We start from the raw sequence: 111,403 nt of genomic DNA on the forward strand, positions 1-111,403 counted from the left end.
GTGTGTGTGTGTGTGTGTGTGTGTGTGTGTGTGTGTGTGTGTGTGTGTCTGTGTGTGTGTGTGTGCGCAAATAATGTTAAATCACAATAAGAAACAGCTCTGTCCTTGACGGACTGACTTACTGACTAACCAACTGACTGCGGGTGCAACTAGCTCTCACAGTTTCATGTCAGAATTAGACGTTCATCCATGTTTCTCAAACGTCAAATTTCAAAGTTGTTGCAAACATCAGATATTGACGTGTATAAGTTTAACTTTAGGCATTTACTCTTAATTTTGAAGGTTAGGGTTAAGTTTAGGCATTAACTAAGGAATCTTAAGGTTAGGCATTACCTCCAAATGGTTCAGGTAAGGGTTAAGATTTTGGGATAGGTTTAAAACATTGTTTTTGCTAAAACAACTTGCTATCACTGCTTGTTATTCGAACGAGCAACCTTTGAATCGTACATTTTTTGCAACCTTTGGAATCAGAAGCAGACGCTTACACCTATGCACCATCCCTGTCCACAACACTCACTGTTGCCCCTGGTGGCCGGTTTCCACATAACCTCCCAATGTCCTCAGACATGGATAGACGTCGAATACTGACTGGTATCACGGTTGACCTGGCTGGTGGGTGTGGGGGTGCAGAAGTGGCGTCTTTAAAATAATGAATAAGACACCGAATTCAGAATCATCTGAAAGATTCAACTGTAACTCTCAATTCTCTCTCTCTCGCTCCTCTCTCTCTCTCTCTCTATCTGATGATCTCTCATTAGTAGACTGTTCTCCTTGAAGTGCCGTTTTGTTTAATAAGTTATGCAATCACATCCCCACAGCAGCACGCCCCCTCCCCTCCACCCCTCTGGTACCCCCTACTCCCATCTCCCTTTGTCTGGCCATTGAAAGGCCACTACTCTCTCTCTCTCTCTTTCCCTCTCTCCCCATCTCTCACTCTGCTCTCCTCTCCTCCTCAGGTTTGCCCTGCACTCTCCCACATAATACAAATAATACATGGTATACATCTCCCCCCCCCCCCCCCCCCCCACACACACACACACACACACACACACACACACACACACACACACACACACACACACACACACACACACACACACACACACACACACACACACACACACTACAATATCAAACTTCTAATTTGAGTAATGCACTTTCCAGCTCTCATTGAATCTTCCTAATAGGAGGGTGAGTCTTCAGGATCTGTGGTTTGGTTCAATTCTTTAACTCCCAGGTTCTCTACTGATTAGTGTCCATGGTTGTCTGAGAGATCCACTGGTCTTAGTCCAGTTGAAGTGTATGTGTGTATGTCCTTGCATGCTTGTGTGGTCTCAAGGGCTTGTAGATTATGTTGACAAAAGGTCCACCTGGTGCCCTTAGATTACTTTTCTCCCCCTCGTCCTCCATTAACCCCCTTGTTGAATTGGGAATATTTAGAGATTAGACACAAGCTTAATGATACGATTTTACCGTTAATGTCTGTTGAGAGGCTTGGGGGAGGCTGTGGTAGTGAAGTGACACAGGGAGGCAACAGTATAATTTTTTTGTATTTTATTTAACCTTTATTTAACTAGGCAAGTCAGTTAAGAACAAATTCTTATTTACAATGACAGCCTACCCCGGCCAAACCCGGACGACGCTGGGACAATTGTGAGCCTCCCTATGGGCCTCCCAATCACGGTCGGATGTGATACAGAATCTCAGTTGGGCTGAAGGTCATCTTAATCCAGCTAACCTGACCTAAACACACTGCTGCCTTTCAGAGAGTCAAAGAAGAACAAATATCAACACTAACCTCTAGAAGCCTGCATGGCCTGGTGTGTTCTTTCTTCCTTATGGCATTTATTCTCTCTTTCTCTCTCTCGCTCTCTCTCACACGCTCTCTCTCTTTCTCTGTTTCTCCAACCCTAACTCTCACTCTATCTCCATCATCTGTGTGTGTCCTTGGAGGGAGAACATGATTAGGATGTGAGTGTTTCTCTACCATAGCGCTTGTCTTCTGTATGCTAACAGATGTCAAGGTCCAACGTGACACAACCATACTGTTGGAAGGGCTGACTCATCAAGGACAGCGATATACTGGAATACAGAAAGGGCAGCCTGAGTTCCTGAATATGGAAGTTACAAAGAGTTAATTAGAATAACTAATGACTTTAAAGACACACACACCTGCTCTCTCTCTCCCTCCTCTCTCTCTCTCCCTCATGTCCTTTCTTTACTGATCCTCCCCCGTTTTTGACAACATTCCACTCTCAGCGCTGTGCTCTCAGTATCTATCTCTCTCTTTCTGTGCATTTGTGTGTATGTGTTGGGGTCACTGGACCTCGTGTAGTGCTGCCTTTCCCCACCCTTGAGGTGGAACAGAGTCGGGTGACAGGTGGAGGGTATGGGGGAGGGGTCAGAGAGAAGAGAGGGGGTGTTACAAGGCCTAGATTGTAGGCTGCAAAATAAACATGGAAAATTGCATTTATGCACAAAATCTATTCACACAGCAGTACTCCCTCTCTCTCACACACACACATATGTTTTACTATCCTTGTGGGGACCAAACAATTGATTCCTATTGAAAATACTATTTTTCCTAACCCTAAACCTAACCACTAACCCTAACCCTAAAATGACATTTTCTCATTGTGGGGACCGGCAAAATGTATTTTCCTTGTTTTACTATCCTTGTGAGGAATTCAGGTCCCCATAAGGACAGTAAAACCCAAAACATACACACAGGGCCTCCCTGCATCTCCATAATAAATGAACTCCCACGCTTTTGCAGGTGAATGGGTCTCTGTGTGCTTGGTGCAGCCTGCGGGTGCCTGACTAAAATGGATGGCCCTCCTCGTGTCTGGAGATTACAGCCAATTTAAATCCTATCCCCCTGACATCCGTTACAGCTGGAATTATTTAACATAGCCTTATAGGAACGACTCAGGCCCTTCCTGGACTAGGCTATATTATTCATTATTATGAGTCCAGTAATGAGCCAATGACGTGTCTATTTTTACCTGATGATCTCAGATCTATATCCTGTCACATTCATCATAACCATGCGGGATTACATTAATATCTGCCATCCTAGGGTGTCTGGGTCATGAAAGTCCATCTTTCATCCTGATCCTGAACCGAGAAATACACAGCCCGACCAGACCCAGTAAACAGACCCATTCACCCATGCAGCCTACACTGACTTCATAATGTGATACGTTCTATTTATCCACCAAACACAGTAATCAATTGATTCATCAATTAATGTTGATCCTCACAGGGGAGAATTTAAAAGCATGCTATTGCTAACATTTACTTGCATTAGTTTTTGGTTAGGAAACACTATGGTAGGGCCTACAAAACCAAAGCATGGATTTCAGTCTTGCGTTGTCCATAGACTGATTTCAAGGTAAGGAAAGAAATATGTACATTTGTAATTCAGCTGAACCATCCCTTCGAATATTATTTGAAATCTTCATCAGTTGATAGACTACAGTAGAGCCTTCTACAATAAAGGGCTCTGGACTGCATTAGACCCTAACTAAACGTAAAAGCATTACAAAAAAAGTAGCCTAATATAATCTCGTCAGAGTGCTCAGAGTCAAAGTAGATACAGTTAATGAAAATGCCTATAAATAGATGCGTGTAGCGTTGGCTAACTCAGTCTAGAGACGTACCTAACCTGCTTCTACAGTGCGTTGTCTCACGTTTGTGTTTACCGCGTTGCCTGTATTTCCCCATTGCGATGGGGAATAGCAGAAATAAAACAAACATTGTGTTTTTAGAATATATGTTCCTTGTTTAAAGTGCAACTCTGTTATAAACTGTGAGACAATTTAGACACGGACTGACTAACGGTGATCGGTCTTCAGTGTCTCGTTTTCCATGTTGGACCCGAAGTCAACGGTTCGGCTGTGGGCTATAACCAGTCTGCTGCACCTCGCTCGGTTTATAGACCAACTCCACCCCGCTGACAAATGGAAAAACACACCACTAAACTGTGATTTAAAGTAGCCCACAGAGCCTTACAATTAACCAGAAATTTTGTTCTGAAATGTATGTGTTTATTTTACGTTAAATTTAGACGTTGCACTCTGAAAATATCCTATTTAGAAATCCAACTAATACAGCCTAAATGCATACTTTACCGTGAATGTGTTTTAGACTTTTGCCAGGAAAAATATCAAAGTTAAAATATTTGTTTTCACTAAAATATTTAAAATAGGCCTATTATAATTGAGTTTACATCATTAGATTTAGTGTTTGTAAAATGTATTTGTCCAATAACAAAGCTTAATAATTGAAGGCACATCCTCAAGGTTTTGAGTGATAATTTCCTAAATATTTCAACAAATTCTAAAAATTACAAGTATTGACAACCCTTACAATTTATGTTTCTTGTTGCTAGATGTTATAGAATGAGAGAGTAGGGATAGAGGCCTTCTCCCCTCTCACTCTCTCTTCCCACTCTGTGAGCCCTGAGCAGGCAGAGTGGGTGGGAAATCCCCCAGCTCTGGAAGAGGCCTGCTGGGGTTCAGGAGTGGACTACTGACAGATGAAGATTAAGAAAAGAGAGGAGAGATAGATGAGTGTCAGATGGAAGCATCACATACTGTTTGTACTGTACATACACACCAAGATCCTTCACTCAGTCGTATAGGTAAATAGCTAGAAATGACAGAAGTCTGTGTGTGTATGGAGGGGAAGAAGTACAGGACACATACACTAGGAGTAGTAGTTACAGTTGAAGTCGGACGTTTACATACACCTGAGCCAAATACATTTAACTTCAGTTTTTCACAATTCCTGACATTTAATCCAGGGACAGTAAACTTTCCCTGTCTTAGGTCAGTTAGGATCACCACTTTATTTTAAGAATGTGAAATGTCAGAATAATAGTAGAGAATTATTGATTTCAGCTTTTATTTCTTTCATCATATTCCCAGTGGGTCAGAAGTTTACATACACTCAATTAGTGTTTGGTAGCATTGCATTTAAATTGTTTAACTTCGGTCAAACGTTTCAGGTAGCCTTCCACAAGCTTCCCACAATAAAAGTTGGGTGAATTTTGTCCCATTCCTCCTGACAGAGCTGGTGTAACTGAGCCAGGTTTGTAGGCCTCCTTGCTCGCACACATTTTTTCAGTTCTGCCCACAAATTTTCTATAGGATGAGGTCAGGGCTTTGTGATGGCAACTCCAATACCTTGACTTTGTTGTCCTTAAGCCATTTTGCCACAACTTTGGAAGTATGCTTGGGGTCCTTGTCCATTTGGAAGACCTATTTGCGACCAAGCTTTAACTTCCTGACTGATGTTTTGAGATGTTGCTTCAATATATCCACATAATTTTCCTGCCTCATGATGCCATCTATTTTGTGAAATGCACTAGTCCCTCCTGCAGAAAAGCACCCCACAACATGATGCTGTTACCCACGTTCTTCACGGTTGGGATGGTGTTCTTCGGCTTGCAAGCCTCCCCCTTTTTCCTCCAAACATAACGATGGTCATTATGGCCAAACAGTTCTATTTTTGTTTCATCAGACAAGAGGACATTTCTCCAAAAAGTATGATCTTTGTCCCCATATGCAGTTGCGAAACGTAGTCTGGCTTTTTATATGGCGGTTTTGGAGCGTCTCCTTCCTGAGCGGTAGGACTGCTGCTTGGTCCCATGGTGTTTATACTTGCGTACTATTGTTTGTACAGATGAACGTGGTACCTTCAGACGTTTGGAAACTGCTCCCAAGGATGAACCAGACTTGTGGAGGTCTGCATTTTTTTCCTGAGGTCTTTGCTGATTTCTTTTGATTTTCCCATCATGTCAAGCAAAGAGGCACTGAGTTTGAAGGTAGGCCTTGAAATACATCCACAGGTACACCTCCAATTGACTCAAATGATGTCAATCAACTTATCAGAAGCTTCTAAAGCCAAGACATCATTTTATGGAATTTCCCAAGCTGTTTAAAGGCACAGTCAACTTAGTGTATGTAAACTTCTGACCCACTGGAATTGTGATACAGTGAAATTATAAGTGAAATAATCTGTCTGTAAACAATTGTTGGAAAAATTACTTGTTTCATGCACAAAGTAGATGCCCTAACCAACTTGCCAAAACTATAGTTTGTTAACAAGAAATTTGTGGACTGGTTGAAAAACTAGTTTTAATGACTCCAACCTGAAACCTGAGTGTATGTAAACTTCCGACTTCAACTGTATAGGAAGAGAGGAGTATGGAGAGGGGTAGGATGGGGGGATAGACAAAGGAGTGTCAGTCAGCAGAAGAATACAGACTGTCTGTGTGTGAAGAGGGATGAGGGAGAATCCTGCTGCTTCTCCTCAGGGCCATTATCCTACAGGAGAGGAACCTGTGGGGGGTAGCCTATACACATACACACGTCTGATGCCGGCAACATTCCATGGGAATCCCGTCAGCTGCTCCCGAAGACTTCAGTGCGTTCCTCTCTTCAACTCTCCTTTTTCCCTCTATCACCTCCTCCTCCCCTTCCCCTCTCCTTTCCTCCATCTCTCTGTTCCTGGCCCTAAACACCTCTGTCAGAGTGATCTGGTTCTATTCTGAACAGGAATCTTGGCCAGGCAGTTTTCAGTGGATCATCCCCCTCTCGACTCCCATCCTATAATGATTTAAACCAAACTGCAGCTGCTAATGGTTTTCCGCCGCACTCAAGTTATTCTAACTGGTAATTACATGATTAATTTGAATGGCTAAATTAATGTTTCATTTGAATAACTGTTGTTTAAATGAATTACTAAATGCATGTTTAATTATATTACTTAGGACTTCTTTTAAGCTCTTCATCTGGACATTTGGGGAGTTCCCTGGGCCCAGATGAGCCTCCTCCTGGACTAAAAAGCTCAATTGTGTGTGAAGCCGCACCCCTGATGTTCTGGAGCTTAGTGTTTGACTTTTGATCAGGCATCTCTTTGGCCAGCATGGTTGTCTTCCCTCAGCTGTTACACCCCCCCCCCCCTGGGAAGCAGTGGCTGCTGGGAGGTTATCAATGATGGACGCCAGCTCTGCTCCCACTCCTGAACGGGAATGCTGTGAATGGATTGAATGAGAGGGAGGAGAGGAGAGGAGAAAGGGGTGATGTCGAGAAGAAAGACAGGGGAGGAGAGAATGAAAGTGGTAGACAAGGAGGTAGGGAGGGGGCATGTTTAAACAGCCTGGACTTGAGTGACAGGGCTGATAGAGGGTGTGCGGAAGAGGGGGGTTTAAGAGTTGCTGGGGGGCTGAGATGAGGGGAAAGTGAGCTTTTAATTTCCCCGAGCAGAAGCAGATGTAGGAGAATTGTACACACACCCACACGCTGCTAGGCAGCAGGAAGTCATCAGGGACAGGGGAGCAGTGTGTGTGCTGGGGCAAGGGACCCTGGACCACTATAAAATGAGCATGCAGAAACTGTTAAACACTAGAGCGAGAGAAGACAGCTAACGATATAGTGAGAGAGTCAGTGTGTCATCTTTTCATCCGTCCAGAGATGGAGGTAAAGAGGTTAAACTAAGAGAAACACGCTATTAGACAGCAGGCTTAGAGGAGGTAGATCTGTTCTTTATTCAACCAAAGTGTAAAAATGCTGTTGACAAAAAGCACTTAAACAGAGCTGTTAATCAAGCTTTAACCATCTTCCCACTCCAGTAACGTTGTCCCACTGGCTACGCTGACTCCTCGTCTTTTTACCATCAGTCGGTCTCTTTCTTTATCCAGAACATTGAATTATTTTGGTGTTTTGAAATACAAACATTTGAGGAGGTTATGATTTTTCAGTTGTACAAAATTGATCTAAACAAAAGTGAACACAGATGGAAATGTGGTGCCCAGAGGTGGAGTATAAAATGACGGTGCAAAACAAATAAAAAAAACCAACAAAACAATGTCCCTGCACATATAAAAATAAATTAATACTTTGTGTCCAGTCACCATCGCCTGTAGTCTGGTCCTAAGATTTACACACACAAAATTAGGCTTCATTGGCTATCCTTTACACCAACACGGCCAATCACAATCACTTATTTACACCCCACAGCCAATGAAAAATATATATTTATTTACACAAACGAAGTCAAAACTGTGGCATTGCACCCACACCTCTTCTGACAATAACAGCTATGTACACCATCACAAACCACCTCCATTCGCCAGTAGTTCAATCTTTCTCAATACACAACTTTTTTTCCCATCACAAATGTTTACAGCAAGATGTGTGAAAAACTTTAAACAGCAGTATAAAACAAATTCTTGAAGAACAGTGGGTACTTTTAAAATATAGCATCCTGCACCCCACCCATTATTACATAAAGAAATGCTAAATAAATAAAAACAGAATTCATAAAGTTGGTTTGGGTATTTTGTGAACCCAGCAAAATACATTTCCTGGCTTCCAGCATTTCAGAACGTGTTGCATGATCGTTTGCCTGGTCAACACAGCTTGACAGCCAGTAATATGTTGAGAATGGATGACTGACAGGTCGAGTAGCATGAGTAACCCGCCCCCTCAGCCTTAGGCACTTGGGGAATGGACCCTGACTTGCCATTCCTGACTGTTGTGGATTCCTATTGGCCGACGCTGAAGGTTGTGGGCCCTGATAGGCTGGTGTGTGAAGTAGGTAGAGCAGAAAGAGACAGTCATAGCAAGGCTTCCATAGCTGAGCGGTTAGTCAGTCTTACATTAGAGTGGTCTCTGGTTAGGTCTTATGCTGGTTAGGTCTTATGCTCAGACAGACAGAGGTAACAGCAGTTACATGTCCAGTGCAGGACTCCTGCCTCTCCTAAAACTGTACAATGGCATAGTTCCCAGACCTCATCTCTCCAGCAGAGCTATGAGTCATCAGTCAGCTGTGTTAGTGTCCTGATATTTTTGTAGTTTGTAGTAATTGTAGTTCTATGTGGGCTAGCTTGTGTGCTGAAAGCCCAGCACTGATCAGAGTTCATATGATGGTGGAGACCCCTGAGAGATAGAGAGAGAGAGATGGATAGAGAAAGATGGATAGAGAGAGATGGATAGAAGAGAGAAAAAGAGAATGCGCGACAGAAAAAGCAAGAGAGCTGTTTTGTGGGTCAGGTCTTCTCCTGTCCAGTGAGGCCCACGGCCTTTTCAGCCAGCCGGGGTTTCTGTGCAGTGGCGTGTGTGTGTGTATCGGGGTGTGAGTGTGTGTGCAGTGCCAGGAAGGGGTTGGCGGTGATGGTGCCCTGGCCGTGGACGTGGGAGGAGGAAAGGAGGGAGGTGATGGGCAGCTGAGCAGAAGAGAGAGGGATGGAGGGAAGCTGGGAGGAGGTGGAGAGAGAATGAAGTTGGTGGAGGTCCTGTTGTTGCTGCATCAACTGGTACAACAACACCTGCTGCTGTTCCTAGAGGGAGGGAGGGGAAGAGGGAGGAGGGGAGAGAGTGAGGGATGAGGGGAGAGAGGGAGGGATGAGGGGAGAGAGGGAGGAGGGGAGAGAGGGAGGGAGGAGGGGAGAGAGGGGGAGGAGGGAGGGAGGATGGGAGAGAGGGAGGGAGGGGAGAGAGGGAGGGAGGATGGGAGAGGGAGGGAGGAGGGGAGAGAGTGAGGGAGGAGGGGAGAGAGTGAGGGATGAGGGGAGAGAGGGAGGAGGGGAGAGAGGGAGGAGGGGAGAGAGGGAGGGAGGAGGGGAGAGAGGGGGAGGAGGGGAGAGAGGAGGGGAGAGAGGGGGAGGAGGGGAAAGAGGGAGAGTTAATTAATCATGTGATCTTGAAACGCTGATAAATAAGCCTGTTGTGTTTAGTACAGTGGTGCTAGGTGTGTGTGTTTACCGCAGAGGGCTGTGAAGACAGTAGCTGCTGTAGTTGGTGCTGGTGCAGTAAGAGCCTCTGCTGTTCAGACAAGGCACCCAACCTGAAAACACACAAAGACATACACACACACAGTTAGAAAACCACGCACACATACACACGCACACACACACTCACCTGCTTTTAGCAGTAACTGAGCTGCAGTAATCCAATAGGAAAGCAGGGAGGGAGAAAATATAAGGGAATCAATTTCAAAGCCAAAAACAGACAGACATTTCAATGAATGGAAGGACAGGTAGCCAGGCAGGCTGACTACCAGGTAGCCAGGCAGGCAGACTACCAGGTAGCCAGGCAGGCAGACTACCAGGTAGCCAGGCAGGCAGACTACCAGGCAGCCAGACTACCAGGCAGCCAGACTACCAGGCAGCCAGACTACCAGGCAGCCAGACTACCAGGCAGCCAGGCAGGCAGACTACCAGGCAGACAGACAGATGTAGTGTACCTACCTGTTGTTAATGGAGCTGGAGATGGGCAGAGCGGCACTGGTGCCTGGTGCAGAGGTATGTGTGTATGTGTGAGGGCTGGAGGTGGTCTGTATGACTCCGTTCAGAACCCCCACTATCCCCCCCATCCCTGGCCCGGCTCCACCTCCCAGCATCATGGTTCCCATGGCAACCCCGTTGAGCTGTGGCGGGCTGTGAGAGACGGAGGGGGGGGTGGACAGAGAAGAGGTAGATCCACCACTACAACGACCACATGACACGCTATCCTGAGAGAGAGAGAGAGAGAGAGCTTTGTTAACCAATATCTCCTATGCAATCTCTTACCATTCCAAAAGCTCTATGTAATGACAGCATAACAACTAGTGTGCTAGCTGGGTTCACTCACTATGTGCTGGAGCTTCAACTGCCTTACCTGAGCAGGTATGGGTAGAGAGGAGTCACTCTTCACATCTGAAACACACAACATCACAAAGGGAGGCAATGAGAGTGACAGTTTGTATGAGTGTTTGTTAGGGTGAGGTGAGGCAGTAATAGGGCTGTGTGTGTGTACCTTGGGCAGCAGTAGTAGGGGTGAAAGGCACAGACAGCTGAGCTGACAGGAGCTGCAGTCGCTCTTTCTTCATGGTCAGAGTTTTAATCTGGTCCTCTAGACGCCTGTTCTCCTGCTGCAGCTGGTGGAGGGACTTCAACATCCCCAACACTACCACACACAGAGACAGAGAGAGAGAGAGAGACAGAAATAGACAGAAAGAGACAGAAGAGACACACACACAGAGAGAGACAGAGAGAGAGACGGAGACAGAGAGAGCGAGAGACACAGAGAGAGAGAGAGAGAGAGAGAGACAGAGAGAGAAGCGAGAGAAGAGAGAGACGGAGACAGAGAGAGACAGACAGACAGAGAAGCGAGAGAGAGAGAGAAGCGAGAGAGAGAGACAGACAGACAGACAGACAGAGAAGCGAGAGAGAGACAGAGGAGAGAAGCGAGAGAGAGGAAACTATATTGAATGAATAAAATTGAATTATCCAAACAATGCAATGATAGGTGAGTAGATTAGATTTGATGAATAAAGTAATGTAGGTGTGTGTGCTCACCATCTCCCTGTGCTCCCTGCTGCAGTAGGAACTGTTGTCCATCACTCCACTGTCTCTCCAGCAGCTGTTCTATAGAGGTGGCCACTGGGGGTGCTGTGTCTCCACCTCCCTGACCTGACCCTAGCCCCCCCAAACCTGACCCCAACATCCCTCCTGGGTCATACCGGATCTGCAGCCCACCTAGAGGAGAACTGTAGGGAGAGCGGGAGGGATGGGTGAGAGAGGGAGAGAGAAAAAAAGGATATTAACAACCAAACATAGCATCAAACAAACATGGAGAATGTCAAACCAAATCAATTTGTCCTTAAGTGAGCTAATGAAAACGAGAGAGAGAGGTGTGTGTGTGAGAGAAACAGTGTGTGTGGTGGGCACCCATGGTGCAGTAAATCACTCTGTGTGAGTTGAGACACTGATGAGTGAAAGAGAGACAGAAGATAGGGAGGAAAAAGAGAGCCAGGAGAGAACTTCACGGGTCTGGAATAATGAACAGAGGGAGAGCCTTTTTACCATTCTATCGGACTTCTCGTTGGCACACACACACACACACACACACACACACACACACACACACACACACACACACACACCCACACACCCACACACCCACACACCCACACACCCACACACCCACACACCCACACACCCACACACCAAAACAAACCACTTATTGGAAAAGTTCAGCTTGCAAATATTTTCTCCCTTTTGGAGCAAACTTAAGGAAACCTTTTTCTTCTTAAAAGGAAGATTGCATTATTAGGTTGCTTTTAAATATTCTGATTTGTTTTATCCTTCCAACATGACATTTCACTTTTCATTTGCATTTTTATAATTAATATGAATTTGACTGAAGAAGCCATGCCGGAAAAGCGTTCGGAAAAGTGACGTCAAGACAAGAACACACAAGTGAATACATAGCAGGAGTGAAGCCACTCTCCACATAAGATGCTAAAGAACCACATCATACAGAGTCCTCCTATTGGTTAAGAAAAATATTTTGGCACTGAATAAAGCCAACATACACTATATATATGGACACCCCTTTAAAATTTGTGGATTCAGCCTCACCCGTTTGCAAACAGGTGTATAAAATCAAGCATAAAGCCATGCAATCTTCATAGACAACATTGGCAGTATAATGGCCTTACTGAAGCGCTCAGTGACAATCAACGTGAAATCTTAGGATGCCACCTTTCCAAAACATCAGTTTATCAAATTTCTGCCCTGCTAGAGCTGCCCTGGTCAACTGTAAGTGCTGTTATTATGAAGTGGAAATGTCTAGGAGCAACAACGGCTCAGCCACGAAGTGGTAGGCCACACAAGATCACAGAACAGGACCGCTGAGTGCTGAAGCGCGTAAAAATAGTCTGTCCTCGGTTGCAACACTCACTACCAAGTTCCAACCTGCCTCTGGAAGCAACGTCTGCACAAGAACTGTTCATCGGGAACTTCATGCAATGGGTTTCCATGGCCGAGCTGCCGCACACAAGCCTAAGATCACAATGCGCAATGCCAAGCGTCGGCTGGAGTGGCATAAAGATCGCCGCCATTGGACTCTGGAGCAGTGGAAACGTGTTCTCTGGAGTGATGAATCACGCTTCACCATCTGGCAGTTTGACGGACACATTTGGGTTTGGTGAAAGGCAAAGGAACGCTACCTGCCCAAATGCATAGTGCAAATTGTAAAGTTTGGTGGAGGAGGAATAATGGTCTGGAGCTGTTTTTCATGGTTCGCACTAGTCCCCTTAATTCCAGTGATGGGAAATCGTAATGCTACAGCATACAATGACATTCTACACGATTCTGTGCTTCCAACTTTGTGGCAACAGTTCGGGCAAGGCCCTTCCCTGTTTCAGCATGACAATGCCCCGTGCAGAAAGCGAGGTCTATACAGAAATGGTTTGTCGAGATCGTTGTGGAAGAACTTGACTGTTCTGCACAGAGCCATGACCTCAACCCCATCAAACACCTTTTTATTTGATTTTATTTGATTGAACCTTTATTTAACTAGGCAAGTCAGTTAAGAACAAATTCATATTTTCAATGACAGCCTAGGAACAGTGGGTTAACTGCCTTGTTCAGGGGCAGAACGACAGATTATTATCTTGTCAGCTCAAGGATTCGATCTTGCAACCTTTCGGTTACTAGTCCAACGCTCTAATCACTAGGCTACAATGATGGCCAACCCCGGCCAAACCCTAACCCGGACGATGCTGGGCTAATTGTGCATCGCCCTATGGGACTCCCAATCGCGTCCGGTTGTGATACAGCCTGGAATCGAACCAGGGTCTGTAGTGTCACCTCTAGTACTGAGATGCAGTGTTTTAGACCGCTGTGCCACTCGGGATCCCAATTGGAATGCCAACTGTGAGCCAGGCCTTATCGCCCAACATCAGTGCCCAACCTCAAAAATGCCCGTGGCTGAATAGAAGCAAGTCCCAGCAGCAATGCTCCAACATCTAGTGGAAAGCCTTCCCAGAAGAGTGGAGGTTGTTATAGCAGCAAAGGGGGGACCAACTCCATATGAATGCCCATGATTTTGAAATTAGATGTTCGACAAGCAGGTGTCCACATACTTCTGGTCATGTAGTGCACTCTGACCAGATCCTGTGTTTTCCTATTTAAAAAAATAATAATTCTTATACAGCAAGCAGATTCCATTATGCAGTTATACATAGTACTATCTATTTACAGTGTATTCTGAAATTATTCAAACCCCTGGACCTTTTCCACATTTTGTTACGTTACAGCCTTATTCTGGGTGCAGCTGACAAGGTAAGTATCGGTCGTTCTGCCCCTGAACAAGACAGTTAACCTACTGTTCCTAGGCCGTCATTGTAAATAAGAATTTGTTCTTAACTGACTTGCCTAGTTAAATAAAGGTTCAATAAAATTAAAAAATGCTCATCAATCTACACACAATACCCCATTTCTCCTCTCCCCCTCTTGTACACTGCTGCTACTCTGTTTTTACCATCTATGCATAGTCACTTTAATAACTCTACCTACATGTACATATTACCTCAAGTAACCGGTGCCCCCGCACATTGACTCTGTACCTGTACCCCCCTGTATATAGTCTCGCTATTGTTATTTCACATGCTGCTCTTTAATTACTTGTTACTTTTATTTCTTATTCTTATCCGTATTTTTTTAAACGGCATTGTTGGTTAGGGGTTCGTAAAAGTAAGCATTTCACTGTAAGGTCTACACCAGTTGTATTGGGCACATATGACTAATAACATTTGATTTAATGACAAAGCAAAAACAGTTGTTTTTTTTGTGGGGCAAATTTATAAAAAATAAACATAAATATCACATTTACATAATCATTCAGACCCTTTACTTTTTTGAAGCAACTTTGGCAGCGATTTCAGCCTTGAGTCTTCCTGGGTATGACGCTACAAGCTTGGCAAACTGTATTTGGGGAGTTTCTCCCAGGCTTTAGGTGCCTTTCGCAAACTCCAAGTGGATGCCATGTGCCTTTTACTGAGGAGTGGCTTCCGTCTGGCCACTCTACCATAAAGGCCTGATTGATGGAGTGCTGCAGAGATGATTCTCCTTCTGGAAGGTTCTCCCATCTACACAGAGGAACTCAGAAGCTCTGTCAGAATGACGATCGGGTTCCCTGACCAAGGCCCTTCTACCCGATTGCTCAGTTTGACCGGGCGTCCAGCTCTAGGAAAAGTCTTGGTGGTTCCAAACTTATTCCATTTAAGAATGATGGAGGCCACGGTGTTCTTGGGGACCTACAATGCTGCAGATTTGTTTTTGGTACCCTTCCTCATATCTTTGCCTCAACACAATCCTGTCTCAGAGCTCTACGGACAATTCCTTTGATCTCATGGCTTGGTTTTTGAATTGAATTTACCACAGATGGACTCCAATCAAGTTGTAGAAGCATCTCAAGGATGATCAATGGAAACAGGATGCACCTGAGGGAAGGGGTCTGAATACTTCCCGAATGCACTGTAAAACATCCAGAAATATTTAAAGTAGTACCTTGTTGATTTCAACTATCCATCCCACAAAGTGAATAAAAGTTTCAGTGTCAAAAACACCCATCGCTCCACACACATCCCCTTCCCAGACATCCACACACACACACGCTAGTCACTATAAAAACAGAGAGAAATGCAAACCATCTTTGTAAAAAGATAAACGAGCAAAAAGAAAGTGCAGAGCTGAAGCCTGCGGGGGGGGGGGGGGGTAGAAACGCCTTTAGGGGGGTGGGGGTGGGGGGGGGGGGGTTGGAGAGATAGAAGCGCCCTCATGGTGAGAGAGAGACTAGATACAGAGTGTGTTTGTGGGAGGGAGAGAAGCCCTCAAGAGAGGGGGATGGGCAGAGATATTTTGGTGTGGAATGTAAATAAGGGCTCACTGGTAATAGGGGGAGTGTGTGTGGGGAAAAGGGAGGAAATATGTGTGTGTACTTACCGCGGACAGAGGGTGGTCTTGGGAGAGGCTCGTCTGGAGAAGCCTGGAGCTCCAATGCTGTTTCCATCTCCTACCTCCTGATCTACACACACACAGTAAATAACACACTTACCACACTGTGATTGTGTGTGTCTCTCTCACACACACACACTTTCTCTCGCTATCTCTCTCTTCTCCCTCCAGGCCAGACATCTCTTTTCATTTTCCTCTGCGAGAGTAATAAATCACACATGCACGCACAAATACATGTGCAAAGACACACGCAAACACACACAAGCATGCACTCGCCTCCACTTAAGACAATCTTAACTCCTATTTTACCCCCTTCCCCTCTTTTCTTTTCCTTTATTTTTATCCCTTTCCATTCTTCCACCAGCAGCCTGTCTTCCACAAGAACAAACACACCCACGGTCAGTCACAATATAGTTAACCCCTAGAGGTCAGGGAGGACCAATGGCTGCAGGCAGTACTGAAACACCAGGAAACATTTTATTCCCCCTTTTCTCCTGCCCCTCCCCTTTGTATTTATCCCGCTCCTCCCGCCTTTTCTCCCACCCCTCCCCCCTTTCTCCCGCTACCCCCACATGTACACCACCTTCACCACCCACTCCCCGGTCACTAAGCGCTGTATGTGTGTATGCATGTGAGTGTGTGACGTAACCTGAGCAGTGGGTCAGTGGGTGTTGTGACCTCTGAACCCTCTGTAGACCGTGATCTATTCATGGTCAAACACACACACACACACCAACCTGCGGGGGAAGCTTGAGACTGTGCGATGAGGGCAGCCATGGCAGAGTTAGGGTTGAGTCGGTTTCCAAACATGTGGGAGGGAGCCATGTTGAACACTGGACCTGGTAACCCACTCACCTACAGGGACGAAAGAGTCTCAGTTACAATACATGGAGGATGACTGGATGGAGTTGGTATCATAAGTGAAGACTGTGGTGGAAAATGACATCATTAGTCATGATATCCCATGTTTTACTGCTTAAAGAATAGTCTCTTGTTATATGCTAGTGTTTTTCTAACCTTTCTAAACTTGTCTTTGTGTGACTTAGTCATAACACTGGACGTATAGGTAAGATACGTTTGGGTGCAACCGCAGCATGTGACATCCTGTGGGTTTACTATCTACAGAAAGTCACATGTATGGAACCTTGCAGAAAGGAGTACAATATAGTGTTTGTTGTTGTGAATGCAGTTAGATGGCTGAGCCCTCGGGCTATCAACCTCATACTATCTTAAATCTGCACAAACAACTAATTGCCTTTTTCACATTATCTGCTGACTGCTACGTAAACAAGAGGGAAGTATTTTTCTATAAAAGCAGAGACCCGACTGTTAAGCTTTCAACTCTGAACCATTCTTGGTGATGGTTGATTGCTTCATTTTTGCAAATCTTATAAAATTGTTGTTTGAAAGAATCTGCAGTCTCTCTTTTCCTATAGAATTGCTACCACAATTTGGCTACGAGGATGGGATGGCTAACGCCGCTTGCTGATTGCGCCGGAGGAGACCGAGGTTAACTGCGAGCAAGGGAGCCCACATGCCGACTAAAACGGAGCAGAAAAAGACCAGCCTCAGACCGGCAGGGAGCGTCAATGAGTGGATACGCCATTTTGAACAGACAAAATAAATGAAGGGTGAGACTGAATTTCTTTTGAACATTGTTAGAGCCGATTTGGACATATTTGTATAAAAGACAGAACATACAGAGCTCCATGTACGTTTGTGTAAATATATTAAATATGAATGTATATGATGAAATATTACGTACGTACCTTTATGATTTATAGTTACCTGATTGAGATATATTCATTTGTTGTTAGTGTTACTTAGTCCCCCCCCTCTTGCCCATTCATTGTACTGTGGTAAGTGTGTTAGGATAAAGGCAGGAAGTTGGGCCTTCGGGAGGGGGAGTCCTTGCTAGATGCGGGAGCGGTATAGTTTTTTGACCATACAGACAGACAGACAGACAGGTCATATTATGTATTTTCCATGTCAAGTAATCTCTGCTTTAAGTTGATTGGAGAATTTTTGTTTGTTTGTTAGATATTAGAAGAATAAAACTTTTTGTTGCACCACATCCCTGAATCTTATTGAATGTTTTGGCCGTTTGGAAACGTTTGAGTGTGGACTGTATGCGTACGAAACAACCCCACTTCAGGCTTGGGCAGTGGCTATGGTAAAGGGAAAAGGAAGCCACAACATTTAAGTCAAAAAACTCTGTGAAGAATTACTATCTGAAGGAAATCTCCGGTTCGGACACAAGCTGGATATTGTTCTATTTGTCATTGCATTCGGATCATAAGGACAGCTCGCTTGGAAGGACTTGAACTCCTAGAATTGGCCAGCTGTGAGTAACCACTGCGAATGAATGAGCTGCCCTGTTCAATGCGATCGTTTGATCATGCATATTATGGAAGCGCAAATGTGCTTATAATTGGAATGTTTGATAAACTTGGGAATGGAATTCAAAACACAGCGCTGTGAAAACAATTAAGAAGTTTAAGTTTGGGAAACACAGATCCTATGCACAATGTAGCCTAATCATATGTCTAATATTGGGCCTAACGTGGAAATGCAATGCATCAATGGAATACAACTAAAGGATCTAAGATCCTGCGTGTTTAAACTTCATTAAAGGGGACAAAACTTATACAGGGATGAAATGTTTAAAACGCATCTAAAATGCCGAACTTGCACATGTTCAATTCAAAAGAGGTCAAAATGCTGAAATGGATGAGTGTGTTTTAAAGCATTAAATGAGGTCTAAAGGGGCATTACGCTTAACAAATAAACCAACAACTGTGTCATTGTAAATTGAGTGAACTAAAAGTGAATGATGGAGGATGAAATCCCAAATAAGACTCCACTGGAGAGGGCAGAGGAGCATTTAAATTCACTCTATGCAGCCCGGAGAGGCAAACTTGAAGTGTGTACACGCAAAATGAATGAAATAAAAGTCCTTGTTGATGGAGGAAACATTGAAACTATGAATGAGAGTCTTGAAGCATTTGATGCTGTTCTCAATGACTTTAAGAATGCTCATGAATCTGTGCTAGAGCTGGTCACAGAAGAGGAACAGGAAAATGAGAGCATTAACTATTATCAACCAAGAATGAGAACTTATGAACATTTCCTGAAAGAGGTTGAAATATGGAAAAAGGCTGAAGTTGAGCCACAAACGCTCATTGAACCACACGACAGCGTTCCCAATGTGTCAAAAAATATCAAGTAAAACAAAGTATTCTATGACTGCTTCCTCAGTGTCCTCTGCACGCCTAAAAGCTGAGGCAGAACGAGCAGCTCTACTGGCTCGCCAAGCATCATTACAGGACAAGCATGCATTGGAACTGGAGAAAGCTGAAATGGAGAAAGCTCAACTGGAACAACAGAAAGCTCAACTGAATGTTAGGATGGAAAACATGGCACTGGAAATGGACATAGCAGCATATAATGCCAGACTGAAGGTCCTGGAGAGTGTTGAGTCAACTTCTCAATCCCATGCTGTGGCAGCCCACTTACTAAGCCAAGAAGATGGAATTAACTCTTATTTTGAGAACCAGGAACCCGAGGTCTATGTGGAACCTGAACCATCACCTGTTGAGTTTGCTGCATTAGGTGCAGTTCCAAAGACCCCACTACAAAGAGTTTTACAACAACCGACCACAAAGCCATCAAAACCTATTCAGAAAACAGTCGTGAACCACACCCTTCAGCAGCCAACAGCAAGGTCTAGCAATCAACACAGAATCAACACAGCGGGTATCAGCCATAATACCAGCCATGATAACCTTTCTACTGTCATGCAAAGGCAGAATGAAATTGCTGACCTCCTTGTACTACAGCACAAACAGGCCACACTCCCTGTTAGGGAGATACCTATGTTTGACGGTGATCCTCTAAATTTTAGGCCATTCATGCGTGCATTTGAGCATGGTATAGAAGATAAGACAAGCAGTCACCAGGATAGGCTCTATTACCTGGAGCAGTACACCTCTGGTCAGTCCAAGGATCTGGTCCGTAGTGGTCTGCATATGGAAGCCAGAAGGGGCTATGCAGAGGCTAAGAGGTTGTTAAAGGAACAATTTGGCAATGAAATCAAAGTCACCACTGCTTACATGGAAAAAGCTTGGAACAGGACAAACATCAAACCGGATGATGGAAAGGGACTGGGTGGCTATGCACTCTATCTTAGAGGTTGCTGTAACGCTATGCAAGACCTACAGGACATGGAAGAGCTTAATCTTCCCTCCAACATAAAGTTGATCATGTCAAAACTTCCCTACAAACTAAGGGAAAAATGGAGGTCTACAGCATGTGATATTTTAGAGAAGCCACCTGAGGGCCCAGTTCAGTGACCTTGTGACGTTCATGGAAAAACAGTCCAAAATACTGCAGGATCCGTTGTATGGAGATATTCAAGATCCCCTGTCAAATTATTATTATTTTTTAAACCAAAACAGAAGCTGACTTTAAACATCAGTTCAAGTCCAAGAGTAGGGGAAGCAGTTTTGCCACTGCAGTAGCTGTAGTGGCAGATTGTGACTCTGAAAAACCTCTAAAATAACAAACATTCAAAGTAAAGAGACCAGGCACCTACCCTTCTGATGCTCTCAGTATCTCATGTGTATTTTGTGCTGGTGAGCATTTATTGGTTGACTGCCAAAAGGTGAAGGCACAGCCACACAAATCCAAGGTTGAGTTTCTGAGATCAAAAGGCCTTTGTTTTGGCTGTTTAATGAGAGGACACTTAAGCAAAGAATATAAAAGAAGGATGACCTGTCAGAGCTGTCAAAGAAAGCACCCCACTATCCTGCACATTGAAGGAAGAGAGAGATTTAGATCTCAAAAGGCAGATATGAGTGGTGTAGCAGTAAAGCGGGAGGAGACTGTCAGCAGTGCTCTTGTTTCACTGGAAGCTGGTGAAGATACCGGGGCCGGTACAGATTGTGCACTTGCAATTATGCCAGTTAAAGTAAATGTGGCAAATGGAAGCAAGTCTGTGTTAACCTATGCGTTTCTCGTTTCTGGTAGCTCAGCAACATTTTGTACGGAGAGACTCATGAGGCAGCTGAAAGCTAAATGCAGTGAGACTGAAATTCTGCTACGCACAATGGGGCAGGAGAGTCCTACTAAGAGCTTTGAGATATCTGGATTAGAGATTGTCAACGTGGAAAGCAACACATTTCTTGCATTACCAAAGGTCTAGACCCAAAATAAGATCCCAGTGACAAGAGAGAACATTCCCACTCAGAAAGATCTCAAAAAGGTGGCCATACCTGAAAGAGGTTCAGTTGAAGGAAATTGATGCCGGAGTCAAACTCCTGATTGGTGTAAATGCTCCAAAGGCAATGGAACCCTGGCAAATCATAAATAGCCAAGGCAACGGACCGTATGCAGTGAAAACCCTCTTTGGATGGGTGATGAACGGTCCGCTTAACAATTGTATCATGGCAGAAGAATCTGGGTGTCCTACGGTGATGGCCAATCGTATCTCAATGACCGACCTGGGGGTTCTTCTTGTAAATCAGTACAACCATGACTTCCCTGAGAGAGAGTATGAAGAGAAAAGTGAGATGTCAGCTGAGGATCGTAAGTTTATGGAGATAGTATCAAGCTCCATAACCCTCAAAGACCGCCACTACTACTTACCGTTGCCCTTTCGCAAACAAAGATGTAGTCCTGCCAAACAATCGTGGCATGGCAAAGCAGCGAGCTCTAAATATTATCAGGAAGTTCAAGAAGGACAAAGGTTACGCTGCAGAGTACGAAGGCTTCATGGGAGAGATGATAACAAAAGGTTACGCCGAGAAGGTACCACAAGAACAGCTCCTCAGAGAGAAAGGCAAGGTATGGTACATACCACACCATGGCGTTCACCATAAGCTAAAAAGGAACAATACGAGTGGTGTTTGACTGTTCATCATCCTATAAAGGCACATCTCTCAACAGTGAACTCCTTCAAGGCCCTGACCTGGCAAAAACACTTATAGGAGTCTTGCTAAGATTTCGGCAAGAGCACATTGCCATGATGGCAGACATCGAAGGAATGTTCCATCAAGTACGTGTCCATGAAGATTACTTCGACTTCCTGCGATTCCTATGGTGGCCGGACGGTGATACTAACAAAAGATTGGAGGAGTACAGAATGACGGTACATCTTTTCGGGGCTATATCCTCTCCAAGTTGTGCAAACTTTGCACTGCGAAAGACTGCAGAAGACAACTGTGAGAGGTACGATGAAGAGGTGATTCAAACAGTCAAGTCCAACTTCAATGTTGATGACTGCCTCAAGTCAATGGCCATAGAAGAACAAGCCATAGCTCTCACAAAAAACCTCAGGGATATGTGCTCTCAGGGTGGGTTCAAATTGACCAAGTGGGTCAGCAACAGCCGCACTGTGCTGGCTTCTATCCCTCATGAACACATAGTCAAGCAGATAAACGAACTGGACCTGGACAGAGAAAAGCTGCCTGTTGAAAGAGCACTTGGAATCCGATGGAACATTGAAAGTGATGCGTTTACTTTCTGAGTCACTGTCAAGAACAAACCCCTTACAAGAAGAGGTATTCTCTCAACTGTCAGCTCTATTTATGATCCTTTAGGTTTCCTCTCCCCATTCGTATTAAAGGCAAAGCAAATTCTCCAAGCTCTCTGCAAGCTAAAGTGTGGATGGGACGAAGTCATCCCTGAAGAACACTATTTCATGGAAGAGATGGCTCTCAGAGCTGGACCAGCTGTCCAGATTCCAGATTGACATGTGTATGATGCCTGAGAACTTTGGTCAGGTCAAGACCGCACAGCTGCATCACTTCGGTGACGCAAGTGAACAAGGTTATGGCACGGCAAGCTACCTTAGGTTCACAAACTGTATACAAAAAAGGTCCACATCGCATTCATACTGGGGAAATCAAGGGTGACTCCACTCGAGCAGATTACGATCCCCAGACTGGAACTTGCCGCAGCAACATTGGCCGCAGCAACATTGGCAGTGCGAGTGGACAGGATGTTAAGGTTGGAGCTCCAGATTGAACTTGAGGAGTCAACTTTCTGGACAGACAGCCAGTCTGTGATAAAATACATCCGCAACGATACCAAGAGATTCCATACCTTTGTGGCTAATAGGGTTGCTATGATCCGTGACCTATCGAAAGCAAAACAGTGGAGGTATTTGAACTCCAAACACAACCCAGCCGATGATGCCTCAAGAGGATTACATGTTGAAACTTTCCTGAACTCAAAGAGATGGCGCAAAGGACCAGAACTCCTGGAGAAACCAGAAACAGACAATGGCACCAACTTTGTTGGAACACACAGAGAGCTCGGAGAAGCTCTGAAAGAGCTGGATCACAACAAGATTCAAAATTAATTACTGAAGGAAGGAGTGACATGGTCATTCAACCCTCCCTCTGGAGCCCACTATGGGGGGGTATGGGAGAGGTTGATCCGACTGGGGAAAAATATCCTCTATTTAGTCCTTAAAGAGCAAGTACTGGATGATGAGGCTTTGCAGACAGCTTTGTGTGAAGTTGAGGCGATTATGAACGACAGACCAATCACAACTGTAACAAATGGCCCTAATGATCTAGAACCCCTGACTCCGAATTACCTGCTTCATCTGAAAGCAAAGCCAGTCCTGCCACCAGGACTATTCCAGAGAAGCGACCTATACTCACCAAGGAGATGGAAGCAAGTACAATATATCACTGACCTCTTCTGGAAGAGATGGACCAGGGAGTATCTTCCACTTATGCAGGTGCGGAACAAGTGGAACAAAACTAAGAGAAACTTCAGTCCTGGTGACCTTGTGGTCATCGTTGATGACACCGCCCCAAGGAACTCTTGGCTAATGGGGAGTGTGGTGGAGGCTTTGCCAGGGGCCAAAGGTCTTGTCCGGAGCGTCATGGTTAAGACCAAGACCAATATCTTACAGAGACAAATCAATAAACTCTGTCTGCTCCTGGATGCGGCGGAGTGAGAGACACACACACACACACAGTGCTCCATCTTTGAATCATGTGCACCTCTGATTCGCTGATGTCGTAGTCATACATTTTTGGACGTCTAACTCTTGAAATTTTTGTAAGTTGAACACTTCAACTCAGACTGAGATCTATGGACTATTTTCCTATATTGGACCTTGTATATTTGTATATAGCTGTGAACTGTAATAGTGCTCTGGTATAGAATGTTTGGTGTATTGGCTCTACGTTTGAATATTAAGTAATTGTTGTGCATTCAGTGCAGTTAACTATTAGGGGTTGGTATGTTAGAGCCGATTTGGACATATTTGTATAAAAGACAGAACATACAGAGCTCCATGTACATTTGTGTAAATATATTAAATATAAATGTATATGATCAAATATTAGGTACATACCTTTATGATCATTGCTAGATGCGGGAGCGGTATAGTTTTTTGACCATACAGACAGACAGACAGACAGGTCATATTATGTATTTTCCATGTCAAGTAATCTCTGCTTTAAGTTGATTGGATACATTTTTGTTTGTTAGATATTAGAAGAATAAAACTTTTTGTTGCACCACATCCCTGGATCTCATTGAATGTTTTGGCCGTTTGGAAACGTTTGAGTGTGGACTGTATGCGTACAAAACAACCCCACTTCAGGCTTGGGCAGTGGCTATGGTAAAGAGAAAAGGAAGCCACTACAAACATCATAGAAAATCCTGTTCTGGGACAGGTTGTGCACATTATGTCTTTGTTGTAGCAAAGACACCCCTAATCAGAAACGTTGTTGTAGCAGAGTTATTTCTGAATAGAGGAAGTCCTAGAAGTAATTCTAGGGAAATGCCCTGTTGAAGCAGGGTGACCCTGTAGGAGCAGGGGACATCTCCAATTGGGATATTTTTGTTGAAGCAGAAGCAACCTGGTTAGAGACAGGGGTTGTGTTTCTCTGTTGAAGCAGAGAAGCAGCCATGGGATGATATGACACGGTTACGAGTTATGTGATTCCAGGGCACAATCCTGAGATATAAAAAATTAAATAATCCTGCAGGTTACAAAAATACAAAAAAACAGAAAATAAACATTGTAAAAGAAAATGAATTAGTCAGTGTACTGGTAAACAATTGGTTATGATTGGGAAACCAGTTCTAAATTTAAACCCTACACAGAAGTGTGCATAGGAGGAACTAACATGTCGGTACAACATTTAAATGACAGAGTAATTCAAATCAAATCACGTGTAGTGATTCACCTTACAGTGAAATGCTTACTTACAGGCTCTAACCAATAGTGTAAAAAAGGTATTAGGTGAACAATAGGTAAGTAAAGAAATAAAACAACAGTAAAAAGACAGGCTATTTACAGTAGCGAGGCTATAAAAGTAGCGAGGCTACATACAGACACTGTTTAGTCAGGCTGATTGAGGTAGTATGTACATGTAGATATGGTTAAAGTGACTATGCATATATGATAAACAGAGAGTAGCAGTAGCGTAAAAGAGCGGTTGGCGGGTGGTGGGTGGGACACAATGCAGATAGCCCGGTTAGCCAATGGGCGGGAGCACTGGTTGGTCGGCCCAATTGAGGTAGTATGTACATGAATGTATAGTTAAAGTGACTATGCATATATGATAAACAGAGAGTAGCAGCAGCGTAAAAAGAGGGGTTGGGGGGGGGCACACAATTCAAATAGTCCGGGTAGCCATTTGATTACCTGTTCAGGAGTTTTATGGCGTGGTGGTAAAAACTGTTGAGAAGCCTTTTGGTCCAAGACTTGGCACTCCGGTACTGCTTGCCATGCGGTAGTAGAGAGAACAATCTATGACTGGGGTCTTTGACAATTTTTAGGGCCTTCCTCTGACACCGCCTGGTGTAGAGGTCCTGGATGGCAGGCAGCTTAGCCCCAGTGAGGTATTGGGCCGTACACACTACCCTCTGTAGTGACTTGCTCTCAGTGGCCGAGCAATTGCCGTACCAGGCAGTGATGCAACCAGTCAGGATGCTCTCGATGTTGCAGCTGTAGAACCTTTTGAGGATCTCAGGACCCATGCCAAATCTTTTTAGTTTCTGAGGGGGAATAGGCTTTGTCGTGCCCTCTTCACGACTGTCTTGGTGTGTTTGGACCATTCTAGTTTGTTGTTGATGTGGACACCAAGGAACTTGAAGCTCTCAACCTGCTCCACTACAGCCCCGTCGATGAGAATGGGGGCGTGCTCGGTCCTGTAGTCCACAATCATCTCCTTAGTCTTGGTTACGTTGAGGGATAGGTTGTTATTCTGGCACCACCCGGCCAGGTCTCTGACCTCCTCCCTATAGGCTGTCTCATCGTTGTCGGTGATCAGGCCTACCACTGTTGTGTCGTCTGCAAACTTAATGATGGTGTTGGAGTCGTGCCTGGCCATGCAGTTGTGGGTGAACAGGGAGTACAGGAGGGGACTGAACACGCACCACTGGGGAGCTCCAGTGTTGAGGATCAGCGTGGCAGATGTGTTGCTACCTACCCTCACCACCTGGGGGCGGCCTGTTAGGAAGTCCAGGATCCAGCTGCAGAGGGAGGTGTTTAGTCCCAGGATCCTGAGCTTAGTGATGAGCTTTGAGGGCACTATGGTGTTGAACGCTGAGCTGTAGTCAATGAATAGCATTCTCACATAAGTGTTCCTTTTGTCCAGGTGGGAAAGGGCAGTGTGGAGTGCAATAGAGATTGCATCATCTGTGGATCTGTTTGGGCGGTATGCAAATTGGAGTGGGTCTAGGATTTCTGGGATAATGGTGTTGATGTGAGCCATTACCAACCTTTCAAAGCACTTCATGGCTACGGACGTGAGTGTTACGGGTCTGTAGTCATTTAGGCAGGTTGTCTTTGTGTTCTTGGGCACAGAGACTATGGTGGTCTGCTTGAAACATGATGGTATTACAGACTCAATCAGGGACATGTTGAAAATGTCAGTGAAGACACCTGCCAGTTGGTCAGCACATGCCCGGAGCACACGTCCTGGTAATCAGTCTGGCCCCGCAGCCTTGTGTATGTTGACCTGTTTAAAGGTCTTACGTCGGCTACGGAGAGCGCGATCACACAGTCGTCCGGAGCAGCTGATGCTCTCATGCATGCCTCAGTGTTGCTTGCCTCGAAGGGAGCATAGAAGTGATTTAGCTCGTCTGGTTCAAATATATTTAGATGGAGAAAAAATTACTCTTTTCAAATTACAAGAAAAGAAGACGTTCCTAACCAAATACTGTTTGCTTTGTGTGTCTGTATTGATGAGAGATTTATATTATGGACGGACGATGGACCCTATCAGCCCGACTGGCTGCACAGTGTGATCGAATAAAGGAACACATATTCTCCAGTAATAAATTGGCAGAAGTTCCAGTATTTTTTCTAATACAAGGTATCAAAACCTTTACCAATTAAAAGGCACAAATAAAATAACTACACTCTGGGGAATTGGGTATCACTACCTTAGAATTATTATTATGATTTTTATTTTATTTAAAATCGGCACATATTAGAGCCGTGAGTGAGTAAATCTAAACACTCTGGCCATGGTCAGGAAGAGGTAAAACTATAGCAAAACCATAGAGGCACTAAAATATGCGCAAGAGTATTCTACCAATTCAGCTCGAATATAGAAAAAATCGAATTATGGATAAAACTGGGCAGCATTTCCCTGCTGATGGGAAATATGCGAGAGCGGATACAAATGCATTGCTTTAACTAATTATGACAATTTGTTAGTTACGCTATCCTTATGATCCGCATAGCATATCATTACAGCAGTATGTACCGGTAATATATGTTAGCTATGTTAGCTACCTAATGTTCGTTGGCTACTAATACATCAAACTTTCTAGTATATTAACTATATGCCATCTAACTACCCAACATTTATTGACTTGATTTTTTACGGCATTCTTAGCTTAGCTAAATGGTATAGTCATTGTGCATTCTCATCGGACATTGTTAATTTGGGTGCTTCGTGAATTCACTCAGGCTATCTGCTCGGATTTCAGAGCACTCATCTGAATGTACCAGAGCGCAGAATAACTGATGAATTTACAAATGCTCAACACCCGTTGAATATGGCCGGTGTCAGTAAATGTCGGGGGAAAATAACGTAAAATTGAACGTAAAATTCAAAATGTTGCCAGCAGCACAGTAAGTCAACAACGCTTTTGAGAACATGGGAAAAGCCATTGGAACACAGGAGTGATGGTTGCTGATAAATGGGCCTGTACGCCTATGTAGATATTCCATTTAAAAAATCAGCCCTCTCCAGCTACAGTAGTCATTTACAACAATAACAATGTCTACACTGTATTTAATTAATGGACAAAAAATGTGGGACATTTCTAAGGGACCCTAAACTTTTAGAACGGTAGTGTATATTAGTATGGTTTATTAGTGTAGTGTGTTGGGCTATTGGTCATTCGAAAATTGAGTGTAGAGGGGCACCACTTGCTAAATTTACGACAGGAAAAGTATTATATTTAGTGGTGACACGGGCAGAATCGAAAGCAATACGACTACTACCCGTGTCTTTGAACATGGGACCAGTAACAATGCCCGGATAATTTTACATTGCGATGGGTATGGATCTAATTTTGGGATAATTGGAAAGTTGGATAATTCTTGTGAGAATTAAAACAATCGCTAAAAGGGTGTACATTTAAGGGGGTCTGTGTTGATACAGTATGTAGTGATTTGTCATTTGCGTAAAAAGAGACTAGGAAACTCATGCCAGACATCACCACATTAGTAAACTATTTGGTAGAGCACGGTCACAAGGCATAATATGGGAAAGTACAACCAGTAAAACAAGAGATAACATATTTGGGGGTTTTGATTTCGGAAATCACGAAGCACATTACACCTGATCGAGTAGGAACAAATTATCTTTTTTGCACAACATACACTCCTCGCAGTCTCAGGAAAACCCTAGAGGTTTTAATCTTGAGACACTTTATTCTGTCTTCCTCTAAAATAGATTTATAGAATTGAAAAAAGGGAGGAGGGATCACGAGTAGGGTTGCACATTTTGGGGAATATTCAGAGGTGGAAACTTTCCATGGGAATTAACAGGAATATATGGGAATTAATATTAATACCATTTAAATGCAGATGTTTTTTGCATTGGATATATTTACCATATCATATGGAGACAGAAACATAAACCTTTTACCTTATCATAAGTAGACATAAATGCAAATGATTAAATCCTTCCAATATAATTTTTTTTAAAGAAATTTGTTACGAATTGAACTTTAATTAAATTAGTTGACTTCACATTGGATGATTTTCACTGAACAACAAAAGAAAGGGAATATTGAATGATCTCCAATGATCCATTGCATCTCCCAAAAACGTTTTTAACATGCATCTGAAAAATTATAGTCTAGAAACTAAAGCTTGGTTGTCTCCCTCTCAGGCTTCAATGTCTTCTCCCTTGACCTCCTCAAAATGTCCACCTCTTGAACATCAGACTCTGAGGCCTCATCTTCACTGTCACTTTCCAACCTTGTTGAGGACGGCTCATTGTCAGGCTCAAAAAGCCTCAAATTTTCCCGGATGGACACCAATTTTTCAACCCTTGTATTGGTCAGCCTGTTGAGTGCTTTGGTGTGTGTGTTCCCAAACAAGGACCAGTTGCGCTCTGAGGCGGCCGATGGTGGGATTTGGAGGAGGATGGAGGCAACAGGGGAAAGAGCCTCAGATCCACTAAGTCCCTTCCAACAGGTGGCTGATGAGATATGTTGGCATGACTGCCATATTGCATCTCCATCCCAAAGCCTTGCTTGGAAGTGTACTTCGCCAAACTGCCAAGAACCTTACCCTCATCCAGGTCAAGGTGGAGAGACACAGTAGTGATGACACCATAGGCCTTGTTGATCTCTGCACCAGACAGGATGCTCTTGCCAGCATACTTGGGGTCCAACATGTACACTGCATGTACACTGTATGGGCTTCAGGCAGAAGTCTTCGCGCTTTCTGATGTATTTCGGAACTGCAGTTTCCTCTGTTTGGAGCAACCGTGAAGTGGGCAGGGCAGTATGGATTTCTTCTCTTACATCAGCAAGCAGAGTCTGAAAATCAGACAGGATGGCATTGTCTCCCTCAATCTGTGAAATGGCTACTGCTATAGGTTTCAGGAGTTTCAGGCTGCTTACCACTCTCTCCCAAAATACATCATCCAGGAGGATGCTCTTGATGGGGCTGTCCATATCAGCAGATTGTGATATGGCCATTTCTTGGAGACTCATTCCCCTCCAGGAGACAGTCAAACATGACGTCAACATCACCCCAACAGGTGTTGCTGGGTAGCTTCAATGTGGTGCGCTTATTCTCACTTTGCTTGGTGAGGTAGATTGCTGCTATAACTTATTGCTGCTTTAACTTGATGACCCTTCACATACCTAACCATTTTCTTGGCTCTCTTGTAGAGTGTATAAATTGTTTTCAGTGCCATGATATCCTTGAGGAGCAGATTCAATGCATGAGCAGAACAGCCAATGTGATGTGAGGGTAGGACTCCTCCACTTTAGACCAAGCAGCCTTCAAGTTCGCAGCATTGTCTGTCACCAGTGCAAATAACTTCTGTGGTCCAAGGTCATTGACGACTGCCTTCAGCTCATCTGCTGACTGGTGTGTCTGTTGTCCCTTGTGTCTGTGCTCTTGTAGAATACTGGTTGAGGGATGGAGATGTAGTTAATTATTCCTTCCCCACGAACATTTGACCACCCATCAGAGATGATTGCAATACAGTCTGCTTTCTCTACGATTTTCTTGACCTTCACTTGAACTCTGTTGAACTCTGCATCCAGCAAATTAGTAGATAAAGCATGTCTGGCTGGAGGGGTGTATGCTGGGCAAAAAACATTTAGAAATCTCTTCCAATACACATTGCCTGTGAGCATCAGAGGTGAACCAGTTGCATACACAGCTCGAGCAAGACATTAATCAGCATTTCTCGGACTACGTTCCTCCATTGAGTCAAAAACACTTCTGATTCCAGGAGGACCATGAGCTGTTGCTATCGATAAGGTGTCGGATTCATAATTTTCACCTCGAATAGAAGTAGAGGGACTTTTGACAGAGGTTTCTTGTTGTGAGCGCTGAGGGAACTTTATGCACTTGGCCAAATGATTCTGCATCTTTGTTGCATTCTTCACATATGCTTTGGACACAGTATTTGCAAATGTACACAGCTTTTCTGTGTACAGCTGCAGTGAAATGTCTCCACACATCAGATAGTGCCCGTGGCATTTTCCTGTAAAGATGAGAAAAAAACAAGTTAAAAAAACAAATACAATTCCATGTACAGATAGTTAAGCAGTTAGATAAAACATTTATCTTACAAAGGAGTTGTTTAAAAATGAAACATGTATTCAAACAGGTGAATTAACACTCAGCAGGCTCAAGCAAGCTAAAACCCACATGGTAGAAAAACTAACAAGCAGAAATTGTTAACAAGTTAGAAATTATTTAAACACACTTTGCTGTAGGCTACTATTTACTAGTTAACAAAAAAATAAATGTATGTCATATAAAATATATTCACCCCACCCAGTATTGTAATCAAAACTTACCAGAAAGCATGTAGTCCTTGGCTCAGACAGTGTAGTAGTTTGGGCTCAATAGCATCTCATTAGTGTGCAAGATCTTGACAATCAGCTGACCATGTGATGGAAGAGTGCACTGCACATGTAATGGAAGAATGCACTGTGCATGCAGAGGGTTGCAATTCCATTGAATTGGGGATAGTTTAACCAAAACATCCCACAAGACCTAGCATTGCCTTGTGTATCCCACAAAAAAAGTTCACTGTTATAAGCTAACTTTTTCTATGAATTTAAGCAAAATTCCCCAAATTCCTGGGCTTAACTCCCATGGAAAATTTCTGACACTTTGCAACCCTAGTCACGAGTAATTAAAGTGGCCTCCCTGTGAACAGAAGTTATCATGTTTGCTCTGACTGTAATTTCAAACCTTTTGTTCACCTGGTAAAGTAAACGTTAGACAGAAAGATAGAGGTAGAGTATGATGGTGATTGAGAGGGCTTCTGAGTTAAAGGAAACAAATGTGTAGACTAGTGAAGGTAATAAAGGGAATGGGAAGTTAATTGGAAAGTAAGAATTTAGGATTTGACTTGTTTGGACTGATTAAGATTGACCAAAGTGAAAGGCCAGCATCCTGGGGTTGCCTCTTCACTGTTGACGTTGAGACTGGTGTTTTGCGGGTACTATTTAATGAAGATGCCAGTTGAGGACTTGTGAGGCGTCTTGGCATTCTCTCAACCAGCTTCATGAGGTAGACACCTGGAATGCATTTCAATTAACAGGTGTGAAATTTCTTTCCTTCTTAATGCGTTTGAGCTAATCAGTTGTGTTGTGACAAGGTAGGCTTGGTTTATAGAAGATAGCTCTATTTGGTAAAAGACCAAGTCCATATTATTTCAAGAACAGCTGAAATAAGCAAAGTGAAATGGCAGTCCATCATTATATCAAGAAATGAAGGTCAGTGAATCCAGAAAATGTCAAGAACTTTGAAAGTTTCTTCAAGTGCAGTCGCAAAAACCATTAAGCTCTATGATGAAACTGGCTCTCATGAGGACTGCCACAGGCAAGGAAGACCCAGAGTTACCTCTGCTGCAGAGGACAAGTTCATTTGAGTTACCAGCCTCAGAAATTGCAGCCCAAATAAATGCTTCACAGAGTTCAAGAAACAGACATCTCAAGAGCAACTGTTCAGAGGAGACTGCGTGAATCAGGCCTTCATGGTCGAATTGCTGCAAAGAAACCACTACTAAAGGACACCAATAATAAGAAGAGACTTGCTTAGGCCAAGAAACATAAGCAATGGACATCAGTGGAAATCTGTCCTTTGGTCTGATGAGTCAAAATTTCAGATTTTTGGTTCCAACTGCCGTGTCTTTGTGAGACGCAGAGTAGGTGGACGGATGATCTCCACGTGTGTGGTTCCCACCGTGAAGCATGGAGGAGGAGGTGTGATGGTGTTTTGCTGGTGACACGGTCAGTCACCAGCATGGCTACCACAGCATTCTGCAGCAATACACCGTTCCATCTGGTTTGCGCTTAGTGGGACTATCATTTGTTTTTCAACAAGACAATGACCCAAAACACACCTCCAGGTTGTGTAAGGGCTATTTGACCAAGAAGGAGAGTGATAGAGTGCTGTATCAGATGACCTGGCCTCCACAATCACCCGACCTAAACCCAATTGAGATGGTTTGGGATGAGTTAGACCGCAGACCGAAGGAAAAGCAGCCAACAAGTGCTCAGCATATGTGGGAACTCCTTCAAGACTGTTGGAAAAGCATTCCTCATGAAGCTGGTTGAGAGAATGTCAAGAGTGTGGAAACTTGCCATCAAGGCAAAGGGTGGCTACTTTGAAGAATCTCAAAATATATTTAGATTGTTTAACACTTTTTTTGTTACTACATGATTCCATGTGTTATTTCATTGTTTTGATGTCTTCACTATTATTATACAATGTAGAAAACTGTACAAATAAAGAAAAACCCTTGAATGAGTAGGTGAGTCCAAACTTTTGACTGGTACTCTATATATGTTCAGCTATTCAAAAGGTTATCGCTGCCATTTGGCTGCCCAATAAACCATCATCCAAAATGCCAAGATCGTCACAGCCCTGAGAACTCCTCTCTCTTCCTTTTCTAAACCTATTTGAACTTAATATAACTAGTAGGTCTCTGACATTAATGTTGATCTGACTCTGTTCAGCACGGGCCTAGTCTGTGTCTGTGGTGTGTTTATGTACTCACATGGGGGGAGACCGTGTTGATCATGGGGGCTGTGACAGTGAAGGGACTGGGAGGAGCTAGGGAGGCCATCGGCTGTTGCAACTCAGAGTTAGCTCCACTCATAGGAGCAGGTCCCACCCCTGACGACACGTCACAACTGGAGAACGCACCTACAAGGAGAGACATCACCGTCATCAACATAACTTTTATTATCATCCTTTTTCATAATCATGAAATTAAACTCATCTTTATTGTCTCGTGTTTATATGAGTTGTGTGCAGTACAGTAGTGAGTGTGTGTATGGTACCATGAACGAGTGGGCTGAACCAAATCAACAATAAACACATTCTCACACATGCACCCTGTACACCAGGGCAACTAGATTCAGCCGCAGGCTGGTTTTTGTCAGAGTAGATAGTTAGGGGGCCGGAACAAAATTGTAATAATTTGTACACTGCAAATTGATCACAACTTAGGTAAAAAAGTGACTGCCTTTGAAAATAAATAATTTCATACCTAAAGTAGATTGAGACAATCAGTCTATTTTTATGCGTGTGAATACATAGGATAGGATAAAGCAATCCTTCTGACCCCCCCCCCCCCCTTAAAAGATTTAGATGCACTATTGTAAAGTGGCTGTTCCACTGGATGTCATAAGGTGAATGCACCAATTTGTAAGTCGCTCTGGATAAGAGCGTCTGCTAAATGACTTAAATGTAAATGGGAACAGATTTCCTAAATAAAAAATTTGGCCCACCGGCGCCTGTTGCCGACCCCTGCTGTACACAAACACACAACTACATATTAAAAACACACAGTGGATGGAGGCCTGTCCTGCCACTGACCCAGAATAACAAGCAGAAATCTGATGACTCACACATTGTTCTATCACACACATACACACAGCTTTTCATACTGGGGGAAAGGGGGGGAAGCTCCATTCATATTCATGTACCTCCCCCATCACATGCCCTCTATCTGTTAAGTTGTTGCTGCTGCTGTTTTACTGATTTCACACACACACACACACACACACACACACACACACACACACACACACACACACACACACACACACACACACACACACACACACACACACACCCTTAACCGGTATAAACTCTGCCCCTGCCCCTTCGTGACCCCTAGGGAGGAGTGAGAGGCCCACCTCACCCTACAAAGGGCTGAATGGCTGTGGGCAGCACATATTCACTAGAGGAACAAGAGTGCTTTGTGCATGAGAGTGCAAGATGGAGAACGAAGGAAAACGAGAGATCATGTACTGCAGAAACTCCAAGACTGCTCCTCAGGTCATACAAACACAATAGAACACATCTCCTAACCTACACAATATTGTTGACAAGACAATCCACAATTACCAGATATTATTGTTAAAATCAGACAAAACTGACTAAATTATGCTACTTAATCTGATGCCATCATAAATTATATACAAATCTAACATTAGTAATAAGCCAGTGTTGTAATTAAAAATGGGGTAGAGATTGCTACCCTTACCCTTTTGCTACGCCTAGCCTACATATATCCATATCCCAAAGCTAGCCTCCATTTACCACTGGGCCAATACATCAACGGTGGGGTTACATTTATCATGTCAACACAGGAACACATGTAGTGAATATGCTTTTATGGACCCTAGTTAATCATCAACAACACAGAATAAAGGATGGATGGGTGTGTGTTCACGTTTTACTATACTTGTGAGTATACACAAGTAGGCTCCTTAACAGCTTCTACCCCCAAGCCATAAGACTGCTGAACAATTAATCAAATGTCCACCGGACTATCTACATTGACCCCCACATTGAATTTGTACACTGCTGCTACTCGCTGTTTATTATCTATGCATAGTCACTTTACCCATACCTACATGTAGAAATTACCTCGACTAACCTGTACCCCGCACATTGACTCGGTACCGGTACCCTCTGTATTAAGTCTCGTTATTGTGATTTTATTGTGTTACTTTTGATATTTTTTACTTTAGTCTACTTAGTAAATATTTTCTTAACTCTTCTTGAACTGAACTGTTGGTTAAGGGCTTGTAAGTAAGCATTTCACAGTAAGGTCTAAACTTGTTGTATTTGGCGCATGTGACAAATAAAGTTTGATTTGATTTGAGTAACAGAATTCCTCACAAGAATAGTAAAGCAACTATTTTGCCGGTCCTCACTTGTTAAAAAACAATTTTAGGCTATGGGCTAGGTTAAGGAGTTAGGGTTAAGGAGAGCAGTTCTCACAAGTATTGTAAGACATAGCTCTGTGTGAGTGTGGACCAGCCCCATTAGCTCAGCTGCATTGGCGTAGGACTGTCCAATCGGGAATCAATCAAAGTGATCAATAAGGATTTACCAACATCACCCTTCCTCACCCCCTTCATATATCCCCCCTGGAAACCCCTCAAGCCAGGGACCCACCACGTCTCAGCCTTCAATAACATGTGTGTGCGTGTCAGGGTTTGCGCTAGGAAAATACAGCGCCGGACAACGTGAGAAATTTACCGGACCCATATGCATTGGGTACATAACCCATTAGGGCTTCCACCCACGGTGATCAGAATGACAGAAATCACATGTAGATTATGAAAATGCATCTTAACAGAACATGCAACACATGTAATGAAGCAGCCAATAAAACATCATTTTCAAACATTTGCCAAAAATGCACCTGGGAAAAGTCCATTCTAAATAGCGCACCCGGGGAAAAATCCATTCTGAATAGCGCACCTGGGAAAACGGCATTCTGAATAACGCACCTGGGAATACGGCATTCTGAATAGCGCACCTGGGAAAAACGACATTCTGAATAGCGCACCTGGGAAAAACGGCATTCTGAATAGCGCACCTGGGAAAAACGGCATTCTGAATAGCGCACCTGGGAAAAACGGCATTCTGAATAGCGCACCTGGGAAAAACGGCATTCTGAATAGAGCACCTGGGAAAACGGCATTCTGAATAGCGCACCTGGGAAAACGGCATTCTGAAATGCGCACCTGGGAAAAACGGCATTCTGAATAGAGCACCTGGGAAAACGGCATTCTGAATAGCGCACCTGGGAAAACGGCATTCTGAAATGCGCACCTGGGAAAACGGCATTCTTAATAGCGCACCTGGGAAAACGGCATTCTTAATAGCGCACCTGGGAAAACGGCATTCTTAATAGCGCACCTGGGAAAACGGCATTCTGAATAGAGCACCTGGGAAAACGGCATTCTGAATAGCGCACCTGGGAAAACGGCATTCTGAAATGCGCACCTGGGAAAACGGCATTCTTAATAGCGCACCTGGGAAAACGGCATTCTTAATAGCGCACCTGGGAAAACGGCATTCTTAATAGCGCACCTGGGAAAACGGCATTCTGAATAGCGCACCTGGGAAAACGGCATTCTGAATAGCCCACCTGGGAAAAACGGCATTCTGAATAGCGCACCTGGGAAAACGGCATTCTGAATAGCGCACCTGGGAAAACGGCATTCTGAATAGCGCACCTGGGAAAACGGCATTCTGAATAGCGCACCTGGGAAAAACGCCATTCTGAATAGCGCACCTGGGAAAACGGCATTCTGAATAGCGCACCTGGGAAAACGGCATTCTGAATAGCGCACCTGGGAAAACGGCATTCTGAATAGCGCACCTGGGAAAACGGCATTCTGAATAGCGCACCTGGGAAAACACACCCTTCTAAACAGTACACCTGATAGAAGTTCCATATATGACAGAGATGAACATTTGTGTTAGAAACTTAGAAAGAGGAGGAACCCAAAGATGCAACAACTAGGACGGGTTGCTAATATGACTAGGATTCTGCCCGTGGCTTCTGGACAACAAAAGAAAGTTGATATCAGGGCATACAATTAACACCCGCCAAAATCGGGTAGATTTAGCCATTGGCGGGAAAGAATGTCTATTTCACCAGTCCCTTTAGCGCATGGTCAACTTGCAGGGCCCTACAGTGCGAGCATTTCATTCGCAAATAAAAATTGTCAAAAGTCAAGCATAAGCACATTAGAGTTAGAAAAATACTGCAGTAGCTTTATTTCTGCTGTTTTGTTTCATAGCTGCTAATTGCACAAATAAATTATAATCCTATGTCCCACCTCGCGCAACAACACTGCCTGGCAGGGGAGCTGAGCTCACTGAGTGAAGTGCTGATGAATTCATTTTTGGAGGCGCTGTGCACAGGCATAAAAGTTGGTCTAATTTGACTTTGTCCTCATGTTTCTTGGCTATTTACATTGTTTTGTTCACAAGCTCGGATGTTTTTCAAAATGTTAGTTTGAGTTTGCTGCTTCAACTGATAGCGAAGAGACGCCCTAGTCAGATCCCAAATCTCTCACATATCGCCCTGTTACCACGGTAACCTCCCACCCTTAAAGGGGCAGTTGAACATTTTGGCTCTGATATTTTGATTAAAAGACTGAGGTCACAAAAAAATGTAAATGAAGTTCAACAATATACCACATTACTTCCTACTAATACATGTCTTGTTATAGAAACATTACAAAGCATGGTCATCTGTTTTATTTATTAATTGTTTTGTTAAAAGTAATTATGGCAAAAAAATATTTGGGCTGGTAGATTTTTTTAATCTACCTGCCACAGTGACTGGTGGACCAAAAAGTACATTTTAGGCCCTGGTTGATGAAAACAAATAGAACAGGAGAGAAATAGTGGTCCAATAGGGAAGTAAACGGAAATACATATGCCAAAATTATATAATTACTCCTGTCTATACAGAAAGAAAGAAAATACTTCAAAATACTTCACCAGAAAGCATAACAGCCTGAGAGGAATCAAGGATCATTAGTTTCTTTTAAATTATTGAGTTGCGACTAAGTGAAAAGCATAAAACGTGTGAAGGTAATGTGTCTTGAGTATAATTTAAAATGTTGAGACAAGAAGGGGAAGGGAAGGGTGTGTCAAATATATAGGCGAGTCTCTCCAGAATGGCTCAGCTGTCTCCCGCCAATTCGTGCACATTCATTGTTTCATTTTATTTTTATTTACATCAATTCCCCTTTACATGTCACTAGTAATAAATGTAACGTTAATTCCCATTATTTGGTTACATAAATTTCTGTTAATGCCTGTATTAGTGAGCCATTTACCTTTCTCATTCTCGGAGTGGAACGCTGTTTGCAGAGTTCACAACCTGCTACACTTATGAGAAACAAGTTTGTTTATTTCATAACAATCATTTACGAGATTTGTCAATTTTTTCATGCCTAATGTGAGAAATTAGCATGTGTGTTTTCTCTGTGCTGATAATGTTGAATGAGTGCTAGCGTCTGAGCACTGGCCTCGCGGTCTATCATATGGTGAAGGCTGGTGAGCTCGCAATAGTAGACAACTTTTGAGATTTATTTTAATTTCTATGATTAACCACGTGACAATGATTTTGAGAAACTAAAACATTATTGAAATGAAACTGTTCCACGACAATGCGCATATAAAAATCATAACTGGCACAAAGAACAGTGGAAATGGTAGGAACAATTTTAAGCTTCCCCAACATGAAACTCACGTGATGCCTATGAATAACTGCCTCCACGTTTCCATGGTCGGAGTTTGCCTGTAGGCTACTAGATAAATACAAGGATCAACTTTGATAGTCCGTGTAGCCATTTTGTTATCTATTTAGCAGTCTTATGGCTTGGGGATAGAAACTGTTCAGGAGCCTGTTGTGTCAGACTTGATCCACCGGTACCACATTCCTTGCGGAAGAAAAGAGAATAGTCTATAGCTTCGGTGGCTGGAGTCCTTAACAATTTTCCGGGCCTTCCTTTCACACCACCTGATAGAGGTCCTGGATTGCAGGGAGCTCGGCCCAGTGATGTACTTGACTGTCTGCATCACCCTCTGTAGCGCCATGTGATCGAAGGCGGTGCTGTTGCCATACCAAGCAGTGATGCAGCTAGTCGAAATGCTCTCAATGGTGCAGCTGCAGAACCTTTGAGGATTTGAGGCCCCATGCCAAACTTGTTCAACCTTCTGAGAGGGAAGAGGCGCTGTCACGCCTTCTTCACAACTGTGCGTGTGAACCATTTTCACTACTTAGTGATTTGGACCCAGGAGAACTTGAAGCTATCGACCCACTACACTGCAGCCCCATCGATGTGGATGGGGGCTTGCATGCCCCCCGTTTCCTGTAGTCTACGGTCAACTCCTTGATCTTACTGTCGTTGAGGGTGAACAGGGAGTACAGGAGCGGACAAAGCACAAATACCCCTGTGGGACAATGAGAGGTTTAAAATGACTGAATATGTCTGCCAGATCATCCAGTCCTCTGGTTTCGGTGAGGGCCCTCATCGCACGGTATGGTGTTATTGTTGAAGCGTGCATAAAATGTGTAGAGTTTGTCTGGTAGAGAGGGTCTGGGTATTCTTTTGTAATCCGTAATGGACTGTAGCCCCTGCCACATGGGATGGGCTTCGGAGCCTGCGTAAATATGACTCCACTTTATTCCTATATTGTCCTTTTGCCCATTTGATGACTCTGCAGAGGTCGTAGCCAACTTCCTGTACTTGTTCCTTTTCTCAGTAGTTGCATCAGGGTTGTCTGTGATGGCCCAGTGTGCGGTAGCCCTGTCCTTTACCGTAGCACCAACCTCGGTCTTAATCCAGGGCTTTTGATTGGAGAAGCAGCGAACCTTCACAGTAGGGACAACGTCACCGATGCATTTCCTTATGAAGCCGGTGACGGAGGTGGTTAGCACGTCGATGTTATCAGGGGAGTCTTGGAACATATTCCAATCAGAGCTAGCAAACCGACCCGCCGCATAATCTCTGATTAATTTCTTAATGGCACGAGTCACAGGTGCTTCCCGTTTGAGCTTCTGCCTGTAAACAGGAAGCAGGAGTACGGAGTCATGATATGATTTTCAGAATGGTGGAAAAGGTAGGCCCTTCTTTGCTTGCTTGAGAGGCAAAGGAGACTTGTTGATGGAAGTTTGGAAATGAGTTTAAATGATGACAAACTAAAATCGGCGTCAATATTACCACTGCGCTCGAGTCATTACACCAATTGTTGTTGATGAAGAGGCCCGCGCCTCCCCTTCCTCTACTGTCCTGTCCACTCGGTGAATGGAGAATCCATCCAATTGGATAGCCATTGTCCAAAACCCATGCTTCAGAAAAGCAGAGAATATTGCAGTTTAGAGAGTCCCGTTGTTAGCAAATCCGCGTTCGAACGTTATCCATCTTACTATCAAGTGACCAATAGAATGGAGGGAAGAGGTGGCCGGTTTTCCCTTCGCCTTAATCCTGGCAGGATTCCCCCTTTCTTGCCACAAATGCCAGTGTTTCCTCTTGGATACCCAGAAAATTGGGTCGGAATTACAGAAAGAGCCCAGGGCAGATGAGTCAAAGTCGGAATTGGGGTAACTGCTGATCTTATGTTCAAAAGTTCCTGTTAGTTATAAGAAATTATAGAAGATACATTTTGTGAATATAAAGTACAAATAAACGCCAAAATAATCACCAAATAGCAAAGATGGGTCAGAGCTTGCGGTTTCAATTACCAGTTGAGAAATAAAAATAGCTATTTTTAAATCATGCACCAAACCGTTTTTTAACGCGATTGCATTTAGAATGGTTGTGCAATGAATGGGTTTATAAAAGCATATGTTTTACTCCAGCAACAATCATCTGATAAGCTGCAGTAGAAATCCAGCTCAAAATTGGCTCTGTATGCTGTGCGTGTGATAATTGTTTTGGAAAAATAAAATGCATGATGACTAACGAAAATACACAGGCCAATTTAATTCCACAAAATTATACACATTAATAACTTCTTACGGCTGAGATCACGTTAACGGGATCGACTTGACAATAGCCAGTGAAAGTGCAGGGTGCCAAATTCAAACAACAGAAATCTCATAATTAAAATTCCTCAAACATACAAGTATTTTACACCATTTTAAAGATAAACTTGTTAAACCCACCACAGAGTCCGATTTCAAAAAGGCTTTACGACGAAAGCACACCATCTGATTACGTTAGGTCAGTACCTAGTCACAGAAAAACACAACCATTTTTCCAGCCAAAGAGAGGAGTCACAAAAAGCAGAAAGAGATAAAATGAATCACTAACCTTTGATGATCTTCATAGTCATAGGACTTCATGTTACACAATACATGTATGTTTTGTTCGATAAAGTTCATATTTATATCCCAAAATCTTAGTTTGTATTGCCGTGTTATGTTCAGTAATGTTTTGCCTCCAAAACATCCTGTGATTTTGCAGAGAGCCACATCAAATTACAGAAAAACTCATAATAAACATTGATAAAAGATACAAGTGTTTTACATGGAACTTTAGATAAACTTCTCCTTAATGCAACCACTGTGTCAGACTTCAAAAAAACTTTGTGGAAAAAGCACACCATGCAATAATCTGAGTACGGCACTCAGACACAAAAACAAGCCATACAGGTACCCGCCATGTTGTGGAGTCAACAGAAGTCAGAAATAGCATTATAAATATTCACTTACCTTTGATGATTTTCATTAGAATGCACTCCCAGGAATCCCAGTTCCACAATAAATGTTTGTTTTGTTCGATAAAGTCCATAATTTATGTCCAAAAACCTCCTTTTTGTTTGCGCGTTTAGTTCAAAAATCCAAATTCATGACGCGCAGGCCAGACGAAAAGTAAAACAATTCCATTACAGTTCGTAGAAACATGTCAAACGATGTATAGAATCAATCTTTAGGATGTTTTTAACATAAATCTTCAATAATGTTTCAACCAGAGAATTCCGAAGTGTGCCTGAGTGAGCTCGTGGCACTCTGCCAGACCTCTGACTCAATCAGCTCTCATTCCCTCATCCTTCACAGTAGAAGCCTGAAACAAGGTTCTAAAGACTATTGACATCTAGTGGAATCCTTAGGAAGTGCAATATGACCCCATAGACACTGTATATTGGATAGGCAATGACTTGAAAAACAACAAACCTTAGATTTCCCACTTCCTGGTTGGATTTTTTTCTCAAGTTTTTGCCTGCCATATGACTTTGTTATACTCTCAGATATCATTCAAACAGTTTTAGAAACTTCAGAGTGTTTTCTATCCAAATCTACTACTAATATGCATATCTTAGCTTCTGGGCCTGAGTAGCAGGCAGTTTACTCTGGGCACCTTATTCATCCAAGCTACTCAAAACTGCCCCCAGCCATAAGAAGTTAACCTATAGACCGATAAGCATGATGGTGAAATGTATTAGCATCGACTGGTATTTCCATTTTTTTTCTTCCGGTCATTTTGGCCGCAGCAGTTCTACTTAACGGCGTACATTTGTTTTGCCAGCTAATGGAAACCCTGGTGTGTGTGTGGTTGTCTCCAGTCATCAGGTCTCTCCAGGAGAAATGTATGCAGGTTTAGAGAGGGTTAACCTTTTACGGGGGCAGCCCGACACCGGTACACTTACGACAACATCCAGCTCAAAGTGCAGGGCGCGAAATTCAAAATCTATTTTTTTTTTTTTATATATTTAACTTTCACACATTAACAAGTCCAAGACACCAGATGAAAGGTGCACATCTTGTGAATCAAGCCAACATGTCCGATTTTTAAAATGTTTTACAGGGAAGACAAAATATGTAAATCTATTAGCTAACCACGTTAGCAAAAGACACAACTTTTCTAACTCCATCAGTTTCTTACTCCATCAGGTGCTATCACAAATTCGACCAAATAAAGATATAAATAGCCACTAACCAAGAAACAAATTCATCAGATGACAGTCTGATAACATATTTATTGTATAGCATATGTTTTGTTCGAAAAATGTGCATATTTCATGTATAAACCATAGTTTACATTTCAGCTACAATCCAAAATTGCACCGAAAGCAGCCATAATATTTACAGACACCAACGTCAAATAGCTAATTACTCATCATAAAACATTTCTGAAAAATACATAGTCTGCAGCAATTGAAAGACAGGCATCTTGTGATTCCAAACAATATTTCCGATTTATTAAATGTTTTACAGCGAAAACAAAATGTATCGCTATATTAGCGTAGCACAATAGACAGACACAATTGGGCGCCCACGGCCAGTTCACATGCACGACAGATATATGAAATAACATCATAAAATGGGTCTTACTTTTGCTGATCTTTCATCAGAATGTTGAAGAAGGTGTCCTCTGTCCAGATGAGTCGTTGTTTCGATTCAGAATGGCAAATTTCCCTCTTCAATTAGCATTGGCACTAGCCGAGTGGCATAAATTTCTCCAACGTAAACACAGTCAGAGGACGGAACACGGCAAAACTCCCGAATAAAGTTTCAATAATCTGATTAAACTATATTGAATAAACATACATTACGATGATATGGTCACATGTATCAACAAAAATTCGAGCCGGAGATGTTAGCCGTTCGTTACAAAGGCAAAACAGAAGTCAATCCCACTTCCTTCAGAGTACCGGAAGTGGACGGTCACGTCAAAGAAAGTTTTTTTTCCACCACAGAACAAGATGAGCACAAAAATTTCTTCTCTGACATCCTCTTTACACCAACAGGAAGGCGTATAGAGTGTCAGCAGACTCCTAAGTGTCAAGACCATGTATAGGCATCAAGTTGAAAAGAGCATCGATTTCTGACATTTCACTTCCTGGTCAGGAAAAGTGCTGCCGAAGGACTTCTGTTTCACTCAGAGAAATAATTCCAACTGTTTTAGAAACTAGAAAGTGTTTTCTATCCAAAAATAATAATAATATTCATATTGTACGAGCAAGATTTGAGTAGGAGGCCGTTTGAAATGGGCACGATTTCACTGGCTACTCAACACTTTGCCTTGCAGCCATAAGAAGTTTTAAGCAAGGGAGAAATACTACTACACTGATCCGCAGCAAACATCAGATCAGACGGCTGGAGTCCTGCCTGTACTGCAAAACATGAAGACCACTTTAACCCAAGCTGCCCTCCCGATGACATTAACCAGCACTGATTAACCTCAACCCACACACACCCTCTGTACTATCAAACATTAACTCAGCCCAAATCTAACCCCCATTTCACCTCCATCCATCAAACACTCACGTTCACACACACAATCATTGAATTAAAACAAAAAGAGAGTATGCCTATAGTGAGAAGCCTTCAAGGCAGGGTTCCAGACTGACCACTAAGCCACATTTTGAGACCCTGTGACTTGGCTGTGCAATTTTTAAAAATGTATTGGTCGCATCGGTGCGGGCTTCACATTCATTCACCTCACTCAAAACGTCCTAATTTTTAGGAGAAAAAAATAATGATTTGGTCACACAGTGAAGTACATCACCCTCATGATTCCTGTAATGAAAGAGTCTTCCTGACTGTCCCTGTCTCGCTGGGGACTGCTGCTGTGTTGAGTGAGCCACTCTCTCCTTTCCCGGGAGGAAGAAGTGTTCTGATTGTATAACATTTTTTCATCCAATTGCTGGGAACACACAGCTATCTTGTTGTCACAGATGGAGAGAGGATATTCTCAGTTTCTGTAGATATACTTTTTATTTCTCAACTCTCAAATATGAGCTCAATAGCAACTAATCAAAACAAATTTGATTTGTTACATTATTTGTAAAAAAACAGGTGTAGGCTAACAGTGAAATACTTACTAGCGGGCCTTTCCCAACAATGCAGAGTAAAAAGAGAAATAACACGAGGAACAAATACAATAAATAATGATAACATGGCTATATACACACACACACACACACAGAGTACCAGTACCGAGTCCATGTGCAGGGGTTCAAGGTAATTGAGCTAGATATGTACATATAGGTAGGGATAGTGACTAGGTAACGGGATAGATAATAAACAGTTACAGCAGCGTATGTAACAAGTCAAAAGAGTTAGTGCAAAAAAGGGTCAAATGCAGATCGTTAAATAGTTAACCAATAGCTACCCGGACTAACTATGTAGCAGTTTTATGGCTTGGGGGTAGAAACGGTTCAAGGTCCTGTTGGTTCCTAACTTGGTGCATTGGTACTGCTTACAGTGCAGTAGCAGAGAGAACAGTCTATGACTTGGGTGGCTATAATCTTTGACAATTTTTAGGGCCCTTCTCTGACACCGCCTGGTTTAGAGGTCCTGGATGTCAGGGAGCTCAGCCCCAGTGATGTACTGAGCCGTAGGCACAACCCTCTGTAGCGCCTTGTGGTCGGATGCCAAGCAGCTGCCATAACAAGTGGTGATGCAGCCAGTCAAGATGCTCTCAGTTGTGCAGCTGTAGAACTTTTTGAGGATCTGAGGGTCCATGACAAATCTTTTCAGCCTCCAGAGGGGGAAAAGGCGTTGTCGTGCCCTCTTCGCGACTGTGTTGGTGTGTGTGTGGACCATGATCATTCCTTAGTGATGGTGAAACCGATGATCCTAAAGCTCTCGACCTGTTCCACTACCGCCCCGTCGATGTGGATGAGGGCGCGATCGGCCCTCTGTTTCCTTTAGTCCTCAATCAGCTCCTTTGTCTTGTTGACGCTGAGGGAGAGGTTGTTGTCCAGGCAGTCTCTGACCTCCTCACTGTAGGCAGTCTCATCGTCGTCGGTGATCAGGCCTAACTCTGTTACGTCGTCTGCAAACTAAATGGTGTTGGAGTAGTGTGAGGCCACACAGTCGTGGGTGAACAGGGAGTACAGGAAAGGACTAAGCACGCACCCGAGGGTCCCCCGTGTTGAGGGTTAGCGTGATAGATGCGTTGTTGCCTTCCCTCACCACCTGCAGGCGGCCCATCAGGAGGTCCAGGATACAGTTGCAGAGGAAAGATGTTTAATCCCAGGGTCCTTAGCTTAGTGATGAGCTTGGAGGGCACTATGGTGTTGAACGCTGAACTGTAGTTAATAAACCACATTCTCACATAGGTGTTCCTTTTGTCCAGGAGGGAAAGGGCAGTATGGAGTGCAATAGAGATTGTGTCATCTGTGGATCTGTTGGGGCATTATGTCAAGGTTACCTTGGCGTTCTTGACCACAGGGACTATGGTGGTCTGCTTGAAACATATGGGTATTACAGACTGGGTCAGGGAGAGGTTGAAAATGTCAGTGAAGACTGGTCAGCGCATACTCAGAGTATGCGTCCTGGTAATCCTTCTTGTGAATGTTAACCTGCTTAAAAGGCGTTACTCACATCTGCTACGCAGAGCGTGATCACACAGTCGTCTAGAACAGCTGCTGCTCTCATGCATGGTTGAGTGTTGCTAGCCTCCAAGCAAGCATAGAAGGTATGTACCTCGTCTGGTAGGCTTGTGTCACTGAAAACCTTGCGAATGGGTTTCCTTTTGTAATCCGTGATTGTTTGCAAGCCCTGCCATATCCGACGAGTGTCAGAGCTGGTGTGTAGGATTTGATCTTGGTCCAGTATTGACGCTTTGCCTGTTTGATGGTTCGCCGGAAGGCATAGCTGGATTTCTTATAAACTGTGATATAGGAAGCACACATAATGCGCATTGCATAGGCCTCATTGGGCGGTAGGCTACAACTGCAACGTTATTTTTGGACATTAAAATGTACTGTTATATTAATACATGGCTACTATCAATCAATGTGTATTATCTTTAGAGTTAGTTTCCACTTATTTAGGCGATGAATTACCCCCAAATAAAGTAGCCTACGATATTATGGCACAAAAAGATGCAGGCAAATTCACCTTTATTGAAATTGTATTTATTTTCAAGTTTAAATTATTATTTTTTGTATATCTGAAGCCCTATTTTAACAGTAAAATATAACAATAGTACAGTCTACTCAAAATGCATTACAATCACTGGATTAGGTTGCACATTAAAATACTTTGAATCACAACATCATAAGATGATGAAACAACTTATTTCTTCAATACCATCATAGTAGACTATTACATGTTTTAATAAAGCACTGTGAATTTACTTTTGTAAATTACATTTTACATTTGTTTTATTATTATTATTGTACATCATTGTTATTATTGTAGGCCTATTTATTAATCCAAACCAAGTCTTTAAATATGAAAAATGTGTTGTTTCATTCCGTTGAGACATTTGTTGGCTACATTAAGCTTGATGTCTTTTTAATTGTGTGCTCCGTATTTAGTTTAAGATGGCTTATAAGTAGGCCGTTGTAAAATAAATAAATAAATATCCTTAGCCTATTGCGGTCATTTGTTGAGTATGGTAGGCACTATCCTTTCTTGGCAATTGCTGCAATATAGCCTGTCCAAAACTTTTGAGAAGGCTTAAACCGGTTCACAAGTGTTTTGTTCATTCTCTTGAGCCGCCTTCTCTTGCCAAATTAAGTTACAACTGTAATGTTGTGTTTGCCGCAATGAAACATGCTGCTTGTATTTTCCCTATAAACAATATCTTGACTTACACTATATAGTGCATTCAGAAAGTATTCAGACCCCTTGACCTTTTCCACATTTTGTTACGTTACAGCCTTATTCTAAAATTTACGAAATTGTTTCCCCCCCCCTCATCAATCTACACACAATACATCACAGTGACAAAGAAAAAACAGGTTTAGACATTTTGGCTAATTTATTAATAAAATTAACTGAAACAATCACATTTACATAAGTATTCATAACTTTACTCAGTACTTTGTTGAAGCACCTTTGGCAGCGACCACAGCCCCGAGTCTTCTTTGGTATGTTGCTACAAGCTTGGCACACCTGTATTTGGGGAGTTTCTCCCATTCTTCTGTGCGGATCCTCTCAAGCTCTGTCAGGTTAGATGGGGAGCATCGTTGCACAGATTTTTTCAGGTCTCTCTAGATCGGGTTAAAGTCCGGGCTCAGGCTGGGCCACTCAAGACAACAGGTAGCCTAGTGGTTAGAGCATTGGGCCAGTAACCGAAAGGTTGTTGGATCGAATCCCCAAGCTGACAAGGTAAAAATATGTAATTCTCCCCCTGAACAACCCACTGTTCTTCGGTAGGCCGTCATTGTAAATTAGAATTTGTTAACTGACTTGCCTCATTAAATAAAAATATTAAAAAATTAATAAAAGGACATTCAGAGACTTGTCCCGAAGCCACTCCTGCGTTGTCTTGGCTGTGTGCTTAGGGTCGTTGTCCTGTTGGAAGGTGAACCTTCGCCCCAGTCTGAGGTCAGAGCAGGTTTTCATCAAGGATCTCTCTGTTCATCTTTGCCTCAATCCTGACTAGTCTCCCAATCTCTGCCGCTGAAAAACATCCCCATATCATGATGCTGCCACCACCATGCGTCACCGTAGGGATGGTGTCAGGTTTCCTCCAGGCGTGATGCTTGGCATTCATCAGCATTTCATCAGACCAGAGAATCTTGTTTCTCATGATCTGAGAGTCCTTCAGGTGCCTTTTGGCAAACTCCAAGCAGGCTGTCATGTGCCTTTTACTGAGGAGTAGCTTCCCTCTGGCCACTCCACCATAAAGGCCTGATTTGTGTAGTGCTGCAGAGATGGTTGTCCTTCTGGAAAGTTCTCCCATCTATACAGAGGAACTCTGGACCTCTGTCAGAGTGACCATCAGGTTCTTGGTCACCCCCCTGACCAAGGCCCTTCCCCGATTGCTCAGTTTGGCCATGCGGCCAGCACTAGGAAGTCTTGGGTGTTCCAAACTTTTTCCATTTAAGAATGATGGAGACCACTGTGTTCTTGGGGACTTTCAATGCTGCAAAAATGTTTTGGTACCCTCCCCCAGATCTGTGCCTCAACACAATCCTGTCTCAGAGCTCTACGAACAATTTCATTCGAGCTCATGGCTTGGTTTTTGCTCTGACATGCACTGTCAACTGCGGGACCTTATACAGACAGTTGTGTGCCTTTCCAAATCATGTCCAATCAATTGAATTTACCACAGATGGACTCCAATCAAGTTGAAGAAACATCAAGGATGATTAATGGAAACAGGATGCACCTGAGCTCAATTTCAAAGTGTCCGAATACTAATCTAAATAAGGTATTTCTGTTTATTATTTTTAGTACATTTTCAAATATTTCTAAAAACTTGTTTTCGCTTTGTCATTATTGGGTATTGTGTGCAGATTGATCAGGGGAAAAAATAATTTAATCCATTTTAGAATAAGGCTGTAAAGTAACAAAATGTGGAAAAGGGGAAGGGGTCTGAATACTTTTCCAATTCACAGTATATACAAAAGTATGTAGACACCTCTTCAAATTAATTGATTCAACTATTTAAGCCACACACGTTGCTGACAGGTGTATAAAATCAAGCACACAGCCATGAAATCTCTATAGACAACATTGGTAGTAGAATGACCTTCCTGAAAAGCTCAGTGACTTTCCAAGAAGTGAGTTCATCAAATTTCTGCCTTGCTAGAGCTGCCCTGGTCAACTAAGTGTTGTTATTAACTAAGTGCTGTTATTGTGAAGTGGAAACATCTTGGAGCAACAACAGCTCAGTCGCAAAGTGGTAAGCCACAAAAGCTCACAGAACAGGACCGCCAAGTGCTGAAGCGCGTAGCGGGCAAAAATCATCTGACCTCGGTTGCAACACTCACTACCAAGTTCCAAACTGCCTCTGGAAGCAACATCAGCACAAGAACGGTTCGTCGGGATCTTCATGAAATGTGTTTACATGGCAGACCAGCTACACACAATCCTAAGATCACCATGCGCAATGCCAAGCATCGGCTGGAGTGGTGTAAAGCTCACCGCTAATGAACTCTGGATCAGTGGAAACGCGTTCTCTTGAGTGATAAATCAAGCTTCACTATCTGGCAGTCCAACAGACAAATCTGGATTTGGCAGATTCCATGAGAAGGCTATCTGCCTGAATGCATAGTGCCAACTGTAATATTTGGTGGAGGAGGAATAATGGTCTGGGGCTGTTTTTCATGGTTCAGAATAGTGCCTCTTAGTTCCAGAGAAGGAAATCTTTATGCTACAGCATGCAATGACACTCTAGACGATTCTGTGCTTCCAACTTTGTGGCAACATATTGGGGAAGGCTCTTTCCTGTTTCAGCATGACAATGCCCCCATGCACAAAGAGAGGTCCATACAGAAATGGTTTGTCGAGATTGGTGTGGAAGAACTTGACTGACCTGCACAGAGCCCTGACCTCAACCTCATCGAACACCGTTGGGATGAATTGGAACGCCTACTGCAAGCCAGGCCTAATCGCCCAACATCAGTGCCCTAGTTCACTAATGCTCTTGTGGCTGAATGGAAGCAAGTCCCCGCAGCAATGTGTCAACATCTAGTGGAAAGCCTTCCCAGAAGAGTGGAGGCTGTTATAGCAGCAAAGGGGGAGCAACTCCATATGAATTGCCCATGATTAAGGAATGAGAAGTTCAACGAGCATACTTTTGGTCAAGTAGTGTACTTTTGATATTACCCTAATAAAGTTTAAAAACTTTTGTGAAGGTTTGGTGTGATGTGGCTATTAGCCTATTATACTGCAGGCCTATGATATGAATGCAGTGGGAACATGTGCTCCAACTGACTTCGACAGTTGAACATGAGGTGAGGAAGAATGTTTTAGGCCTACCAGAGTCCTATAACAATATAATGCTCATCTTTATAAAAAATATTCTAATTGAAAATGAATGAATTTGCCTCCTGTACACCTATATCTGTATAGCAGACACAGTAGCCTATGTGACAAGTAAAGAAATGCATGTCGGTGTCGTAGCATGCCACCGGCATATCTCCATCTCTCTCTCTCTCTCTGTGGCTAGGCCTAAACTTCTCTTCCTTTATATATCTTTTTAAAAATATTAATATAATAGAGCCAATAGGCCTATGCATGCAACGCCCTGATTCATTTAATGCTCACATTTCATAGCAGCTGAACCGTGAAGTGGATAACTATTGTTTTAAGAAAGTAAAAACCAATAAAATAGGCTATACATTTTTGCATATGCTACAAATTGAAACACAAAGATGGGTTTTTGTAATTAGTTTTAAGGACACGTAAACGTCTCATTTGGCCAATATCCCTCGTTTATTGATGGCCCTGGCTGCATTGGTGGACACTGGACGGCCTAATGGGTTACGCACCCAATGCATATGGATGACCAGTAAACTTCTCAAATGTCCAATAAATTTAAATCTTCCCGGTCACTAGTCTGGCGCAGAAAACTCACACACACTCACACATTTAGCTACAGGTGAGGAAGGGAGAAGAAACATCGAGAGAGCCTATAGAACAGGAGAAGAGCCTATAGATCCGGTAGAGGTCAATGAAACACAGACAGTGGGGGTTAGGACGACGCCGGATTGGCGCACATTCAACAAATCTGACAATCTGAAATCTAACAGAGTGGATAATCATCAAATCCATCATGATTGATGAATTGTAACAGGCCCACAAAGTGGTTACTAAAGTCTGACTTGGATATACTTGCCAATTTACGCTGCATAACATTTAGAAGTTGTTCCTTTTCAAGTTTAGAAGTGACCGCTAAAAGCTAACTCCTGCTCGTATAAGCTGGTAGCATAGCTAGCATACAGACATCAGTGGTGTAGTCAAAGTCGTTTCTAACTGTAATGAAGTTGATTGGTGACGATGACATGAACATGTTTTGGGGTTGAAATCCATACAAGCATTATACTACGATTTTTACCATAACATACTGTGAAATACACATAAACAATAGCCTGAATGTGGGCTAATTTTGCTGGGGATTTACATTGTTTGGTTTGAGATCTTTATCACATCTACAGAACAGGAGAGAGCCTACAGAACAGGAGAGAGCCTACAGAACAGGAGAGACGGAAAGAGAGAAAGAGATAAGCTGTAAAGAGGAATGAAAAAGGACATGGTAGAAAAATAGAGAATAAAGAAGGTGAGAGAAAGAATAAGGGAAACAAATATGGTGATTATGAGGGATAGAGAAGAAAGAGAGAAGGATGCTAAGAGACATTTCCTGCAGCAGAAGGGAACTCCAAAGCATTGACTCAGTTGCCAAGCAACAGAACACAAGATGAAACGCACTTCAGTGTGTGTGTGCTGGTTTGTTTCACACACACACACACACACACACACACACACACACACACACACACACACACACACACACACACACACACACACACACACACACACACACACACACACACACACACGAGTAGTGTAGTCCAGCAGGGTTCATAGCACTCTAACCCTCCTCTCTTCTCTAACAGTCTAATACAAGAGCTACTAATTGCCTGTTCAACCCTCCTCCCCTCCCCTCCCCTCCCCCTCTCCCTTCCATCTATCCTCTCATGTGCTTTTCTGTTCCCTCCCCTTTAACCCCACCTTCTCTCCAGCGCTGAAGCTCAATACTCTCCAGTGAATTCCTCTCATCCTTTCCTTTCCTCAGCTGCTTTAGGCAGCTCTCTATTTAGTCCACAGTTATCAGTCTCCACCATAACATTACACAGCTGCTGACACAAAACACTGATAGAATTAGTAATGAAAGACAGTAAGGTAAGTGTGTGTGTGTGTCCTACCGGTGCCAGAGGGAGAAGAGGTGACTCCGTGACATGGCAGACTGCCGTTCCTCAGTAGGGAAGGAGAATTCTGGATCCCAACGCTAACACCAACACCCAGCAGACCTCCTCTCTCTCCTACTCTCTCTCCTCCACCTCCTCCGGGCCGGCATGGCAGAGTGCTGGTAGAGGAGGGGGACGGCGAGGCGGATGAGGTGGAGCAGAGAGAAGAGGAGGGGAGAGGTAGCGGTGCTGTGTGGTGCTCAGGTCCGTCTGTAGCCTTGCCGTCCGGAACGCTGAAGCAGGGTCCGTATCGGTTCCTCCAGTTTCCTCTCTTCTTCTTCACCCCTTCTTCTCCTCCTTCCCCCATACTTGAGCCAGCAGAGGAAGAGGAGGATGATGAGGGGCGTTTGTAGCCGGCTGTGGAAGCAACGTTCCCCGTCGGCTCGCTGTGAGAGTTCTCGTACAGTTTACCGCCAGCTACGCCACCAGGAAGTGACATCATTGATCCGAAGGTGCTGAGCGAAGCCATGCCCTCCGAGGCCGTGACCTCACTGGGCTTCACTAGGCAACGGCTGAATGGGGGCGAAGAAAAGGAGTCCCCACCTCCGGAGCGTAGCAACGGATCAGAGAAGCCCAGGAAGTCAGATGTGGGAGGAGTCAAGGTGGAAGACGTCTTATTGGACAGCAGGAGAGCTGTGAGAGAGAGAGGAGAAGCTGTTTGGAGACTAAAACACACACAAGCTAGGTTTCCAGCCAATTGGCGACAGATTTTCATGCGAATATTCTAAAATATGCATACAGAAAATATGCATATTTTCCCACCAGTGGTGTTTCCAAACAGAATCAATGCGTGATGACAGTTATTTTTCGCTTAAGTTTTCATGTTCAGAATAAACATAGAAAAGTTCAATGTGTTTGCATCACATTTTCAACTCTACCGATAGTTTTGTCACAAAAACTGTTGAGTGAAATAGCAAATGTGCCTACTCTGGCACGTGCGATCTAATTAACAACAGTTTGCAGATACAGTGCGGGTAGGCTAGTGTACATGATGACTATTTACAGGTCAAACAGCAGTCAAGCATGGATCATCATGTTACCAGAATAAGACTCTCAATATTTATCAGAAAGGAGCATCACCAACACCGTGCACTTTCACCACCCTGTAAAGTTCATCTTTTATTTAATCTGTAGCCTAATAAACTGCATGCTTTCCTGGGTCGTAGGAGGACCATACGCCCTATCGTTGCATGACTCCAAGTTTACTTCCATATGATGGTTATTATATCAATATTTGTGCATAAAGGTGTTTACCGTCATTTCTCACATTTATTTTACCCCCACAAAAAGACCCCACCATGTTGAACAAACAAATGATCTGTCGGCATTTATAAAATGACACCGAAAATTTCTGTATCCATCACAGCTGTAGTTATTTTTATGACTTTACTCAAATAAAAACTGAGGAAGGAAAGGTGGTTACACACACACACACAGATATGATAGTTATTATTTGCTTTCTTTCCCTCAGTCTCCTGGACTGTGACACTGTTTCCCCACTAGATGCCACTTACAACACGTCAGACCTCCAGACTTGACCCCTCGAGGCTGACATACACGCGCTGCCACAGGGGGCCGGGTTCAAGGGACACTCATGGCATCTGAACCCTTTAGTGTGTGTGCGTGGCGGAGCACACAGATTACAGCAGCCAGGGTCTAGCCAGGGAGACTTATCTTGGCCATACGCTAACTAACTCTGGCACTCTGGACAACATCCAACAACTGTCAGACACAGGCACGTCACAAACACGCGGACGTAAACAGTGCATCAATCTCACCTTGATGAAAGGTTCCAGTGGAGGAGGCGGCAGTGGAGGAGGTTGCCGTAGTGACCACAGCAGAGGGGAGGGACTTCCCAGGTGTGAGGGACTTGCGTCCGCGCTGAACACCAACTCCTTGGCTAATGCTCTTCTTGCCCTGTTTGACCTCCGACCCCGGTTTGCCTTCTGACCCTGTGGGGGGGCTGTCCTTTAAACCCCCGGAGTGCACCGGCACTTCCTGGAAGTTGGCGGTGGTGAAACGGGCAGCGCTGTCATCCAATCGCTTTTGAGAGGAGGCGGGCATAGCGGAGACTCCCCCACCACTGCTGCTGCTACTGTTGTAACTCTGAGAGAGGGATGAGGAGAGGAGAGAACAGAAGAGACGAGAGGAGGAAGGGGAGTATGAGAGGTCAGTCCTGCATAATGCCTAACAGAGCTAGTCAATGTTCATTTGACATTAAACCCACAGAGTGAGACGGAGAAAGAAAGAGAGGGAGGAGAGGAGTGAGCCCACCTTGTCTGAGGCAAGCATGAGAGTTGAAGCGAGGGAAGGGGAGAGCTCTAGAGTCTTCTTGTGTTTGGGTTTGTGTCTCTCCCTCTCTTTGTGTTTCTGAGGAGAGAGAGAAGGAATGGATGAGCGTTACGGAAGGACAAGAAAGCGGAGGATTAGACAGATGAGTGTCTGGGTTGCTCTGGTCCCAAACCTTTGGCACTGCTTCTGAAAGAGAAAATGAGAGCGAAAGAGAAGAGAAAGAGAAAACTGATCTTCAATTCACAGCCCCAGTCTGAGGTGAAAGGATAGTTATACTGCAGTGCTTAAGACAGAAAAAAAGAGATTAAAATCTACAGACACTTGGTTTTCTGTCTTCTTGGTGAGAGATTCTACCCAACCAGATCCATGGTCTAAACACCTTAGAACTCAATTTACACCCTTAGCTACACACACCCTCACTCCTCTCACCCCACAGGGCCACACCACTGGCAGGTGTGAAAATATGCAGTGATCCTGTGAGACAACATGAGACTTAACATGCTACCGACAGACAGCACCATGACAACCATCGACCCTGGCCCCAGCATCCCTCCATCTTTCCCCTTTTCTCTCCACCAACCCTCTCTCTACCGCAATCCCTCTGTTGTCCTCCTGTCTTTTTCTTCCCTGTAGCTCCCAGGGTGTGTCAAGGCTGGTAGGTCATTGTAGCTAACTATACGTGTGTGTGTTTTTAACAGGGTAGGTTCCCGGGGATTCCCTTGTTGTTTCTCATTAACATTCCAGCGGTAGGTGTTGATGGACAGAGTTAGGCTGAGAGGGTCAAATGTCCAAACACACACACATCCACTTTTTCGCTTTGCACACTTGGAGAGACTCCCTCCTTATCAGAGCTGGAAACACAGAGAAAAAAGGGAGGGAGGGAAGAGGAAAACAGGGTAAATAATCCTCCCCAGCCTGGCAGGAATTCCCTTGGGCAGTTTCCTGCAGGCCCTCTGACCAGCCGGTGTGTGTGTGTGTTTCTTGCAGACTGTATGAGCGGCCTGTGGAAGGAGGCTTTTAGCCCCTTGTTATTTGGCTGCAGGGTTTGGGAATAGGTAGGCGCGCACGCACACAGACACACACACACAAATCTGAGCCTTCTGACCCCTGACCCTGGAATGTGTAGGGGGTAGGCGGGAGGGGGATGGGTCCTCTTGCTAATGCAAATCAGGCTGTGTGACAAAAGCCAGGGCAAGGAAGGGAACTAGACAAATGTGTTAACTCTGCTTTTTTCACACCATCCTCAATGCTTCAATAAAAGTATCACCCCCAAAAAACTGAGTTACAGGCTCACGCATGGGTTATATTCCAGTTGACTGACCATGTAATACAGGAGAATGCTCAAGGCACTCACATGGTATCGTGACAATGTTAGCTAAAAACTCAAGATCTCGAAAATATAATGTTCAGAAAATCAAATTGGCTTTTGCAGTCCAAAAAGAATACAATAAAAAAAAACTACCTACACCTGAAATACAAAAAAAGCAGGCAATTATTATTATTTTCCAATCAGAAAAACACAATGAGGTGCAGCAACAAGGAGTGGGTCAATCGGGTGAGGGAAACAGACTTATGGAGTGGGTGACTTCCCCTAAAGTCATAAAAGAAGAGGATACATGGCCAGAGACCATGGTCCTGTTTATACACCTTAAAAAGGTGAGCTCAGAAACATGACATCAAAGATAGTGGAGCAACATCCTGCTTACAGCCATTAACAACTAAATTCTTATCGACCGAGACTCATATTTATTGGCTCTACTCATTCCGGGCCCTCCCTCACTTGATGTGATACCCAACAGAGGCATTCTCTGCAGTTTAAATGTTTATTGTTGATTTATGGAAGCAGGAACTCCCCATACCGTAAACAAAGATGTCATATGCCTGGGTCTACCTTTAACCATGCACTTTCCTTTTTTCCTTCCTATATGTAATCACTGATCTAATATGGTTGGATAGGTGATTACACCTACAATGTCATGTCAGATCAGTGGTAACTAAGGAAGGAAGGATGCATGTGTAAGGTATTAGAACAGGCCCATTGCCAGAATAGAGAATCGATAACACTGGACAGAAAACCATACGCTCTCTCTCACACAGTAGTGGCGTAGTCGGATGAGTGTATGTCACTAACAGGACCGTGACTGATTAACTCTGACTGGTTTATAAAGTGTTGGTTTGAGACCGAGATCCCTGGTGTCTCACATGATCATTCTAAGGACCTAGGACAAGGGTGTCATACACATTTTTTCCCCAGAGGGCCGCACGTACATTATATATATTTCTTCACCGTTAATATGAAAACAAAACGTGGTCTATCCATCGCTTTGTAATGTTTGATGCTCCCTGACTGTCTAGCTTTAGCTTCGATGACTGTTAGCAAGTTAGACAGAGGAGACTATAATTGTAGGTCCATTATAATTTCTACAGTTTCAAATTTGATTTTGTCATTTCAATGTTGATCGAGATCGTTTTTCTCTGGTAGTGTGTGTACACACACAAGTCAAAAGAAAGAACACACCTACTCATTCAAGGGTTTTTCTTTATTTTATTTTTTTTACTATTTTCTACATTGTAGAATGATAGTGAAGATATCAAAACTAAGAAATAACACATATGGAATCACGTAGTAACCAAAAAAGGTGTTAAACAAATTAAAATATATTTTATATAGATTCTTCAAATAGCCACTGACTTGATGACAGCTTTGCACACTCTTGGCATTCTCTCAACCAGCTTCACCTGGAATGCTTTTCCAACAGTCTTGAAGGAGTTCCCAAATATACTGAGCAATTGTTGGCTGCTTTTCCTTCACTCTGCAGTCCAACTCATCCCAAACCACCTTAATTGGGTTGAGGTTTGAGGTGATTGTGGAGGCCAGGTCATCTGATGCAGCACTCCATCCCTCTCCTTGGTCAAATAGCAATTCCATAGCCTGGGGTGTGTTTTGTGTCATTGTCCTATTGAAAAACAAATGATAGTCCCACTAAGCCCAAACCAGATGGGATGGCATATCGCTGCAGAATGCTGTGGTAGCCATGTGGGGTAAGTGTGCATTGAATTCTAAATAAATCAGACTGTCACCAGAAAAGCACCCCCACATAATCACACCCCTCCTCCCTGCTTCACGGTGGGAACAACACAAATTTGGACTCCTCAGACCAAAGAACAGATTTTCACCGGTCTAATGTCCATTACTCGGGTTTCTTGGCCCAAGCAAGTCTCTTCAAAATTGGTGTCCTTTAGTAGTGGTTTCTTTGCAGTAATTCGACCATGAAGGTCTGATTCACGCAGTCTCCTCTGAACAGTCGATGTTGAGAAGTGTCTGTTACTTGAACTCTGAGAAGCATTTACTGGAGCTACAATTTCTGAGGCTTGTAACTAATGAAATTCTCCTCTGCAGTAGAGGTAACTATGGGTCTTCCGTTCCTGTGGCGGTCCTCATGAGAGCCAGTTCCATCATAGCGCTTGATGGTTTTTGCGACTGAACTTGAATTTTCTGAATTCACTGACCTTCATGTCTTAAAGTAATGATGGACTGTCGTTTCTCTTTGCTTATTTGAGGTGTTCTTTCCATAATATGGAATTGGTATTTTACCAAATAGCGCTATCTTCTGTATACCACCCCTACCTTGTCACAACACAACTGATTGGCTCAAATGCATTAAGGAAAGAAATTCCACAAATTAACTTTTAACAAGGAATACCTATTAATTGAAATGCAATCCAGGTGACTAGCTCATGAAGCTGGTTGACAGAATTCCAAGAGTGTACAAAGCAGTCATCAAGGCAAAGTTATGGCTACTTCCAAGAATCTCAAATATAAAATATATTTTGATTTGTTTAACACTTTTTTGGTTACTACATGATAGTTTTTCTATATACCAAATCTGGAGTCAACCTGACTTATTTATTTGTTTTTAAAATTTAACTGCCGCTCCAAAATGGTTCATGAGAAGAATATCTTTAAAGTATTTTTAGCTAGCATATGTCCTAACGTGCATCTGTTAGGTATATTTGAATGCATTTAAAAAAAATAAAAAAAAAACATTAAAGACTGATGTAGAGTCTGACGTATGGTTCATGAGGAGATGATGATTGAATATTATTGCTCAAAATTATCTGCAAACAATGAGTTGTTAATAGTTTTCTTGTTTTTTTTAGATTTCAATACCAAATTCCGCGTGGTTCATTTTAGGGACGTCCATGATAGCTATGACAAGTTTCAAGTTGAAAGGGCACTATGGAGTGGATTTACAGTGGTTTAAATGGACACATACCTTTTCGCCATCTTTTGACTAACCACTTAGCTTTTCTCAAACTAAGTTAAGACATGTACCATGGGCCTACATAATGGTGTCATTTGGTCCTAGTGTTCATGAGAATGTATTTTAGCTTTGCTGTGAACCCGTAAATCACTCAAGCCAACTAAATTAGCTAGGGCATTTATATCCTTAGCTGTGTCTCCGTGCTGTGTGTAGTTCCCTCTGTCTACAATGTGTGTGTGTGTGTGTGTGTGTGTGTGTGTGTGTGTGTGTGTGTGTGTGTGTGTGTGTGTGTGTGTGTGTGTGTGTGTGTGTGTGTTCAGATAGAGGGCGTATGGTTGCTGTGTCCGTCACAGTCACGTAGAAATAGAGATACTAGATGTTGGGGCCACCTTACCTTGTCGTCTTGGTGGTCAAGGAGTTTATCCGAACACTGAGAGGAAGAGTCACTAAGGCTCTGAGCCCTACTACCTCGGGCCCTGCTCCTTCGCTAAAAGGTAGAGAGGAACTTCACGTTACTAGAGTAGACCCAAGCTATATAAATACATGAAAGCTAACAAAAAAAAATTGCAAAAAAATAGACGGACAGAAGACCTAAGTTAAATAAAGACCAAATTAATAAATAAATAAAAGCTAAATATAGGGTTTAATTAATATAGTAAAACAAAAATATTAACAAAGACTGATGCAAAATCAAAAAAAGACTGCTCCAAATCACCATTTCATGACACAGACAAATAAATGCATCTCGTTCTATACCACACGCACACTGAAGGGACCCTTCCCCTGTTCTACCTCAGACGCAATTAACCAGCAACAGACTATTTCAAGTTGACTAGATTTACCACCAATATATTCAATGAAAACAAACGTTGAGCTAGACCTATTCTTGTCTACTGTAAGAAAACATTAAATCGAGCCTCCCGAGTGGCGCTGTCTAAGGCACAGCATTGCAGTGCTGGAGGAGTCACTACAGATACGGGTTCAATCCGGGCTGTGTCGCAGCCGGCCGCTACCGGGAGACCCATGAGGCGGCGCACAATTGGCCCAGCGTTTTCTGGGTTAGGGGAGGGTTTGGCTGGGATGTTCATGTTCCATCGCGCTCTAGCGACTCCTTGTGGGGGCCGGGCGCATGCACACTGACTTCAGTCGCCAGCTGTATGGCGTTTCCTCTGACACATTGGTGCGCTGGCTTCCGGGTTAAGAGGGCAGTGTGTCAAGAAGCAGTGCGGCTTGGCGGGGTCATGTTTCGGAGGACGCCTGGCTCTCGACCTTCGTCTCTCCCGAGTCCGTACGGGAGTTGCAGCGATGGGACACGATTGTAACTACCAACTGGATATCACAAAATTGGGGAGAAAAATGGGTAAAAAGTACCAAATAAATAAATAAAAACACCAACATTATTTTTGACCACAAAGAGGAGTATTAATTTCAAAACATCAAAATGTCACTAGTCCCAACAAGAAGACAAATCCTGTAGACGTCATTCATCAACCCATGTGACGTCTTATGAAATCCCTTCTAATAACATTGGTTTGTCTGTCCTTTATTTCTCATGCGTTTCTCATCTCCTCTATGCTGTACCAGCCTAATTACATCAGGCCATACAAAGCCATTCCACAGGTTCAATAGAACTACAAGCATTTATTTTCATGTGTGCGTGTGTGTGTGTGTGTGTGTGTGTGTGTGTGTGTGTGTGTGTGTGTGTGTGTGTGTGCGCTGAGCAATTATTGCTTTTTGAGGATGGTTCGGGTTCCGGTTCAGTTATTAAAAAATAAATTGACGTTTTCGATTTAGTGTAGTTGTATTTTTTCTACATTAAATGCATTATGAAATAATGACATTAAAATTATGAGCTTTTTAATGGAAATTCCAAAGCAAAAAATGGTCAACATTCAGTTGACAAAACATTGAAAACATTCCATTGTCTCTGTCTGGTCCACATTGGGTAGACATCAATAGAAAATGAGGAAATTACTATGTAATAATAAATATTTCAGTTGTGTATATTACTTAGCTTTTATTTGATGACTATTATTTTTCATTCCTTAAATGCATCATCTCATCTCTGCTCAGGCAGTAGCAGCCAGACAACCAACCATCTAACGTTATCTCTGTGCTCCTCATATGGTACGGTCTTTGACCAATTTAGCTAGGCAAGCAGCTAGCTGGCTATAACTAGTAGCTGCCTAAGTAAGCTGAAGAGCTGTCTGACAAAATCATTTTACCAGTTCTTCAAAGTACATAAGGCATTCTTTCAAGACTGCTTATTACCAACTACTACAACTATCAATCGAGCAGAACTACCTCTATCCCTCTTGTCGTTGTGTTTATTCCACTCCCATGTGGTCTATGTGTAGGCTATGCGTCTCTGTCCAATCCGGGAAAGAACAGGCGCAATGGATTATGGTCATTGTAGTTAATTACCATGTTTCTCCTCTGAACTAGGTAGAATATTTGCCTAATGAAAAACACAACTCTCTTCAGCCCAGCATCCCACATAGTTCTTGATTTAATTTCTCATGTGAATTTGATTTCTCAATACAGAATTGTGCGTTGAGCTCACCCGCCCCAAAAAACAGAATGGAATTCAAGTAATTGAACCGACGTCGGTCAATTAGTTGTTTAATAACCCAGGGGGGAAAAATATGTGTGTGTGTATTTTCCCCCCTGACGGATGGTAGGGGTGGAGCACAAAATCTTCAACACAGCAGGGGCTCTAGCTCCAAAGAGCTCTGAGTAAGTGAAAGAGGTAAAGAGAGAGGGAGAACGTGTATGTAAGTGAAAGCATTTATACGGTGTCTGTGTGGAATGGTGTGTACTTATGTGAATTGGAAAGCATCTCTTTGCCCACTTGTAACCCTAACCCCAGTACCCCTCACCCTCTCCCAGCCCCCAAATTCTAACCCAGCATGGGCTTAGCACACAGAGAGCAGGGGAGTGGAGGGGACAAAAGGCCTGGGAGGCAATGCTGATTAGATGGGGGTTGATGGGAGAGGGAGACAGTGGGGCTAGAGGGGAGAGAGGGGTGGGGGTGGGGGAGAGAGAAGTGCTGGAGAGGGGGAAAGAGAGGAGAGGGGTGAAAAAGGAGAGGGAATGTGTTGATGGTTGTAGGGAGAGAGAAAGGGGCTAGAGGAGGTAGAGACGAACGGATGGCTCCAATTTCAGCAGTTGTAATTGGCAGAGGAGAAGAATGTCAAGTCATTTAAGAAAGGAAAGGTATTCCCCAGTGTATGTGTGTCCATGGCGTGGAGTGCCAGTGTGTGTGTGTCCATGGCGTGGAGTGCCAGTGTGTGTGTGTACATGGCGTGGAGTGCCAGTGTGTGTAGAGGAAGTGCAGGCCTTCAAAAAGCTTACCGTTTTTGTTCTGACAGAGAGGGTTGGGAAGCAAAACTAGATTCCAGGTTTTTGAGATAAGACCACTCTTCTTCCCCAAGCACAGTAAGAACGTTAGAAAAGTGAGATAATACAGAGAGAGAGAGAGAGAGAGCGAGAGAGAGCGAGCGAGAGAGCGAGAGAGCGAGAGTGCGAGAGTGCGAGAGTGCGAGAGTGCGAGAGTGCGAGAGTGCGAGAGTGCGAGAGTGCGAGAGTGCGATCTTACCAGTTTGCTGTAGTGGTACTTGCAGTAGCCACAGTACTTGACGTTGTCTGCGTCCGACCCTTGCTCCTCACACAACAACCCAGCAAACTGGGCACTGAGGAGATGAGAGAGAATATGTATCAAGAGAGAGAAGGGGATAGAGAGAAAAGTGAAAGGAGAAGACATAAGAGACAAAAGATGATATACACTGAGTGTACAAAACATTAGGAGGAATGTGATTGTCATTAGGACTTGATGCAGTGGTACATATGATTGATTTATCCATGACGTCTGTATGTTTCCGCAATTGAAATGTCGGCGTGTCTACGTCAAAACGTGTTCTTTTATGGTGTGTCTATGTCTGTAAGTTGTTACAGTATGTCTGATATTTGTCTCAAAACATTGTCCCCTCCGCTGCTGTCTTGGTTGGACCAGGTCTCTCTTGAAAAAAAGATTTTATCTTAATGAGACTAATCTGGATAAATAAAGGTTAAAAAAATCATAATTAGGAGGTCCTGCTCTTTCTATGACAGACTGACCAGGTGAATCCAGGGGAAAGCTATGATCCCTCATTGATGGAACTCCACTAGATGAAGATGAAGGGGAGGAGACAGGTGAAATAAGGATTTATAAGCCTTGAGACAATTCAGACATGGATTGAGTATATGTGCCATTCTGAATGTGAATGGGCAAGACAAAAGATTGTGCCTTGGAACGGGGTATGGTAGTAGGTTCCAGGCGGACCAGTTCGAGTGTATCAAGAACTGCAATGCTGCTGGGTTTTTCACGCTCAACAGTTTCCTGTGTGTATGAAGAATGATCCACCACCCAAAGGACATCCAGCCAACTTATAGGAAGCATTGGAGTCAACATGGGCCAGCATCCCTGTGGAACGCTTTCGACACCTTAAAGAGTCCACGCCTCAACGAATTGAGGCTGCTTTGAGGGCAAGGGGGGGACTCAATATCAGGAAGGTGTTCGTAATGTTTTGTACAGTCAGTATATTACAAACAAATTGTAGGTATTTGAATGAAGCTCACAATGTAAACATGTGTTAATGAAGATGTAGGTATTTGAATGTGGCTCTGGCTCACCATGTGACATGGAAGGCTTGTCGGCAGCCATGTTTGTTACAGGTCATGCAGGCTCCGGTGGCAGCTTTACTCTCTCTGCCCTGGTCCTCACAGATATAACACTTCTACACAGAGGAAAAAACAGTCACACACAGAAATGTAGGGACTCAAACAGACAGAGTGAAGTGTGTGTACCTTGTTGTAGCGATCGTGGGGTACAGACTGCAGTACGATGGGTTCCATGGTGGAGACATTAGCAAACTCCACTTCTGGGATGTAGAGGGCACACACCACATGGGCCCAACCTATAAAACAAACAGAGAACAAACATCAGCACACACACTATTACCTATTCAAACACACACCACTTGGACCCAACCTGCACACAGAGGGTAGAAACAAACAAAATCCCTTTCCATTTCAATCGTGTTAGTGGGAAAGGGAAAGGTAGCTGACGAACTAGAGCAGGAATGGGCAGTGGGCCAGTTAAATGACAAGTCGGATGGTGGTGAATAGTATCTCCCTCCCTCTGTTCTCTCTCTATTCCAGGAACAACAATAAGATTCAACTTACAGTTGAACCCCTGCCCTGCCTTTGACCTAGCCGGGGGGGACACACGGGGGATGAGAGGGGGAGGAGAAGAGGGGGAGGAGGAAAAGGGTGTAAAAGGGGATGTTGTTTTGAAGTCCCTCCAAGAATCTGGCAGAGGACTATAAAACAGGGCCATAAAACCATACAGTCTCCATACATACAAACAGAAATTTGCATCCTGTAGCACTAATTCCAAAACGTTTTGGGACAATGTAAAGTCCATGGAGAATAAGACCACCTCCTCCCAGCTGCCCATTGCACTGAGGCTAGGAAACACTGTCACCACCGATAAATCCACAATAATCGAGAATTTCAATAAACATTTCTCTACGGCTGGCCACGCTTTCCACCTGGCTACCCCAGCCCCGGCCAACAGCTCTGCACCCCCCGCAGCAACTGTCCCAAGCCCCCCCTGCTTCTCCTTCACCCAAATCCAGACAGATGAAGTCCTGAAAGAGCTGCAGAATCTGGATCCCCACAAACTAGCTGGGCTAGACAATCTGGACCCTCTCTTCCTAAAATTATCCGCCATACAATCTGGTTTCCGAGCTGGTCACGGGTGCACCTCAGCCACACTCAAGGTCCTAAACGATATCAGAACCGCCATCGATAAAAAACAGTACTGTGCAGCCGTCTTCATTAACCTGGCCAAGGCTTTCGACTCTGTCAATCACCGTATTCTTATCGGAAGACACAACAGCCTTTGTTTCTCGAATGGCTGCCTCGCCTGGTTCACCAACTACTTCTCAGATAGAGTTCAGTGTGTCAAATTGGAGGGCCTGCTGTCCGGACCTCTGGAAGTCTCTATGGGGGTGCCACAGGATTCAATTCTCGGGCTGACTCTTTTCTCTGTATATATCAATGCTGTCGCTCTTGCTGCGGGTGATTCTCTGATCCACCTCTATGCAGATGACACCATTCTGTATACATCTGGCCCTTCTTTGGACACTGTGTTAACAAACCTCCAAACAAGCTTCAATGCCATACAACACTCTTGAGGCCTCCAACTGCACTTAAATGCTAGTAAAACTAAATGCATGCTCTTCAACCGATAGCTACCCGCACCCGCCCGCCTAGCATCACTAATCTGGACAGTTCTGACTTAAAATGTGTGGACAACTATAAATACCTAGGTGTTTGGCTAGACTTTAAACTCTCCTTCCAGACTCATATTAAGCATCTCCAATCCAAAATTAAATCTAGAAGTGGCTTCCTATTTCGCAACAAAGCCTCCTTCACTCATGCTGCCAAACATACCCTCGTAAAACTGACTATCCTGCCGATCCTTGACTTCGGCGATGTCATTTACAAAATAGCCTCCAACACTCTACTCAGGAAAATGGATGCTGTCTATCACAGTGCCATCCGTTTTGTCACAAAATCCCTATATACTATTGTGACCTGTATGCTCTCGTTGGCTGGTCCTCGCTACATATTCGTCAGCAAACCCACTGGCTCCAGGTCATCTATAAGTCTTCGCTTGGTAAAGCTCCGCCTTATCTCAGCTCACTGGTCACGATAACAACGCCCGTAGCACATGCTCCAGCAGGTATATCTCACTGGTCATCCCCAAAGCCAACACCTGCTTTGGCCACCTTTCCTTCCAGTTCTCTGCTGCCAATGACTGGAACGAATTGCAAAAATCACTGAAGTTGGAGACTTATACCTCCCTCACTAACTTCAAGCATCGGCTGTCAGAGCAGCTTACCAATCGCTGCAGCTGTACACAGCCTATCTGTAAATAGCCTATCCATCCAACCAACTACCTACCTCATCCCCATATTTGCTTATTTATGTTTTTTTGCTCTTCTGTACACCAGTATTTCTATTTGCACATCCTCATCTGCACATCTATCACTCTAAAACTAGATGACAATATCCAAATAATGCTTGACTTGGTATAGGTACCCCCTGTATATTGCCTCATGATTGTTATTATGTGTTACTTTTATATATTTGTTTTACCTTTATTTAACTAGCCTAGTCAGTTAAGAACAAATTCTTATTTACAATGACTGCCTATACCGGCCAAATCCAAACGACCCTGGGCCAATTGTGCACCGCCCTATGGGACTCCCAATCACGTCCGGTTGTGATACAGCCCGGAATCGAACCAGGGTCTGTAGTGACGCCTCTAACACTGAGACGCAGTGCCTTACGCAGCTGCGACACTCGGGAACCCATTTCCAATATTACAATTTTTACTTTAGTTTATTTAGTTAATATTTTCTTAATTCTGTCTTAAAACGGCATTGTTGGTTAAGAGCTTGTAAGTAAGCCTTTAATGTTAAGGTCTGCTATACCTGTTGTATTCGGCGCATGTGACAAATACAATTTGATTTGATCTATAGTGGTGAAGACAGTAGTACAACTGACAACTTTACCAGGACATGGACTTGCAAATGTCAAGGTCTTTCTAAAAGCCTCATCTCTGATGAAGCAAGCTACATGATAGTGTTTGCCTAGCTAGCTACATGCCAAATGAATAGGTACGTTCACGTATCTGAAATGACATGATTATTGATGTTTACTGACCATATGAAGCAGTTACTTGCTGTATAGATGATAGAGCTAAATGTGTTTTGCAAGAAATAATGTGGACATCTGCTCGTCGAACATCTCTTTCCAAAATCATGGGCATTCTTATGGAGTTGGTCCCCCCTTTGCTGCTATAACAACCTCCAATTCTCTGGGAAGGCTTTCCACTAGATGTTGGGACATTGCTGTGGGAACTTGCTTCCTTTCAGCCACAACAGCAATAGTGAGGTCGGGCACTGATGTTGGGCGGTTAGGCCTGGCTCGCAGTCAGCGTTCCAATTCATACCAAAGGTGTACAATGGGGTTGAGGTCAGGCCAGTCAAGTTCCTCCACACCGATCTTAACAAACCATTTCTGTATGACCTCACTTTGTGCACATATAACGGATGTGAAATGGCTAGCTAGTTAGCGATGGTGCGCGCTAATAGCCTTTCAATCGGTGACGTCACTTGCTCTGAGACCTTGAAGTAGTGGTTCCCCTTGCTCTGCAAGGGCCGCGGCTTTTGTGGAGCGATGGGTAACGATGCTTCGTGGGTGACTGTTGTTGATGTGTGCAGAAGGTCCCTGGTTCGCGCCCGGGTCGGTGCGAGGGGACAGACTAAAGTTATAATGTTACACACATGGGGCATTGTCATGCTGAAACAGGAAAGGGCCATCCCCCAAACTGTTGTCACAAATTTGGAAGCACAAAATTGTGTAGAATGTCATTGTATGCTGTTGCATTAAGATTTCCCGTCACCCCCGCACCTCTCTGATTCAGGAGAGTTGGGTTAAATGCGGAAGACACATTTCAGTTGAAGGCATTCAGTTGTACAACTGACTAGGTATCCCCCTTTCCCTTTCTGTGAGCTTGTGTGGCCTACCACTTTGAGACTGAGCCGTTGTTGCTCCTAGACATTTCCACTTCACAATAACAGCACTTACAGTTGACATGGGCAGCTCTAGCAGGCCATAAATTTGATGAACTGACTTGTTGGAAAGGTGGCATCCTATGACGGTGCCACGTTGAAAGTCACAGAGCTCTTCAGTAAGGCCATTCTACTGCCAATGTTTGTCTATGGAGATTGCATGGCTGTGCTCGATTTTTTTACACCTGTTGTAGCTGAAATAGCCGAATCAACTAACTTGAAGGGGTGTCCACATACTTTTGTATTTATAGTGTACGTTCCATCCATGTTTATTCTTCGCTGTGACCTCCTTGTGAACCCAGAGAGGAGCCTCCTCTCAGCCCTATTTACCCAAGCCTGGCTCGCCCCCTCATAAACACACACAACAGGCAGCACACATCCCATTAATGAGACAAAATAAGCATTGGCTAACCACAGAACCTTGTTAGAGGCCAACAGCCTGTGTGTCAATAGTTGATGGGATTACTCAGATCAAGGAGGCTCCATATCAGCGTTTCCCAAACTAGGGGCTTGGTTCATAAAACCGGGGTTACGTCAGTAACCTCCCGTGGCCGCTAGAGGTGGTTGTAATAAACAGAGGTTTCTGTTTTCTTCCTACAAATGTGTCTCTATCTTTTGAACAGTTTAAGCTACAAAATATTATGACCCCATCACTAAGAGATAAGACTCTCAGGTACACGTATGTCTGTTTCCCTCTACAATGTCCACAAGCCACACAGGACTCATTAGAACAGAGTGGACAAGACCAGGCACTAAACCCAACTGAGGGAAAAAAGAACATCACTAGCTAGGTTTCAATCCAATTGCGACAGATTTATGCAAATTTCTAAAATCTACATAATAACAATATGCACATTTTCCCACCAGAGATGTTTCCATCAAATTTACTTGTTGTGAATAAACATCTGTGTGTGATGACGTAGTGGACATAAAAATACATTTTGCAGATAAATTCCCATGTACCGAATACAAGGGTTCCATCCATCATTTTGGCAGAGTGCTAATGGCAGAGAATCGAACATGGCGGAGACACGCACTTGAGCCTTTTACTTTCAGTTTTGGTCCACTAGCTTCAAAAAGCTGTAAAAAGCTGTGGTGCTGCCAGCGATGGTTTGGGTCTCACTGTGTGTCCCTTACAGATGGTTAATCATAGCCTACAATATTCAGTGCATGTTTTCTCATATAAACTGAAACTAAGCAAACAGTGCAGCAACCAGGAAATTAACGAACGATTTCTACATTGCCCGCTTGACCCGATTCCCACTAGATAGCATAGCCACAAAGTCAGATGCCGGTCCGGCAGGATAAATCAATAGGGGAATATCACAGCCAATCCCAACACTTACGGGTAAGTAATACTGTGAAAGACTATCATTCCACAATTACTGTGGATATATTATGGACATTTTCTGAAATTACAATGCAAAAATTATATACAAAAATCCTGTGTAGCACCTTTAACAATCTGTAAGGGACACACAGTGAGACCCAAACCATCGCTGGCAGCCCCGCAGCCGCATTGTGAATTCACATGGAATTGTATTACTTTTTCAAACGTAATGCCAATAAAAATGGCAGTTTAAACGTTAAGAAAAAAATTCTGTTTGTCACATCCCTACTCACAACACACCTATCCCAGACATATAGGTGATTCTTACCTCCGTTATCGGTCCTCTTGAGGGCGCCGTCTTTGTGGGGGCAAAGCTCACATCTCTGCAGAGAGAGAAACAGGAGGGAGGGAGACATGGGCAATTAGCAAAACTTTTTATCATGCAGATATATACTATAGTATAGCCTCTGCATCTGTCCTCGTGCTCCTAGACCTTAGTGCTGCTTTTGATATCATCCATCACACATTCTTTTGGAGAGATTGGAAACCCAAATTGGTCTACACGGACAAGTTCTGGCCTGGTTTAGATCTTATCTGTCGGAAAGATATCAGTTTGTCTCTGTGAATGGTTTGTCCTCTGACTAATCAACTGTAAATTTCGGTGTTCCTCAAGGTTCCATTTTAGGACCACTATTGCTTTCACTATATATTTTACCTCTCGGGGATGTCAATCGAAAACATAAATGTTAACTTTCACTGCTATGCGGATGACACACAGCTGTACATTTCAATGAAACATGGTGAAGCCCCAAAATTGCCCTCGCTGGAAGCCTGTGTTTCAGACATAAGCAAACTTTCTACTTTTAAACTCGGACAAAACAGAGATGCTTGTTCTAGGTCCCAAGAAACAAAGAGATCTTCTGTTGAATCTGACAATTAATCTTGATGGTTGTACAGTCGTCTCAAATAAAACTGGGAAGGATCTCGGCGTTACTCTGGACCCTGATCTCCTTTTCAAGGACAGCTTTTTTCCATTATCGTAACATTGCAAAAATCAGACATTTTCTGTCCAAAAATGATGCAGAAAACTTAGTCCATGCTTTTGTTACTTCTAGGTTAGACTACTGCAATGCTCTACTTTCCGGCTACCCGGATACAGCACTAAATAAACTTCAGTTAGTGCTAAATACGGCTGCTAGAATCCTGACTAGAACCAAAAAATGTGATCATATTACTCCAGTACTAGCATTCCTACACTGGCTTCCTGTTAAGGCAAGGGCTGATTTCAAGGTTTTACTGCTAACCTACAAAGCATTACATGGGCTTGCTCCTACCTATCTTTCTGATTTGGTCCTGCCGTACATACCTACACGTACGCTACGGTCACAAGACGCAGGCCTCCTAATTGTCCCTAGAATTTCTAAGCAAACAGCTGGAGGCAGGGCTTTCTCTTATAGAGCTCCATTTTTATGGAATGGTCTGCCTACCCATGTGAGAGACGTAGACTCTGTCTCAACCTTAAAGTTTTTATTGAAGACTCATCTCTTCAGTAGATCCTATGATTGAGTTTGGTCTGGCCCAGGAGTGTGAAGGTGAGTGGAAAGGCACTGGAGCAACAAACCGCCCTTGCTGTCTCTGCCTGGCCGGTTCCCCACTCTCCACTGGGATTCTCTGCCTCTTATCCCTCTAGTGGTGTGGGGCTGTGCTTTGGCAAAGTGGGTGGGGTTATATCCTGCCTGTTTGGCCCTGTCTGGGGGTATCATCGGATGGGGCCACAGTGTCTCCTGACCCCTCCTGTCTCAGCCTCCAGTATTTATGCTGCAGTAGGTTATGTGTCGGGGGGCTAGGGTCAGTCTGTTATATCTGGAGTATTTCTCCTGTCTTATCTGGTGTCCTGTGTGAATTTCAGTATGCTCTCTCTAATTCTCTCTTTCTCTCGGAGGACCTGAGCCCTAGGACCATGCCTCAGGACTATCTGGCATGATGACTCCTTGTTGTCCCCAGTCCACCTGGCCGTGCTGCTGCTCCGGTTTCAACTGTTCTGCCTGCGGCTATGGAACCATGACCTGTTCACTGTGATTATTATTTGACCATGCTGGTCATTTATGAACATCTTGGCCATGTTCTGTTATAATCTCCACCCGGCACAGCCAGAAGAGGACTGGCCACCCCTCATAGCCTGGTTCCTCTCTAGGTTTCTTCCTAGGTTTTGGCCTTTCTAGGGAGTTTTTCCAAGCTACCGTGCTTCAACACCTGCATTGCTTGCTGTTTGGGGTTTAGGCTGGGTTTCTGTACAGCACTGATATATCAGCTGATGTAAGAAGGGCTATATCAATAAATTTGATTTAGATACACTTGCAAGCATGTACCCTAATCTCTTTCTAACACACACTTTTGGGTAATCAGTGATCCAACACTTATCAAATAAGTGTAAGTGGGTTCCACCCCATAGCATAGGAAGGGAGGGCCTAGTTGGCTTCAAGCCTCAGCTTTTCCTACAGTACAAACATACTGCTGCCCAAGACTGCTTCCCTTTCCTGTGTGTCTGTGTCCGTGTGCTTTTATCTCTCCAGTCATGACAATTTCACACCCGTTACTCCACCCCTCCCACAGGATGCATGCCATCCCTCAACATCCCTGCCAGTTTTCGTCCACAAAATATCATAAGAGACTATGACACCACTGTTTAACCATTTCTACAGCCAGGATGAGAAATACTCTGGGGTGTTTCTTAGGCATGTCCGTTGCTTCCACGGACATGACCGACTGTCACTGTAATATTAACCAATGTTCTAGTTGTTTTTTTGGATTGGTTAATACAAGCACCACATGGTAGTCTTTAGTGCCAGGTAGTAGAGCTGGGCGATATGGACAAACATCCATATATCACCATAAATTGCCTGAATTAATGTGATAACAAATAGCATAAGTTTAAGTTCATAATATGTTTAAGTTCAAACCTCACATATCTCTAGTATAGGCTACTTACTGCAATGAACGACATATGCAAAATGCCTGCGATAAGTGATCAGTATGGTCGGTAACAATCGTTTTTGGTTTACTGTCCCAGCTCTACCAGGTAGTTGCCAATTGTGTTGAATTCTTTGAAGTGCTAGAGAGTACCTATTTATACCACATCATTTCCTATAAAGTACCAGCTTAATACTAGTGGAAGCTCTATCATAAAATACAGTGCTGAGAATGCATTGTTGATATTCTATTGATCAGACTCACCACTCTGGCTGCTCTCTCCTGAGATTCACACTTCCTGCAGAACCAGGGTCCAGTGGGCACCTGCACGATGCCATAGCACGCTGCAGAGAGAACACAGTTATTAACCACAATAACCTCTCTCACACTAGGGCTGCAAAATATGGGCAAAATAAAATGTACGCGATTTTTTTTAACCAAATATTGTCATTTAGAGTAGAGGTCGACCGATTAATTAGGGTCGGTTTCAAGTTTTCATAACAATCGGAAATCTGTATATATATTTTTTTACACCTTTATTTAACTAGGCAAGTCAGTTAAGAACACATTCTTATTTTCAATGACGGCCTAGGAACGGTGGGTTAACTGCCTTGTTCAGAAGCAGAACGACAGATTTTTACCTTGTCGCTCAGGGATTCAATCTTGCAACCTTATGGTTAACTAGTCCAACGCTCTAACCACCTGCCTCACGAGGAGCCCGCCTGTTACGCAAATGCAGTAAGAAGCCAAGGTAAGTTGCTAGCTAGCATTAAACTTATCTTATAAAAAACAATCAATCAATCATAATCACTAGTTATAACTACACATGGTTGATGATATTACTAGTTTATCTAGCGTGTCCTGTGTTGCATATAATCGATGCAGTGCGCATTCGCGGAAAAGGACTGCCGTTGCTCCAACGTGTACCTAACCATAAACATCAATGCCTTTCTTAAAATCAATACACAGAAGTATATATTTTTAAACCTGCATATTTAGCTAAAAGAAATCCAGGTTAGCAGGCAATATTAACCAGGTGAAATTGTGTCACTTCTCTTGCGTTCATTGCACGCAGAGTCAGGGTATATGCAACAGTTTGGGCCGCCTGGCTCATTGCGAACTAATTTGCCAGAATTTTACATAACTATGACATAACATTGAAGATTGTGCAACGTAACAGGAATATTTAGACTTATGGATGCCACCCGTTAGATAAAATACGTAACGGTTCCGTATTTCACTGAAAGAATAAACGTCTTGTTTGAGATGATAGTTTCCGGATTCGACCATATTAATGACCTAAGGCTCGTATTTCTGTGTGTTATTATGTTATAATTAAGTCTATGATTTGATAGAGCAGTCTGACTGAGTGATGGTAGGCATCAGCAGGCTCGTAAGCATTCATTCAAACAGCACTTTCGTGCGTTTGGCCAGCAGCTCTTCGCAATGTTTCAAGCATTGCGCTGTTTGACTTCAAGCCTATCAACTCCCGAGATTAGGCTGGTGTAACCGATGTGAAATGGCTAGCTAGTTAGCAGGGTGCGCGCTAATAGCGTTTCAAACGTCACTCGCTCTGAGACTTGGAGTAGTTGTTCCCTTGCTCTGCATGGGTAACGCTGCTTCGAGGGTGGCTGTTCTCGATGTGTTCCTGGTTCCAGCCCAGGTAGGAGCGAGGAGAGGGATGGAAGCTATACTGTTACACTGGCAATACTAAAGTGCCTATAAGAACATCCAATAGTCAAAGGTATATCTAATACAAAACGTATAGGGAGAAATAGTCCTATAATTCCTATAACAACTACAACCTAAAACTTCATACCTGGGAATATTGAAGACTCATGTTAAAAGGAACCACCAGCTTTCATATGTTCTCATGTTCTGAGCAAAGAACTTAAACGTTAGCTTTCTTACATGGCACATATTGCACTTTTACTTTCTTCTCCAACACTTTGTTTTTGCATTATTTAAACCAAATTGAACATGTTTCGTTATTTATTTGAGGCTAAATTGATTTTATTGATGTATTATATTAAGTTAAAATAAGTGTTCATTCAGTATTGTTGTAATTGTCATTATTACAAATACATTATATATTTATTTTTTTAATCGTCCGATTAATCAGTATGGGCACAAACAACACAATATGAATGTTTTAACTTAGGAAGAGTTCAGAAATCAATATTTGGTGGAATAGCCCTAATTTTCAATCACAGGTTTCATGCGTCTTTGCATGCTTTCCACCAGACTATCACATTGATGTTGGGTGACTTTATGCCACTATGGCGCAAAAATTCAAGCAGCTCGGCTTTGTTTGATCGCTTGTGACCACCCATAATTGATTTAGTGTTGTTTACACTGTTCCAAACAGGCAGAAAAATGATACTGTAAAGTAAAAGCACCTGTTTGTCACATATGCACGCAGTTCTTGCTCACATATCCTCCTTTTTCTTGATCTCCTTCTTATTATGATGATCATCGTTATAATAATAAGTAATGTTGTTATCATTAGTAGCCTTGTATTACTTGTAGGCCTAAGAGCACATCCTGTTAAGACTTATACTCTAACTTACTTAGGCCTATATTTCAATATGTATCAATGATTAATTTGTTCATGACATCAAACTGCATACGAGACATTCATGGTTTGAAATGCAACTAAGCATTTTAGTTTTAAAATTAAATAACAAAGAGAGCATTGAATAATTTCATGAGGCAATGAACCGCAAATGAATGCATGCAACTATTTTTGGTCAGCTGTAATAAAGGCTTCATATACATTTTTTGTTGTTGTTAGATCAGCCTCTCTGGTACACTTATTTATTTAGTGTTGTTTACGCCTATCCAAGAGGTCAGAAAAAGTTATAATATTGTAATTTAACAGCAACAGTTAAGCCCACATAATACTCACACAACGCTTGCTCCTATAACTTCCTTTTTCTTGATCTCCAGTAGTTTCCACAACTAAGTCAAATGTCTTCCACGATCTGACTTCCCCTTTCCCTCCTGAGCAACCAGTAAACATCTGCCCAGTTCGAGTTTCTTTTTCACATCCTCTGCATCCATTTTGCTGTCACGTGTTACTGTGTTTGGAGCTTGTTATAACCAATTTATTGATGTGATTATGATAGGCTATAGGTCAAGCCCTATTGGTCACATGCATGGTATGCTTACATGTTTCACATAAAGAGAGCAAGGGTTGAGGGAATAGGGAATGTTTTCCCTAAACAAATGAGGGACTCCAGTAACAGAACTGTTCAGTCAGAAAGAAGTAACAAACTAAATGGCTGAAATGGTGTTGCAGCTTCAGCACCAATAAACACTGTGTGAGCAATAAACACTTGCTGTGCAGGGGTGCATTTTTGCAGCAGTAGGGAGTAGAGCGAGACAACGTGTGCTAGTCACACAGGGACTCGCTGCATTTTTTTTTTTTTATACAGTGTGACCATCAGGCTAATTCTCGAGTCATGTGTGTCTTAATTATTTAATCAAACAATGTGCTTAAAGTATCTGACAAGCTCAGTGCATATGTAGTTTATTTTATTCAAACACATAGGGTGTGTGTCTATATATGGAAAAATAAGTTAAAACATTTCGACCAATCGATTGGTCGAAAGAACGGGACGACTCTCAGGTCGACCAAGATTTTTTGGGTCGGGGACAGCTCTAAATCAACAGAAATAATCCACTGATAATAAAAAGGGTAGCGTTGTCTATTGTTGTAGACAGAGGGGTCAGTGAATTGTACAACCGTGTCACAATGTGTTGGTTAGCTACAGATTACATTTAGACTCCCGAGTGGGCACTGTATTTCATTGCAAGAGGCGTCACTACAGTCCCTGGTCCTAATCCAGGCTGTATCACATCCCGTCGTGATTGGGAGTCCCATAGGGAGGCGCACAATTGGCCTAGCATCGTCCAGGTTTGGCTGTCATTGTAAATAAGAATTTGTTCTTAACTGACTTGCCTAGTTAAATAAAGGTTAAATGAAAAATGTCAATAATTTTGACCCAATTAATTCACATTTAAAACGAATGGGTGGGTGTGTATTTAATAACAAGGGTCTAAAGCATGTACAAATAGGTTTGTTAGTTGTATGGGTATGAGGCCAGATATTCAATTCACCAGAATTATGACAACTAAGAAACGAAGCATGACAATGATCACGACTTTCTCTCTCACAAAGCAAAAATCACCAGTATTGACTGGATACCAGAGTCAGTAAGCCTAGTTCTGATTGTGACTTTGTCAACAGAATCTGAGTACCATTGACATTGTTGTTTGGATCTGTGAAAACATCTGTCTTGTTTGGGTTTAGTGTGTTGCAGACAATCTTAAGCTAGCTACACAGCCTGGTTCCTTCTGTATAACAACTTAGCCAGTTACCTAACCGCGTGGCACTATTGTTTACAAAACTTATCTCGCAATATATTGGGCAAATATGATTTAGTAGTTGGCTATCATCACGGATATAGTGTGGTAATGTGTATCAGTGGGTAAGACCTTGTAGCCAACATGTTTGCTAAATTCTACAAATTGTATAGCCAGGATAACATTACAGCCAATGTTGACAACTGCAGAAATGTTGGTTACTTTAGCCAACTCCATACATACTAGACAGGAAGGCTAGCTAGGTAGCGTAGGTATGGAGTTGGCTAAAGTAACAAATGTCTGTAGTTGTCAAGATAGGCTGTAATGTTTTCTTGGCTATACAACTCGTAGAAATTAAATAACATGTTAGTTACTTTATCTTAACCAATGATTAACATTACCACACTATACGCGCGCACAACTGTCGATTGAATAGAACTAACGTTAGCTAACTAACAATATAACCTTGGCTATTGGCTAGCTGAATAGTTCGCTAGCTAGCTCATAGCAAAAATAGCTAGAGCAGGGCAGGATTCATTACGGAAATCGTTTAAAAACCAAACCGAACCAAACATAGAAAACGACCATTCCTACTGGACAAACGCAGGTAGAACACTCCCCGTTTCGTTCCGTTTGCTTCCATTTTTTAGATTATTTTGCAACAGAATCAACGTAATGAATACACCCCAGCTAACGTTGATAGCTAGCCAGCTTCATTGCAGACGATCAACCGCGATAGCTAGCCTTAGCTAGTAACGTTAGTTATCGGATGTTAGTCAAGCAAATTTCATGTTACATGCATTTGACTTTATTCGGTGTTTACCTTGATGGACTGCAACATTGCAGCCGTGACCGTCACAGTAGACGAGAGGGTTTTCTGCCCAGCCTCTCTCGTCTGAGCACACGCAGCAACCTCCAATCATCTCCTTCATATTATTTGCCAAAAATTCGTTGTCCGCTGCCAGGCACAGCTCGCCGGAGACCATCTACGGAGAAAGTGAACATGCGAAGACAACAAAGATGAGCCTAAACCTTTGCAGAAGATCCTCATCTACCCACTGTGACAACGCTTTTGGTCTCACTTGGCCGAAATGTCATGTTTTAGTCGTGTTTACAATCCGTTTCGACACCGTATTTTTTCCACTTCAGCGAAGGCTACACACAGCGCGAGCGAGAAGAAGCGGCCGGTCGGAAAGTGGAAGTGCGTAATCACGAATGGCCAGTGACAGCGCAGGAAGGGTGGATGTGATTGGCTCAAAGAGTGTTGCCAGTTTGCGTGGCGCCATTTTGACTCCACATGGCCTTTTAAAACGAATGTGTTTGCATTGGAAACTTTTGTAACACTAGCTACTGCCATGCGTGGTTTTTACAAATGGTGAATTGCGATTGACAGCATTGTATCCACCAAATACCAACATGAGGTATTTAAAAATATGCATTATGCATACCTTATCATAACAAAAACACGTATGACGATTTCTCCATTGTTTGTAGGCTATTGTTGTCATTGAAGATTTTTTTAAATAGCATAAAGATGTAGCCAAGGCCTATAGTTTAAAACCATGTTTAGAAAACCTAGACATACTTTTGCTCTCAAAGAATATAATGTAATTCATTGAGCACTAAGACACTGTATGTCAACTTCTATTTGCATATGAATGTTTCATATTGAATTGCATGATGCATGCATGGTCCAGGTTTTTTGTTGGTTGCAAACACTATTAGCCTATACACATCTGACAGTCTACCCACTGCCTTTACATTAGGCCTGAATAAAACATAAGTGTTTGTTTGTGTCACTGTCATTGCCTTTCCAATTCGGCCTATATATCATCCCCGTGTGTGTGTGCGTGCGTGCGTGTGTGTGTGTGTGTGTTGCAAAATGGATTAAGGAATAGGCACCGTGAAGGAGAAATGTATGTGGAATTACTCGGGGGTTAGAATGAGTGGGGTAATTGTATACAGTCAAATCTGCTCTCAAACATTACTGCTTGATTCTTAAATTAGAGAAAAACATGGAAGGCCTACATAAACCATGAATGGAGCTGAAATAATATGTTTACATGTGTATTTTTGTCTTTAACTCTTGGAAGACTCTATAGTCAAATTATGAGCTAAAATAATCCCAAATAATCTATTAACTGTTTTTTAACAGAACTGGGCATGTCAAATCAATATATATATATACATATATATATTTAACATTTTAATTAAATGTTCAACTCAATAAATTACTTCCACTTTACTACACACATGAAATGCAAAAGCACACTTTTTGAAAAAAATTGCATTACACTTTTGTTTTTAACGTTGAAATGATATAATCTTGGTTGAATAAATCAGAGAAACTGCACTGTGCATGGATATATTATGCTAGCATCACCGTCCGCTAGCCCTCAGAAGTCTCCCGCTCCCTCCCGGTTTGGTTTCCAGAGAAACGTAATGACTTGCCAATAATGCGGGAGAGCACACGAGCGTCTTCCGTGTAATATGGAGAGCGAGAGGTCCCCGGGAGTGGGCTCCCTATTGTTGGCTTTAATTTCAAATTGCTCAAATGCTCCAGTCCACACTGGGCTCCGCACAAAACGGGGAAAGGGGAAGAGGGGAGAAAAAGGAAAAAAAGTGAATTGTGTGTGGCAGGGGAAAACCTATTAGAGTTGGCGAGAACAAAGGAAGGCGAGGGGGGCAGCTGTCGGAGGGTTGGAGGCTACTGAAACACTGAAATAGCAAATTATTTTTACAACTTGCACTTGATTAAGTCTAAGTCTTCCCGTACATGTGCTCTCTTCGTGCTCAGAGAGAAGAGGGACCATGCATTGGTGAGAGGAAATTACTTCTGCGCTGCTTCCTATTACAATTCAGTGCCCCTATAACAGGTTTACTAATGGAAACTATATAGCGAGGTTATCTATTGGCTTAATTTTAATGACGCACACTGCTGGCACGGGGGTCAGTGTCAAATATATATGCTGTTTTGTAGAAAACTATAATATAGCCAACACATATAACATATAGGCCTATAACAAACATATGCCTATTCTGTTATTGGGTCTATGTTTGTTATTGGCCTATATGCGATTTTGCACAAAATAGTAGGCTAACCTTGCATGCACACATGAAATTAAGATTTGTAATTTCTTAGGCCTATAGGTTAATACATGGCACAACATCGCAGTTAATTTTGGTCATGAGCCTATATACAGTTCAAGAACTTCAGTAGCCTATATTTAATTAAACCGTGAAAACCTCAATATTTTAAATTCCAAACTTGGAAGTAGGCTATAATTTTTTACAAGTATTTTAAAATGTATTTGATAAAATAGCCTACTGAACTGTAATGTATTTTTGTATCAACATCACATTTTACCATGTAAAATGTTTTGGGGAGTTCCACACCTCATGTGACTTGTTATTGTTTGTTGTGGTTAGTGTTTGAGACATGGGGGTGAGCTTCATGTTTAACCCTGGCATGACAGATTTGATCTCCACTGATGTAGTACACTGTAACTGTTAAAGAGAGACATTTGGAAAGAGAGACATTTCTACATCTGACCAACTTTCCCAAACATGTTTTCTGTCATGCAGTGCAATGCTTCTTATGACTCAGATCCAAATTCATCCAAAGGCTGAAAAACTATTGTGGTTGATATCTTGGATTTGCTCTCAGATGTTATATATTTCAAGGTAAGGTTTTGCACATGTTTAGAATATAATTTATGATGTATTGTATTTGTCAGGGTCTCGGTAACATAGCAGAAACAGTTCTGCTGACTCCAAACTTCTGCCCCTGTGACACGCAACCCTTTTAAAACGAGAAAAACTAAAAACGAATTTACCCCATTCACATTTCCAAAACAATGCATTAAAAAAAGAATGTTCTTCTCTTTTTTTACACACCATATCATTATATATTGTCTTTGTCTTTACACAACCCTTTTGAATCGCTTGTCACGTTCCATTAACTGTAGGCTACGTCTATAGGCCTATGCTCAATGATTGGGCAAATGGTTGAAAAGACTAAGACATGTTCAATGTTGTGTGAATGAAATTGTGAAATTAGTAAATAATAAATATGTCTGGTAGGCAACTTTCAACGTTCATTTTAATCGTTTGGGCAGCGTTTCAAAGCCAAGATGGGTCTTCCTCAGTTTACCCTCTAGTCCAGCATCTGGGTGTTTTTATGAATGCGCATACCATCCCACTAAAGATATTTGGAAAACACCATCTACCATCTAACACCATCTACCATTTATTGTATTAAATATGGCCTCCTCAGCACCTCCCAGTTTGTTGGCTACCACTTCAGACAAATGATGGCCAACGGTATCTGGCAGTCAGTCCTCTGTTCAGTTGAGAGACTGCTTATTAACACGGGCAGAGACCATAGGCTACATTAAACCAACATGACACTGTATGACTGTCCTGTTCCATACGACACTCATGGTGATGGCGGTTGTCTTGCATGCAGCCTGGAGGCCTAAGGGCCGTTGGGATTAAGTGGGAAAACTGCAGCGTAAAGACCTATATATAGAAGGCATGATGACAAATTGTGTAATCTCTGAACTCTAAAAAATAAAATACATCGCATATGCTACCTGTATAATTATGAAAATGTATATGAAATATATAACAACCAACAGAAATAAATACATTTTTGTCTAAATTTCGACCAAATAATTAGCCTATTTATTTTACCTTCTGTCGTATGTTAAATGTCTTACGATTATTTCCCATGCAGGCAACATTTTAAATCTTTCACACTTGACTGTTCATGTCGGAAATCCTCTCCAGTTCAGAACTGGAACAAAACTGTGAATGGGACATCGGGTCTATGGGGAGACTGAACCAGATAACGTGAAGGGTAAACCAGGTTGGGGGGTGAGAAACTATAGGTGTAAAAGATTGGTTAAGACCAGCCTTCATCAAACCAAATTCAGACAGCCAAATCGGCCTTGTTGTGTATGATGAACATTGACGCTCGATCAACACATTTAATAATTGATGTTCAGATCATGGATGGAGGGGTAATGATAAACTCCTCCTCCCCCCCCCCCCCCCCCCCCCCCCCCACACACACACACACACACACACACAACCTTGTTCGTTAACAAAAAAGGCCACTAAATAAATTGGATCTTATTTGTGTATCGATTGTTAGGCTGCAATATCTAACATCATATGAAGCTGTGGCGTATGGCTTTCCTGACAGAGATAAGTGGAAAACGTATGGTCAACTAATTACAAAGCTTTTATAAATGCATCATTTTCTTTTTTACTCGAGTACCTTCTATTTTGATCTATTGTTTGCATTATTGTTCGCCTCGCCTCCATAGGTGGCTGTTGTTCATTATGAGTAGCTTGTTGACAAATATATGATTTATCAAAATGGTTTTATACTGTCTGCACTCATTTTTTTAAATAATTAAACAACACAATAATTATGCAACGACACACACACACGCATACACACCAACTCAAAGTTCTAGTTCTATATCGCACGGACCTGAGGATAAGCTGACGCATGGCATGGCTTCAGTGCCTCATTCAGTCATCTGTCTGTTGGTTCTAACAATAAGCCAAACGTATAATTACACGGTATGTAATGAGTAATTAGCGAGCTGGGCCAGAGAGTCTTCACAGCCCTGTGTAGTCTGAGATATATGGCATGTTGATGCTCCTGGAAGGCACATGTTAGCCAGCTTTTAGTTAGCCTCTGCTTGGTGATCAAACCAAAATCAAATCAAATGTTATTTGTCACATGATTCCTAAACAATAGGTGTAGACTAACAGTGAAATGCTTACTACCATATGCATTGCGATCTCCCTCTCTCTCTTTCTCTCTGTCTCTCTCAATTCAATTCATGGGGCTTTATTGGAATGGGAAACATATGTTAACATTGCTAAAGCAAGTGAAGTAAATAATATACAAAAGTGAAATAAACAATTAAATTGAACAGTAAACATTACACTCACAGAAGTTCCAAAATAATAAAGACATTACAAATGTAATAGTATGTATATATACAGTGTTGTAACGATGTGCAAATGGTTAAAGTACAAAATGGAAAATAAATAAACATTAATATGGGTTGTATTTACAATGGTGTTTGTTCTTCACTGGTTGCCCTTTTCTTGTGGCAACAGGTCACAAATCTTGCTGCTGTGATGGCACACTGTGGTATTTCACCCAGTAGATATGGGAGTATATCAAAATTGGGTTTGTTTTCAAATTCTTTGTGGATCTGTGTAATCTGAGGGAAATATGTGTCTCTAATATGGTCATACATTTGGTAGGAGGTTAGGAAGTGCAGCTCAGTTCCCTCCTCATTTTGTTGGCAGTGTGCACATAGCCTGTCTTCTCTTGAGAGCCAGGTCTGCCTACGGCAGCCTTTCTCAATAGCAAGGCTATGCTCACTGAGTCTGTACATAGTCAAAGCTTTCCTTAAGTTTGGGTCAGTCACAGTGGTCAGGTATTCTGCCACTGTGTACTCTGTTTAGGGCCAAATAGCATTCTAGTTTGCTCAGTTTTTTTATTAATTCTTTCCAATGTGTCAAGTAATTATCTTTTTTTTTCTCATGATTTGGTTGGGTCTAATTGTGTTGCTGTCCTGGGGCTCTGTGGGGTCTGTTTGTGTTTGTGAACAGAGCCCCAGGACCAGCTTGCTTAGGGGACTCTTCTCCAGGTTCATCTCTCTGTAGGTGATGGCTTTGGAAGGTTTGGGAAGGTTTGGGGGATCGCTCCCTTTTAGGTAGTTGTAGAATTTAACGGCTCTTTTCTGGATTTTGATCATTAGCGGGTATCGGCCTAATTCTGCTCTGAATGCATTATTTGGTGTTTTACATTGTAGACTGAGGATATTTTTGTTAAATTCTGTATGCAGAGTCTCAATTTGGTGTTTGTCCCATTTTGTGAATTCTTGGTTGGTAAGCAGACCCCAGACCTCACAACCATAAAGGGCAATGGGTTCTATAACTGATTCAAGTATTTTTAGCCAGATCCTAATTGGTATGTCGAATTCGATGTTCCTTTTGATGGCATAGAAGGCCCTTCTTGCCTTGTCTCTCAGATCGTTCACAGCTTTGTGGAAGTTACCTGTGATGCTGATGTTTATACCAAGGTTTTTGTGTGCTATAGGGCAACGTTGTCTAGATGTAATTTGCATTTGTGGTCCTGGCGGCTGGACCTTTTTTGGAACACCATTATTTTGGTCTTACTGAGATTTACTGTCAGGGCCCAGGTCTGGCAGAATCTGTGCAGAATATATAGGTGCTGCTGTAGGCCCTCTTTGGTTGGTGACAGAAGCACCAGATCGTCAGCAAACAGTAGACATTTGACTTCAGATTCTAGTAGGGTGAGGCCGGATGCTGCATACTGTTCTACTGCCATCGCCAATTCGTTGATATAAATGTTGAAGAGGGTGGGGCTTACGCTGCACCCCTGTCTCACTCCATGGCCCTATGGGAAGAAATGTGTGTGTTTTTTGCCTATTTTAACTGCACACTTGTTGTTTGTGTACATGGATTTTATAATGACAACACCACTTTCCATCAATTTGTAAAGCAGACCCTCATGCCAAATTGAGTCAACGTTTTTTTTTAACTCAACAAAGCATGACAAGACTTTGCCTTTGTTTGGGTTTGTTTGTCAATTAGGGTGTGCAGGGTGAATACGTGGTCTGGCGTACGATAATTTGGTAAAAAGCCTATTTGATATTTGCTCAGTACAATATTTTCACTGAGGAAATGTACCAGTCTGCTGTTAATGATAATGCACAGGATTTTCCCAAGGTTGCTGTTGACGCATATCCCACGGTAGTTATTGGGGTCAAATTTGTCTCCACTTTTGTGGATTGGGGTGATCAGTCCTTGGTTCCAAATATTGGAGAAGATGCCAGAGCTAAGGATGATGTTAAAGAGTTAGTTGGGATGGAGGGGTTTTATTTTGTCCAGGAGTTCATTCAAGGCAATTGGAGAATCCAGTGGGTTCTGGTAGTCTTTAATAGTTGATTTGAAAATGTGTATTTGATCATGTATATGTTTTTGCTGTTTGTTCCTTGTTATTGAGCCAACAAGATTGGAGAAGTGATTTACCTATACATCTCCATTTTGGATAGATAATTATTTGTGTTGTTGTTTGTTTAGTTTTTTCCAAATTTCCCAGAAGTGGTTAGAGTCTATGGATTATTCAATTACATTGAGCTGATTTCTGACGTGCTGTTCCTTCTTTTTCTGTAGTGTATTTCTGTGTTGTTTTAGGGATTCACCATAGTGAAGGTGTAGACTCAGGTTTTTTGGGTCTCTGTGTTTTTGGTTGGACAGGTTTCTCAATTTCTTTTTTAGGTTTTTGCATTCTTCATCATTTTGTTCATTTTGTTCAGTTTCCTATTTGATTTTTTATTTATTTAATAGGGAAGCTGAGAGGTCAAATATACTGTTAATATTTTATACTGCCAAGTTTACACCTTCACTATTACAATGGAATGTTTTGTCCAGGAAGTTGTCTAAAAGGGATTGAATGTGTTGTTGCCTAATTGTTTTTTGGTAGGTTTCCACACTACATTCCTTCCATCTATAGCATTTCTTAATATTACTCAGTTCCTTTGGCTTTGATGCCTCATGATTGAGCATTGCTCTGTTCAAGTAGACTGTGATTTTGCTGTAATCTGATAGGGGTGTCAGTGGAATGACTGTGAACGCTCTGAGAGACTCTGGGTTGAGGTCAGTGATAAAGTAGTCAACAGTACTACAGCCAAGAGATGAGCTATAGGTCTACCTACCATAAGAGTCCCCTCGAAGCCTACCATTGATTATGTACATACCCAGCGTGCGCCATAGCTGCAGGAGTTGTGACCTGTTTTTGGTTTGTTATGTTGTCATAGTTTTGCCTAGGGGGGCATATGGGGTAGGGAATGCTGTCTCTCTCTCTCAATTCAATTCAAGGGGCTTTATTGGCATGGGAAACATATGTTAACATTGCCAATGCAAGTGAAGTAGATAATATACAAAAGTGAAATAAACAATAAAATGAACAGTAAACATTACACTCACTCTCTCTCTCAGCTAAGGAAGTACCTAAGAGAGAAGAGAGCTGCATTTTCCTTTATTTTCCGGAGGGAGGGGAGAGGAGACCGTGGGACAGTGGGGGAGGGCCATAACACTCCATGAATGAGATTGGGCGCATTTGCTCTTACACCCTCCACAACTGTTAAATTTATGAATCTGGATTACCAGAACGGTCTAACAAGTAGCCTTGCTATCTCCATATTTAGCTTTTTTATACTTTTTCTCAAATCATAGTTGACATATAGCTACAGTAGGCTACAGTAGGACTATTTACATTGACCCCCCCCCCCCCCCCCATTTTTAGCTGCTGCTACTCTCTGTTTATTATCTGTGCATAGCCACTTTACCTCTACTTACATGTACATATTATGTAAATGACCTTGACTAACCTGTACCACCGCACATTGACTCTGCACTGGTACCCCCTGTACATAGCCTGGTTACTGTTATTTTATTGTTTAATTATCTTTAATTATTTATTATTGCAGTTTTTTTTTACTTCAGTTTAATTTAGTAGATACTTTCTTAACACTTGTTTTTCTTAAGACTGAATTGTTGGTTAAGGGCTTGTAAGTAAACATTTCACTGTAAGGTCTACTACACCTGTTGTATTCGGCGCATGTGACACACAATTTGATTTGATAATAAACACTACCAGGCCGGTCCTGCCACTCTGCAGCCGGCATCGGTGTGTCTCAGCTTCGTCGGGGTGGAAGGGGGACGTCCCTATACAACCTCAGGCCTGGAGGGTTAGTTAATGGGTTGCACAATAGAGCTATACACCATCCATAGGCTACACACAGCATATTTCCTAATTCTAAGATCCATTGGCGTCCTTATGAATTATTTATTGGTACGTTGATAGGTAACACATCGCTACAGGCTATATCCCTGCCCATAAAATAGACAGTGTTCATTTATTGTGCTGTGATTTGTGATATGTTTTAGATTTGAAAGAATGTTGAAATTTGACAGACGAATAGCCTATTGCACACGAATATTGTTGGTCATCAAAAATTGATGCACCAATTCTTTGATTGAAATGTTGTTGTTTTTAATTGAGGATTAATGTAGTACAATTATTATTCAAAAATGTTGATGAAATAATCATGCTGAAATTAAAACTATGTTACCCCTCCACTGTCAATTAAATAAAGTACCCAACTGATAATGGACTATGTTTGATTGTAATGTAGGCTATATTAAATGGTTGTATAGAACTAGGCCTATATTAAATTACATTTCACATCAATTAAATTATTGATTTAAATAAAAGCAGCCTATAATAAATAGCATGACGGGGCTATTAAGCTGGTAGAGATTGTATAGTGGTAAATTAATTGAGCTATGAAGTAAAGACTAAGTTGCAAGCTACATGTTGAGCTTCCCCTAAAAACACGAGAAAGTAAAATGCATGACATGCACGCGAAATGATGTGTAATATACACGAAAAATCATTTTGTGTGTGTGTGTGTGTGTGAAATAAGCCTCCATCCAAAACATGTGGCATTCACGAAAGGTCAAGGGAATGGGTGGTGTGCTTAGATCTGACAATAAATCACATTCTCCACATCTACTGGAGCAGTGGTGATGCGTCAGACACTACTGTGGCAACATCCTGCATACCTATTGGACATAGGCCTACATCCTCTCCTCCCTGGTGCCCCCCCCCCCATCCACAACACGCTCACACTTCGGGCTCAGATTGCATGTAAAATCGCATTCTTAGGGGGGATCCGACCAAGATAATTTATTTGTTTTGGCATGGCTCTTGAATTTGTGCCGTAAAAAGCCTATCTACAAGTGCCTCGACCAAGTGTATCCATAAAACTCAATGCAAAACAATTTACTTGTGGCAGGGTGGGGAAAGGGACACGTTCAATAAAATGCACACTATGAGTTGGATGTTAGAGAAGCAAGTTGGTTTCAAGGGTTAAGGTTTTGGGATTTCAGAGTTTGGGTAGAGTGAAGCACTTTCAGAGCAACTGGTTTTCTTTCTACCAGCATTGCTTTTTAAGAAATCAACCGAAACACGAACGGGAGTTATTCAGCTATTTAATCACGGTTGACAGATATCCGTTTTGTGGTGTGGTTTTCCCACATGGGAAACACGCGCACTCACATACACCTAATATAATAGCTACACCACAGGTTTTAAAGTCGTGTGCCTCAACATTTCCACGTGGGCATATTTTGTTAAAATAACTGCATTTACGTTCGTAATGGGAGGCCGATTCATGTTGTTTAATGCTCAAATATTCTACTGGCTGTTCGGCACATAGGCCTGTATTTTTTTCTTCGTATTCACTTCACAAGTCTCTCAAATAGACTATACCTGCGTGCAGCCACATCCTGTAGGCTATAAAGGCCAAGAAAAGGCTTTAGAAGTGTAAACGAGAGGGAAACATTACTCTTGTTCTTTGTTCTTTGTTCTGCATCGTTTTCCGAGAAAAGCGCGGACGTGTGTGAGTGCGTGCGCATGTGTGTGTGAATGACTAAGTGTGTGTGTGTGTCCTCTTACCTTCCACTCGCTCTAATCCGCCAATCTCCTCCATCTGCGCAGCCATGTCTTCGCCAAAAGCACACGTGCACATTACAACAAACATATCTATCCGCCCGAGTGATGAATGTGCGCCCCGGGAAAGGCAGGAGGCTAGTCTGACAGTCGGGTCTCTGGTCGCGGTATTCCCCCGGTATTATCGAGCTTCCATGCAGCTCGCTGATGTGCAGCACGCTGATGTGCCGCTCTGGGGCGTGAGTCATCTGCAGTCCACCGGCCTGACCGGCTGAGCTCAGAGGGAGAGAAGAGAAGAGAGGGACCGAGGGGGCTCCTCTCACAATGGGCCGGAGAAACGCAGGCAACAGTAGCCACAACTTCTGAATAGCCTGTAGCAGCTGATGGGAATATCGATGTTAAATAGGCTACAGAACTGCAACACAAAACGAAAGAGCAGCCCAAACGTTTAGCCTATATAAGCAAAAAAAGTGTAATGGGTAAACAAATGCGTGGTTAAAAAATGTCGAACTTAAAACGCTATCCAGAGCAAAAAAATACCGAGCTGCAATAGGGAGGTTCATATAGAGCACAGGGGAATAGCACGTACCATGAACAAATACTCAATATACATTTTTGGGTTTCAAATAAAATATATATATATTTTTTGTATTTTGATTCATTCTTTAAGGCTGTATAAAATGCTGGCCTGTATAAAAAAAGATGCGCTGTAGGCTTCCCCATACCCTGAAATTACACAAATGAAATTCACAGTAGGCCTAATGTACCTTGTTAAACACAATAATGATTCGAGGGTCTTTAGCTTACACTATCAGTGAAATTAGGCTATGGGTTGTAGACTATTGGTTTGGTAACGTGTTAAATACAAAACATTCAGTCTACATTGTCACATTTTTTAATTGCCCTTTGGGTTGATCCGATGGGGCACATGCGTCTTTTCTGCATCATCACATATTTAAATATCTGTAGCACGACAAAAAAATTCCTTATTTTTACGCGTTATTCATTAGTTCAGGGAACGTCAATTTAAGAAATTCTTGGAGAATGGATCGATGAGTAGGGGCCTACAAATCATCGTGTCAATTTCTGCATAATTTTTGATAGCCCTATACATGATTCCCCCTGACCCTGTGAACGTGTCACTTTACTTAATTATTATTGTTTTATTCATAACAGGATCGTTAACCTATGACAGCAAACATTTGTGTTATAAGGCCTAAAAACGTCCAGTGTCCAATCAGACTAGATTTATTCTGTTGGCCTGTAAACTCCGTGATTTGCTATGCCGACATTCCCTCAACCCGACAACAGACAGGCCTTATATTTCTGTCTGTCTGCTAACTTCTTCAGGGCGAGAGACTTCAGACAATATTCCGAACAGAACAGTGATGACATCTGTATAAAGTATTGATGAAACTATGAACGTTGTTATGTCTGCAAGGCGAGATCAAATCATATGTTTTATCTGCTGCGTATCCATAGTGCGGGTAAATGCATAGAACGTCCATCCAAACATTCTCCAGCCCGGCTATCTTTGGCTCTCTGTGGCCGGGCAGAGCTGGAGAGGTCGAGCCGTAATCCCCACGGATCAGGCCTCAGGGTGGAGCTCAGCTAACAGAGGACCCTTCTCCTTTGTCCATCCGAAGGCAAAACAATTATCCACACACACCTCAAAAGCTATAGAATACTTTATGCATGATAACTCGGTTCACTGAAGATGGTACATTTGGGAAAAGTCATGATGTGGGCTGGGTTGGGTTAAAGTTGTCCCCACCACACACACACACACACACACACACACACACACACACACACACACACACACACACACACACACACACACACACACACACACACACACACTCACACACACACACACACACACACACTCACTCACTCACACAGGCAACGAGGTGAAAGACCAAGTATCTCATGCATATTGTGCCTTCCTCCTTGCCTACTTAGTACATATACTTACCACGTATATACGCTACACACACAATTCAGGTGGAACCGAAAACCTCCTAATGACGGTGCGTACAGTTCAGCATCGATAGTAATATCAGGCCATTTGGTCTCCCGACTCTGCGGCCTGCTGACACCGCTCAGCTCTCGATCTCAGCAGGGAGGCCGGCAGGCTACAGGCCGGGATGTGCTTCCACTTGTACCTGGCCCTGGATCACAGGCTGCTAAGTAAACACACGTAAATGAATGTGCAATAGTGGTTTAGAAGCGCGATAGTGGTTTAAAGACTTGATGATAATATATGGCCCATAGAACCGGCTGTGTAGGACTGAAGCTGAGTAATACAAAACATTTGTCAGGAAGTTGTGTATTTCTTTCTGTGGAGGTGAGACTGGAGTTCTTATGTCGGTAATATGAGTCATCCGTTGAATAGGGTAAATCATCACAATTACAACAACCACTTCGTTGACATTATAGCCTATAATAATATAACAATAACAAAGAAATAGGCTAAATAAACAAACAAAGAAAACACTCCCAATATAGCCTACTTTTCACAAATAGTCGAAGTACATTGTAGCTCCTTAGTGGAAAAGCACCAACCAACAATGCGTTCTTCATATTGTTATGGAATTAAACTGCAAGGACAGGATGTAGAATTCCAAAGTTATCCCCTCTCTCTAACGCCCCCTCGCCCCTTTCCTTACCTCCTTCCCTCGCCACAATCCTCTGCAACTTAACTTTTTTTTTTTATCCCTTATCTAACTAGGCAAGTCACACAAGAACACATTCTTATATATAATGACAGACTACTCCGGACGACTCTGGGCCAATTGTGCGCCGGCCTATGGGACTCCCTATCACAGCCGGATGTGATACAGCCTGGATTCGAACCAGGGATTGCAGTGACGCCTCTTGTACTGAGATGCAGTGCCTTAGACCGCTGCGCCACTCGGGAGTTTTGGGTTACTTTTGGTGAAGTATTTATAGGCAAAGATTATATTGCCTATACCTATGTCATGCCTCACTATGGCTGTTCTAACCCGCGACTATGTACCTCAGAAACAGTTCCCATGATTGGCATGTTCACTTTTCTTTAATTTCACAATTCAACGAGTCCGTATAGCACCATCGCCGGTCATTTCTCCAGATCATCTGTGGGCTCACTGAGAGCTGCAGCTTGGCAGGGAAGCCTAGGCCTATACCGTAAATTTACCAAAATTAGCGATAAAACCAAGGGAAATATACTTGTACGGGTTAAACCGTCATCATTAATGATCATATATATCTCCTATGCATGCTTGTTGTCTCACACGAACACACAACAACAACAACAACAACAACAATTAACAACCCATTACAGGCCTCTTTACATTAGGAGCAGGGTGCAGTTGAGTGATGATATGGCACAGTGTGACATTTCTCCTCTCAGCTTCACCCCGCTCTGCTCTCAGATTTTCAACCCATTATCAACATGTGCATGATAGAGCCTTAAACTGTGTGTGTGTGTGTGTATGTGTGTGTGTGTTTTACCAAAATACATACTGATATGCCTATGTTCAATAGGCCTATAATAAACCTGATATTAATTATTATCACGTTCGCAGAAGAGGCCTTGGGGAAAAGCAACTCTGAGCGTGCACTTTTACAGCAAGTGAAAGCAAGAGCTTTTCCCAGACTAATCGTCCGTCACGTTGCTCATGTTTTTATCGTGGTGGACCAGGGAACAGCAGACTCCGTGGCTGAGATAGAAATAGCATATCTATCGGTTTAGAATAGGACCGCGAGAAAGACTGACCATTAATACCGAGGTGAACGGCAATGCACGCTGACCCAATGTCTCTCCAGGCCTGAAAAGATACAAATACACCTTATGGAACAACGCGGACTGTGAAGAGATACACACACGCATATGCACACCCACGCTATGGGGATCCTTAATAAATACAAAATGTAAGAGGAGGGCACACAGACACACACACACATTGACCATTCACCAAGTTTGCAACCTAAATGAATTCAACAAAATGTAGAATGGTATCGAAAACGAATCAAATATAATAATCAAATATATCAAAATGGTGTATGTAGGGCTATGTTTGTGTTAATTCTGAAATAATAAGCCGCCCATGCATATATGTGTCGCTATGCGTAAAGGTTTGGCTAAATCGTCGTTAGAATGAGATCTCCTTTCACCCTTGAAATTCACAAAATAACTAAAAAAGCTCATGTTTAAGATTAATTTCCTCGAGTACCCCGACATAACTCTAAATTTGGGAGTTCAAACAGCGTTATACTCAGGTGAAAAATGTAAATCTCTTTGTCTGAGTCCATTTGAAAGAAGGTTACAACAAACCTTCACAATAGAATTAGCAAGGGGGTTAGACAGATTGACGGACGTCTGAATTCAACCATGGGAATTATATGCCATCTATTGGCCTATATTTCTTTGAAATTATATTTGTGCTCTCAATAATCCCACGTTGTTTGACTGACAGCGATATAGGCATAACGCCATAAATAGCCTACTAGTAGGATACAGAAGACGACTTGCCCATTTCAGCAACTTCAGCAACTAAACCACTTCATCTGTTAAAAAACAATATTGAAATATGAACTTGTCATAGCGGAATTATTTAGCATACTTAACAAACGGAGGTGGAGGTTCAATAGTATGGTAATCAACGGGGGGTTTGAGAGGGGGTGTCAGGGGGTGGAATATCCATTTTTATTGCATCACCTGTCAGCGGCGTCCTATAAGCTTCGAGTCTGAGGGCATTAATTGATGAAGGTGTCTCCGGGCTCGTGCACTTCCCCTCTGTCATTTTATTTGTGGCTAACCCCGAATCCAGGAGAGCAGCTGCATTTTGGCTCTTATTCTCTCTCTCTCCTTCCATCCCTCCCACCCCCTCTCTCCCTCCCTCCCTCTCTCTGTGTAGCTCTCTCCCTACCCCTCTCTCTTTTTTATCCTCTCGTTGTGGCAGTGGTATACACCTTCCTGTCGTGCTGCCGGTCAGAGGGAGTGAGCCGGAGAGGAGGAGAGACAGGGGATAGCAGACAGCCAGCAGCCGGCCTGGCGGTAATCCCTCGCATTCCTCCACCATGCCTGGTCCGGGGCAGGGCCCGGGGACTGATGCTGTGAACCCATCCGATACCACTCCATTTAACTCGGCATCTCAAAGTTTGCCTGTTCATGACGCAGCGTGGAGGTAGGCTACTAGGACGCATCAGCAGCGGCCGGCGCGTCAGAATGCCTTGAGCTCAAAACAGGGAGTTTATTCCTTTATTTTCGTGGCTGCATGAGTACAACTGACCGAGTTAAATGCTGAGATTATTACAATAGAGAGTGAAAAGCAACATGGGAGACCTGAAGTTTGGGTTTGAGGAAATGCAGGGAGTGAGGCTGGGATACCTGCTGATAAAAGGAAAACAAATGTTCGCCCTCTCCCAGGTCTTCACCGACCTACTGAAAAATATTCCCCGAACCACCGTGCATAAACGCATGGATCACCTGAACGTTAAAAAGCACCACTGTGATTTGGAGGAGTTAAGAAAGCTCAAAGCAATCAATTCTATTGCTTTCCACGCGGCTAAATGTACTCTGATATCACGGGAGGACGTAGAGGCGCTTTATTTCTCCTGCAAAACGGAGCGCGTGTTAAAATCCAACAAAAGAAAAGCAAAGAAGGCCAGTTTACCGGAGGGTGTGGGCGAAGGCAAGCTCAACGCAGACACGCACCCTGCCGGGTTATGGAGGGAGAAAGTTTGGTTAAGTTTGCACAGCGTTCCACAGACTCTGTCCCTCAAAAACAAAGCCGGCAGGAGAGAACAACCAACCTTGCGCCCCGACACCAATCTACCTCAAATTTACAATAAATCCCTCGGTCGGGATTACTCCTCTGTCACCAAATCATCATGTAAACCTTTTAAAAACTATGAAACTGCTCAAATACCGAGCAATTGCGTCGCGTTTAGCCAGGGACACTCGTTTTTCCGGAGCGTGGTGAGCCGGCAACCACTGTTGTTTCAGTCCGCCATTGCTGCTCAGTCCAGGCTCTCTGCAACCGGCGACCTACTTCACAAAAGGAAGAGGAGGCGCGAGGGGGGCGGCGGCAGGGATATGGGCAGCAGTGGCGCGAGGCAGTCATGGAGCAGGAGCAGACACACACACTCACACACTTACTCTCACACACACCACCCGGTGCTCCTCGTGCAGCCCAAGTGCTGCAGAAAGCCCAAAACACACTACAACCACAACCGGACAACTCTGAGCCATTTTGACATTGGACACGAGTTTTACCTCGACCACCACGCTCACCATCATCGTCACCCGCATCAACATGTGGGGGGGTTCCCGGAGAGCTACAGCAGTGACACGGAATCCAGTTGCTACTCAGAGCGCCACAACAACGACTCCGACTTCGGCTCCAGTTTATCGACCAGCAGCAATTCTGGGACCTCTGATGAGGAGGATGAAGAGGAGAGCCCACTGGAGAGCTCTGAGGTCAGTTCTGATGAGGAGAGTTCATCTCAGTCTGACAGCAGCTCTGTGTCCAGCCAAGTGTCTGTTCAGTCTATCCGCTTCAGGAGGGCCCGGTTCCCCTCTCTCAACACCACCAAAAATATCGCCACTAGAACTCTGCCTAATGCTCAATCTCTCTCCACAACTCTCTCCAGCACTAGAAATCAGTCGAACTCTAGAACCCTATCAAACAGTAGAACTATCTCGCACACTAACGCACCTTTGCTCCTGCAGCCTACCTTCCACTACAGCCACCAGCAGCAGCCATCTAAACCGGTGGGCCAGTTTGGAACCAGCCAGGTGGACTATGACATTCCGAAGAAACAACCGAAATATGACTTTACAGCCAGGGAGGCCAAGCAGGACACACACACACACAGGCTCAGCTCGCCTGTCACCCGGGGGAGTTATTTCACTAAGAGGAGAGACAGGAAGGTTCCTGAGTCCCAGGTCCAGACCCAACGAGAGATAAAGCGAAGCGAGCCTGTGTCCAGAAAAGTGTACGCACTGAACCCCTCACCTAACACCAACGGGATAAAAGCGGTTCTTCCACACAGGACAACGGGACACGCAAAAAAAATCCTCCCAGTCCTGAGCTCACACTCCGCGCCTGACAAAGACACAAAGTACCCCAAGCCTACAAACAACAAGCTTTCATTAGCTACAAATCTAAAAAGTGAGGTGAGAATCAGCCCCAACCTGAAACTGCCCTTTCTGCTCAAAACCATTAAGGCCGAGCCGGAGGAGCTATCAGTGGCCTCGGGTCCCCTCCCCGAGCGCAGCAGGGTGGTCAAGACTCCCCCCTTCAACCTGCAGAATGTGAAAATCAAAGTGGAGGAGAGCTATGATGAATACGAATACTACAGCCAGGCCTCTGGTTTCCAATGCAAAGGAGACGAGGAGGATATCAACAATGGCCAATACCACGGCGGCGACATCAAACAAGCTGCTGGCTGTTTTAACAACGAGACCAAAGCCATTGAAAGTTCTGCTGGGGCTCCCAAGTCCTCCTCCGGCTTGCAGGAATGCGGGAGCACTCAAGACACCCCTTGTCCTGAGGAGGGGGAGTATAAAAACGGAGCTGGGGTCAGGAAAAACTACAGGAGTCTGGTGCTGGGGAAGAAGCCTGGAATTTCGAGGGTGCAGCAGAAACAGAACGTGTCTAAAGTTGACAGGACTTTATCTTCTCATCCCGTGGGCAAAGCTGAGATTTGTGAGGCAAATACTGAGGATCTAACAGGGGCGACTAAACGAAAACGCGCGTCCAGTAATGTAGCAGCCCCTCTGAAGAGGCCTTTCAGCTTCATGGCGAATTTCCCCGCTCCTCCGTCCCTGTTAGTGGGCAGCGACGGGGATTTAAGCCCTGCTTACTCTCTGAACTCTCTGGGGGGACCCCGAACTCCCCCTCGCTCTCACCCCGTGTGGCGATGGCAGCCTGGCGGTCTGCCTGTCCCTCCCCCACCCGCTCAGAGAATCAGGAAATGTTCACGCTTTTTTCTTTGACAAAAACAAGAGAAAGAAAAAACACCTGGATGGAAACCTACGTTGACTACAACTTGAGTCTTAAACTGAATGGGAGGCTCTAATGGCTTGCGTCCTTCTGTTGTTTTTATTTAAATTGTATCCTTTATATGATGTAGTGGATTTAAAACGTTCCTCGTTGTGGAGTTATAGATCAGTTATATATACTGCTATTCTCCATATCGCGCGGACCATATTTGAGACTCTATACCCATGCCACTGGACGATCCCTCCTCATGGATTTATTCTGACTAACTCTCAACAAGCTATCTACCATAAGCAATAGGCTACACGGTTTGGCAAAATGGGTTTACATGACTTTCTCTCGGATCTATTTTCTCTTCGCCTTGACGCTCGAGCGGTTGGATTGTACCAGGGTTTCAGTGAAGTAAACATTTTGTTGTGCTGTAGGCCTACTCCCTTTGTGGTGAGAGAAAGAGAGGGGGAGACTCCCTCTCATAAAAATCACAGCACTCCTATATGTTGGTCTTCTTTACTGTATTTTTTTCAGCTTTAACTTGGGTAAAATTGGGTAAATTCAACAGATTCAGGGTTTTCCTTTGGTAACATGGTTAGGGCTACTACTATTGTCTGTCACATTAGTCCTATTATGAGCCGTGGTTGTTTTTTTCACTATAGGATTTTTAAAACCTTGTAGAAAACCTCGTTTCAATTTTTATTTTATGCTTGCCAGAGTTTGGGTAAATTTTATCTAAATTTGATCTAATTCAGATAACTGTTTTTGAATTCGATTTCAAATGTCAATTAATTTATCAAAGCAAGTCCTAATTCATAATGTTCTTTGGACAGGCTATATTGAATTAGGAAGAATTGTGTGGGAAATTACCATTACTCTGGTCTGGCTGATGCTTGCAGATTTTCAGAGTGTTTGTGATATGGTTTCCAGCGTTGTTTGTATTTATGAGAGTATTTCCTGGTAAACTTAAGTTTGGCTGTAGTCAGACAGCCGCCAGCACCCATAAAGGCCCCAAAACACTGCAGGCCTTATGTACAGACAATCACACAGGGAGAGACGGCCCAGGCCTGACACAGATCAAGCCTTTCAGTGAAAAATCACACGTCCTGGACAGCCTTGCCTTTTTTAGCATTTTGGTGGGACATGTTCCTTAATATTACACGTTTATTTGTCAATTAAAACATTCGCAATGTCAAACACGAAAAAAAGCATGAGAAAAACAGTGAAAATTACACCCCTGTCCAAGACGCCGGCCTAATACCAGTTTAGGGTTTGCATCACACTTAAACAAAAATCCAAACACACCAAAACGATGTCTTACAACACACCGAGCCTAATGTAATTTAATTTAGAAACAACACATGAAAGCACAAGTGGTAGGCCTACATGCTTTGCACTTTGACACACTCTAGGGTCCCATTTCCGCTTGATGATTGTAGGATAGCCTACATTATGAGAGAAGTTCAAATAAAATAAATGTAAGATAAGGTAGACTACTACTAGCTTATGTCCACTTAAATATTTCATGTATAAATGTATACTTGGTTATTTGTGGCCATCCACATGAGGTTGAATTATTTTCTATTTGGGTCAACATGGTATTAGAGCAGATAATCAGTTGTTTATTGTATCCTTACATCTGCGAGAATGAATAAAATGACCAGCACAGCGCGTTGCTGTGGAATAGTTAGCTATTAGCTCGGTGGGTAAATGCATAATTATCTGTTAAATTCTGCTGTGAAGCCCACGGTGCTGAATTGACCTGGGAAAATCTCAAGCCATACAAAATTATTAAAATAGACTATACAGTCAGTCGAAAATGTAGGCCCAAACACAAAGCTAATTGTGTCCCTTTGTTATGAAAGCATTGCACTCTGTTTTCCACAAAGGCCATGTCCTTCTCCATGTCTCCACTTCAACTGATATAGTCTCTACGCTGTTTTCTCACATGAATCAAGTCAGAAAAATATTTTCTAATGTTGCCACATAAACATGTATAAATCTAGCCTTTACATATGGACGCGTGATGAATGTATAGGCCTATATGTCAAACTTTTTTCATTGATCCTATATCCTTATGTTGCTAATTAATAAACTAAGAATAGACCAAAAAATACAAATTAAATTCAGTCAAATTTAACTGAAGTTGCACCTAAATATCGATATTTTTCCACCAACGTAAAATGTTGATTTGGTGAAGTTGTGGCTAAGAATGAGCTTTTCTCCCTGTGACAAAGAGAGTCCGAGCCAGCCTGGCACATAACCACAAACAACATGCCTGATGATGTCAGGATTCTCACATCAACATCAGCAGCAAAGACAGAAACAAAAGCCCATTTGATTGGGGATTGTAGTTAAGAGAGAAAAAAGCGCCGTTTCACACAATGCTCAGAGTTTGTATAGATTGATCTGTGTGTGACATGCACCTCTACCACCCCAAGCCTGTAGGCTTCCCATACCATAGTGCGCACTTCCCTTGTAGCGAAGGTAGAGAAGCACTTAAAAATGGCACATTTGCCTCCAAACTAAACACAGCCATTTTAATCTCCATTTGAAAATGACGTAATCTCTCTCCAACCTTGAGGGAGTTATGGGGAGGGGAGGGATGGGATTCATATGCTGCACGAGGGAAGCTTCCACCGCGTAATCCCCGCGTCAAAGTCTACTGGGCCAGAGGAGGGATATACAGCCCAGCGTTTAGCGAGGACACACACACACACACACACACACACACACACACACACACACAACACACACACATACACACACACACACTTCCCGTTGTAGGTACTCGCCAATTCTCACGCCGATCACAGAGAACATCACCCGGGCAAGGAGATGGTGGTAGAGGCGTTTAGGGAAGACTAAAAGAGCTCTGACAGTGACGCTATCAATGTAAATAATTGCATGGTGTAGCAGCTCGAGGCTCAGGGCTCTTTCTCGTTCTCCCTCTCTTTCTCGTTCTCCCTCCCGCTTTTCCTCTCAGCTCCAATCCTTATCTTAGCATTTTGATACAATACTTGATTGAGGTCAGGGTTTTGACATGAACTTTGAAGTCACTGGCTGTTTATATAAAAAACGGAATATTTATTTTTGTGAATTACTGGGTTTTGTATATCATTGTTGTTTAGGATAATGCACTCGAAATGAAAACCTTGAATGTTGGATTTCTGAAGCACTTTCCCTTTCTTCCGAGTTATGAATGACTCATTAAAGACATCTGAGTGTGAGTGACGCTGCATTCTCTTTGTTGTGAGTTGAACAATCACACACTTCATTCATATTGGTATTACACGTTATGCCTACATAGACTGAAACCTCACCAAGAGGATACCATATTGGCAGAGAATTGGTTCTTTGGACAAATGTGTAACTCAGCGCGTATTTTGGATTAGGAAATATTGGTGCAAGGGACAACTTTTACTATCCATTACTGAAATGTAACTAAGACCCACAGAGATATTACACTGCCATGTTTGACACACACTATAGGTCTACTTCTACGTAATTATGGACATATTGGCCAAGTGAACATATTGACCAAGTCAGTATAAACTGACTTATAAACGTCTAGTAGTACACGCACTTCTATACACAAACCTGTAGTACACATGTGGGCTTGTGAGTGCCATTAAGGCCGTACGAAGGGTTTCACCATTGATATCCACAGGAATATATGATCGACTCGTAGTGCATAGTACCCATTAACAACCGACAACATCTCATCCGCCATGTTTGTTTCTCTGCTGCGGTTTTTATTAATGGGATTTTATGGTATGGTAAACCAGGAGGTTGATGGGTGGACCGCGGGGTAGAGGGCTGTCTAACCTAGGCCAGGCCTGTCTGCCTGGAGGCCCCGCGTAGCCTACGGGTGGAGGTTAGGCAGTAGGCAGCGACGACTATTGGAGATAAATTCCAGTGCGGATTGCGAACCAATAGACTGTAACTTCTATACAATAACAAGAGATAGGCAGAGAGGGATTAAAGGAGTTAAACCACTAGTTGGATCAAGAAAAAACTCAACAATTTACAAAAGGCGTTGACTATTCTATCTAGCGCCATCGCTGCGTGGACAGTTATTGCATCCAACGCACTCAATATAGTATTCTCCCTGCTGTGCTTGTTTAGAAAAACAAGTTAAAAGATTAACGCTGAAGGACACAGCCTGAATCAGGGTCAGCAGAACGCACTGAGTTAACAGACAATTAAATACGAAAGACCGATCAAAGTTGTCACTACTCTATTATTAAATCTCTCAACTGTACAACAAAAAAATAAATATATATGTTGTTGCCTGTCATTCATTTCCTCTCAAAAGGTCATTCAAAAGACAATTCAAAATCACATAATTCAAAATACTTATATGAATTAATGAACAAATAAATAATATAATTAATTAGGCTAATGATTTATATTTTAAGTTTTATAGGGCTGATAGAAAACACACACACACACACACACACACACACACACACACACACACACACACACACACACACACACACACACACACACACACACACACACACACACACACACACACACACACACACACACAAGTTACTAGCTTCAGTAAAATACGTTTGAATCTATATATAGGCTAGTTTTCATTGGTGCTTGCGGGAAACAATTGTGTCAATTACACATCACAAACACAACTTTGATATAAAAGAATGCCGGCTGCTATCTTTTCTCAGTGGCGTAGTGGTTTAACACACTGCGTCTCAGTGCAAGAGGCGTCACTGCAGTACCTGGTTCGAATCCAGGTACTGGATTCTCCATCGTTGAATTGTGAAATGAACATGCAAATCATGGGAACTGTTTCTGAGGCACTTAGTCGCGGGTTAGAACAGCAATAGTGAGGCATGACCCTCGAACCCTCTGCATCGCTCCACATAGGTATAGGCTATATAATCTTGTCTATAAATACTTCTCCAATACTCCCGAGTGGCGCAGCGGTCTAAGACACTGCCTTTCAGTGCAATAGGGGTCACTACAGTACCAGGGTCGAATCCAGGCTGTATCACATCCGGCCGTGATTGGGAGTCCCAAAGGGCGGCGCACAATTTTCCCAGCATCGTCCAGGGTAGGCCGTCATTGTAAATAAGAATTTGTTCTTAACTGACTTGCCTGTTAATTATTAATAAAATTGACACACATTTAGTATCTCGATCTTATAGTAAAATTCTGCATTTATATTAATGGGAGATTTCCGGGAGATTTCGTGTTAGGCGAACATATATAACTTTGGACCCATCCACACTGGTTGTAATCAATAGGCAAATGCTGCCGGTGTTAACCCGTCCCATGCAATCTGATAAAGCCTGATCCTACACACCATGAAGACCAGAAATCACATAGCCTATCCTTTGGCCAAGTTATGATATGTCCAAATGACCAATAGTCTTAATGGAATAGTAATAGGCCTAGGCTTACTTTCAACACTTCTATTAGGCCTATTTCATTATTTTCCATAGGTAAATGCAGCCAGACCAAAGTAGGACTATGTGATCGTCCAGCACTAGGCCCTAGTTGACCATGTACAAGCAGAAATCCACAACTGATTTGGTCATGCAGGGTGTTGCCTGAATCAAATGACCTAACTACTGAATAATGGTAATTCCATCGAAGAATTTGATGCTAAATAATTTAAATAATTATATTATTAAAAGTAAAATTCTTTTCAAATGAATAGATATTGAAATCACAAAATCATGTTGCTATAGCAAGAAAGAAATAGCACTGCTGCTTTAGTCACTATACAACTCCAACACTGCCACGCATGATGATGCTGAAGCCTGTACTTCAACTTCTAAAAAGCCTACACATTAGTGGAGAGTGCACCCTATGTAGGTGAAAACCAGTGAAAATGCCGTTATCCTCCTCACATCCATAGCTCTATACAGGCGACCCGTTACCCTGCATTTCAACCCTGCTACCGTAACGGCTTGGAGAGTCTTCTGGGGGTGAGGGATATGGTTTTTGAATTACACTCTCGCTCATATTATAATGAGCTAGTTTTTAAAAAACGTACTATATGTGTGTGTTTGCGTCCGCGCGCGCGCGTGTGTGTGTGTGACCTATATAACCTACTGCATAAGCGAAAGCTCGAGGACCCTGGGATTTGTACCAGCCTGCCCCGTTGAAACAGACGAATGTATAGGCTAAACCGCGAACCATCATTTCACCGATAGAAACTAAACCTCTCTCAGAACAAACGTTTTCACTTCAGTCCGTATAATTCAAAGACCGTATAAGTGAAATACCCATAGCTTTTATTCTCTCACTGACAATGGTGGTTATTTACTTAACCGACGGGTGTCTGTTTTACAACGCTGACTTATGTAAACACGCTGGTTGGTCTCCATTGACAGAACAGCAGAGTTAGCAGTCATGATAACAGAGGTGTGATCATAACAGCACATCTCCTATTCGCTTACATATGAGACTGACTGCCTGAAGCCTTCACGCAACCCTGCAGTGGAGGCGAAGATGGAAGACGAAACATGGGCATTATTTTTTGTTTTTAGGCAACTCGTGATTTAAATCTACAATTGAAGTAATTCTCCAAAGTATGTGTGTATACCTAAACGAATGTATAAATTCATGTTATCCCTTTTTGCAAAATTGGTGAATGGTTTATCTTTTCAGCAATGTTCTGTTATTAAGTTAAACTTTTTCTTCTGTTGATATTGGTCGCGAGTAAATGAGAGCTGAAGAGGAAAGTAAATATCTGGCATTTTTTATGCAATTTCAACTTTAAGCACAAAACTATCTTAACTTTATTAGAAAAGACAGTGGCGTGGAAATGTGTTTGTGGTTTATTGTGCAGGACACAATGCGCCCCAGATCGAAACACGCCTCATTCTGATTTTTGAAGCCTTTTGCATTAATTTGATTTAAATCCCATTATTCACTTGAATTACTATAGTGTAATACAAGTTTTTCTTTGGCACTTTGTTGAGAAATCAACCCTTGACTCACATTTCACAGTTCTCCCGTGGAAGGAGTTATTGAGTATATATTTGCTTATACTATCATACTATTCTTAAAGTTGTCAGTGACATGTTACAGCACACAGTATTTATATTGTGTGATTCCATAGAGTTGCATCTTGTCGTTCATCTGAGGCCAGAGAGATGCTGTGGACTTCCCAGCAAGGTCACCCGTGAGACAAATCAGTATTTGACGTCCATCCATGTCTGAGTACATAAGGAGATGACGTAAAAACCGGCCACTAGAGGCAAAAGTGAGCGCTATTAGTTTGAAGTTTGTTGTGCTGTGTGAACGGGATGGCGGATTGGCGTAAACGTCCGCCTCTGGAGCCAAGGGTTGATTGCTCGACTCAAACGATATAAAATGGTTTTGGTTTCTGATATTTTGTTTTAAGCCTCGTTCGAATCAAATGATCTACAGTTGTTTTTGTTGCTGAGATTTCGTTTTAAGCCGATCCTAAATTTGAAGTTCGAGAAACAGATGAGGCTGTGAGAGCTGAAAGACTGTCTACCCTGTACACATTTCTGCTGTGGCGAGAGAGACCAACAAAGAATTTGAAAACAAATACAATTTTAATAAACTCCCATATATATTAGGTGAAATGCCATAGTGTGCCATCACAGCAGCAAGTTTTGACCTGTTGCAACAAGAAAAGGGCAACCAGTGAAGAACAAACACCATTGTAAATATAACCCATATTTATGTTTATTTCATTTACCATAGCCTAGTCCACAATCTAGTAAACATGGTTGCCTGATCATCCTCCTTCTGCGGTAAACCTTAACCTCTCCACCGCGGCGTAGCTACATTTATTTCGGTTAGAGAAAGCTTGATAAATATCCATTAATGGGGTTATGACAGGCCTATAGAATAACGTGTTCTATAGTCAATCACTGGTGAAGGCCGAAACGCCTAGTTCAAACTGCAAGTGTTACTGACTATTTACCTTATTTTGCCTGTGATGCACTGTTAATATAATGACAACATATTCAATGAACATAGGCCTATTGTATCTCATTTTAAATTCACTAGGCCTAATTTTTAAGGATAAACGTGAGTTTTCTTTAGTCACATTTTAAAATATATTCACAGTTATGTTGAAAGTAACCATAGCTCTTAATGTGATTTCAATTAAGGTTTTATAATGAGCAATTTCAGTCTAATACAAACAGGCCTCGAACAAAATTGGAGAGAATAATGTCATGAGAAGTAGTCCAAATTATGTAACATGGTTCAAATTATATAACAACGCATGGATGCATGCATCAAAAGACACAAAAGACCTCCAGCGTGAAGCTGAACGCTTGCTCGCATATTGCAGCCAATGAGTTCATGAAGCCAACTTATCTAGGGCATATTTCAAAGGCGCCTGTATTCGTCTGGTGAAAATGACGTGATCCAAAGACATTTGTGAAATCATGTTGGTTTCAGAAGCACCCCAAGCCTTCAGCAATATCCTCGACAGGTTGCAGGGAGAGGCTTTTTCTGATCGCGAGGGAGCGGGGCTGCATATGGGGCTCGTGGGTCGAGGGGGGAACCGCCTGGCAGAGGCCTTGAGCCTGGTCACGGAGCCCAGCGCGATTTTAAAGCTTCTTATGCGGAGAGGACAAGGAACATGTCAGGAAAATAGTCTAGACTGAGCTGCAGATTTGCCTATATTCAATCTTTAAATAGACGTATACTTTTAGGCCTATATTTGAAGTGTATACTGTTTGATAGAACGGGCCTTGTAAAATAATTAGGCCTATATATGAAGAACAGAATTATGAAGAACAGACCCCCAAGGAAAATAAATGAAAATATAATTTCAAGTCAAGAAGCCACTGCTTTATTACAAGTGCATGTTTGTGTAGGTCAGGACATGGACATTTGAAAATGCAAATGTGTTAAGCCTAAACTCCATGCAAAACGTCAGCCTCATGATTCAGCACAAAATCCGCATAAAACTGCTGTAGGCCTATTCTGCACTAATCTCTTAAAGCTTCGGCTATACATATATCCAGGTGCTGAGAGATCCCATACGGGCCTATAGCCTAGGGTGTATTAAGATAGTTAGGCATAAATAAAACGAGTTAACATTTGTGAGGATATGCTTAGACTGCCCAGTGCAGCCCTTATAATCTCAATATCAAATCATTTCTGGGTAAGAATTAAGTACTTTACTGTGATTGTTTTCAATCAACATGGTCAAAAATAAACAAAAATAGCTCCTTAGCAAGAGCAGTTTCTCAAGTAAGAATTTGTCTAGGACTGTCTCGGAGGGGTCTGAGTGGTGAGAGGAAAACTAAAAAACTATTTGTTATTGGCAGAGAGTTTTGGAACTCTATTTCTTATTGGTAAATTAACCAATTTAAAGGCCAAAACTCAATCCCACCAAAACAGGTTGAAATGTCAGGTGTCTTTTCAAATAGCTCTTACACTAAAAGGAAATTATCATAATTTCCCTATTTCACAGTATTATTCCAACCTTATAGTGTGGAAATATATATAAAACAGAGGATAAATCACGTTTTTGACTGCACTGGGCCTTTAAGTATAATTAGGTTTAATTAGCCTAAGTATATACCTGCATTCATATTCGATTTATACTGTTTTATCATTAAGTTTCAGGTCTTTGTATTTATACAGCTACGTGTAGCCTATTTATATTGGTAATGAATACAATAACAGGATCACCCATAGGCTAATAATTTACAAACATTTTACTAATATAAACTATAAGCCTAATCAGTTCATAAGCAGATCTGCAGCAAAAGTGTTGCTTATGAAAGTTACAGCCGTGGAAAGAAGGGCTGCCTCGCGTCCTCTCCGAACAATCCCATTTCTGAATACCTCTGAAGCGGATTGGCCCCGAGTGACCTCCTTCGGGGTTAAAAGACTGATTTCACAACAACCCTAAACAGGCATAAACTAAAGGCTACCATACCAATCTATAGGCTTAGTAGTCCCTGTTTTTATTCTAATTACTTATAATTATTATTCATATTATTGAAGAATTGTTGAAGGTATAGACTATTATTCTCGAAAGTCCACATTTTACCTATCTGAAATTATTGTTTAAATTCCTCTAGTCCATTTCTAATCCTTTTACACGAATGAGAGGACTCGCTTATTTTAAACTATAGCTTCAGAACAGCTGTTCGACAACTGACTTAAATGTCCAATTTAAAGCAGCTGAAATTATTATAGTGATTTCACTTAAGTATTTCTCCTCTCTTGAAGCGCCACGGTCGATGAGTCTATAATGTTTATCTTGATTATATCTGAAATCTATATAATAAGGATGCGATCCACCATTTTATTTATTTAGGCTAAATCATTGTATCTACCAAAAATAGTCGGCAACAATTGTCAATGTTTATCATTGACGTCGTAACATATAGGCTATAGAATTTACAGAAAAAAATGAGGATATTGCACATAGAGATAGGCCTACATCAAATCACACTAAACTGCCCTGTGATGTTTGGAATCACTTATGCCAGATGACTTAATAGGGTATAGGCCTATAGCCTCTTACACAGGAATATCTATTGAGGCTCAATATAAGCTAAGTTAAATATGTCCAGAATTGTTGTTCATAATTGCCTTTGAAATATAAATGAGGCATAGACCTAGGCTAGGCTACAAAACATCAATATTATTCTATACATTGTTGTGTAGGCCAACAGCAGCTACAGGCAATATTCCCAACAGAATCCACTGAACTAGTGTAGCCTAATGCACCGGTTTTACTTTGACTACCTTCCATTGGATAAAAGGATAAAACGTAAAAATGTTAATTGACAAATAGCCTAATACAAAAAAGTATGTCGCTCCATTCTGCATTCTAAAATGACAGCTCAAACACGAGCATTCTCGTCATTGATAAACGCCATTGTTTGTCCGATAGGCTGTGGACGTGGCCGCGCCCGCATGCCCGCCTGCGGGGATTTATTAGGAACAATCTCGTCCAGCGGTGACCTTTGGCCCCTCATACCACGGAATCAGGCTCCGCGGTATGCGCTGGGTGAATGCCACGAACACACCAACGAATAGGCCTATATAGCTACAGACATTCTGTTGATCTATAGCAAAACAACTGATTAGCTCATATTTATTCATTAATTCATAGCAACAAATAGGCTAGCCTAAGGCCTAACATTAGGAAACATTTCCAAAGCAACGTCCAATTCATGGACACAACCCTTGCCACAGTCCCTTCATTTTGAGATTCATTATATTTTATTAGGCCTACTTTCTATCTTATTTTTTTCTTAGTAAATAACTGAGTTTTTGAAAAGTAATTGAAGTCAATTCATCACCTTTGGAATGAGCATGCAGTAAGGCCTGAAAAGGAGTGTCATGGAAAAGTGTAGGCTATTGAACAGGAAATAAAAGGAGAAACATGAAAATGTAATTTCTCTGCCTAGCAGATTTGTGAGAATTGAAAGATGCTATAACTCATAGAAGCCAAACACTTACTAGTGCAGCAGGCTGATACTGTATGTCAAATACATTTTTAATTGTAAAAGCTCCCTTTTTTCACTTTAAAAGTTATATTTCTTAATAAACACAATAGGACCATTGACTGTCTGGTTCTTCTATATTCTACCACTCAGGTTTCAGCCAATTTTTGGACCACTTCTTTAAATTGGGTATTTGGGTCTGGAAGAAAGGGGAAAAGCAAGGTATTCAGTCCGCATTGTATTTAACCCTTAAGGGAACGCGATGCCTATACCTGTTGTGAAGCAACGGCCATTCAACCCACCTCGTTTACGCTCCACGAAATCAAACAGGAGTTATATGAATTAATTAAATCCTTATAATAACACGTGACTTGACCCTCCCGGCGTCCCGGTTTTGATAAGATCTGCACGTCACGGTGGATGGTTTGGTTTGGTTTGATTGGGACTTGTTTGGAGGGTAATCCGACCCGGACCCAAACGCCGTGGGACACGGAGCGTCAACGGACCAAGTCGAACAGTTTATAGGCCCAATACTTAAAATATGTGGAACTTCAAAATATGTAGGAAGCTACCTTTGCTTTTGCTGGAATCAAATATGGCTAACGAAATATCCATGGATCATAATGCATACAGGTTACGCCTGCTGAAAATAAGTCAAGCCCTTTTGTGAAGGTACCCAGAGCGTATAATACTCACCCATACGTCAAACTATACAGGCTATTCTTTGATGTGTTCCCGAAACAGGCTGATGGTGAGAGGTGTCTGAAGCCAATCAAGCAATTATCATGTTAGAAAAAATATAGCCTATGATATCAATTCAGGGACTAGCTAGTGATATCAATTCAGGGACTAGCTAGTGATATCAATTCAGGGACTAGCTAGTGATATCAATTCAGGGACTAGCTAGTGATATCAAACCAGGGACTAGCTAGTGAAGAACGTGATCCTTTTGGAGGTTGTGTTGACAGATTATATTATCCAAACGTGTTCAAAGTTAAGTCAAAATGTAGGCCTAATTATTTCCAAGTTCTATTAAAGCAATTGAATATTGATCAGTAAACATCAAATCGATTAGCAGGGATGTCAGGGATGTGATGTAAAATCCGGAAAAAAAAGCCTGGTCCATTGAGATGATTTTTGAAATAAGACAATCTGATTCTTAATTAAGATAATGCACTTTGGTTGACACCTTGAAATGTTGCAGTGCCTCCACCCCAACTACCTCATTGTCCTTTACTGGCTTGGTCATTTAAAGGAATTTGGCTAGGCTTATTTTATAAATACATATTTTACTGATTCAATAGGCAAGCCTATCCACAACATATGCTTTCTACATTGTCTCAAGTTATATAATAGCATAAACAAAACAAAAGTTTGATACCAACATGTTTACGCTGTATCAGACTAGTTTAGGTGACTTGTGGTTTCGTGTAGCCTATGCATATGCATACAGTAGCTGTAACTGTTTTTTATAAACAATGTGTAGGGCTTACAGTTTCCATTTATTACAATTCCATTTTTGTTATATGTGCATAGCTTTGATCTGCAGGCTAACAAGGCTGGTTGCCAAAGTGATACAGGCTCCGTCCAATGTGGCTCAGTCGGTAGCGCATAGCGCTTGCAACGGAAAAAAGTACGAAAATATCCACTCACTAATCTCAATCTCTCTGGATAAAGGTGTCTGCTAAATGACAACAACGTCAATGTAATGCATATACGGCAACTTGAAGGTGTTGGCAGTACTTTTTTAGTTAAAACTTAACCCTAACTTTCCAAACCTCATTTGACATGAAAATACCAACCTCCACCAATCTTTTTTTTTTTTTAAGTCTGTGAATAACTGGCTACCCCCATTAGCAGTCCTGTCTTCTGTAAGAAAAACAAACAAAAAAAGGCTTTCTGCGTGGGAAATTGGAAGAATATTATGCTACTAAATCTAAATCGGATACTGAGAGTGAGTCTATGTTAGCGATTTAGTTCTAAATCATCATATTATGGTAGTGTTTTGGCATTGGTAAATCATTTGGTTCATCCTAATTGAATAAGCAGGCAGAACAGGTGTATAAATACATCTGTGAAACAAAGGATGGCATGCTGAGAAACAATAAGAATAGGAAGAAACTTGGCTTCAGAATTATTACCCGTATCAAAACCAGATATATCACGACTAAGTTAATGATTAATTTGCACATCATTATATTGTTTGTTTGAGCAGATTATTTGGGACTTGCTTACTTCGGAGTTCAGAGCGGATCCGTGTTTCATATTACCGGTAGGCACATTGTTCCCATGCTACATGGGGTGTTACATTCTGCAATTGTGTTCTAGAAAATACTCTGTAATGTGGTCAGTCCTTTATATGAAACATTAGAAACGAATTGTTTAGGAAAATTATGGATGACTAAAATAACTATTGAAAATAAAACTGCATTGACAATTGCTTAGTTACATGGTCAATTAATTCAGTTAATACTGATAAAAGTTCATACAATTCTACTCAAACGTACACATTCTGAAATATGTTAATATATTTTTTATTAATTTAAAAGATAAAAAACCCCGTCGTTACCATGCCTAGTTTTGTCACCTAAGAAAGGGTGACAAATGAATACACAATGCATTGTTGCATAATTTGAAACTGACAATTTGTCTGCAGATGTGTCACGCGTTTAAAACAGGCCTGCATCCTTGTTTTCAAAATACTTGGCATTACATTAGAACACTTTAATGGGATATCAGCTGTTGCACGTTCTCTGTGCAACGTCAACAACGCTTACATAAGGCAGTAATAAAATATTTCTCCTCGGCGTGAGAGAGAACTGTTCTGCTGTGCTCGGAGCAGTGGCGTCATAGAAGGCTACACGGAGAAGATGCATCTCTCTGCGGTCGTGCTGCACTCTACTCCCCTAGACAGGGTTTGTTTTGTGAGCCTTGGTGGGCTGATAATTAACAGATGATGTAATATTGTATAATTAAAAAAAAAAAACAGCAAGGACAACGAATTGCCTAACGGCTAAATGATTTGGACTTGATTTTGTCTGCGGTTAGACTATTCGTTGGTTTTCGCCTATGTCGTACACGGGGTGTTAATTCTATTAAAAATGTATTTTTTAACAGTGAGGATAAAATTGGGATTCCACTCGGAAATTAAACACACAGATATTCCCCAGTCCCTAGTAAGCGATGACACAATCTACGAGCGCCCCCTCCCGGCCACAGAAGGGTGTAACGCGCCCTCTTAAAGGGGATGTCAGGGATACCAGAAATGAAATTTAAGGTGGAACGGGGGAGATACAGGCGCATTTCGCAAGGAATCCATAGAGCCGTGAGAAAGTTGGTGTCATGCCAACGTGGTATCATGTTTCTTGCTATTTAGTGTTTTATACCGACACATTGACATTTGTAATATTGCCGGGTTTGAGTAGGCAGTGTGCATTACCTGCTGATGGATTTTAAACTATTCAAGCTTCAATCTTGGGTTTATAAATAATCAACT

At 42.6% G+C, this 111,403-nt stretch overlaps 2 protein-coding genes across 4 annotated transcripts; one reads left to right on the forward strand and one right to left on the reverse strand.

Moving 5' to 3' along the window:
* Positions 1–7,531: 7,531 nt before the first annotated feature.
* Positions 7,532–90,277, reverse strand: LOC129822991 (protein AF-10-like). 3 transcript variants are annotated; one of them, XM_055881629.1, is made up of 21 exons: positions 88,485–90,277; positions 77,724–77,886; positions 72,797–72,876; positions 69,891–69,945; positions 64,391–64,500; positions 64,217–64,320; positions 63,144–63,237; positions 59,940–60,032; positions 55,263–55,358; positions 54,767–55,094; positions 52,947–53,621; positions 33,553–33,701; positions 16,531–16,648; positions 15,782–15,863; positions 11,348–11,538; positions 10,806–10,955; positions 10,668–10,705; positions 10,259–10,521; positions 9,930–9,950; positions 9,774–9,855; positions 7,532–9,349 (listed from the first exon to the last, which is right to left on the reverse strand). In XM_055881629.1, the coding sequence occupies exons 2-21, from the start codon at positions 77,884–77,886 to the stop codon at positions 9,059–9,061; spliced, it is 3,183 nt and encodes a 1,060-aa protein (XP_055737604.1). In that variant the 5' UTR covers positions 88,485–90,277; the 3' UTR covers positions 7,532–9,058. The 3 variants fall into 3 exon arrangements, with proteins under 3 accessions (XP_055737604.1, XP_055737605.1, XP_055737606.1); XM_055881630.1 differs by lacking the exons at positions 9,930–9,950; positions 88,485–90,277 and having other exon boundaries at positions 77,724–79,104; XM_055881631.1 differs by lacking the exons at positions 59,940–60,032; positions 88,485–90,277 and having other exon boundaries at positions 77,724–79,095.
* A 2,992-nt stretch (positions 90,278–93,269) lies between these two features.
* LOC129822992 (SKI/DACH domain-containing protein 1-like) lies at positions 93,270–99,693 on the forward strand. The gene has a single exon (XM_055881633.1). It carries the CDS (start codon positions 93,802–93,804, stop codon positions 96,466–96,468), a length of 2,667 nt encoding a protein of 888 aa, XP_055737608.1. The 5' UTR covers positions 93,270–93,801; the 3' UTR covers positions 96,469–99,693.
* Positions 99,694–111,403: the final 11,710 nt, after the last annotated feature.

The sequence above is a fragment of the Salvelinus fontinalis genome, chromosome 25 (assembly GCF_029448725.1).
Source record: "Salvelinus fontinalis isolate EN_2023a chromosome 25, ASM2944872v1, whole genome shotgun sequence".
In the NCBI taxonomy this organism is placed as follows: Eukaryota; Metazoa; Chordata; class Actinopteri; order Salmoniformes; family Salmonidae; genus Salvelinus; species Salvelinus fontinalis.

Coding starts and splice junctions, on each gene's coding strand:
- LOC129822991 (XM_055881629.1), bottom strand. CDS start 77,886: ATGGTCTCCGGCGAGCTGTGCCTGGCAGCGGACAACGAATTTTTGGCA. Junction 55,359..59,939: donor TTGACCACCAAGACGACAAG/GTAAGGTGGCCC, acceptor CTCTCTCCTCAG/AAACACAAAGAGAGGGAGAG. Junction 10,956..11,347: donor GCAGGGAGCACAGGGAGATG/GTGAGCACACAC, acceptor TGTGTGTGGTAG/TGTTGGGGATGTTGAAGTCC.
- LOC129822992 (XM_055881633.1), top strand. CDS start 93,802: ATGGGAGACCTGAAGTTTGGGTTTGAGGAAATGCAGGGAGTGAGGCTG.